The sequence below is a fragment of the Ylistrum balloti genome, unplaced genomic scaffold, assembly GCF_031769215.1.
Source record: "Ylistrum balloti isolate Yb309-2 unplaced genomic scaffold, AGI_CSIRO_Ybal_v1 Utg371540, whole genome shotgun sequence".
NCBI classification, from domain to species: Eukaryota; Metazoa; Mollusca; class Bivalvia; order Pectinida; family Pectinidae; genus Ylistrum; species Ylistrum balloti.
Genome location: NW_026782794.1, coordinates 478,733 through 594,081, shown reverse-complemented (window position 1 = coordinate 594,081; position 115,349 = coordinate 478,733). Strand labels below are relative to the sequence as shown.

General features: G+C 35.9%; 4 protein-coding genes across 7 annotated transcripts; 2 read left to right on the top strand and 2 right to left on the bottom strand.

Moving 5' to 3' along the window:
- Positions 1–14,638: 14,638 nt before the first annotated feature.
- LOC132562879 (uncharacterized) lies at positions 14,639–26,174 on the bottom strand. Its single transcript, XM_060227653.1, has 5 exons — positions 23,458–26,174; positions 22,134–23,366; positions 16,221–16,522; positions 15,699–15,926; positions 14,639–15,033 (listed from the first exon to the last, which is right to left on the bottom strand). Exons 1-5 carry the CDS (start codon positions 26,172–26,174, stop codon positions 14,639–14,641), a joined length of 4,875 nt encoding a protein of 1,624 aa, XP_060083636.1.
- Positions 26,175–32,284: 6,110 nt separating this feature from the next.
- On the top strand, positions 32,285–43,435 carry LOC132562878 (transcription factor 23-like). Its single transcript, XM_060227652.1, has 3 exons — positions 32,285–32,362; positions 38,284–38,694; positions 43,262–43,435. Exons 1-3 carry the CDS (start codon positions 32,285–32,287, stop codon positions 43,433–43,435), a joined length of 663 nt encoding a protein of 220 aa, XP_060083635.1.
- A 4,607-nt stretch (positions 43,436–48,042) lies between these two features.
- Positions 48,043–70,557, bottom strand: LOC132562883 (oxysterol-binding protein-related protein 9-like). 4 transcript variants are annotated; one of them, XM_060227658.1, is made up of 21 exons: positions 70,450–70,557; positions 69,435–69,485; positions 68,718–68,796; positions 68,307–68,383; positions 67,862–67,957; positions 67,571–67,648; positions 66,820–66,870; positions 65,116–65,203; positions 62,665–62,784; positions 59,016–59,133; positions 58,736–58,842; positions 57,952–57,981; positions 57,467–57,629; positions 56,937–57,105; positions 56,373–56,457; positions 55,941–56,115; positions 54,415–54,511; positions 53,446–53,571; positions 51,618–51,709; positions 50,208–50,343; positions 48,043–49,957 (listed from the first exon to the last, which is right to left on the bottom strand). In XM_060227658.1, exons 1-21 carry the CDS (start codon positions 70,555–70,557, stop codon positions 49,859–49,861), a joined length of 2,145 nt encoding a protein of 714 aa, XP_060083641.1. In that variant the 3' UTR covers positions 48,043–49,858. The 4 variants fall into 4 exon arrangements, with proteins under 4 accessions (XP_060083641.1, XP_060083642.1, XP_060083643.1 ...); XM_060227659.1 differs by having other exon boundaries at positions 66,793–66,870; positions 70,450–70,521; XM_060227660.1 differs by lacking the exon at positions 62,665–62,784.
- A 227-nt stretch (positions 70,558–70,784) lies between these two features.
- On the top strand, positions 70,785–114,214 carry LOC132562884 (uncharacterized). The gene is made up of 31 exons (XM_060227662.1): positions 70,785–70,847; positions 71,875–72,032; positions 74,071–74,181; positions 74,928–75,245; positions 75,753–75,883; positions 76,225–76,272; positions 78,100–78,240; positions 78,672–79,709; positions 80,224–80,393; positions 81,010–81,186; positions 84,577–84,678; positions 92,795–92,839; positions 93,433–93,522; positions 94,121–94,264; positions 94,589–94,660; positions 96,717–96,800; positions 97,154–97,255; positions 99,462–99,698; positions 100,163–100,320; positions 100,725–100,902; positions 101,451–101,545; positions 101,731–101,902; positions 102,199–102,261; positions 103,075–103,122; positions 103,476–103,625; positions 103,975–104,118; positions 104,396–104,555; positions 104,734–104,837; positions 105,931–106,068; positions 106,434–106,718; positions 108,507–114,214. Exons 1-31 carry the CDS (start codon positions 70,785–70,787, stop codon positions 108,534–108,536), a joined length of 4,956 nt encoding a protein of 1,651 aa, XP_060083645.1. The 3' UTR covers positions 108,537–114,214.
- Positions 114,215–115,349: the final 1,135 nt, after the last annotated feature.

Below are 115,349 nucleotides of genomic sequence, written 5' to 3'. Positions count from 1 at the left end.
GGAATTACTTTCTACACTTTTGATTGTACTTCACTTACCTACAATGTTGATGTTTACTACACTTACCTACACTGTTGATGTTTACTACACTTACCTACACTGTTGATGTGTACTTCACTTACCTACACTGTTGATGTGTACTACACTTACCTACACTGTTGATTATGTTTACTACACTTACCTACACTGTTTATGTTTACTACACTTACCTTCTCTGTTGATGTGTACTACACATACCTACATTTTATTGGGTATTACTCCTACCTTAATTGTTTTTTCACTTACTGTGATTTTTCCTGTTGACGATATTGACGGAAGTGACGTTGTAGATGCCTTGTAAATCTACTTGCCACCAGTGATTGCCAGGTTGCATAGCCGTGTGACTACAGGATCCTTTTGTGTATTCAGAGCTCTTATTTCCGTCATTAGCCCTCCACGCAAAACCTGGTGGATTAACATACTTATCACCAACGTAGAGGGAGGATTGATTCGCTGGCTTGTTGAGAGAAAGATTCCGGTACAACACACTACCATCTTCTGTGCACGTTGCACTTTGGCCATAACCTGGTAAAACATGGGATAATATTCTACACACCAACGAGAATTGCAATATATCAATGAATATATTTAACTTTAAATTTTGATATTGCTTCTGTTCAGATGGAAATGAAATTAATTTCTTATGTATTGCCAGTCTGGAAAATTACTGTCAGTGTCGTAAAAATTATTACAGTTGGAAAAATGAGTCTCCCTTCTTCTTTTTCACAAGGAAATACACCAGATAAATCTTGTGATTTCTTGAGATTGTTTAAAAAAAACAATATTTAATTTTGAGTCCTTTTATTTTACTGAAATGCCTTTTTGACGTAGTTCAGACAGACAGACAGACAGACAGACAGACTTTCTTTATTTCCTCTTTTCAGAGATTTACATAATCTTGTCCTTTTTTACATCAAATAAATGAAATCACAACATTAAAGTAGAGTGTTCATTTCTGTTAAAAGTAAAGGTATCAGCTTAGCCATTGTAGCCATCATTGCAGCCCACTTGTCTCGCTCCAATTGTATATCATGTCTGCCACCGAGTAAAAAATGACATTGTCTTTTATCCGATAGGTGATCAAATTTAACGTAATCAAAAACATCTAGGAAATTGACAAGAAACTCTAGGATTTTTTCACGACTGTTGAACAATGACGGACATTGAATAAGGAAATGAATAGTGATATCGTTTGTTTCTTTTTTACATAGTCTACACACCACTATATTCCTTTCATACCGATACGACAGCTTTATTAGTTCTCCTAGCGCCCATGTGCAATCTGGAAGTTCAAGACTTAATATCCAGAGCGCATTAGGACCTGGATTGGAGTGAATCGCACCATACGTTCCTGATAGAACTGAATAGTTCATTGCATTCCGCCACTTTTTGAAATATAATTCCTCCACTATCCCACAAGAATAAGTTTTCCACGATACTCGTGTTGGACAGAAACCCTCGACCAAGAAATCAAACAGAATTTTTGATATATCGATTTTAGCCGCTTTCGGCTTTAAGAGTCATGCCGCCAAAAGCAAATGTACACAGTCGAATTAAAAACAGAATTTTCCAGACGTATTTTTTGCTCGCAAGGCACAGCTTGCTGCAAAATAATAATTTTCTAATGTCGACCTCGCCTCGTCTAACAGACCGATGGCGCGTGTTGTCACTAGCTTTGGATTGTGTTCTCAAATCCTTGACATCTCCTTGCTATATATCTTTGTACAATTTCGAGCTCTCGCACGAATTTTGTGTAGGATTGGCCCACAATTCGCAACCGTAGAGAATGCGTGACTGTACTATAGCCTTTATTAGTGTTACGCTTGTAAGCGGGTTCATTCCTCCGCTGTGGATACCAACACTTATCAGTGAATTCAACGACTTTCTCCCTTTTTTACACGACGTTTTTATGTTTTCGTCGCAGCGAAGGTTTGAAGTAAGAGTGATTCCTGCAGACTCTTTCACAGTGACCCAGGCTATAGCATGCTCTCCAAGTTTGCACTCTGTTCTCGGAATGTGTTTTGACGTAACATTGTGAAACTGCATCAATGAGCTCTTTACTGGATTGTAGTTCAGACGCCATTTTCTTGAAAATTCATAAACCGTATCAAGGAGGCATTTGAGGTTACCAACTGAACAGTCCATAAGCAGGGTATCGTCGGCTAGAAATATTGCTGGTATGTGCAGACTATGGATATTCAGGCCATAGCTAGATGAGTCAAGTTCGGAAATAAGGTCATTAATCATAACTAGGAAAATCCATGCCGACAAAGTTCGACCTTGACCGACGCCCTGTTCGACTGGATAGGGGGTTCCCTTTTTCCTTCGTATAGCACACATTACGTCACTTCCTTAAAAGAATTCGCCAGAATACGCCACATATTACCGTTAAACCCAAGGTTGTAAAGCTTAAACAGGAGACCATTAATCCAAACACTATTGAACGCTTTCGCATTATCTAAGAATGCCGCGTAGACCTTCGTATTGAGTTCAAGGTGGTGGCAAATGGCTTCCCTAACAGCAAAAGCAGCAGTAATACTTCCACAGTTTGGTCTGAAACCTTGCTGAAGACGATGTGGGAAGTTAATTTTTGTGCACACTTTTGATATCCTCTGGTATAACACTTTTTCAAATATTTTTTGAAGCACTGGTGTTAACGTTAAGTGGATAATCTTCAATTTCCAATATGACATTAAACAATTGAGATATCAATTTAAGGAGTTGCGCAACGCCGAATCGAATATGTTCTAACACAATGTAGTCGTGGCCCCCCGCTTTACCGTTCTTCATGTCTTTGAAAGCATTCAAAACTGCCTGTTCGGTAATACGGCCTTGATATACACTATTCGCATTTAGATAACTAATAGCACGAAGCTCGTGAACAGCGGGATCTATTTGATGCCTATGCACAGGGTCAAAGTGATGTTTTTCTGTGACACTAGCAAGTTTACTGTAGTGATCGGTCCATGCTTTACGGTTGACATCTGCCTCACGCGATATCTTACCACTAACCCGTAGTTCTGATGTTTCATAACCTTTGACATGTCGCGAACGGACAACTTTATAAAAAGTTCCAACATCAACTTCAGCTGTTTCCGCCAGTTCCAATAACTGCTTGCGTTCATATTCACTTCGAGCAATTTCAAGTTCTTTTACAAACATGCGTTTACATAGTTTGTATTCTCTAAACGCGTCAGAGTCCATTCCACGTGGTCTGCCTTCAGTTAACCATAATGAACGTTTTTCACGCATTGAAGCATGCAATGCCTTAACTTGGTTATATTTCCAATACGGCTTAAGAAACGAACGATATTTTTTCATAGGAAGAGTTTCTTCGCAGCCTCGTGCATACAACTGATGATGTTTTTAAATTTGTTATCTAGAGAATGCACATCAAACGAAACTGCCCGAAGACTATCATTTTCACAAAGCTTCCTACTAACATTTTGCTTGGCCGTGCATTTTCCCAGTTTACACTACACACGTGCTTGCTTAAACAAACAGGAAGTTCGTAACGTAGACGTATAGGAAGATGATCCGAAACATTTAAGTAATGGTCGTCGAGAATAGTGCAATCACATACACAATCAATTTTGCTATTTTCGATGAAGACATGATCGATGAGTGAACCTTGCCCGGCCTTGGAAACATAACTTACTGACATGCCCTTTGTCCATACTTGAGAGTTAACGGAGATCAGATGACGCTCATTGATGAATGTTTGTAATATTTTACCTCTCTCGTTTGATTTTTGGTGATTTTTTATTCCAAAAGATTTGTTTATCTGCGCATTAAAATCACCCATTAGAATCACATATTCTTGCTGGGAGAACCGATCATAGAGGTCCAATACACATCTAAAAGTGTCTACATATACCTTTTTAGAAACATTCGTCGAAGGCATAAGAGCCCCTATTATAAACATGTGTGAATTGCCGCCAAGCTGAACTGAACAGCATATAACCCTATCAGTCCCTTCATTTAGAATAGGTAAAACAGCCATATCTTTTCGCCATATAAATGCAATTCCAGCGAATCCATGATTACACATTCTGTTTTCAGGCTCTAGCGCTATTCGTGCATCACAAACTCCAAATGCTTTGAAATTGTTATCAATGGTATTCAAGAAATTCATCCGCTCTGGAAGAAGCCAGTGTTCCGTTATCAACGCAATGTCCGTGTCATTTAACAGCTTAGATAGCATGGGGGTTCCATACATAATACCCCGCATGTTCCAGTTAAGCAATAAAATCATGATACATAGTATAAAAGCTAGGTATCTATTTAGCATTGTGAATGTCATGAGGATTGGTTATTAGAACGCAGTTTACCAGCGAAGCGATCACGATGTTCCCATTCGCGCACGAGCACATTTTCTGGCCAAAAATGAGGACTAATCGCCTGTTCGAAATCTTGCTCTCGAACGTTAAGCCGGGCTGTATACGTCGGACTAATCGCCTGTTCGAAATCTTGCTCTCGAACGTTAAGCCGGGCTGTATACGTCGGTTCTTTACCTGACCAGTATTTGATTATTTTCATATATGTTACCTTTACACTGCCATCTGCTGCATACGTAACAATCGAGTCGATTACATCATCCTCCGAGGCATCAGCAATAATTCTAGACATAAGAAGTTGTCGTGTTCGCGGCCTGCGCTTTACTCCGCGAAAGGGCCTGTTTCCAGTAATGTTAATTCTCCATAGGAGCCTGCCCCCGTATAATTTCTTATCTAGCTCAACTATTGTTTTTCTTTTCCAAAAAATAATTTTACACCTTTCCGACACCCAGATTTCATAATTTCAGTGAAAATGTATTTTTATAAAGTCAATTTCAGCATCAAAGACATAAGTTCGTAAATAAAAGAAGGTTATCTCGAAATTGTAATTCGCAACATAGTATAAATTTCATTTGATAAATCTTTCCAAAACATCGTGTTTATTCATCAAACATAAAAAAAAAATATTCTCGGATGAAAATGCACTTGCAGAGACACAATTATGAAGAAAAATGCCATAAATTTGCAATTTTCTCCCGTTATATAGTTTTGGATGCAAATTTCCATCAGAAAATCGGATAGAACTTTACTTGTTTCATATGTGTACCAAAAATCAGCTAATTCCATGTGGTGGAACGTTCTCATATCGCCGCCTGATTGTGATTGTAAATTGAAAGAAAAGGGGAAATGAGTAACAACCTTGTCTGAAACCCTATTATATAGCTTATTATATACAAACTTTTATATTGAATATCAGAGCGGATATTTTCATGACAGTTTTATGATGTGTAACGACTAAATAGATAGTATCGATATAAAGATTTACACTGAGGACACCATGATACATGAATACTGTTCTATCTCAAGCTGTCCTCTTCTGAATTTTCTGATCGTGTGGCGTTGTACATTTATCCGTATCTTCTTGTCTTTGTCTATACGTTTACGAAATCATTCACTCGACGCTAGCTATTCTTGTCTCAATTTCCTTGTTTTATTGTCCCATCTCCAAAGCGTTGTGGCTCTGTAAGGGTTGGGACCCTGACTTGTCTCACTTTCTTTGTGCCTGCCGACCACGCCACATCGAATGGATAGATTATCCATATGAAATACTTTATTTTGTTCTAAGTAATCAATCAATTCTGCGCTTCTTGGAGGTATTGAATATGATTTATTATATTGTCTTGTTATTTTGTGTAATTAGTTTTCGCATAATTGTACCAAACTACTAAGTATTAGCTGTTTACAGCAATCATCGGTGGCTTGCTATTTTGTTACTTTATCGACGGTCCATAAACCAATCGTTATTGTTTCAAGATGGAGGGTAAATGTGTTGGAGAAGAGTGTCAAGTATACTTCAAGAAACGTAGTGGCAATAAGAACAGAAGTGCACGCAATGTAAATAGTCCACAATATAAATGGCTCCTAGATACGCTGGTGCAACAAGGATTGATGTCAGCAATGGAACAAGCATTTATTTGCCAGAAGTGCTACATGAAGTATCTTCGGAACAAAAATCAGCCTGAACCTGAACCCGAGCAGAACCAGGAAATAGAGGAAGAAGACGACTCCCCGTCCCATATCCTGCCGTTGCTGACCCTTCATGATCTTTTGAATGGATCATCTTCACACAAAAAATGCTGTCTCTGTCTTGTTATCTTTCCAAAAAATGGAACAAAATCATCAGTCTTACCAAAACGTGCAAGACATCACCTGATCTATTTACACAAACTGTGGTGTCCCACCTCATCCCGCGTCTGCTCCATTCACCTTATTGGTAACGACTTAGATCCGTCTACAGAGGTTGTCCTTTATAGTAGAGGTTCCTTGGAATCTCAGTTACCATCAAAATCGTCCGAAATCATTAATGACCTCCTAGAGGTGTCGCACGTCCTTTCACAGAACCAATCTGCGTTTACAATAAGCTTTTCTTCTCTTGATGACTCGGCATGCATGGCCTGGACAGGTTGGTCCAAAGATCAGATCCTCGAAATCCACTCGCACTGTTCCCCATATCTTTCATCTGGTATATATACCAAGACTACACACGATGCTCTATTACTGTTCTGGGTAAAACTGAAAACCGACACTTCCTGGAGTCAGTGTTCTTCGCTTTTTGGAATTTCCAAGTCAAGTGTGTCCAAAACTTTCCAGTCCATAGTACAGGCATTAGATACATCGATAGTCCCACAATTTCTAGGTCCGGATCACTTGACAAGAGAACAATTGCTCAGGCACAATACTGTCTTTTCAGAAGCATTTTTTGGAGATAAAGCCATTGCCATATTAGATGGCACCTATATTTATATCCAGAAAAGCTCCGACCACAAGCTCCAGAGAATGTCCTACTGTGGCCAGAAGAAGAGTAACTATGTCAAATTCATGAGCATCGCCTTACCAGATGGCTACATTGTGGACACCGTAGGACCATTCACTGGCAGCGAAAATGATGCTACAATTACAAAAAAAGTTATGGACAAGCTAGTTACTTGGCTACAACCAGACGACAACGTTGTCGTTGACCGAGGTTTTAGAGATGTCCTACCAGTTCTCGAAGCCTCTGGCCTCAATGCTAGCATGCCGTCATACCTGAAACCCGGTCAAAGTCAACATTCTGACGTCCAAGCAAATCTTGACAGAACTATCACCAAATCGAGGTGAATTGTGGAATCCTATCATGGTCGTCTGAAACACTGGACGTTCTTCTTTATCAATGTCATTGAGGCTTTGCTTCGAACCGTCACAGCCTGTCTGAATGGTATTAGAGGACCGATCTACCAGAGATCTCCAGAGAGAGAGATGCCAAAGATAGGCTAATGGCTGAACGTATGAAGGACCGTTTGACAACACCGAATGGTTTAGCTCAGAGAGTCAAGATAGATCCGGATCTATCTAGACGGGCAAGGTCCGAGTTTGTCAAGATGGATGCATCTTCCGTACTGTTTCCCCGTCTCGATCTTGATTACTTGAGAACCATTACGTGTGAAACGTATCCGATACCTCTGGCTCCTGGTTACATCGCCGAACATTTAAGTGATGACGGAGACTATGAGGTGTGGCTTTACCAGCACTCCCCAGACCTTCTCCGATGTCAAATACATTCTCAACACAAAAGCCAAACGAAATATAACGTTTGGATACGGTTCACCGTTTCACCCGATGTTGAGGCCCCAATAAAGGACTACTACTGCCAGTGCTCAGTTGGAGAGAGAACGATGGGAATGTGTGCGCACATCTCCAGTATCTTGTACTACCTTGGGTATTACAGGACGCTGGAAAACCCTCGACCATTACAACCACAGGTAAAGAAATTCCGACAAAACTTGAAATAGTTTTCCATGCGGCAACGGAGTGCATATGTCGAAAGTATGTTTGGGGCTCGATATGAAAGATCCCCGTTACCATGTGACAAACCAAACTTATAAATATAGGTATTATACAATCGCCCGTAGCTATGAACACTCCCGTAAATGCGAAAACCAACCAAAGTCATAAGGAACGCGTTTTGTTTGTTGTTCTGTCTATTTGTCATATTCTCAACATACCGAGCAAATACTCTCGTTTTTTTGTTAATTATCTAAAGAAAGTCGACAATCGGCAATTCAACCATAGGCTAATTCAACCCAACATTTGAAAATGTTCCACCACTTACATTTTGATGATTTTTTCCTCTCATCAATAGCATATTACGTACTATTTAATAGGATAAAAATTGGTTTGCATCCAACGCCCATAAAAGGGTGTATTCTCTAAAAAACAGTTTTTGTGTCTAAAATGTTATCATCGAAAATGGCATTTTTGAGATTGTTTCTTCCATAAAACAGCCAAATGGCGCGATGGAAACATGATTTTTTGTCACAATCATGCCATGAATGTATTCTTTACGGTGACTATCATTTGATTAGATTTTCATTCATATTTTACATAACATGCACATTTTATCAACACTTAGACAGCTTCTGAAAGGTACAACTTTGAGGAGCCATAAAAAACAAACCAAGTGACCTAAATCTTTATACTTTATAGATTTGTGACCACAACAGCATGGGCAATGCACCACCAACAGGAAATTTGAATCAGAGAAGGGGCCGTTTTGGAAACCGGCCCTTTGTATGAGGATGAATTTTCCTCAGACAGGCCAAGCTGCTGCTTTGTATTGTACCCGAAGAATGTATTGTATCGATGTGAACGATCCTAGCTACCATCAGCACAACTATTGAGCGAAACAGACAAAACTTTTGGCTCATCTGCCCGTGTCTCCGTATTTGTCCTCTGAAGGACCTCTGCATAAGCGGGTGACGTAGAACTCTAAAACCCTTCGTTGGTAGGAGAATTTTGATAAGAAGAGGCATTAGTAGTTGTTTCTGCTTTGTTATTTGTTTAATCGACAACATCGTCGTCGCACCTGTTATCGGGCAGTACTTCTGATACTTTGATTTTTTCGTCATTGACCGCGACGTTATTATCTTGCCTTATCAACGAAGATTCACACTTCTGAGATTTCAAATTTGGTATTACATTTTCTTTGACATTCAGTTCTGCCCGCAAGTGACTCATGTCTATCATAAGTGCTGATAATTGTTGCTCTTTTCTCTCCTTTTCAACTCTCATTTCACGTAATTCGTTTTTAAGCTCTCTAATGTCTTCTCGCAACACAATGTTAATTTCATTAATTTGTTCAGCCATTTCGTTTCTCATTCGTATAAACAGGTCAGCAAGAGTTTGATTGCTTACATTGTCTTTAATACTTGACAAAGTATTAGAGCTTTCGTTTACAGTAGCTGTCATGTCGTTATGCACGGGTGATCCTAGTGAGATTACCTGTTTTACCGAGGTCTGATCACTGTGTGGAAGCGACGTGTCTGCACAGTCTTTTGACACACGCGAGTCGAAGGTCGAGTTTCCTATATCTTTTGATTTCAACAAATATTTTATCTCACTTCTACTGGTTCCTCCGTCAATGTACTGGAACAGTGTGTAAATATCAGCTATATATTTGCTCAACGCTGGCGAGTTTCCGACATTTCTGCGCCTGACTAATTCCCCTTGAGGCGTATCAGGTATTCTCGCGAGTGCCAAATCATATAGTGCTTGACAAACATGGATGAGACTTTCAATGTTACCCGAGTATATTGAGTCTAAGCGTTTCTTAAATTTTGCTTTGTCAAACGATCCAATTGATTCTCTCAGTTGCTCGAAAATGCTTCTATCTATTTGTGTCGATGTCATACTAGGCTCCTCATTGTCAGCCATGGTGACAAAACTGCCTCTGCATTTACTATTTCGCATTGCATACGTCTCCCACGCAGTGATATCGTGAACATGGTTGTAACATAATACAAATTGTTTTTGTTTTTTTTCTCTCATTTTTAAGCGATACACATAATGTCACGTGTTATAAACTCAAATTGTCTTATCATAAGCGACTTCGGCACATACCAAACAAAAATGGTGACAAAAGATGCTCTGGAAATCGATGTATCAATTCAAAGCATCAGAGACCGAAATATAAACACATTATCCATCAGGGGCAGGTCGCTCTCGTTATGAAATGTAAATGGATTATCTTTGAAGTGCGACACTTGAAAGTACAACTAGGCCTGACATATTTAGCTCCCTTTTGTAAATCTTACATTGTACTTGCAATTTTGTTTATATTTTGACTGCTCACTGCAGTATGTACAGTCCCAGTGAATGTATTGTTATGTATCTACATTGCAATCAGTGTATGTTGCAGAACTGCAGCCATGAACCCTCAGCAACATCCCAGTGTAAACCCTTGCACCCTTTCATCCTGCCCTGCATCTGTTATACAACTAATACATGACGTAATGTCAGTACAGTTCCATTGCTAAATAAGGATTTACATAAGATATGTGTACTTGTTTCTGAATCCTTTTATTGTCTGGTAAAATGTATGAACTACTGCAATATACGATAGTTAACTAAAGTCTAAACTAACGTAAAGAAACAGACATCAACAATATGTCTCTCTACACTGGTATCATTTGATGTATTTTGTTTATTTTGTTAAATGTAGGTGTTTATAGTGGTAATCTAATTTGTTATTTAAGTTTGTCATTACCATTCATCTGTTCAATCAGAATCAACTTTACACAAATAAAACAGAATAAAACAATCATACTTCTTATTCATTGTTTGACTCTGATGTATCTCAACGACAGCCCCTCAATTAAATCTAAATTTGTATGAAAAGGTGCTACACTTGTGCATATTGTGTACAATCATTAAGAAACTATGAAATGAGATATGATACTGAAAATGTGAATAACAAGACGTCAGGGATGAAATTATTGATTTATTGATTTATTCAAGAAGCAAAATACCGTGAAAAGTTAAAGGGTAATTAGCATTGATCTTATCCTTATATAAAAGGTTTATATATATACATGTGAAGTTCCAGAAAACTTTAGCGACAAATCAATACAAGCTACTCTAAGCTTCAAGATATAAAAATAAGTGAAAGAAATAATCCAATAAGGAACTCACCAGTGTGGAAAAACATCAGAATGATCAAATATATGACCGAATTTTTCATTCTGATCCTTATGGTGAAGTCAGGGTTTATCCATGAAAATACGCTGTTTTTTCGCCTAGTCGTAGTTTCCTGGGTGAGTCACACACCTGGGTTTAAGTCTGGATCTAGTTCTCGACTACAACGAACACACTTTGATCTAGCTCTAGCACCCTTTTAAAGTACACAGAGTTGGTTAAATTTCCTCGTACCAAATAAACAACGGTATTATAGGCTGTTTTCAGTTCCACGTATGAAGTAAAAAGTTGGATTACAGTCCTGTTTTAGTTCCTCGTATAAAGTAGACAGAAAGCGATTACAGTTTAGTCCAGTTCCTTGTAAAAGGTAAACAACGGGATATTAGTCTGGTTTGAGTTTCTAGCACAAAATAAGCTATGGAATAAGTGTCTTTAAGAGTTTCTCGTACAGGACTACTGAATTTTTAAACTTACTCTAGTCTCCTATAGGACTATTACGTTTCAGTTTTGTTCGAAATGCTCGTACGAAATACACAAATGAGACATAGTTTGTTTGTAGTTCAAGCAGTAAGTTACTTGTTCTTTAACAAGTATAATACACCCAAGTCATACATGACATGTTGATTATAACGATCCCGAGAAATCTGTCAGACTGATACTACAGTTAGCAGGTGAATTGAACCACATCACCCTCTTCCATCAACGGATGCATTATTCATTAGATGTATTAAAAATACATATTTCGTTTAGACATTGTAAAGTTTACATATCCTTTGTATACTTGACAGATTAACCATAATATTTAACAGATATATCATCATACTGCCGATCTGTCGGACAATTGCCATTATTAACTGATTGTTAATAAATGAGTTACCATTTTTGATTAACGGTTCGCTTTTCAGCGCCCACATGACGTTCTTTGTGTTTGTCTTTCATACACAGCAAGTTATCAATATATTTTTGAGACGACGTTTCGGAAGCATGTAACAGATTGATGATTGGGTCTAATGAAATGTCCTCCTTAATATCAGTATATCATTTGTAAGTAGTGAAGAGAGGAAATCACCTCGATACAGAAAAATTCCTTGTGAAGCATAGTGTCTTAATTTAATTGAACTTAACACCTTCAATGTTTACATTTAATGATATTAAGCTTGCGAAAACATTACAAAACAAAGAACCACTTATGGAGTTATCTCCCTTTACAATACTACCGTTCTTAACCCATGATAGTTTAAGCAAGTAGCTCAGTGTGATATGTCATTTGTCATTCGCAAAGTGACGTTTTATTACTATGTGCAATGCACTATGCTTATTTTGAATTGATATTATCTATAAAACATTTACGCATTCTATAAACACACGTTACTGATATTGATGGGAATTTAACTAAATCCGACTTATTCAGTTATATAATATATCTCCTCCAATCAGGATTAGGAAAAAGTCATTATCAGAAACTGTGTGTAAATACCCGCTAAACATAACATTACTAACAGTTATATATCGATAGAAGTAGACTGTCTCGTAACTAACAAGCATGTTCACACTGCCTAACAATATGAGTTGCAATATCGTTATACATAAGACCACATATTTTACTCAAATTCGTACCCTTGAAATCTCCAATAGTCATAATCAGTTTCATATTGTATAGTAGGCTATCCGTTTTAGAAGGAAATGTATAGGTCATTTTTCTGAGTACATGTGCTACTAAGCGGTTGTGAATAATGGAAATTCTACACTTTCTACCTACATCCAATCTAGTCATACCGATTACTCGACAGAATGCACATTATGCTTTGCCCTCACGCGCCACATTCATTGAAGCGACATTAATTTCAAAAATATCCTGGCCGTTTATATCTATTTAATATTCTAATCATGCCAATCACGAATCCCTTTAATTTTTCATCTAGCTGAATGTGAAATAATATTGGACAGCTTTATTTTCAAATTCACATTTACATAAAAAAATGGTGTGCTTTTAACTCAACTTTAATGTGACTTTTAACACTATAAAGATTAAGTTGTTGCTCAACACATCTTGGCTTTTATACATAATGTTTTATAAGTTATAATATCAGGTTATCAATGTCAAATTTATTGTTTTTATTTACAGTTTTATCAAAAATGAATTCTTTTTTGTCGAATCAAAGACCAAGATTTTTAGCTTTTATGTTAATTCTTAAGTTTTTAATTAGATTTTACACAAAATGACTGCCCCAATATATATGAATAATAATTTCTGGATGAAGTTTGCAAAAAGAACATAGGTTATTATCAGTTTTTCCAGTTTTGAATAAGAATGTGTTTGTAAGCAGCCATTGAAGTTTGGAGTTGGATGTTGTTTTAAAAGGGGCTGAATATATTTTATTCCATGTATCTTCCCTCAAATTAAATAAAGCGTTCTATTTTCTTTCAGATTTTTGTATAACAAGTTTTCTATCGGCTCAAAATTAGCATGATGTGTATTGTTTCACGACTGACAGGTTAAACTAACGAAGGGAGACAAACTTATCAATACTTGTTGGATTATCTCCCATGTATCAATATGCTCTTTTGCGCTATTCAAATGAAAACAAATCGTTCCTTATTTTCTAAACAAGAAAAACAAAATTATTTGGTAAGATATATATAATTCAAAGTAATAGATGATTGAATTAATGGTAAATTGATAGCGCAATAGATAACTACGTACAGTAATATAAAGAAATGAACAAATTGATGTTTAAACTTCGCTAAACGTCAAGTGTGACAACGTTTGCCGCCAACAATCAGTTTCGGGCTGTTCCGTCGGTGTCTATAACGTCGATGAATGTCGATTAATTAATGGATTAGATAAATAACTGTCAAAACGTAAATATCAATTGTATTGACGGATAAACTACACAAGCTAATTATGCTATTTCGGGCTGTTCCGCTGGTGTCTATAACGTCGATGAATAACCGTCCAAATGTAAATATAAATTGTATTGACGGATAAAGCACTGCTTTTTAATAGATAAAAATAAGATGTAGGACGTTAAGCCGTGTCATAAGTTTCTTATTTCCCGAGACTGAGAGGAAAAAGGAAAGACGAAGTTTCTTGACAGTTAAACGTAATTTCCAAATATATTTAATGTGAATCTTTCAAAACACAATGTAAAATACAAAAGCTAATTGTGGTAACTGAAAAAAATCAGCAAATATATTAAACAAAATACAATATTTCATAATCGCCTTTTTTTCTATCTCATTATGAATTTGAAAACTCATTCATGATTTCATCCGTGAAACTTTCGTCGCAAATCATATGAAATACTTAAGGGGTTTTGTTTCAACTTAACGATATATTTCCGACGGTGCTTCCACTGAACATCTACGTAACTTGACGTCGTGTATATCTGGTGAAGATCACATGACGTGACTGTGAACTGCCCACGTGTATATTCCGTTGCGGTTTTACACATGTTTCATTAAATCAAATATGTAGGTTATTCTCAAATAGATTTTTCAGCTAAAACGCATCTTTCGGGTTGTCACAGGATATGTTAGGTTATACCTACATTTGGTTTTCATTCGTGCCCTGCCCAAATATTCGAGTAGGATTAGTGATTTATACAAAGTAAAAATCTCTTTAGACGAAGAAGGTCCATTACTAAAATACTGCCAAATATAAACACCAAACCTCCCACCCCTAGAACAGCACCGATACCCTTGGCGGATGTCCGGTTATCCTGAGCACTAATTAGTTTTCGGCGGTAGGAAATTGTCTGTTTTTTGTCCGTTGTCAATTCTTTCTTTAACTGGTTGACTCGTTCGATCAGTTCTGGAACCGTGAGGACTGTCGTATTCACGCATCGACAATTACATATGGCAGGATCATTTGTTGTATCTGGAAATGTGATTGTTGGTGATGACGTAGACGTTACCTCAGTTGTGGTTGATGATGACGTAGACGTTACGTCTTTCTTGGTGCTGACGTCACATGTCATTTTGTAGCCTATGTGATAGATACAATTTTACATGTTTTATTTCAGAAAATAAAATTCTGTTCAATATAGAAATGTAATTCTAGTTTCACACTTTCCAAAGATAAAAATCAGTAAAGAAAAGTTGCTATTTCAGTGAAGGGGATGATGTGACAGAAAAAATGACTGTGTGTGAAGATATGTATGAAAAATCATTCATTTGTATATGGTGAGAATAATCAAGTCATTATATAAAACAGTTCTGGAACCGTGAGGACTGTCGTATTCACGCATCGACAACGACATATGGCAGGATCATTTGTTGTATCTGGAAATGTGTTTGTTGGTGATGACGTAGACGTTACCTCAGTTGTGGTTGATGATGACGTAGACGTTACGTCTTTCTTGGTGCTGACGTCACATGTCATTTTGTAGCCTATGTGATAGATACAATTTTACATGTTTTATTTCAGAAAATAAAATTCTGTTCAATATAGAAATGTAATTCTAGTTTCACACTTTCCAAAGATAAAAATCAGTAAAGAAAAGTTGCTATTTCAGTGAAGGGGATGATGTGACAGAAAAAATGACTGTGTGTGAAGATATGTATGAAAAATCATTCATTTGTATATGGTGAGAATAATCAAGTCATTATATAAAACTTATTCATATATCTCTGGGAAACTGCTTTACTGACCTGACACCTCCACTTCACAAAGAGTTAGGGTCTTAACGGAATTATCCAGCATGTAAATGCGCACATGTCTCCCTACTGTCCCCGCTGTACACGGAAATGCTCGCTCCTCACTCCTCCCAATACCGGCCCCAGGGTGGTAGTGGCAGGTTATAGCTCCTACAAGGTGTCCATTCCCATCATCTTGGTCAGACATGGACATTTCGATACCAAAATCTCTCAAACGTTCGTCTTTAAATGAAAACAAAATCAAATCTATTAGCTACTCATTGCATATCTTATTTTATTATGCAACTGGCGCTGCCATTGTCGGGAAATATTTTGCTGTATTCGGCAGTGACGGAAAACAACTGTATTTTATCACGTAAGCTAATTCAACGGAATTACTTTCTACACTATCGATGTGTACTTCACTTACCTACACTGTTGATGTTAACTACACTTACCTACACTGTTGATGTTTACTACACTTACTTACACTGTCAATGTGTACTACACTTATCTTAATTGTTCTTTGATACTCACTGTTCATTGCTCTGTTAACGATATTGACGGAAGTGACGTTGTAGATGCCTTGTAAATCTACTTGCCACCAGTGATTCCCCGGTTGTATAGCCGTGTGACTACAGGATCCTTTTGTGTATTCAGAGCTCTTATTTCCGTCATTAGCCCTCCAAGCAAAACCTATTGGAACATCAGCACGCACAGGCTCGAAGAAGGTGGATTGATTCGCTGGCTTGTTGAGAGAAAGATTCCGGTACAACACACTACCATCTTCCGTGCACGTGTCACTTTGAACAAATCCTTGTAAAACATGGGATAATATTCTACACACCAACGAGAATTGCAATATATCAATGAATACATTGGGTTTTAAATTGTAATATTGCATTCTGTTCAGTGGAAAAAGAACCCAATTTCTTATGTATTGCCAGTCGGGGAAATTACTATCGGTGTCGTCAAAATTATTACAGTTGGAAAAATGAGTCTCCCTTCTTCTTTTTCGCAAGGAAATACATCAGATAAATCTGATGTTTTCATGAGATTTTTAAAAAAAATAATATTTGATTGCGAGTCCTTTTATTTTTCTGAGATGTCTTTTTAACGTAGTTCCATTCTCAGGATAACATTTGCTAATATATGTAACAGGATACGTATATAGAACAAAATGTATTGAGCGTCCGATCTTATTCTATTTTTAGTCTCCAAATATATAATACAATGTATAAAACCAATTAATGAATGTTTAATGTTCAAAATTGTTGAAAATCATCGATGTCTGCAAAGTCTTATATACAATGTAAGAAGTTTTGAAATGTAAATGGATTATCTTTGAAGTGCGACACTTGAAAGTACAACTAGGCCTGATATATTTAGCTCCCTTTTGTAATTCTTACATTGTACTTGCAATTTTGTTTATATTTTGACTGCTTACTGCAGTATGTACAGCCCCAGTGAATGTATTGTTATGTATGTACATTGCAATCAGTGTATGTTGCAGAACTGCAGCCATGAACCCTCAGCAACATCCCAGTGTAAACCCTTGCACCCTTTCATCCTGCCCTGCATCTGTTACACAACTAATACATGACGTAATGTCAGTACAGTTCCATTGCTAAATAAGGATTTACATAAGATATGTGTACTTGTTTCTGAATCCTTTTATTGTCTGGTAAAATGTATGAACTACTGCAATATACGATAGTTAACTAAAGTCTAAACTAACGTAAAGAAACAGACATCAACAATATGTCTCTCTACACTGGTATCATTTGATGTATTTTGTTTATTTTGTTAAATGTAGGTGTTTATTGTGGCAATCTAATTTGTTATTTAAGTTTGTCATTACCATTCATCTGTTCAATCAGAATCAACTTTACACAAATAAAACAGAATAAAACAATCTTACTTCTTATTCATTGGTTGACTCTGATGTATCTCAACGACAGCCCCTCAATTAAATCTAAATTTGTATGAAAAGGTGCTACACTTGTGCATATTGTGTACAATCATTAAGAAACTATGAAATGAGATATGATACTGAAAATGTGAATAACAAGACGTCAGGGATGAAATTATTGATTTCTTAATTTATTCAAGAAGCAAAATACCGTGAAAAGTTAAAAGGTAATTAGCATTGATCTTATCCTTATATAAAAGGTTTATATATATACACATGTGAAGTTCCAGAAAACTTTAGCGACAAATCAATACAATCTACTCTAAGCTTCAAGATATAAAAATAAGTGAAAGAAATAATCCAATAAGGAACTCACCAGTGTGGAAAAACATCAGAATGATCAAATATATGACCGAATTTTTCATTCTGATCCTTATGGTGAAGTCATTTTTTTCCATGAAAATACGCTGTTTTTTCGCCTAGTTGTAGTTTCCTGAGTGAGTCACACACCGGGGTTTAAGTCTGATTGTTAATGAATGAGTTACCATCTTTGATTAACGGTTCACTTTGTTTAAATGGTTCATGAAATCTATTGCTGTATCTACTTCGAAGTGCAAAATACTTCGTGGTATTTGATGTTTCATTATGTGAGCAACAATAAACGTATATGTAATTAAATATAGCATAAACGTTGATGGAAGTACACATGTATTAAAAACAGTGGTAATATTCATAATGCGGCTGCTTCCTTGTCATTATCATCAGAAAATGGTGTTTGTTTTATCTTCATCATATACTCTCATGATTCTTTTCTTTTCCTTCAAATTGAATGTCTTGTTAACAGAACAATGTATTTTACTTTTTTGATAATTTACATTGAGTTGCACACATGATAGGATCATTAATGATTTACAATATATCAACAATCTCCTTAACGTTTCTACAACCCTTACTTATCAAAAGGAAAGTTACATTACGTGAGGTCAAAAACAACCAACACATTAAGAAAGTTTCATTTATTGCATTTATACCGTTGAAATATAGAGGTATATCTCATTGATAAAATATATTATTTTCCAATAGTGTATACACTTTTACAGACTTATGCCAATGAAAAGGGAGAACACAAACCATCTGACGACAAAATTGACAAATCATTTAGCCCGGTACAAAAAAAAAACAACAAAAACCGGACATCTGAAAGGGGTTGTTTAATCGTGAAACGACTTTTAATTCCATGTTAATTTCCATGAAAGTAAGCAAACAATGCAACGCTAGTTATGATAAAATCCAATCCCAAACAGAACGCCTTGCATATGGAGCTAACAAATCAAACTTTTCAATGGACTTCGTGTCACCAACAGCCACAACTGTAGTAGCAACTTGTTACAGATTAAACTCTCTTGGAACATTTTACAGCAAATTTTGTCTCTTAGTGACATGAATAAGTAACATTTTCTTTGTGAATTTAAAAGGAAATTTACATCGAATTTTATTTCCGGGTTTACGGACTATATTTTGTCGCGTACTGCGAAGTTATAATGAGTAATGCCTGCGAAAGGTTTAGGCAGCTTCCTCGTTTTAAATTTGTTCTTAACATGCCAGTAATTTGGTTATTTTACTTTATTTTCAAATGTAATCAATATAATATTAAACATACCAGTGTGTCAAGTGTTAACTGTCTTTCTCTCAATAGTATCATACCAAGATGTGCCCCGTGTTAACTGTCCTTCTCTCAATAGTATCATACCAAGATGTGCCCCGTGTTAACTATCCTTCTCTCAATAGTATCATACCAATGTTTGCCCCGTGTAAACTGTCTTCCCTCAGTAGGATTATACCAGTGTGTCCTGTGTTAACTGTCCTTCTCTCAATAGTATTATACCAATGTGTGTCCCGTGTAAACTGTCTTCCCTCAGTAGGATTATACCAGTGTGTCCTGTGTTAACTGTCCTTCTCTCAATAGTATCATACCAATGTGTGTCCCGTGTAAACTGTCTTCCCTCAGTAGTATTATACCAGTGTGTCCTGTGTTAACTGTCCTTCTCTCTATAGTACCATACCAATGTCTGCCCCGTGTAAAATGTCTTCCCTCAGTAGGATTATACCAGTGTGTCCTGTGTTAACTGTCCTTCTCTCAATAGTATCATACCAATGTGTGCCCCGTGTAAACTGTCTTCCCTCAGTAGTATTATACCAGTGTGTCCTGTGTTAACTGTCCTTCTCTCAATAGTATCATACCAATGTGTGCCCCGTGTAAACTGTCTTCCCTCAGTAGTATTATACCAGTGTGTCCTGTGTTAACTGTCCTTCTCTCAATAGTATCATACCAATGTGTGTCCCGTGTTAACTGTCCTTCTCTCAATAGTATCATACCAATGTGTGTCCCGTGTAAACTGTCTTCCCTCAGTAGTATTATACCAGTGTGTCAAGTATTAACTGTCTTTCCCTCAGTAGTATCATACCAGTGTGTCAAGTGTTAACTGTCTTTCCCTCAGTAGTATTATACAAATGTGCCCCGTGTTAACTGTCTTTCCCTCAGTAGTATTATACCATTGTGTCCTGTGTTAACTGTCCTTCTCTCAATAGTATCATACCAATGTGTGCCCCGTGTAAACTGTCTTCCCTCAGTAGTATTATACAAGTGTGCCCCGTGTTAACTGTCTTTCCCTCAGTAGTATTATACCATGTGTCCTGTGTTAACTGTCCGTCCCTCAGTAGAATTATACCATTGTGGCCCGTGTTAGCTGTCCTTCCATCAGTATTATTACACCATTGTGCCCTGTGTTAGCTGTCCTTCCATCAGTATTATTACACCATTGTGCCCTGTGTTAACTGTCCGTCCCTCAGTAGTATTATACCATTATGTCCTATGTTAACTGTCCGTCCCTCAGTAGTATTATACCGGTGTGTCCCGTGTTAACTGTCCGACCCTCAGCAGTATCATACCAGTGTGTCAAGTGTTAACTGTCTTTCCCTCAGTAGTATTATACAAGTGTGCCCCGTGTTAACTGTCCGTCCCTCAGTAGTATTATACCATGTGTCCTGTGTTAACTGTCCGTCCCTCAGTAGAATTATACCATTGTGGCCCGTGTTAGCTGTCCTTCCATCAGTATTATTACACCATTGTGCCCTGTGTTAGCTGTCCTTCCATCAGTATTTGTTCCGTCTAACCCTAAACACAACAAGCACCCGGTGCTAGGTTTGTAGAGGTTTATTGACAGATAGTATATACATGTAGTAAAACCTGAAATTACAAACAAAGGCAAGATTCAGTCTAATGCACAGATATTGACTCAATTTGTTCCGAACAAACATCTACATTGTATTTATAGTTGCAATTTTTGGCCCTGACTAGTAATCTTGAGTGAATAAATGACCAATCTACCAAGAAAATAGGACACCGGAACTTAATTACCTTGAAAATATTGTCTCACATACACTCGTACAGAAATACCCAAATTACAGGTGTATTCATACTAAAAACATCACAAATTATCTGATTATTCTTAAATTTAAACAATACTATCAGAGTAGGGAACATATCACTGAATTATGCAATAAACATTCACATATGAGCTTCAGTAAGTCAAAAAATAGCCATCTATACATTTAAGCCAGTCTACAGGCGAAAACCTGTCTATAACGACCACCTCTGTAAAGCGGCCACCTGTCTATGAGGACCACCTGTCTTATAAGGAACTCCTGTCCACAAAGACCACCTGCCCTAGGAGACTGATCTTTATGGGGGCCAGAGAGGTTTTAATAGACAGGTTGACAATACATAAATCTGAGTACAGCTAACCAAATCGAAACCATGTGCAAATATGAACACATCAAATAGATCTAGGTATCTATTATGTAAATAAACTGTGAATAGTTGTGATAATGACTAGAAATTCACTTGATTGTATCCATACAATTACCTGTGTATGAGGAAACTAAACTTCTACCAATAAAAAGACTTAGTTACAGTAAGGGGAAATTGACGGCCATATTTACCGCCAAATCTAAACAACACCTATTTTGTTTACATCTCTAAAAATACATATTGCAGCATACAAACGGTTTCATCAAGGTTCTAGCACTCTGCTTACATAAAATAAACACTTACGACGTGTGGGGCTTTATGATAGCTCACTCGACTTGACATCTTTGATTAAACGATGCTGAAAAGGCTGCTCTCATGACCATGCCGTTTCTCTCAGACGGAAAATAAGAGAAGACACACAAGGGCAGTAACTCTAAATTACTCTTGCTGATTACTAGCGATCAGCGGCTAAGAGGAGAGAACTCCTGGTTCCATCACACTCCCCGCCTGATATGAATAATATCACTAATTATAGATACACATTTAACACAAAGGTTCGAATAACATAACGAATTAGAATGATTGTCCAATAAATGCAAATTGAGAAAACAATAGTTATTGACTAGTATGTTCAATTGGATGTTCGTAGAACAGGTAACGTTCATCCCGCATGTACAAACACCAGGTGTATATATACATATAAACACAGTTTGTCTATTACACTGACTCTTTATCCTTTGAAAGGAGAATCACGATCTGAGTGACCGGACGGACTAAAGTTGACTTCTTTCCCCCTCGACATATTTGAATTTCGACCTTTCGAACAAGTCCATCCTCACTAGGAAAGGTACGAGTGATGATGCCAAGAGGCCAATCATTGCGTGCGACTTGTTCATCCTTCATAAGGACAACGTCTCCTTCCTCCACGTTTGGAGATTCGTGTTTCCATTTCCTCCTAGTCTGTAACAATGGTAGAAATTCCTTACGCCATCGATTCCAGAAATTCTCCGCTAGCACCTGTACGTGTTTCCACTGTGATCTAAACATGTCCTTATGACCCAAGTATCCAAACGACTCTACTTGACTCCCAGTTTTCTGTGTCAAAATAGTTGCTGGAGAAAGGATACATGGGTTATCGGTGTCTGTCGGTGGGTTAAATTTCCAGATTGTACCGGACTCACGAAGGAATTCCTTGACTTGCCGGTCTTCAATGAAGATCGCTGTAGCTCCCAGGTCTGAAGTAGCACCAATAAAGTTAGTACCTCTGTCGGAGCGAAACTCGGCGACTTTCCCTCTGATAGCGTAAAATCTCCTGACAGCATTTATGAATGATGCAGAGCTCATTTCTTCAAGCAACTCGATATGGACAGCCCGAGAAAACAAACACGTGAAAAGCGCTGCCCAGCGTTTGCTAGCTGCCGAACCACCCCTGGTCCTGCGGGTTACAACATTCCAAGGCCCGAATACGTCAACGCCGACGTATGTGAATGGCGGGCTAGGTGTCACTCGCTCAGTTGGAAGATCCGCCATTTTCTGTTCAGCACACTTCCCGCGGAGTCTACGGCACTTCATGCAATGATGAATCACGAAGGACACTAGTCTTTTCCCTCCAGTGATCCAAAATCCTGCAGATCTTATAGCGCCTTCTGTCAGATGTCTCCCTTGGTGTTGGACAGAGTAATGGAAGTGACGAGTTAACAGTGTAGCGACGTGATGTCGTCCAGGTATCAAGATAGGGTTCCTTTCACCTCTAGGTAACTCCGACTTTTTAAGTCTTCCTCCAACACGTATTATGCCATTCTCATCCAGGTAGGGAGATAGTTCCTTTGGACATTTCCTGATGTCCCCATAGAATCCCCTTTGAAGCTCTCTGACGATAAACACTTCTGCTGCTGCACGACTTTCGACCGAACGGTTAAGTGTCACATTTGTGCCATCCTGCACAATTGTGGTGTTTTGACTTAAATGACGTAGCTATGTGTTTAATGAGAGATATGGCCAACAGCAGGTTGGTCCAGCTAGAAAATTTCTCAAACCGTTCTAGCCAAGACCTGGGAGGTTTGTCGACGTCCTCTATGTCCGTTTTGATGACCTTGACAACTTCTTGTCGAACTTCTACATCTTCGTCTGGTGCGACCAAAGGGAAGAGTGAGGATGATGTAGATGATGGCTCAATCTCTGGAGAGTCTGGTTTAGGAGGTCCTTGAATCCACATGCTCCTTTCCAAAAGGGCTGGAGCTATATACCGAGTACCGATATCAGCGGGATTGCTCTCCGTAGAAACATAGAACCACTGATCTGGTTTTGAAAATTCCAGTATCCTGCACACCCTGTTCGCTACATAGATGTAAAATCGGCGAGTCCTGTTTGTGACGTAGCCGAGTACGACCTTGCTGTCTGTATGGAAAAATATGCGTTCCCTGGGAAAAGATAATTCTTGTGTAATAACTTCAGCTATTTCCACCGCTAGTACCGCGGCACACAGTTCTAAACGGGGAATGGTGTGTCCGTGACGCGGTGCAATTTTCGACTTCCCTAAAACGAAGCTAAAGCGTGGTTGCCCATCCTCATCTAGAGATTTGAGGTATGCGACCGCAGAAATTGCCCTCTCTGACGCGTCGGAATAAACATGCAGCTCACTTACGGAGTTGATATGTGACGGATATCTGCGAGGTATTTGGAAAGTCTCTAAGTCCTGGACTGAAGTGTCCCACTGTTTCCATGAATCCTTGAATTCCTCTGGCAATGGTTGATCCCAATCAATAGTACCAGATACCATGTCTCGAAGGAGGATTTTTCCTTGTACAGTTTCGGGAGAGAGGAATCCAAGGGGGTCGTACAGACGGTTTATTGTGGATAAGACACCGCGGCGTGTATATGGTTTGGACTCCTTGGATATAGCGAATGTGAAGACGTCGGTTTCCAACTCCCAACACAGACCAAGGCTCCGTTGTGAAGGAAGGGCATCAGTGCCAATCTCTATCTTCCTCAGATCATTGGCCAGATCCTCTGGCGGCAGGGCGTTAAGAACATCCTCGCAGTTAGAAGTGAATTTGTGGAGTCTGATATGGCTGGTGTTCAAGGCCTTCTTTGTCTGGTCAAGTAAGCTGATCGCCTCTTGAGCAGTAAGGAGTGATGTAAGCCCATCGTCGACGTAAAAGTTTCCTTGTATGAACTCGAGAACGTTACTGCCAAACTCCCTTTCCCCTTCTTTGGCTGTCCTAAGAAGACCATAAGAGGCCACGGCTGGTGAAGGACTATTACCAAACACGTGCTTAAGCATTCTATACTCCACCAGCTGCTTCCCAGGGTCATTGTCCTCATACCATATGAATCTCAAGAAATTGCGGTGGTCTTCCCTCACGCCAAAACAGTAAAACATCTGCTCTACGTCACAGCTCACAGCTACTGCTTCCTTTCTAAATCTTAAGAGGACGCCAAGGAGATTGTTCGTCAAATCCGGACCCTTCATCAGAACTTGGTTCAATGAGATACCTTCGTACATGGCTGACGAGTCGAAAACTCCCCGAATCTTATCCGGCTTCTTGGGATGATAGATGCCAAAAAGTGGCAAATACCAACACTCCTCATCATCAGAAAGTGGGGGAGCCAATTCTGCATGCCCATTGTCAATGATTCCTTTCATGAAGGAAGTGAAGTGGTCTCGTTTGACAGGATTCCTCTGAAGAGAAGCATCGAGGATCTGAGCTCTTTTTAAGGCTTGGTACCTGTTATTAGGTAGTCTAGGACGAGGTTCCCGAAAAGGCAGTGGAGCAATCCATTTACCTTGAGAATCCTTTGTAAACTCTTTGTCCATGAGTTCAAGAAATGCTCGGTCTTCTAAAGACAAGCCGACTTTGTTGTCATTCTGGGTTTGTTGAAACACGTCCCGTCCGATGTTTGATTCCTCATAAACGCCTTTCACTTTGAATTGATTTTCACATGGTGGAAACAGTGTGGGACGTCCGTCCTCAAGTATCCTTGTTTTAAGAACAGAGACATCTGATGAGTCTGGAGGATGTGTAGTTCCAAGACAGACGTTACCTACAATGACCCAGCCTAAACGTAATCTCTGGGCAAATGGAGAGTTAGATGGACCAATAATCTGTTCGCACACGTGGTGGGCCTCTGGCACGTCGCGACCAATCAACAAGAGAATTTGAGTTCCAGGGTCTAGTGGTGGAAGGTCGACATCCTTCAGGTGACTATGGTAAGTTGTAATCTCTGGGGTGGGTATCTCTAAACGATTGTTGGGAATCTGATCACACTCGAGTATCCCAGGTAATGACAAGCTAAATTCGCCGTCCAGAGAAGAGACTGAGAATCCGTGTGCACATCTACCTTGAGTAGGGAGGTCACCTGCGCACGAAACGAGTGTGTACCGCTCCGTTGTCTCTCCTGAGACATTCATAACATCGAAGAACGCAGGTCGACATAACGTGCGGTTGCTCTGGTCGTCAAGAATGGCGTACATATTGATCGCCAGCTCTGGCTTTCCAGTCGGGTGGACCTTTACCAGTATAGTTTTTGAGCACGACCTTCCAGAAAACTTCTTTCCTCCACACACGCGGGTACATTTATTCACGACTCCCACCTCCACAGATTTCTCCCCGCCGTTCTGGCTTGGGGTTTTGTCGTTGTGCCTACTCGGCTTGTTCTGCTCCTTACGATTTATAGGTTCACCACGATCTCTAGGGTGAAGCGCGGTTGCATGTTGATCGCTCCCACACTCTGAGCACTTGATGGAAACTGTACAGTTTTTGAACATATGTGTATCAGTATCGCAACATCGATAGCACATGCGGTGTTCACCTAGGATCCGCCTCCGTTCAGATAGCGACTTAAGTCTAAATGACCTGCATTGGTTGACATTATGGTTTGACGTGTTATGTATAGGACACTGTTTCTCGCCTAATTTGGAATCGTTGCCTGACACCTGTGTCTTGGCCACTAAGTAGTGCCGCGTACATGGGATCTCCCATAAGGGATTCAATCTCGGACAGAGTGTCAGACAATTCATATAGCTTGGCATTGTCCCTGTTGCCTAACTTGGGGAATTTTTCTAGTTTCCCTTTAAGTGATGATTCTACCATTTCGGGGCATCCATATCTCTCACTGAGACGTTCCCACAGTCTTTCCAGACCCCTGGATGGGTTAAATGTATTTGATGCTCTCAGACTTTGTGCGTGCTTCTTGGACTCTGGGCCCAGCCATTTAATTAACAGGTCAAACTCCTCATTTGGCGTAACACTCAGTTCTTTAGTTACAGACTGAAAACTAGCCTTCCACATAATGAAGGTCTCGGGTTTGTCGTCAAATGTTGTAAGTCTTTGGAGGAGAAGGTCCTTCCTCAACAAATACTTGGTGAAGTCTGAGTAACACGACTTCTCTGGATAGAAACTCGGTGAGTTAGGATTCAATTGTCCTTTGGCTGGTTCAGCGTCAGGGATGACCTCCAAATATGGGTTGGGAGGTACAGCCGCCTCAATGTCGTCCTTACTAGCAACCCGGTTACTAGGCGTTCCAATCCGACTATGTTCTATTACATATTGTTCGGTTCGCTCCCCTGCATCCATTTCTGGTAGTATAGGTAGAGGGAGTTGTGACCCTCTCTCTGACTTGCATACGTCCAACTCCTCATACATAGCGTCCAATACTGCTTGAGCGACCGCAGCTTCCTGTTGCGACTTCAAAAACTGCAGGTCTGACTCGTAGCCAGCCCTCTGTCTAAGAACTTCAGCCTCCATCCGTGCTTGCTGTTTTTGTATCTCCATCTCGCGGTGCATGAAGGTTAGGCGTGTCTTGGCTGCTTCCAGCTTGGCATGCTGGCGTGCCAGTAGGGAGCTGTTGTGGCTGCTGACTGAGTTGCTCCTGGATCCACTCGGAGTGTGACTGTGTATTGAAGGCGACTTTGATTTCACCTGTGACTTAGTTTCCTCCCCTGTCTGGGAGGTTGCTTTCTCCTGAACTCTTGCCATCTCCTCATAGACTCTTGTCACCCTTTCGTAAACCTGGGCGTGTATCGATTCTTGGGATGCTTTCTCCCGTTTACTGGTCTCTGTGTTAAGACGCGTCAAATATCGCACGAAGGTCTTTATCTCCTCAAGGTAGGCATCATATGTCTCTCGTAGACGCCTCCCTGTTTGCTGCGACCAAATCCTTTTGGTCCATTTTAGACGCGAAGTCGGCGATGATGTTGTCAATCCTTCTCCGGAAGTCGATGAGCTTGAAGGCACTCTTCCGTACCGTGGCCTCATACAGTGCCTCTCCTCCATCTGTTAGAGTTTTTTCTCGATGAGGTCTGTCTGAGGAGGAAAATTCTAGGTCTGAGAAAGGCTGTAGCAAGGCTTTATCTTCATTAGGAGGCATCTCATGCCCTTGTCGCTCTTGCAACTTGGTAGGATCCTGATCCTTTGAGGTAGCCATCATGTATCGCTGGCACACGTCGTTTTACTGTTCCGTCTAACCCTAAACACAACAAGCACCTGGTGCTAGGTTTGTAGAGGTTTATTGACAGATAGTATATACATGTAGTAAAACCTGAAATTACAAACAAAGGCAAGATTCAGTCTAATGTACAGATATTGACTCAATTTGTTCCGAACAAACATCTACATTGTATTTATAGTTGCAATTTTTGGCCCTGACTAGTAATCTTGAGTGAATAAATGACCAATCTACCAAGAAAATAGAACACCGGAACTTAATTACCTTGAAAATATTGTCTCACATACACTCATACAGAAATACCCAAATTACAGGTGTATTCATACTAAAAACATCACAAATTATCTGATTATTCTTAAATTTAAACAATACTATCAGAGTAGGGAACATATCACTGAATTATGCAATAAACATTCACATATGAGCTTCAGTAAGTCAAAAAAATAGCCATCTATACATTTAAGCCAGTCTACAGGCGAAAACCTGTCTATAACGACCACCTCTGTAAAGCGGCCACCTGTCTATGAGGACCACCTGTCTTATAAGGAACTCCTGTCCACAAAGACCACCTGCCCTAGGAGACTGATCTTTATGGGGGCCAGAGAGGTTTTAATAGACAGGTTGACAATACATAAATCTGAGTACAGCTAACCAAATCGAAACCATGTGCAAATATGAACACATCAAATAGATCTAGGTATCTATTATGTAAATAAACTGTGAATAGTTGTGATAATGACTAGAAATTCACTTGATTGTATCCATACAATTACCTGTGTATGAGGAAACTAAACTTCTACCAATAAAAAGACTTAGTTACAGTAAGGGGAAATTGACGGCCATATTTACCGCCAAATCTAAACAACACCTATTTTGTTTACATCTCTAAAAATACATATTGCAGCATACAAACGGTTTCATCAAGGTTCTAGCACTCTGCTTACATAAAATAAACACTTACGACGTGTGGGGCTTTATGATAGCTCACTCGACTTGACATCTTTGATTAAACGATGCTGAAAAGGCTGCTCTCATGACCATGTCGTTTCTCTCAGACGGAAAATAAGAGAAGACACACAAGGGCAGTTACTCTAAATTACTCTTGCTGATTACTAGCGATCAGCGGCTAAGGGGAGAGAGCTCCTGGTTCCATCACAGTATTATTACACCATTGTGCCCTGTGTTAACTGTCCTTCCCTCAGTAGTATTATACCAGTGTGTCCCGTGTAAACTGTCTTCCCTCAATTGTATAATACCAGTGTGTCAAGTGTTAACTGTCCTTCTCTCAGTAGTATTATACCAGTGTGTCCTATGTTAACTGTCCGTCCCTCAGTAGTATCATACCATTGTGTCAAGTGTTAACTGTCCTTCGCTCAGTAGTATTATACCAGTGTGTCCTATGTTAACTGTCCGTCCCTCAGTAGTATTATACCATTGTGTCCTGTGTTAACTCTCCTTCCCTCAGTAGTATTATACCGGTGTGTCCCGTGTTAACTGTCCTTCCCTCAGTAGTATTATACCATTGTGTCCTGTGTTAACTGTCCGTCCCTCAGTAGTATTATACCATTGTGTCCTGTGTTAACTGTCCGACCCTCAGTAGTATCATACCATTGTGTCAAGTGTTAACTGTCCGTCCCTCAGTAGTATTATACCAGTGTGTCCCGTGTTAACTGTCATTCACTCAGTAGTATTATACCGGTGTGTCCCGTGTTAACTGTCCTTCTCTCAATAGTATCATACCAATGTTTGCCCCGTGTAAACTGTCTTCCCTCAGTAGGATTATACCAGTGTGTCCTGTGTTAACTGTCCTTCACTCAGTTGTATTATACCAGTGTGTCAAGTGTTAACTGTCCGTCCCTCAGTAGTATTATACCATTGTGTCCTGTGTAAACTGTCCGTCCCTCAGTAGTATTATACCAGTGTGTCCTGTGTTCAGTAGTATTATACCATCCTGTCTGTCTTCCCTCAGTAGTATTATACCAGTGTGTCCTGTGTTAACTGTCCGTCCCTCAGTAGTATTATAGAAGTGTGCCCCGTGTTAACTGTCCGACCCTCAGTAGTATTATACCATTGTGTCCTGTGTTAACTGTCCGTCCCTCAGTAGTATTATACCATTATGTCCTGTGTTAACTGTCCGTCCCTCAGTAGTATTATACCGGTGTGTCCCGTGTTAACTGTCCGTCCCTCAGTAGTATAATACCATTGTGTCAAGTGTTAACTGTCCTTCTTCCAGTAGTATTATACCAGTGTGTCCTATGTTAACTGTCCTTCCCTCAGTAGTATTATACCAGTGTGTCCTGTGTTAACTGTCCGACCCTCAGTAGTATGATACCATGTGTCCTGTGTTAACTGTCCGTCCCTCAGTAGTATTATACCAGTGTGTCCTGTGTTAACTGTCCTTCCCTCAGTAGAATTATACCATTGTGTCCCGTGTTAGCTGTGTGTCCTTCTCTCAGTATCATACCAATGTGTCCTGTGTTAACTTCAACTGTGTCCTGTGTTAACTGTCCTGTTAACTGTCTCAGTAGTATTATACCATTGTGTCCTGTGTTAACTCTCCTTCCCTCAGTAGTATCATACCGGTGTGTCCCGTGTTAACTGTCCTTCCCTCAGTAGTATTGTACCAGTGTGTCCTGTGTTAACTGTCCGTCCCTCAGTAGTATTATACCATTGTGTCCTGTGTTAACTGTCCGTCCCTCAGTAGTATTATACCAGTGTGTCCTGTGTTAACTGTCCTTAATCCGTCCCTCAGTAGTGTGTGTCCTGTGTTAACTGTCCTGTCCTCAGTAGTATTATACCAGTGTGTCCCGTGTTAACTGTCCTTCCCTCAGTAGTATTATACCAGTGTGTCCTGTGTTAACTGTCCTTCCCTCAGTAGTATTATACCGGTGTGTCCCGTGTTAACTGTCCTTCCCTCAGTAGTATTGTACCAGTATGTCAAGTGTTAACTGTCCTTCTCTCAGTAATATTATAAAAGTGTGTCCCGTGTTAACTGTCTTTCCGTCAGTAGTATTGTACCAGTGTGTCCTGTGTTAACTGTCCGTCCCTCAGTAGTATTATACCGGTGTGTCCCGTGTTAACTGTCTTATACTGTGTTAACTGTCCTTCCCTCAGTAGTATTATACCAGTGTGTCCCTTGTAAACTGTCTTCCCTCAGTTGTATTATACCAGTGTGTCAAGTGTTAACTGTCCTTCCCTCAGTAGTATTATACCAGTGTGTCAAGTGTTAACTGTCCGTCCCTCAGTAGTATTATACCATTGTGTCCTGTGTTAACTCTCCTTCCCTCAGTAGTATTATACCGGTGTGTCCCGTGTTAACTGTCCTTCCCTCAAGTGTTAACTGTCTTTCGGTCAGTAGTATTATACCAGTGTGTCCTATGTTAACTGTCCTGTCCTCAGTAGTATTATACAAGTGTGTCCCGTGTTAACTGTCCTTCCCTCAGCAGTATTATACCATGTGTCCTGTGTTAACTGTCTGTGTCACGTGTTAACTGTCCTTCCCTCAGTAGTATTGTACCAGTATGTCAAGTGTTGATTGTCCTTCTCTCAGTTATATTATAGAAATGTGTCCTGTGTTAACTGTCTTTCCGTCAGTAGTATTATTGTTAACTGTCTTTCCGTCAGTAGTATTGTACCAGTGTGCCCTGTGTTAACTGTCTTTCCCTCAGTAGTATTATACCATTGTGTCCTGTGTTAACTGTCATGTCCTCAGTAGTATTATACCAGTGTGTCCCTGTTCCCTCGGTAGTAGTATACCAGTCACATAGTCGCCAGCTCAATATGTAAAACCAACCGCAGACGATTGGTGTAGGGGGCGCGCAATAAAACGTTTAACAACTTAACAATGTGTCGTAAATTCCCTTCGTCTAAATGAAAGCCAGATAGTCATATCGTGAATCTTTGCTCTATTACCCTAGAAATCATGACTTAAAAATCCGTTTGAAATGTAAAAGAAAATCTCGTGAAAGCATAAATAATAACACGAAAAATCAAACAGATATGAAACACGTAATGGTATGAAATATATGTATATTCACAAAAACAATGTGATTATGTAAATGATTACACTATTGCTATTTTGTTTTTTGTTTTTATTGCTGTCAGATGTCAGTGTCATTAACAGGCTTTCATATAATAGGAAGTTTGGTCTTGTTTCAAGTTTTCTCCGCGGTGTCAGTCTCAAGAAAAAATCTGCCTTTATTTTGCACCATGTCATTCTTAAAGATGAGGTCTCTTGAATATTTTTTCCGATAAAGTTTTCCAGCACTTCCATTGAGATTTGGCACATCTATGAAGTTAGGAACCGTCGTAGATACTTCGTCTCCAAGTCTATCGTAAAATCAATAACAACGTACGCCCAACACAATCAGCACTATTTCAAACCTGATAAATTCGTGACAACATTATATTAATATATAACACAGTATAAACATGGCAGTGCGTTACTTTCCACGTAATTACCCGAAAGGCCTACGGAATACAGACAATAGATTTAAGTTCTCTCTGCAGGTATAGAAATATCGTCGACTCATCATTCGGTGTGACGTCACAGATCCACAGGTACAGGGCTGTGTGCTTGTGATTCATAATTACAACATGCCTTATAAAAAGTTACACCTAAATCAATACAAACGATAGTCACGGTCTTGTAGCTCGGTATGGCGACATCGAGACATCTTGTTAAACAAACAATCACTTTTGTTTCCGACCTCTTGTATAACATGCCGTAAAGTGGGTTGGCGCCACGCAATCAACGGTATTTCCTCATTTCCTAATGTTGTCGTGTGTACACGGTGTTGCTGTATAATATACACACATACAGGACAGTATCCTTATATCAATATATTTATGAAATAGTTTTCAATGTTTGATATCTCCTGACTAGCTAGATTAACACGATGTTAGTTGCACACTATTTACACTAAAATCAGACGATAAATTCTTGGGTATTATGAAACTTGCCCGAGTTCCACAACCTAAGCACATTGCAGTGTATGTTTGCAATGGACCATGTTTCCAAACTTTTCTTTCTTCGTGGCTCTATCTCACTCAAATACTATATTATACAACAACGACACTGGCCGTGATACCAATGCGTTAGATCAAAACAAACAAGGCATTACGACGAAAACTCCGGTTGTAGTGAGTACGGCCCCTAGTGTGGTCAGTTGTGGTGACCAGTGGGCGGACTGATGTTTTTACTGGACACATAGGGCATTTTTATCTTTGATTTACATGGTGTGTCCAATTTGGACATCATAAAGCAGTCATTCCCACGAGATGGAATATGTGCCTGCAACGTTAATTAGCCCAGTATCACGTGACAAAGGTATCGGAAATTTTCAGGCCAATGAGAATTTGTATTCAGTTAATATGCTGTTGAGTGTTGTGCATTCTCAAATGAATTTTGATAAAACGAGCCTTAAAAAATTGTTTGTTTTGGGGTTTTTTTCCCTGGATCAAAAATTAATATTTCGAGAGGAGTTTCATAAAACTTCATATGAAATTATATTAAATTAATTATTGATTTTATCACATAACTCAGAAAATTGCCATTTTCATTTCATGACGTAACATCCTTGTCCATAGCATGACAACACAGTCGGTTCCTGACTGGCACGGTCAAGGAAACACCTTCCAAGGTATATTAAACTAGGTAATACAAATTCCAGGCCAATTTTGTGATGAATAAAAACGTAATTAAATTTCCTATCATCACACAGTGCGTATTAAATAGATGTTTAGTACTTAGTACACAATGAACAACTACTTGAAATATTTTGATGATTCTGGATACAACTGTCAGAATGCAATACAACTATTTGAAAACTTTTTTATGACCAATTAATACTGTAGTAGGTAATTAAAAGATTGAAATTCCTCCGCTGCAATCTTGTGCTTTTCAGATTTTTTATCAACGGAGAACATTTTATCATTGAAAAATGAAAGCTTTAGAGGGATCATTCATAGACATGTAATTTTCTATTACCACTTGGAGGGGAGGGGGAGGAGGGGGGGGGTTAATTTCTTCTGCATTTTAGAAAATAGGGTCATCCCTTGACAATGTCTCCATGTCTCAATGACAAAATGAATTTATTTTCAAGAAAATACAAGAAATTACTTTCTCATTAGCCTATTTTATACATATCAGTATAACGTGTGAAGGTTTTTTGGGCAAATATCTGACAAATCTAACATATACATTCTTGAAATTCCTCTTTCGTTTTAGAAAGTGGTGATACTTTTGTGCAGTGAGTGCAATAGACTTTTGGTCATAACAAACATTCAATCTATAAAGAAACCGAAATATTATATTAAAACCTAGAAACCGCTTCGTCCGTTCACAGTATATCAACGTGTACATAAATAATTGAGGTAAATATCTTTTTTCTTCGCGTCTCTCATCATTGAACATACATGTTTAACTAATTATCGCTTACATTATTGGTTATAGTTGAATAGTTCTCCAATATGATACAGAGCGGACTTAGATGACTTAAGCAATTACTGGGAAATGTTAATTGAGTTGAATTTTTAACTAACTTTAAAGGAAATTAACACGAATAGATAAGTAATATTTTCGTTTTAACTTTCCTTTTAAGACAGAAAAAATAATTTTGGGAGAAGGAAGATAATTGATATATTAAAATGCAAAGATCTCTAATGTGCTGACTGTATAGACAATTTGTGGCCGTTAATGCGTACAGATACTTTGAAATATGTATGTGTGAAAGTGCATGTGATGACGAAGTTGTATTCCAAAGAAAGTACGTAGATTTGTAACACAAGAAGTAAGCAAGCTAGAAAGTGCCTGTGTATTTCAGGTTTCCTGCGTAATTCGTAATTACAGTCAGGAATTGCCGAAAGTTAGAGACAAGGAAGAGAAAAAATATAGAATGCTGAATTTTTATTATTCAAACCTGAAATGTTTAAAGTAATTTCATTTTGTATATCTCAATGTATACTTATACAATGTCTTACGCTTGGTGTCTGTACATCTCAGTGTATACTTAAATACAATGTCTTACGCCTGGTGTCTGTATATCTCAGTGTATACTTAAATACAATGTCTTACGCCTGGTGTCTGTATATCTCAGTGTATACTTAAATACAATGTCTTACGCCTGGTGTCTGTATATCTCAGTGTATATTTAAATACAATGTCTTACACTTCATACCTGTATATTTCAGTGTAAACTTATACAATGTCTTACACTTGATATCTGTATATTTCAGTGTATACCTATCCTGATTTCGGTACATCACTGCCATGCAATTTTCTATTTTCCCCGTGTTTTAAAGAGGCCAAACGCGGTGACGTCTTTTAAATGTCGTTATATATCTAAAGTTCCTTTAATCTGTAATTGTAATCCGCACGAACCACGAGTGAGGTGAGAGTTGATCTCTTCCTAAGTTTCTGGATTGTTTGTCCTCTGTCTATCATATCCCGTTCAACAACCCGATCTCACACCGTAATCAGACGGAATGTTGTTATGGAGATCATGTGACTCTCCGAAAACACCCGAATGACTCACATGTCATTCATCTTTCTAAATCAACGGTACATTGAACATGTTGTGAAAATATGAAATTGATAACCACATGTGATTGAACAGGTTCGAAGACAAAACTGTATGTTTTTTAAGGCCCATGTTTTTGTTGTAGTGATGGATGTACGTATGGTTTTATACGGTGAACTATTTAGGTAAAAACGTTTAGACTCAACAATATCGTTGATCGTTATAACATAACAAATGTCATGTTGGTCAGCACATTAGCTTTTGAGATATTTAATGTAATCCATCTCTTATCAAATGATGACCTGGTGTTAAGTTGTGGAAGAACGTTTGAAGTTATGAAAATGTGTCAGTTCGTTATACAAATTTATCATTTTAAATTTTCTCATGTAATACAAGACTTTCTCTACCAATAGATCATAGATATTATCATTCTAAAGTTAGAGTTTTCTGTAACCGGATTTAATATATAACGAAAACTTGTTTCTCATATCTGAAATTTATTTGTTACCGGACTTAATATATAAAATAACTCGTTTCTCTTATATCTGATATTTATTTGTTACCGGACTTAATATATAAAAAAAAACTCGTTTCTCTTATATCTGATATATATTTGTTACCGGACTTAATATATAAAAAACTCGTTTCTCTTTTATCTGATATCTATTTGTTACCGGACTTAATATAATATATAAAAAACTCGTTTCTCTTTTATCTGATATCTATTTGTTACCGGACTTAATATATAAAAAACTCGTTTCTCTTTTATCTGATATCTATTTGTTACCGGACTTAATATATAAAAATCTCGTTTCTCTTTTATCTGATATCTATTTGTTACCGGACTTAATATATAAAAAAACTCGTTTCTCTTATATCTGATATCTATTTTTTACCGGACTTAATATATAAAAAAACTCGTTTCTCTTATATCTGATATCTATTTGTTACCGGACTTAATATACCGGACTTAATATATAAAAAACTCGTTTCTCTTTTATCTGATATCTATTTGTTACCGGACTTAATATATAAAAAAACTCGTTTCTCTTATATCTGATATCTATTTGTTACCGGACTTAATATATAAAAAACACGTTTCTCTTTTATCTGATATCTATTTGTTACCGGACTTAATATATAAAAAAACTCGTTTCTCTTTTATCTGATATCTATTTGTTACCGGACTTAATATATAAAAAACTCGTTTCTCTTTTATCTGATATCTATTTGTTACCGGACTCAATATATAAAATAACTCGTTTCTCTTTTATCTGATATCTATTTGTTACCGGACTCAATATATAAAAAAACTCGTTTCTCTTTTATCTGATATCTATTTGTTACCGGACTCAATATATAAAAAAACTCGTTTCTCTTTTATCTGATATCTATTTGTTACCCGACTTAATATATAAAAAACTCGTTTCTCTTTTATCTGATATATTTGTTACCGGACTCAATATATAAAAAAACTCGTTTCTCTTTTATCTGATATCTATTTGTTACCGGACTTAATATATAAAAAACTCGTTTCTCTTTTATCTGATATCTATTTGTTACCGGACTCAATATATAAAAAAACTCGTTTCTCTTTTATCTGATATCTATTTGTTACCGGACTTAATATATAAAAAAACTCGTTTCTCTTTTATCTGATATCTATTTGTTACCGGACTTAATTTACCGGACTTAATATATAAAAAACTCGTTTCTCTTTTATCTGATATCTATTTGTTACCGGACTCAATATATAAAATAACTCGTTTCTCTTTTATCTGATATCTATTTGTTACCGGACTTAATATATAAAAAACTCGTTTCTCTTATATCTGATATCTATTTGTTACCGGACTCAATATATAAAAAAACTCGTTTCTCTTTTATCTGATATCTATTTGTTACCGGATAATATATAAAAAAACTCGTTTCTCTTATATCTGATATCTATTTGTTACCGGACTCAATATATAAAAAAACTCGTTTCTCTTTTATCTGATATCTATTTGTTACCGGACTTAATTTACCGGACTTAATATATAAAAAACTCGTTTCTCTTTTATCTGATATCTATTTGTTACCGGACTTAATATATAAAAAACTCGTTTCTCTTTTATCTGATATCTATTTGTTACCGGACTTAATATATAAAAAAACTCGTTTCTCTTTTATCTGATCTCTATTTGTTACCGGACTTATTATATAAAAAAACTCGTTTCTCTTTTATCTGATATTTATTTGTTACCAGATCTAAAATATAACGAAAACTTGTTTCCTTATTTCTGATATTTATTTATGAAATATATATCTTGTTCAATTTTCATTTTTAACATCATTATGACTTTTCACTTTTTTGTATTTTACTGAAGTATGAATTTGATAGATTTACGCTTATGACACGAGACAAATAGCGGTATAACTTCATTCGGATAAAGATATCCGGACAGTTAATGAAAACAAGATATATATTACCAGTAGTCCGTCATCGCTATCCCTCCCGCTAAGTCCACTATTTACTCTTTGTTTACATGACCTGTCCCCTCCCACTTAGCTATCACTCGCTGGTTAATGTATGATGGATCGTTGTCGTACAAACATCGCTCCAGACGGCCAACGTACGGAAAAAACCAGGATGAGTTCGCCAATAGGACTCGGTTTCGCGTGCGTTCCTTCTGTCAGTAGATCATTTTCTCACGGCGTATTGTTTTAACACTACAGCCATTTACTTCCTTGAAAATTCAATACAAAACCACGCACCAACCCACACGTGGCAAATGTTTGACAAGTTTTAACTGCAAAAAAGAAAACATTAGAACTAGTGGTTTTTCTCCGATCTTTTTTGCATCGTCCACAATTCGTTTTCGATATCTGAAATGTACTCTTACAACTGATTTATTGGATATTTTACAGTTGATTATATACAGTTACATGACTGTCACAATCAACATGGGCGACGTAATCCAACAACCGTCTTCTTTAATATTCCAAAACTCAGAGGACCAAACCTCGAATGAATACGACAAAATGGAGGATGGATGTTTAGGCCGAAGTTTTCTCGATTCCAACAGATTTCAGAACAACCAGAACCGACCCGTCACTTTTGAGAACGCAGCGCGTGAACGTTCCCGTGTGAAAACTCTACGAGGAGCATTTCTAGAGCTGCAGAGAACACTTCCAGCTGTACCCCCGGATACGAAACTGTCCAAACTGGACGTACTCGTACTAGCAACTACATATATTGCCCACCTGATGCGGACGCTGAGCGAGGATGAGGATGAAAACCAGGTGTTTGCAGCTAACGGAATTATGCATCCGGTCAAGGTATGGCAGAAATGTCCAGTGACATCAAGTTCACATGAAAGATGTTCGAGTTTTAAAGTAGTTGCATGATCTTATACAAGTATGCAACATGCTTAATTGTAATCTGCACGTGAAGAAGCTTTAGTTAAACGTTTAGTTGTTTTAACATTTTTTAATGTTCTATCTACAGTCTTGGGAATTCAAGAGCATTCTCCATGTGCATGTGAGACGAAAATAAGAAAATTGTTATGATACATGTGCATAGCAACATAAATATCATTTTGATGACAACAAAGGTTTGATAAGAATAACGTGATATAGTAAATACGAAATTAATCTTCCGACCTTACGGTAGGAGAGGAGAGAATCTTATATAGAGAGACGATAACAGTACGAGTTAAATCTGATATAGAGAGACGATATCAGTACGAGTTAAATTTGATACAGTACGAGTTGAATCTGATATAGAGAGACGATAACAGTACGAGTTGAATCTGATACAGAGAGACGATAACAGTACGAGTTAAATCTGATATAGAGAGACGATATCAGTACGAGTTGAATCTGATATAGAGAGACGATAACATTAAGTGTTGAAACTGATATAGAGAGACGATAACAGTACGAGTTAAATCTGATATAGAGAGACGATATCAGTACGAGTTGAATCTGATATAGAGAGACGATAACATTAAGTGTTGAAACTGATATAGAGACGATAACAGTACGAGTTAAATCTGATATAGAGAGACGATAACAGTACGAGTTAAAGACGATCTGATAAGAGAGACGATAACAGTACGAGTTAAATCTGATATAGAGAGACGATAACAGTACGAGTTAAATCTGATATAGAGAGACGATAACAGTACGAGTTAAATCTGATATAGAGAGACGATAACAGTACGAGTTAAATCTGATATAGAGAGACGATAACAGTACGAGTTAAATCTGATATAGAGAGACGATATCAGTACGAGTTAAATCTGATATAGAGAGACGATAACAGTACGAGTTAAATCTGATATAGAGAGACGATAACATTACGAGTTAAATCTGATATAGAGAGACGAAAACAGTACGAGTTAAATCTGATATAGAGAGACGATAACATTACGAGTATTGGTGTTTGTTGTAAAAGAATGTCCGGTATTATCATTTTATTAATTAATTTCTTTTTAATTTTTTTTACATTGTTTTTCTTTTTTGATATATATTTTTTTCGATGAAATTTTATTTAAAGAAGTTATGGCGTTTCCAAGAATGTTATATTATGAAAAGGAAAAAAGTCTTTTTGCTTAAAGAAAAAAATAAACTTCTTCTTTTTATCTCATATGAAAGAAACTAGTTTTGCTCCACTCCGTAAATGCCTCTGTCCAACAGCGGGTCCCTTAATTCAAACTATCTCTAGTTCTACAGTATAACAAGAGTCCATGTGTGTACTTATACCATTGTGATACACGTAATACAGAACCGTCTAAGTACAACGGTTGTACTGTAATACATTACACATTGTATTATTATATATTGTATACTGAGATATGATTATCATACAATATCAGTTATATTGTAATTCTATGCGATTTTTGTAATTTTTGTTAAATTAAATAAGAAATAATATTAATTATATTACCGGTACCGAAAATCAATAATTCCGCCACCTGTTATTTATAAGAATTAAAAATGATAGATAATAAAAATAATTAATATTAATAAACTGAGGGATAAATCTATATGACAAACCACTTATGGCTGCTCATTTCAAAATAGTGTTGGCTTCCAACAGGCCGGACGCGATATAAACAGGGAGGAATTATCTCTAAATTGTATGGTGTGCAAAAAAAGTGTCACGTTTGTGTCTTGAGAAGAGATAGGTAATCCAATTGATTTTCCTGAACGGGGTGTATTTGTATTACCAACAATATTTGGATTATAACAAAATGAAATGATATATTGTACGAAAACTATGTTAATATTAGACAAATTCATCCATTTTCAGTAATTCGTTATTCTGAATTTGGAAAATTTTAATTCAGATTTAGTCAAAGCGAAAAGAAGGAGAAAATATACAAGAACCAATGTACTAATATTACATAACCCCAACCCCAACTCCCTCCTTGTTATAGAAAAAACATATTTCATAAATCCCTCAGTCCGGTTTTTATTTTGAAAGGTTGTGACATAGTTCAAATACACAATCTACCCAATATTCTTTTGAAATTATCCATTATTAAAAATTAAGAAATTGATTGAATTTAAGGCAAATGCATTTCGACTGATTTTTCAGCGTCACTACTGATTTTCTCAGTCGTCAGTCGCCTCCTGGGTGGAAATGTATCACTGACTAGTCCTAGAAGGACGAAACAGCTGTGTGATGTAGTATCAATGACTAGTTCTAGAAGGACGAAACAGCTGTGTGATGCAGCTTCATTAATTACTTAAATCTTTTTATCGAAATGTGTTAATCTGTTGTAGGTCTATTGTGCAGTCATAAAGCTTTTAAGTTGGTTTTCATATTGACTGTCCGTAATTTTTTTTTACCTCTGCTCTGTGTTAGATAGTTAATATTTTTCGAGGTTTGTTAATCTCGGCATGCCTTACCTAAATTTAAGCAAGTCTACCACTGGCCAAGATAACAAAATCGATTCAGTTCATTTCCGTTGAATCAAAAGGACTTACATGCTATTTATTTTTTCTTTATCTATTTGAGGGTACCGTCTGTCAGATCCTTCTATGGACGATATCTGTTCTATACAGTTGTACAGAATATACCGCTATGTTACGGTCATTAAACACATTTAGATTTATCTACGTTTTTATTGTATAAAAGCATACGATTGATTTATATATTCATCTATGTATTTATTATTCTAAAAGTTTGTCCATGTCCCTTATTTGATAAAGAGACATATTTGATTATCCAATAAGACTGTATTATATAAAATTGCGACTGTAAACCAGCCCCATTCCAACGCAGATTCTAAACTGTCGACCGACCATCGTATTGGCGTAACGTAACTGACAGGGTGTTGGGACAATCGAACAAAAAGGCATTGGGAAAGAAAAGATTACTAGACAGAACGAAAAATGAATTAACCATTTCCATACAATGGGTATAGCCGATTTGTTTCGGCCGCTTCCCTACCCTAATCATTCTGCGGTGTTGTCACCTCTTACGGTCCAGGAGGGTGCAATCTTTCTGTTAAGTCAAATAAATAAACCGTGATTTAAAAAAGACCGGGTTAATGAAAGCACACAGATACACAAACTACACACATCCAGTCTAAGGTAAATATATTTACATGAATAAACAGAAATGTACTCTTATCTGGCTTGATAAAGTAACAGATAAGCTTCGCGTTTCCGACGAAGAAATGGTCGAATTGACAATATCTTTGCCGAGCTTGGCTGTAAGATTCTTCCAACAGACTTCTGTCTCCATTAGAGGCTGAATTTATCGACAAGTTCATTAAATCTTATCACAAAGCCATTGCGAAGTCCTTCAATTTTATTTTCAGATATAATAATGATGTCTTTAAATGAAAATACAAATAAAAAATTATGGCTACACTGATTACTTACCACCTTCAATAGGAAATCAAGGACACGCCACACCCTCTTTACCTACAACCTTCTGTGTTTTACCAAGCTGCATGATTTCAAATTCCCTTGTGTGACTTTTCCATTCCTGTACAGCAACATTCCTGTACAGCAACATCCCTGCATCTCTAATCTATAGCAATTACTTGTTGCAGTTGATTCAATATTAATGAAATCGATATCAGGATTTTCGTGCAAGATGTTAGCAGCTAACAGACAAACTCAAAACACGGAGTTTCGAGAGATACGGGTTGATGGAAATATGAGGAAGTTATGTTGGTTCCGCTGTTCTCGTTGGTAACATAACATTACTTACTTGGATTGACAAGATTTACCTTCTATGAACCGTTGTGGCAGGAGACGCTTACTTTTCCGAAACACTTGGTCTTATTCTCCTAATACATTTTAAGTGTAACTCTTTTCTTTTCATCATATTTTGCCCTCGTTTTATTTCATTTCGGGTTTGGATTATGGTTATGTTGACGTGTTGGTATTTTCTTTGTTCTTTATTACTATAAAAATTAATAAATTGTTTATGTCATTTTGAACTAGTGAATTAGAACATCAACAGGTTTACTGAAGAATTATTGCAATAAGACGATGTTGACATATTGATTATATAGCAATGTCTTCAGTAGTATCAGAGGTATTTCACAAGTACAGCTACTGTTTTTGTATCTTTCCATTTTTTTACGATTTTATATCGGACTTTTTGATTTGTCAATGTTACAAGATGAAATGTATCATCTGTTTTCATTGGTGGAGTTCTTCATAATTGTTATTTTTCAATAGCAAAATTTCTCTATTTTTATCTTGTAAGAATGTTCTAAACCTGCATTACTAATTGAATACTTCCAAGTTCCACACATGGCGTTACCAACGATAAACATGAAAATTTGCATATTTTAATCAGACCTGATGTTTGTGTTGAAATATATTTTTGGGCGTCATTGTTAACATGCTTTGTCATTATTTTGTCTTACTTCAGAAATGGCCGATGAGATCACGTCTATATGCCGGGATATTGTCAAGTACCTTTCCTGTCCGGAGGAGGACAGCGGACAACAATTCACAAAGGAGAACGTCACAAAACGAAAATGCACATTGGAAATGTCACACCAGGTCTAACGAGGCTGGTTATGTGAACCACGAGACGATGTAACATTGGAAATTTTGGTCATTTAAGTGATCTCAGGGACAGAAAACCAAAATCTGGTGATATCAAAGACACTACTGTATACATAATAAATTGTTTGACCTGTGAAAATATCTATATTCTATTTATACTTGTCAAACAGGATCACGTGACATGTGTTGATGAGGCAGTGTATTGTATATCGATGTTGTTTATTTATTCTTATCCTATTCTCCGCTCCTTATTGTTCCCATCTTAAATCTACAAAAAATCGAGCTTTTCCTTTCCACGGCCGGACTGGTTTTCATTACCGTCGCGCATGCCCGACACATTTTCCACGGCCGGACTGGTTTTCATTACCGTCGCGCATGCCCGACACATTTTCCACGGCCGGACTGGTTTTCATTACCGTCGCGCATGCCCAACACACTTTCCGGTTCATCCATTTCTTTCTCCAATTTTAACTTTATAGTTAATTGTACATTTGCCCTCCTTTCTTTATCTTCCTTTACAATTGTCATCGTTATATTCTTGCCTGCTAATGTTTTTTACCCTCTTACTACTCTGTGTTACTGTGATAACATCAATTCCATACTGTACCAAGGAGGCCTATACTTGTAAATTGCAGCCTCCTTCAGCTCGTATACACCGAGCGGTCATCCTGAAATTACCATAGATGTTAACCGGGAGTTAAACAACATAAAACCAAACGTTACTTCTGATTTGAGTTCATAATCTTACCCATAAGTTCTGCCTTTATTATCCCTTACCTGATAGATTACCTCCCTTTACGAATACTGGTTTTTTTTTTCTCGTGTTTCAGCTCGTTCACTACACTTACAGTTGTTTTTTTCTTGTTTTTTCGCTGTCACTTTCCTCGTACACTATATCACTTATTTGTGTACTTTTCTCATCTTTCTATTTCATGTATTAAAAGTATGTTTTAAGACAAATATGTTATAAAACATTATTTTACGTATTTGGCTTTGATAAATTACATTTGGCTGAACACCATCAAATATTTAAAACATTAACGGCAGCAACAAAAAAGTTCAATCCTCATGCGCGTGATTCCATGCTACAAGATATACATTCTATATGATGTAGTCATGCTCGCATCCATTTACTTACACTGATAGGAACGGTGAAAATACAATAGCTGTGTTACTATCGCTATTCATTAACGTAGACGTGACACGCTGTTGTACATCATATGTCATTGTTATCGAGTTATCGAAAAGACAATGTACATGTCATGTAATCCACTTTACGGACAGTATCACTCTGTACTGGTCCAGTAAACCACTATACGGACAGAATCACTCTGTACTGGTCCAGTAAACCACTATACGGACAGTATCCCTCTGTGCTGGTCAAGTAAACCACTATACGGACAGTATCCCTCTGTACTGGTCAAGTGAACCACTTTACTGACAGTATCACTCTGTACTGGTCAAATAGTCCACTATACAGACAGTATCACTCTGTACTGGTCAAGTAAACCACTATACGGACAGTATCCCTCTGTACTGGTCAAGTTAACCACTATACGGACAGTATCACTCTGTACTGGTCAAGTTAACCACTATACGGACAGTATCACTCTGTACTGGTCACTATACGGACAGTATCACTCTTTACTGGTCATGTAAACCACTATACGGACAGTATCACTCTGTACTGGTCAAGTTAACCACTATACGGACAGTATCACTCTGTACTGGTCAAGTTAACCACTATACGGACAGTATCCCTCTACACTGGTCAAGTAAACCACTATACGGACAGTATCACTCTGTACTGGTCCAGTAAACCACTATACGGACAGTATCACTCTGTACTGGTCAAATAGTCCACTATACAGACAGTATCACTCTGTACTGGTCACTATACGGACAGTATCACTCTGTACTGGTCCAGTAAACCACTATACGGACAGTATCACTCTGTACTGGTCAAATAGTCCACTATACAGACAGTATCACTCTATACTGGTCACAATACGGACAGTATCACTCTGTACTGGTCCAGTAAACCACTATACGGACAGTATCACTCTGTACTGGTCAAGTAAATCACTATACGGACAGTATCACTCTGCACTGGTCTAGTAAACCACTATACGGCCTGTATCACTCTGTACTGGTCAAGTAAACCACTATACGGACAGTATCACTCTACACTGGTCAAATAGTCCACTATACAGACAGTATCACTCTGTACTGGTCACTATACGGACAGTATCACTCTGTACTGGTCCAGTAAACCACTATACGGACAGTATCACTCTGTACTGGTCAAATAGTCCACTATACAGACAGTATCACTCTGTACTGGTCACTATACGGACAGTATCACTCTGTACTGGTCCAGTAAACCACTATACGGACAGTATCACTCTGTACTGGTCAAGTAAATCACTATACGGACAGTATCACTCTGTACTGGTCAAGTAAACCACTATACGGACAGTATCACTCTGTACTGGTCACTATACGGACAGTATCACTCTGTACTGGTCCAGTAAACCACTATACGGACAGTATCACTCTGTACTGGTCACTCTGTACTGGTCAAGTAAACCACTATACGGACAGTATCACTCTACACTGGTCAAGTAAACCACTATACGGACAGTATCACTCTGTACTGGTCAAGTAAACCACTATACGGACAGTATCACTCTGTACTGGTCAAGTAAACCACTATACGGACAGTAGCCCTCTGTACTGGTCAAGTAAACCACTATACGGACAGTATCACTCTGTACTGGTCAAGTAAACCACTATACGGACAGTATCCCTCTGTACTGGTCAAGTAAACCACTATACGGACAGTATCACTCTACACTGGTCAAGTAAACCACTATACGGACAGTATCACTCTGTACTGGTCCAGTAAACCACTATACGGACAGTATCACTCTGTACTGGTCCAGTAAACCACTATACGGACAGTATCACTCTGTACTGGTCAAGTAAATCACTATACGGACAGTATCACTCTGTACTGGTCTAGTAAACCACTATACGGCCTGTATCACTCTGTACTGGTCAAGTAAACCACTATACGGACAGTATCACTCTACACTGGTCAAGTAAACCACTATACGGACAGTATCACTCTGTACTGGTCCAGTAAACCACTATACGGACAGTATCCCTCTCTACTGGTCAAGTAAATCACTATACGGACAGTATCACTCTGTACTGGTCTAGTAAACCACTGTACGGCCTGTATCACTCTGTACTGGTCAAGTAAACCACTATACGGACAGTAACACTCTACACTGGTCAAGTAAACCACTATACGGACAGTATCACTCTGTACTGGTCAAGTTAACCACTATACGGACAGTAGCCCTCTGTACTGGTCAAGTAAACCACTATACGGACAGTATCACTCTGTACTGGTCAAGTAAACCACTATACGGACAGTATCCCTCTTTACTGGTCAAGTAAACCACTATACGGACAGTATCACTCTGTACTGGTCAAGTTAACCACTATACGGACAGTATCACTCTGTACTGGTCAAGTTAACCACTATACGGACAGTATCCCTCTGTACTGGTCACTATATGGACAGTATCCCTCTGTACTGGTCAAGTAAACCACTATACGGACAGTATCCCTCTGTACTGGTCACTATACAGACTGTATCCCTCTGTAATGGTCAAGTTAACCACTATACGGACAGTATCCCTCTGTACTGGTCACTATACGGACAGTATCCCTCTGTACTGGTCAAGTAAACCACTATACGGACAGTATCACTCTGTACTGGTCAAATAAACCACTATACGGACAGTATCCCTCTGTACTGGTCAAGTAAACCACTATACGGACAGTATCACTCTACACTGGTCAAGTTAACCACTATACGGACAGTATCCCTCTGTACTGGTCACTATATGGACAGTATCCCTCTGTACTGGTCAAGTAAACCACTATACGGACAGTATCCCTCTGTACTGGTCACTATACAGACTGTATCCCTCTGTAATGGTCAAGTAAACCACTATATGGACAGTATCCCTCTGTACTGGTCACTATACGGACAGTATCCCTCAGTACTGGTCAAGTAAACCACTATACGGACAGTATCACTCTGTACTGGTCAAGTAAACCACTATACGGACAGTATCCCTCTGTACTGGTCACTATACGGACAGTATCCCTCTGTACTGGTCAAGTAAACCACTATACGGACAGTATCACTCTGTACTGGTCACTATATGGACAGTATCCCTCTGTAATGGTCAAGTAAACCACTATACGGACAGTATCCCTCTGTACTGGTCACTATATGGACAGTATCCCTCTGTAATGGTCAAGTAAACCACTATACGGACAGTATCCCTCTGTACTGGTCACTATACGGACAGTATCCCTCTGTACTGGTCAAGTAAACCACTATACGGACAGTATCCCTCTGTACTGGTCACTATACGGACAGTATCCCTCTGTACTGGTCACTATACGGACAGTATCCCTCTGTAATGGTCACTATACGGACTGTATCCCTCTGTAATGGTCACTATACGGACAGTATCCCTCTGTAATGGTCACTATACAAACTGTATCCCTCTGTAATGGTCAAGTGTGAAGAACCAAAGAAAAACATACCACATCTTACCTTGAAAAAATAATTGTTTAATTTGTGAATCACAGTTAGTATTGAAATGTACTGTAAGCATACAGTGAATTATGTAAGTCTACATAAGCAAAGTGTTCCCAGCACTTAAAACATACAGCACTTGTGTTTCTGAACTTTCTTTCAATCTAGTACTATATTACACATAAATGTTGCCCATTCCACAAACCAGTTAAACATTGATTCAAACAAAGATCATTTACACACAACATTATAAGAATTTCAACTCTCAATGTGAAGAAATTACAAATTTTCATCACAGGTATTTGGCATATTTTCAACATTATGTTGATAATTCAAATTTCAAGAAAAAGATTTAAAATCTATCTACTGCAGTGGGCAGAATCAGTAAGACGAGTATTTAATAGACATGAATAGTTACAAAGGACGACATAATCCATAAACATTTCACTAACTTCCAGAATTCAGTGAAAGTCAATAGAAATTTGAGTTATAGCCTATATCTTATCAATCTGAAAATTATTCTGTGATATTTGTTTAAATCAGAGAGACAGGTAACTTTATGATATTTTCAATTTTTTCCCAAAACATTTAACTTTTTTTTCTAAAACTGTAAACATACTAATATGTTGACAAAATAGCCAATGATAGATTTAGGCATCCTAAACAATTGATATACAAGTATATAAACAGAGATAAGCACAATCTAGCTTTAGTGCATATAGTGCAAAATTTATTGATACATTTTTTTATCCTCTTTATCCAAAATTTACATTCTCTTCAATGAAATATTTAATACATGAATGTGTGAGTGAATATTTTATGAATATGTAACTGTATTATCTGATATGCTTTAACAAAATAGTAAAGAATGCTTGCAATAATAACTTCAGTTTAAAGAATCTGAGTTATAAAAACATAATTCTATTTTTAACATACAACATCCACACACAATTTCATTCCATATATACAACATACATAACCACCCATAATCTCATCTCGTATTTAACATCCATACAAAATCTTTTCCATATAGTGTTTTGAAACTCAGGATATATTCTTATAACACTATATTCATCTCCCCATGAACTTGACAGGATTACAGTCGTATAAGCATTATCAACACAAAGATGGTGTTCATATCCCTATGAATCACATTTTCCATTGTAAAACATACATGAACTATTCAGGTGTGTATTGCTTAGTAACATAGAATCTGGATGTTACTGTGTTAAATATTATTGCAACAATTATCATCACACAGCCCTACCAACCAGCCATTATCTGATGTATAATAGACACAATTGTATTAATGGAAGCCTCAAATTGTAGCAATTTAATTATTTTTGATTGTCAATAAATTAAAAAAAACACAACACATTATCCATTGCTTCAGGTTAACACTGCTGTGTATTGTTGTTTTCTTAAGAATTGAATAGTCTTGTTGCTGTCTTTTGCCAATTATAACTTGATTAAACAAAGATAAATGATTCCTTATTTACAGTGTAATCCATCAAAAGAAACGGCCATGTTGATGGTCAGTTGATGCTGTATCTGTGCCCACAATGATAGCTTTATACTGGTCATTCGGCTGATGCAATATATGGTACTTAAGTTTGTTTATGTGATATCATCGCCGTGCAAATGTGAATATGATTTTTTGAAGCATAAGTGATCATAGGTAGAGACCATTCTCTGGTGAAGTGTCCTTAACACTTGTTTCCATTGTTTTAGAACAATTAGAAAGTACCAACGTGTAGAACCATCAATGTTTCTGCAATTTTCCTATGAACAAGGAGTTACAGTGCTGTGTCTAGGTTACAGGTGTCAGGTTTACAGCGTGTCTGTCGGTGTACGTGTGGGTGTCCCCTTCCCGAGACGTTTCAGTAATGGCCGGTCGTACACCCAGTGTTCCCCTACTTCATGGAATTGCTGAAACAAATTACAACCAATCTTTACACCTGTGTTATTACATTTTCTACATTGTTAGGACACAGGAACACTTCTCTATGAATTCACTTGTTGTAGTTTTATTAGTCATATATCAAATTATTAAGGATATTGTTTGATAACTTTAAGTGGTATCAAATAGTCAGAAGCATTCTAAACTAAACTTTCATATACAACAGAATAAATGATGAAAATAGGATATTTTCACGAAGCTCAACAGAAGTATAATTACCTTTGTTTCCCATTTCAGTCCCTTTTCCTTCCTTTCTTTTGCCTCTGTTCTCTGCCGATGTTCCAATTTATGTTTAAACTCTGTTGCTACTTCTACATTCTTCTGTTTCAGATTTCTTGTTACTTGTTCCCATAGTCTGAAAAGTAAATTAGCTTAGTGTTTTTTCCATATTTGATTGTATTTTTAAATCTAGAACTTTAGATGAAACAACTTGAATATAAGAAATATTTATATACAGATTATTTCCAACATAAATTGAGCCAGTATGATATATTTAATTCTACTTCCAAAGATTATAAGTCTCTTTCATATGCATGTACGTAGGATAGGAATATTCCACCTGAGGGCCAAAAACATGGTTAAAGCCAAGGCTACCCAGGTATTATAAAAAAACAAACTTGATATTCCTAAAGATCATACCTATATTTTGCAGACTGAGAGTTTGTCATGAAATTCTCATCCTTTCCTCGGTATGTCATTTACTGATGGCAAAAATGACCAGTGTGTGATTACATTGTATACAGTATGGGTAGGTATACATCCTCTAAAAAAAGATCTCGACAAGGATCAGATTTTTCTGTAGTTTTATCCTTCCTCAATATCACATATCTGATCATTCTGAGAATAATCCCAATGTATCTTGTTCAATACATTGTGATGCTAACGTGACATCACCACATCGACTGGAATTTAATTCATAAGTTCAAGATGTTACATCAAACAAGATCTCTGTTCTGAGTCACTCACGATCACCATGATGCAACAACATTTCGGTGCTGGAACATTATATATATTATATATGATAATATTTATGGTGATTTGGCAACAGTTCATGTGAGAACCAGCAAACATTCAGTGTCCTGTTGTTCAGCAACTGTGTTTTTTATGGCCCATAAACCTGTAGGATGTCTAGAACATGAAGGTCGGTCATTTTTTCAAACCTTTGTATTGACGAATCGTTCAAAACAAGGTAGGTTTACTTTATTTTCAATTACTCTTATCATAATGTTAAGCTTATATTTTTCCACAAGGGCAAATAAATAACATTTATCTTTAACAACGGGATTTTATAGCCATTTTGTAATTTGCAGCTGTCACTAAATAGAATGTGTTGTTTAAATTACATAAGTCACATGGATGTTTTGCTTCATAGAAACAGTACAAGGCTACAGGATGTGGGGGCAGCTCATCTTATTTTTAATTTTGGCTGAATATTGTGACTTGTTGAGACGATGATGGCTGATGACAACTGACAGATCAATGTATACAATCAGACGATGCTGTAAGAATTGTCTCCCCTAAACACAGATGTAAAACAGAATTTTCTTACATAGCTATCTTACAGGGGTGAACTCTACCCAACATGGAGGGATATGAGAGATATATATAGAAATTGAGCATGATGTTTACTTTCTAGATTCAAACTCTGCTTGTGTATCCAATGGTTTTACTCTCTTCTTTACAATGGCCATCTTCTTAGTGTCCACAAATGCCTCGTTTCTCTACAACACCAAAGAAAACACATATACTCATTATAATACTTGCTGTTGACATCTATTTTTGAAGACTTTGGAACCTGTCTCGGTTTATATAAAACTGTACAATAATTGCTTTATTTACTATGTATAACATTAGCATGGTTATCCTGAGTTTGTATACAATCTGTTTGTTAATTGGGTTTACTGCTCTGTGAACAGCCGCAGACATTTTCAGGCAGGGTCTCTGTACAGAAGGCCAAAGACATGTTATCCAGTAAAATTAGTGTCAAAGCCCTTGGACACAACCACGAATGTACAGAGCAGTCCACCTCTCAGCTTCAAGAGAAATATAAACCACACTGGTAGGGAGTGTCCAGCCATGCTCCTCAGATCTACAGCTCAGATTAAGTAGGCCAACATGTGGAATTGCATCCTACCTTAACTTAATAATTCAATAGAGAATGATACATTTATCCAAATCTCCCTTTTAAAGAAATGTACTGACAACTTCAGGAGAGATTCCTCAATGCCTCTCTATAATGTCGGTTGTTTTATCAAGCTACTTTAGTGAATAAAATGCCTTTACCATTCTGAGAAAGATATGATGATTTTTGGGTTTGAACCCTAGGAATCAATATAAACAATAACTTAGACATATCATGCACCCAGAGAAACTTTCAAGCCTTTTCAATACCACCACCTACATACTGACCTGAAACTACCAACAATCTACTGGAAAGTGGGTGGAGCTTCTACACCATCAATGGTTGTAAGGAGTGGTCTGAGTGGCTAAGAACATGTGAGGGGCTGTTTCCCAAAAACAATTTGCATTTCTTTCCTTTTTTTTAATTTCAGTGATAATGTGATAATTTCATCACTTTCAGGCACAAATTGTCTCAGAATGGGGAGAGTACACTTATTTTTATGCAAATACTAGAGATTAGATCATGAATTGTAATTTTAACACTTGACTTTGTCTCGTGTTTAAACCAAAATTAACGGTCTAATATCCGGTATATGCATAAAAACAAGCATACTATCCCCTAGATTCCTGAAATGTGTAAATGTTGATAGAATAACAAGGGCCATCAGAGACAGGTTATGCTCACTGAATGGGACAAACTGAAGCATGATAAATTACAAATAGACAATAAGAGAGTTACGATTATCATGCACTGCTCTACTTCTCGTTGAGATTTATCTGCCTATAAAGTTTCATGTTGATACCTCTTATCATTTTAGTGTATTGCTCTGGACAAAAATTTAAGTATGAAAATAACAAAGGGCAATAACTCCTGAATTATGCAAAAGAGAGTGATGGTTCTTGTACACTGCACTTCTCCTTGTTGAGATTTATCTACGTATGAAGTTTCATGTTGATACCTCTTATAGTTTTTGTGTTATGCTCCAGACAAAATTATGACGGAAGGACAAATGGTCGGACAAATGGACAGATGGACATACGGACAAAGCGGGGACTATATGCTCTCCCTTCAAGGAGCATACAAATAATACTAAGAAAACAAATCAAACCCAACTGAATGAAAAGACTGTGTATTTCCATTTCCCCTCACTTCGACTTAATCTGACATAAAAAAATAACCTAAAAAACACTTCTATTTTAGACTTCTACACAATCACAAAGAGAATTTTAATTAACAATGCATAGTTAAGTTCCATATATACTTGTAATTAGAATGGTAAATACTGTATCAAACACTGAACACAAAAGAATTTACTGAGTTTTGCAGCTATCTTACCCCTGAGCTGTGTTTGGCATACATCACTCCATTCCATTCACCAGTAAATGTCAATATTGCATTCTTTTTGTCTGTCGGTGAGTAAACATTGCCTGTGACTTGGTGCTTTTTTCCTCCATAAAATGGCTGTACCAACATAACAATGAAATGTACTGGTGAATGTACAAAATAAATGTACATTATGTTTCAATGGCTTCCTGTTTTCTCTCATACACATTTCACAACTATGAAAAAAATATCAATATATTCTGTCACTCATGGAATATATGATATTCAATTAGATACCATGAATTTTTTTCATAATTGGATTTCAAAAAGAATACAACAGGAATGTACATTCTATGATTCTGAGAGGTATGATGAAGCATTTGACAACATGACTATGATATTTTGTATTGACCATTGTACCGTTTTCCACTAGGAGTTAGTGTTAAACTGTATTAGATATGAATTAAGAGAAGACCTGCTGAGTATGCAGAAAAGATTGATTGAAAACTCACTTTTTCAGTATTTGCTACATTTGCCAAAGAGCAGAGAAACTGGTTTATCTCAAAGCAGTGAATATGAAGCACTATTGTGATTGGGAGAAACTCAAAAAGGTATCTTGTCATTGGAATGACATTAGATATCTCACATTATCCCTGTAGTTTTTTCATCAAAATGATATTTTCTATTCCTATTAAAAGTATCTCATGAGTCATGGTTTAGTTTTCAGATAAAGCTGATTGATGCCTGCTTTAACTTTTTTCAAAAAACATATCTGTTTTAAAGGATATAGCCAAATGTCTTGTTTGGGATGACTGAAATGTGTTTTTCTCTTCTTTTGTTAAAAGTCATTAACATTGACTATTGGTTTTATTGAATAAATGCCACCTATCACTTCCTGAATAAAAATACTGAAGCACTACATCATGATAAATGAGGGATGATTGTGTCTTTTGAAAGATAATGTTGAAGCTGAAAACAGACCTTTGTATGAAAATCTATGTTGGCTGAAAATCCTGTTTTGGCACAAGTAATGGTCACCTTTCCTCCTAACTCTACCCACGGCACTGTCAGGATGGACCTAAAACATAATCATGTTGTATATCTCAAAATTTTTATCCAGAACACTTTTCTTCCTTGTCAGAAAAATCATGTTATACAGTCTCATATGTCATATTTACAAGGTAGGTTTATAATCCTTGCATCCCACTTAATCCCCAATTCCACACACGCCCCCACCCCCATCCCCACCCCCATCCCCACCCCCACTCCAACCCACATCCCCACCTACCTATTTGGAAACTATATAGCTAATACCTTACATTTCAAATGATTTTCATCAGTAAATTTATATCAATGAAATGTAATTCTAGCTGATTTTCAAATGACTTCAAAATGTCACAATACAACCAATTAAAAAGTAGGATCTAACCATAGGTGACTTACCCATAATACTGATATGCAATCATAAATAGGGAGGTGTTCGGTTAACATTTATCTACTTGTTTAATGATAGTAACAGTACTTTCCATCTACCGGTCAATATAATGCCCATTAGAAATACTTACCTGTACCGATTTGTGAAAGTGATAACTTTTTAACATGACACTAATACATGCCTGTCATACCTGTTTGGACAGGTGAATATATTGTACATGGTACCAACATTTACCCCATACCTGTTTGGACAGGTGAATATATTGTACTTGGTAACAACAATTACCCCATACCTGTTTGGAAAGGTGAATATATTGTACTTGGTAACAACAATTACCCCATACCTGTTTAGATAGGTGAATATATTGTACTTGGTAACAACAATTACCCCATACCTGTTTGGACAGGTGAATATATTGTACATGGTACCAACAATTACCCCATACCTGTTTGGAAAGGTGAATATATTGTACATGGCATTAGTACTAACCTGCCATACCTGTTTGGAAAGGTGAAAAAATTGTATATGGCATTAGTACTTACCTGCCATACCTGTTTGGACAGGTGAATATATTGTATATGGCATTATTACTTACCTGCCATACCTGTTTGGAAAGGTGAAAATATTGTATATGGCATTAGTACTTACCTGCCATACCTGTTTGGAAAGGTGAATATATTGTACATGGCATTAGTACTTACCTGCCATACCTGTTTGGAAAGGTGAATATATTGTATATGGCATTAGTACTTACCTGCCATACCCATTAGGGAAAGTGATAACATTGTATATGGCATTAGTACTTACCTGCCATACCTGTTTGGGAAGGTGAATATATTGTACATGGCATTAGTACTTACCTGCCATACCCATTAGGGAAAGTGATAACATTGTATATGGCATTAGTACTTACCTGCCATACCCATTAGGGAAAGTGATAACATTGTATATGGCATTAGTACTTACCTGCCATACCCATTAGGGAAAGTGATAACATTGTATATGGCATTAGTACTTACCTGCCATACCCATTAGGGAAAGTGATAACATTGTATGTGGCATTAGTACTTACCTGCCATACCCATTAGGGAAAGTGATAACATACTCCTCATCATGGTCTATAAGAGATACAACTGCTTGTCCAATCATATGGACCCCAATGGAGAGTCCAAGAAACTTGGATTTTGTCCATATATACCCATCCAAAGATATGCGTTTATTGTAATGTTCTGCATAGAATGCAGAAACTGCAAAAAGAGATGATACCAGGTATTTTAAATCATCTTTTATAAATCAACACAAATAATTACAGAGAAAAACAAAAACCAAAGAAATCTGCAAGTGAAGTGAAAATTTACTTTTGAGAAGTTGGCATTTGTTAATTGAATTTTTACTTGAACAAATTATTCAATCACACAATATGAATATCTTATGAAAGTCAACAAGTGTGTTGTCTATCAACATTGAGGCTGCATACAACTGTTGTATTAACAGCTATACTTACTGGGTGGGTGATGGGACACTTGTTCAGCAATGAATGCCAGGTTTTCTTTAGATGACCATGGAACTGGGCCATCATCAGCTAGGTCCTACACACAAAACAAAGCAATACCATTATTAATCACAAATCTCTGGAAAAGACTTACCATTGTTTATATGCTGGGTTTACCCCCGCGCGAAAAATCAAGGTTATTTTTAAGCTGGTGGCTAACTCACTGGACAACATAAGGAAGGTCTGTCACATGCTGTCCAGAGAAAACATTGTAAAGTGTCTTGCCCAAGGATACAACTACAACAGCATAGATAAGTCTGTTTCTCAGCTTCCTGAGAAACACAAACTGCCACCGGTACAGAGCATTGAACCAGGCACTTTGGATCTTCAACTGAGGTTAGATAGGTCAATGCTCTAATGAATGACTACGGTACCTGGATGTATGGAGTATTTGATGTAGAATCTAGTGATCAGACAACATTCCTTGTTAAATAGCTTAATCTATACATTATTTCATCATCCTTTTTTAAACATGGTCACTACTACCATATTATCGACCATATTTCACATTCTTACTGTGGTTTTGGGCCAGTCAGGCATGCTCCAATGACAACAGAATGTCTCTCCTAGTATAGGGTTGTACGGTTTCTTAGCCACATCACTATTACGACCAGCATGGAAGGCTGACATGTACCAGCGAACCAGCTGTATCATCCTCTCTGCAGGAGTGTCCATGTCAGGAATTCTAGAAACAACATCAGTCAGTAAAAGCCCTATCAACTATCCCATTCATTTCTAAGACTATCTTCAAATTTTGTTTAATTCAAAAGAATTGTACTTTATGACATGAAATATTGATCAAACTTTCATTTACTTTTCGATCTCGTGGCTATAGACAAAGCACAAAAAATAAAATGTAACGCTTAGACTCCTGATAAAGGAATTGTGTAAATTAACTTGTAATTCAGAAAAAGTTTTATCTTTAAAAGGATGTTATTGGTTTAAACCACAGAGGAAAGCATCCAGTACACAGATGTTACATAAGATACAGCATACTAATTGAATAGTGATATGCTTATGATAAAATTATTGTATTAAGTACATACTTGATAAACAGATCTGGGTGAGCAAAGAAATCGGCATACATCTCAAGTAGTGACCTCCGCTCCAGAATAAAGGTCGGGAGCACAACCTTGGTTAGGTCCATTCCAATTCTCACCTGAGACAACAGGTGTGCTATAATACTGCCATGACTCTCCAGAGAGCCCACTAAAAGATTCAACACACCATACTGATACCCTTACTAAAACCATTTTCACCTGAGACAATAGGTGTGCAGGTTTAGCCAGGGAAGTCTACACTAGACTTGATACTTCGTCTGGCTCAAGACTTTGTATTCACTAAAACACATTGTATTCAATATAAGAGAGTATTATGTGCAATTTTTATTTTTTTTTACCAAAGTAACTTTCTTGGTCAAAAACATTTAACTGAATCTATATACCTTGATTCTGAAGTTTTCAATGCACTTGACAGTAAATATTATAATGTATTATAAACCTATGCATTGATTTTAGCTAAGCAAACTTACATCCTTCATCATCTCGCTCATCGTAAAGTTCTGGAAACAAGAAAAAAGATCTGTATATAATTGGATTATAATCGATTTGGAAAAATCAAGAAAATCACATTGATATCATTACAAAAAGAGAATGATTAACTGTATATATCTAGAACACTGACACGCCAGACTGACAGACTACAAGCAAGACCTTGAGTACACTCTGCCACAAAAGTCAATAAAGACTGTTACGACAAAAAAAAAAACAAACAAAAAAACTTCCAACAAACTGTTTTTTTTTTTAATTTATAATAACAGTAACCTTGACCTTAGAACTTGGGGTATAAAAAGCAATATCCCAAGCAAGCACTTTTGGTAAGGAGGCATTGTGTGAAGTTTGATTTAGGAAATACAAATGATCACACAGAAACTGCTTCGAACTTATAGTTAACAGTGACTATGACCTTTGGACCTGAATGGCAATCTATGTCAAACAAGCACTTTTGGTTTAGAAGCATTACATCAAGTTAGATTGGCTACAGTTAATCTTGAATTATTCAACAAAATGAATTTTCCATTATTGCAACAATGACCTCAACCTTTGACTTCTGGGTCTGAAAAGTTACCCTAGCAACAAGCAATTTTAGTAAGAAAGCATTGTATTAACCTTTAACCTTTGGTAATGACCTTGATCTTGACAGCGCTATATTTACTTAAGTAAACCAACAAAGAAGTGTTAATGCCAAAGATCACAAATAATCAAACTTAAATTAAAATTCAAACATACTAACTTCAGATATATGATAATACTCACCATCAAAATAGTCATCCTCTGAGGCAATGATCTGTGGAGGGTCTCTCTTCTCCTCTTCCTCGCCGTCCGGGCTAGGTGTTGTCACCAAAGACGATGATGTTGACTTACTGTAATGTACATTCATGAGCCTTCATTGAAGGAAGTAAAAGTGAACTAGAAATAAATATCATGTATTTTCTGGAAGCTTTTTGGGTTTTTTTTTTGTTTTTAAGATAAATATGGTAAAACAGAAAATTGTGAAAACTGAATAACAGTGTTATGAAACTCAGAAGTAACTCACTCTGGGCTAGTTTTTGGTGTAGACTTGAAATCTTCGGCATCAAAGAAGTCTTCATCCTCACTGCTGGAATAGGAAGTCTCTGGGACAGTCGTACTGGTACTGTTACTGTTATCATCACCTATAGATAAAGTATATAGCATTGCCTTACACACCTATATGTTTATAACTATTTTATACAACCTAGTGATTGACCTCTACGCTCTTAAACATAAAATATAAATAATAAATAATACCCATCATACAACTGATACCTGTAAACATAACCTGAGAATGACCACCGTGGCAATTTAATAACACATTTCATTGGTTAATAAACTGTTGTTTTTGGAAAACCATACCAAACAAAGTTTATGCCAACGTGTCTTTCATGCGTATTAAAAAACGATGGAGTTGTAGACACAGACATGTTAGCATTATCTGCAAAAAGGTCCATGTTTGAGTAAACACAATCACAAAGTATTAAAAAAACAAAAACATATTAGTTTTCATGTATAGAGTAAATAACTCAAAAACATTTTTAAAATAACCTGTGATAAACCCAAAGAAATTGACAACAAATGTTTTCAATGCTTATCCATGTGTTGATGGTTTTCTGATAACTATAAACATCTAGCATGTTTAATCTACTGTCACTCTTTAATCTGTAGCTTATAGACAGGGAATCTTTAGGCAGACTGGGAAGGTAGTGAAAGTAGCAAACATTATCAGGGTACTGACAAAAGAAAGTAACTCCAAACGAATTGAGAAATGGTTGAAGTTTTACAGAAACAGGCAGTAGCAAGATATTAATGATGATCTGGCTAAAAGGGAAGTAACTCTGAACAGACTGGGAAGCTGATGTTGGTCTAAGTTGAGGATATCAGCATGGTACTGGCAATGATCTAGCTCAAAACAAGTAACTCCAAACAGACTGAAAGCTGGTGAGGGTTTATAGTAGCGAACATTAGCACGATACTGACAATGATCTGGCTGAAAGGGATGCAATTCAAAACAGACTGGGAATTGGATGATGGTTTACAAAAGTGGAAATCAACAGGGTATGAAAATGACATGGTTCAAATGGAGGTTACTCAAAAATGACATGTAAGCTGGATATTGTATGACTACAGTATAAGTTTTGGGAAGAACAATTTTTTAAAACTGAATATTATTCTCTTTTAAATGCAGTCTCAGCAAATCAGATTCTACTAAGCAAGAAAACCATCTATGTATGATTAGATTTGACTGTTGATAAACTTGATTTTATTCTATTTTTGACTGATATCTTTCTTGTTCATATTTATTAGAATTTCTACAGAAAATCAAGAAGTAATAGCAAAATAGGGTAACACATTAATGTATATCAACCTCAGACATAATTAATTTAGGTGTATCAACATCAGACAAAATTTATCGAGGTGTACCAACCTCAGATATAATTTATCAAGGTGTACCAACCTCAGACATAAATTGTCTAGGTGTATAGACCTGAGACATAATATATCCAGGTATATCACAGCATTTATCTCAGACATTATTTTAAAAGTTATATCATCAATATCACACATTATTTTGACCCTAATGACCTCTTATGTGTGAAGGATCACACATTATTTTGACCCTAATGACCTCTTATGTGTTGACAGGCCGTAAGACTGTAACAATAACAATTATATTTTACAAGCTCTATAGACACCATTTCTGTATTAAGTATTCCAGTTTATATCCAAAACACCTGTATAACCATCAAGACCATCACACATTCCTCTCAATAAAAGTTGTCTTCTTACCGAATATTCATCAGAATTGTCATTCCATTAACTACCGGGGTATACTATAAGACAGGCACTTGCAATCATGCTTTATTCTAAAAAACATTACAAAGGAATATTCTAACACTGGAAAAAAAGTTACTGCATGCTTCAAATTTCAAAAGAATCTAACTTTCAAAAATTAAAATCTAATATGAGTAAGCAAGAAGATTTATTTGTAAATTTGGATTTTCTACCTATTAGGTAATACTACAAATAAGTACAATAATAAAACATTGGAATATCTATATGCTACACTAATTTATAACCCTGAAACATATGATATTAGTTGGATATGATAAAAAATGAATCTAAGACACAAAGATAATAATGAGTTTGTAGAAATATGATTATAGAAGATAAAAGACTGTATTGTATAAGTGGAAAAGAAAGTCATATGCCCTCATGAACAGCAGTTGAAACAATACACATTAACTATTACTTTAGGGTGTGTTTGTCAGCAGTGAGAGATGTGTTTATAAGTGTGAGTGGAGAGAGACGTGTTGTCAGTTTGAGAAGAGAGAGGTGTGTTTGTAAGTTTGACTGGAGAGAGGTGGCTGTACCATTGATAATTGGAGAAAGGTGTAATTACAAGTGTGAGAAGGAAAGCTGTGTTGTATGACTTGAGAAAGGTGTGTTTATAATGAGAAGAGTTGTATGACTGGAGAGAGGTGTGTTAATATGTAGGGGTGTTGTATGACTAGAGAGAGGTGTGTTAATAAGTAGGGGTGTTGTATGACTGGAGAGAGGTGTGTTTATATGAAGGGGTGTTGTATGACTGGAGAGAGGTGTGTTAATATGTGGGGTGTTGTATGACAGGAGAGAGGTGTGTTTATATGAAGGGGTGTTGTATGACTGGAGAGAGGTGTGTTTATATGTAGGGGTGTTGTATGACTGGAGAGAGGTGTGTTAATAAGTACGGGTGTTGTATGATTGGAGAGAGGTGTGTTTATAAGAAGGGGTGTTGTATGACTTGAGAGAGGTGTGTTAATAAGTAGGTGTGTTGTATGACTGGAGAGAGGTGTGTTTATAAGTAGGGGTGTTGTATGACTGGAGAGAGAGGTTTTAGAAGTAGGGGTGTTGTATGACTGGAGAGAGGTGTGTTTATAAGTAGGGGTGTTGTATGACTGGAGAGAGAGGTGTTTATAAGTAGGGGTGTTGTATGACTGGAGAGAGGTGTGTTTATAAGTAGGGGTGTTGTATGACTGGAGAGAGGTGTGTTTATAAGTAGGGTGTTGTATGACAGGAGAGAGGTGTGTTTATAACTAGGGGTGTTGTATGACTGGAGAGAGGTATGTTTATAAGTAGGGGTGTTGTATGACAGGAGAGAGGTGTGTTTATAACTAGGGGTGTTGTATGACTGGAGAGAGGTGTGTTTATAAGTAGGGTGTTGTATGACTGGAGAGAGGTGTGTTTATATGTAGGGGTGTTGTATGACAGGAGAGAGGTGTGTTTATATGTAGGGGTGTTGTATGACAGGAGAGAGGTGTGTTTATAACTAGGGGTGTTGTATGACTGGAGAGAGGTGTGTTTATATGTAGGGGTGTTGTATGACTGGAGAGAGGTGTGTTTATATGTAGGAGTGTTGTATGGCTGGAGAGAGGTGTGTTTATATGTAGAGGTGTTGTATGACTGGAGAGAGGTGTGTTTATATGTAGAGGTGTTGTATGACTGGAGAGAGGTGTGTTTATAAGAATAGCTATTTTGTGACTGGTGGGAGGTATGCATTTCAGAACGAATGTTGTTTGACTTGAGAAAGATGTTTTTATAAGGTGTAGTGTTGTGTGGTTGTAGAGAAATACCTGATATGTTAATAAGGAGGATAGTATGTGACTGGAAAGAGGGCGTGTTAGACATACCCCCTGAGAGAGGTGTGCTGGTAGAGATATCAGGCGGAGGTAGAGAGGTGTTGAGGTCTATGCTCTCAGCTGACAGGGAGGCAGGAATCCCACTATATTGTGAATTAGCCCTCTGGCCTGCTGTAAACAAATACACAATGTAACAAGTAACAAACCTATGTTGGATTTCCTTCATCACAGACTTTTTGTCATTGCTCCTCAAATTATGAAACATAACTAGAATACCACTTAAATATACATTTCTTTTTCTGACTGATGGCATTGTACTGATGAAAAAAGTGTAGGTTCCAATTCAGCCATTCATAAAATCAGTACAAAAATGAAAACACAAACTAACAAAACAAATGATTCTGTGTATACATTGGGTAAAGTAGTATACAAAGTGTGCCTGTTATGATTAAACACCATGAAACAAGAGTATCAGTGAATTAATGAATAAATCACTAAAACTCTGTAGGGAGAGGTCATTGGACTTTTCTATGATGCTCCTTATTTTTGTATGACTGATGTATACATCACATTTTAATATCCTAGTTTTAATGCAGGCAAAGTAATGGTCCAAGCATAGAATTTTAACAAACGGCGAAGACTCTATTATTACGGGATTGTGAGCCCTAACACTGGTACGCTGCACTTTGTCTTTGTATGATTAATGTATACACAAAGTTCATGATCCTTACTTAACTGTGAGCAAAGTTATACTCCAGACAAAAAAAACAAATAACAGGCAATAACTCTGTAATTGAAGGGTCAAGGGCCCTGAATTTGGTACACTGCACATAGTCCTAATATATATCGATGTTTCCACCAAGTTTCCTTATCCTTGTTTAAATGCAAACAATTTAGATATGTGCTCTAAACACAAAATCTTAATAAAAGAAAATAACTCTGTAATTCAGAGACTGCAGACACTGAATTTGGTACACTACACATCATCCTAGTCTGACCAATGTATACACTGAGTTTCATGATTCTTCCTTAACTGTGGGCAAACATATGCTCTGGACGTGAAAGGATGGACAGAAAGACAGATGGATGAACAAGGCGGCAACTATATGCTCCCCTGAAAATTTTCAGAGAGCATAAAAATCAATTTACTGACAGTTAACAATATGAAGAGAATTTAAAATATGGAGCCAATGTTAATGTACCAATAAGGTCATTTAAAATTAGTTATTTGCCATCATATGAAAAATATCCAACATTTTTTAGAAACTGCAACAAGCAACCTTGTTATACATGACTAGTGATCTACTGTTAAAAGATGCCTCCACCCCAAATTTTAGTCAATATCTTTCCACTGCAATAGGGTAAAATATGTATGTTTCCAGTGATCTACAGTCTTCTAAAGCATGAATTATGATATAAAGCAGTACAGCATAAAAACCAAGAGAAAGGCTCAAGAATTCTACATTGCTACAAAATACATATAAAAACATTACCTTAGGGATTTCACTGTCTGTGTCTAGTTAGTGTGACATAACCTGAGGGATTTCACTGTCTGTGTCTAGTTCATGGGACATAACCTGAAGGATATCACTGTCTGTGTCAGTTCATGGGACATAACCTGAAGGATATCACTGTCTGTGTCAGTTCATGGGACATAACCTGAGGGATTTCACTGTCTGTGTCTAGTTAGTGTGACATAACCTGAGGGATTTCACTGTCTGTGTCTAGTTCGTGGGACATAACCTAAGGGATATCACGGTCTGTGTCTAGTTAGTGTGACCTAACCTGAAGGATATCACTGTCTGTGTCAGTTTGTGGGACATAACCTGAAGGATATCACTGTCTGTGTCTAGTTAGTGTGACATAACCTGAGGGATTTCACTGTCTGTGTCTAGTTAGTGGGACATAACCTGAGGGATTTCACTGTCTGTGTCTAGTTAGTGTGACATAATCTGAGGGATATCACTGTCTGTGTCTAGTTAGTGTGACATAACCTGAGGGATTTCACTGTCTGTGTCTAGTTAGTGTGACATAACCTGAGGGATTTCACTGTCTGTGTCTAGTTCGTGGGACATAACCTGAGGGATATCACTGTCTGTGTCTAGTTAGTGTGACATAACCTGAAGGATATCACTGTCTGTGTCAGTTTGTGGGACATAACCTGAAGGATATCACTGTCTGTGTCTAGTTAGTGTGACATAATCTGAGGGATATCACTGTCTGTGTCTAGTTAGTGTAACATAACCTGAAGTATATCACTGTCTGTGTCTAGTTAGCGTGACATAACCTGAAGGATATCACTGTCTGTGTCTAGTTAGTGTGACATAACCTTAGGGATTTCACTGTCTGTGTCTAGTTAGTGTGACATAACCTGAAGGATATTACTGTCTGTGTCTAGTTAGTGTGACATAACCTGATGAATACCACAATGTTTCTTGTCAGTTGACATTACCTGTGTGAGCTACTCTCCTTTCTAGTTAGTAAGAAGAATCAGTAAAATACCTCTCCGACCAAAATGGTCAAAATCAGCACCTGTGGTGAGAACTGCCTCATGCATAGTGCCATTCATCACTGGACCCTTCAAACTTTCCTGTCAAATACAACAACCAATCAGCATATTCTGGAGATACTTCCTTATAAATTGTATAATTATAACATTTAATTTGCAATCAACTTTAATGCATATTTTTTTCCTTTTATACACTGTCTAAAGGTTTGCAAAACTTCTCTTTTAGTTTTAATTTTGGCTGATGAAGATTCTCTTTGAATTATAAAGTTTGCTATTTCCTTGTGGAATGGTAAAGACATTTCAATATTTTCTTCCACTGAAAGCTTAATAAAAAATAACATCATTTTCAAAGACTTCTTTTCGACAAAATCTTATTGTAAATTTATTAATCCTCAAGCTTGTGATTCATATTCAAATTTCCCAAAACTCACTGATTTTAATTTCATATACAGAAGAAAAGATCATGTGAATTTTAGTAACAGAAGCATTTGTGTCTATGAGTGTTTCAGGTATAACATAAATCCACCAGTATATGAAAACCAATATCATTATCAATTGATAACGACGACAGTGATTGGTTTAGCATTGAGATACTGTAAACATACATATTTTAGTGATAGCCTTGCTGAGCATATTGAGCTAAGATATGATTGCACTAACTGCAATTTCTGTGTGTCAATTACATAGCAACTTGAATGTATATGCTAATTCATCAATGGCTTAATTTGCCACAGAAGTGATAATGTAGTAAAATTTGATTGCACCAAATTAAGTATGTTTACATTATGTATCAGAACCACAGGAAAATAAGATGATAAGGACAGCATACTAATCTAAATAGAAATGTACGATGTATATAAAGTATGTTTATCAGAAAAAAATTGATTGCATTAAGAAACATCCTGATTTTCAGGTAAACAGATCCTGAACACAGGCTTGATGCAAATTCCATATGCTTTCAGGGTCGTTCCAAATGTTTTTCCCTATGTTTGTCAAATAACCTGATGATTTAGATATCACTAGCATAATATTGCTAATATGTTATTATAAAATCTATGATCTCATACTAGTGTCAAGAGTTGAGTCCTTGTGGGGGATAAACCCCGATTTTGAGATGACCCCTTCTCCAACTCAGTAATAGTTTTACTCTGTGTACACGATCAGTCTCTGTGAAAGTCAGAATTGTCTAATGAGAAAGAAATTGAATTTTAACTACAAAAAAGTAAACTCTAAATATATATATATATAAAATATCAGTATTTTGGTTGCCACAAGAAGTGAACAAAAGTTTGAATAGAAATAAATTTTTCTCTAATCTATTATTAGTAATCCTATCATACACAATAGGACATCTTTGACTTGGTGAGATGTGTTAACTTGAAGCTTGCCCAGTCATAGGTTCTTACCTTGTTTTAGTACATTTGTGGTGACAAGTTATAGTGTGTTAAATCAAGTTAGAATCCCATTACCAGTGTTAATCTGGTATCACCAAACCTAATTCTACTGCAAATCACTCTTTTCTGTAGATTTCTCAAAAATCCAAATGTGTAATATCAGACTGTCTTGATCCATACTTAAGTGTTTTGTACATTACTGTAGAAGTGATTTACAGATACTCTTGATTATAGGTAGTGTTAGTCCTCGCCACAAATATTTGAAAAACAAAATACCTTGTCTTTATTTTCTGTGGAGCCTACCTTCGCTATTTGTAACATCACAATGGCATGCTTTATAGCTTCAATCATAGCCTGCAATCAGAAGACACTGTAAATTACTCTCATCAGAATTGAACAAACAAATTAAAAATTGTAAATCAACATCTTTTGAAATCTATTACAGAATTCACATGGAGTAGATATATAAGCATTTGTTTCCTGGCAAAAAAAAGCATTATAATCCAAATGATACGAATAACTGAATTGATTGTCAATTATGTATTATAAACTAGAAATGTCTGTAAATCATGAATACTCCTGCTTTCATGCATATAAATATAAATATTTGATGAATTTGTAGAAGTTTGTCCAGTGTTACCTTTGACCTTTCACCTATGACCACCTTAATATGGTAAGGTGTAGAACTTCATGTTGCGATACTATGGGGTAAATTTGGGCAAAACTTGTTGAAAGATTCTCAAGATATGACATTGTCTGAATTGTGAGTGACATAAAAATGTAGTCATTAGTGAGTACTACAGACAAAACAAAAGTCTGTCTTAATCACCTTAGCAATTAAGACCTTGGATGTTAAAATGGATATAAAATGGACTGATAAATATCAAATTGAAAAACAATGAAATGTTTGAAAAGTACCATAAATGTTATCAACATCATTCTGTTTGTTTGTAAAACACTCAATTTACAATATTATTGAAGTAAAAGACCCAGCTTTGTTTGTCGTTGAGTTAGGTACTATATATACTAAATAAAAGTTATGAGCTGTCCTCACCTCTGCAGTCACTTTTAAAACACTATATTTTTCTTTGGCAGATACATCTTCACAAGCATCAATTCTTGTCTCCAACGTCTGAAAATAATGAGGCAAACATTAATTGTTTAAAGCAATATTTACAACATTTTACTTTCACAAGTGATTGTTATGAAATCAAGCATTCAAATGCAGAAATTAAGAACTGATGAAATAATAACATTCTATACATGTCTTCCATTTGCATATTCTTTGATTTATCATTCATGATTAAATCTGGCTACATATTTTCATGTGAAGCTGAAATGTTACCTGTACTTGGCCTATCAAAAGTTGTAAGTAGGCGTCAGTTTCTGAGAGTTTTCTGTCAAAATCTGCAGCTGTAGGGACAGACTTAACTTCCTGTTTCTGAAAAACATCAAAACCTTCATGAAATTTGTCGACAGCATAGTTTTTTCTATCAAAAAAAATCTTTTTAAATAAAAAGTTGTTTTCTACCATAATATCAACAAGAATTGTTTTAGGATCAACTTTCATTAATAACCTCCACTTACCAAGGATAGTATACAAGTCCTGTAGTGAAATTCCCAGTTTCAATGTAGGATAATGAAATCATGGTTAATTGCACTGCATATAGAATGGAGGATATTCATTTTCTGTAGCAATCACAACAAACAATACAACATCGATACAGGTATAATCTACATACCACTTATTTAAAACAGATCTACATCATTCTGTTAGAATAAGAACTTACCTTTTGAGAATGAGAATGTCGAAGTATTGCATTTTCCAGTCCTTGTATCCACTTCTCACGTTCATCAGCATCTCGAGCTACAAAAAGATTTTCAATTTTATTTAATCATGATGCAAAGAGTTAACATTTATAATCCATTTTCACAGAAAAGTGGTCTGTGATTCCAATCAATATTAAATTTTATCTCATATTAGTGATTTTCATTATAAAACAAAATAAGATTTGGTTTTATAAACTAGTAATAGAAATCTTGTTCAGAGTTTTCAACAAGCATCATGTTCAGTGAGATTAGTGGATATCCTATGTAATGGGTAATGGAGGAAAAATGAAATTACAATTATCCAAAATTTGAAAAATACCAGAATATGTAAAAGATAATATCACTACTTCTATCTGTATGTGATATCAAACCTTGAAAATGAAATGTTTTCTGATCCACAGTTATGGTAAATGTACTATCGTCTTCATCGTCAATACCAATGACTGCTCCCTGAAAAATTCAAGGACATTTTACAACAATGTCAAGAGGTAATGATTAACAAGGAGTATCAGTAATTAATAAGTGTATGTAAAGGCGAAAGATTGTCAATGTGATTCATTTTTGTATGAAATTAATCAAAATACTGATATGCATGATAATTATCAATCATGTTACTAATGTACAGTAGAATGACTACAATTCATTACAATTAATCCTACATATTTTCATAGAAAACAGAGGAAGGTTACTGCCATTAATGTTTCAATATATTAAAAAATATTGTAACATTTGAAATTACACTCTGGAAAACAAAACTGCTTGTTAAATGAAAAAGTCCATAAAGTTTCACTGAGGTCAAGGAAAGCCTTAAAAAATCCAAAATGTCTTTAAAAATTGCATATCAAGATCATACAGCCAATCAAGTTTCAAATGGGTCTGAAACAGTAAACATTTAGACAAATATCATAATACCACCTGTCTGGTATTAAAGGAATCAAGTACAAAGTAACCATCAATGAGCAGCTTAAGCTGACTGTCCTCACACAAATGTGAAAGAAAGCCTTAGTTATTCAAAAAAGTACATAGCAGATTAAAATATTCTTTGATTATAAATTAACACAGATCAGACTAACAGCGCATTACAATACCTTCAGCCTCACACAGCCTCTCCTGGCTCCTCGCATCATCTTCTCTTTAGACTGAAATATAAATTACATTTTCAAGTTCATACGCTTAAAGCCTTATCATAGCATACTAAATTACTTAATCCCCACCCACAATTATAATCAGAATGGCACTCTCAGTTCTCTGCTTTAAAATTTTGCTGACTTTTCTGTTTGTTTCACTGCACCTTTGCTGCGTACATAACATTATCATATCCATATTTAGTCATTTGTAACTCATCAAAACAGCAAAAAATGGTGGAATATTGCATGTAACAGTCCTTGCAAAATTTCAATGTACTGTTTTCATGCAGAGAGTCATTATTTCTTGGCAAAAATGATTCTCACCCTTTTTTCTTTACGAAAAATGATTTCTCCCAATATGTTTTCTGATTTTATAATGTTCCAAGTAATGAATAAAAAACGAGATGCATTCCTCTTGAAAACCACATTTCTTTTTTTCATCTGACTTTTTTTTTGGCTGTATGAGTACGTGTGTGTCAATGTGTAACATGATTTCGCAGAGACCCTTGCAAGTTTATTTTAATTTGGTAACTTTTAAAATTTTTAAATAAAAAAGATGTTATTCTAGCTTTTAACCCTGCAAGTGGTATGCTTTTATAATACGCTTGAGGTAGGTTCAAATATGTATGGATAAGTTAAATTAAAATATCTGAATATAGCATTATGGATTTAGTGGGACAGCTAGAACGATAAGAATATCGTAGACAATTCGTCCAAAAGTTAACTCGACTTTTCATTTATACCGTCTTCTTTAAAATACTTATCATTACAGGGATATATAACATGGATTGAATTTTCTTAATATGCGCTAATGCATCAATTTACAATAAAAAGTTATATTTCGTCAGTAACATGCGAGAAAAATTAATTTTTGGTCCATATAGTTGATTTAATACCAGGACGAATTGTCTTTCAATACAATTACATCCACCACTGACCGCATGTAACATTACGGGCCGTATTATTTATGACTTACAGTGAAATATGACAAAATGCCAGAGCTTTCGTCAAGAACGAACCATCTATACTGCCATCCTTTCATGACATTTGTCCACTTGCTAAGTGGACCTTCGATTACGGCCATCTTGTCGGAAGTGGGAAGTGTCAATTACATCGGAAGGCATCGATTCCATTTGCCCGAGGTAATCCGAAAGAAGTTTTTGTGAGCAACCAATCGTAACGCGTCAATTAAATTGTAGCCAATCAAAATATCACGCGAGATTTGAATCGAAGCATGGGTTTGTTGATACTGGCAGGTGCTTCGACCAAGATGTGAAAAAAAAACAAGATTGTGCCAAAGACAACGAAAAGATGGAAGGCTACTCTACGGACAGAGGAGTACCGGCTTCTGGTCCATACAGGGCCACAAAACTGGTGAGTTTTAGAGTTAAAGATAGGCTTAAAATAATCATTCTGATTAATCAACATCGCCGATGTTACATGGCTACTGCTTGCAAGCTTTAAAAAACACGCTACTGATCAATCAGCTGTATCGTGGTGATAAATTATTCAGTTCAATCTAGTTTTGTATTCCTTTGTAAATGCATGACAGATTCTCACTACGTAACAACAAACTCAAACTGTTGTTTTATAGTTTTTTCGTCGATAATCAATATATGGCGGTGTTGAATTTACCGTAATATCGCCACAAAACGGCATCCTGTGCAAATGTATTCCTTTTGCTAGACCAGCGATATGTTTAAACAATAACTGGAAGATTAACTAAAAGTTAGTTTCCAAGAACAATGGTCAAGCCAATCTTATGGAATTGTCTTTATTGTTTTGCTGATCTTATGATCTGATGATTATAAATGAAGGGGTGAATTTTACACTCGACTTGGTGTTGATGTTTTTTATGCATGACATTATATCTGCCCACATGATATTACTTTTATTTGAACTTAATATAACACTGCATGACTTTATAATGTATTTGTCAAACAATATTATTTACACACTCCGTAAATCAATATGATATACAATTATCGAGATATATTCTCTTGATCTTTATCGATCTTGATACTACCATTTCATTTATTATTCTGTTTGATGTTTTAATTTATGTTGTACAGTCATGCATTGAGGGATCTATTGACTAAAACTATTTTTGCCAATTTTGTTAGTTTAACAACACACAGAGGTTGAAGCTTTTGATAATCAGAATGGTATGCATTCAAATCATTGATTCTGTGATATCAAAGCGATACATGTACCTCGAAGCTATAAAACCATTTCAAGAAATCCCAAGGCATTAATACAAGTCTCTGCCTTTATTGTTCAGTCACTATACTGATTGATGTTATACCTGAGATCTTATCTCAATTATAGTCCGTGACTAGACATTCCATCTGATGGCTAGTTTTTATTCTTGTAGATATATTTTTCTAAATGTTCATTTTAGTGGAATGATGTTATACTTGCCTTCCGCCGAGGTATGCCATCAGCACGTCACAGAAGGTACATGAAGACATACGAATCCTGCTTCTCTGCCAATGAATCTATTGACTGGCTCCATCAATATCTTCGTGCAAATCCTAACTTTGGCTCAGATGTCACAAGGTAAATACCTTGTTTATATATATTGTTTTTATTATATACAGCATATTGATAAATGTTGTGATTGAGTATGTTTAGTTTAAACAGTATTGATTCAGAAATATTACTCTTACATACAATATATTTGAGTTAGGAAATCTAGCTTCAATTTGAAATCAGTATTCCCTTGTCAATGAAACATTTATCATACTGTTTGTGGGTGACCAGATAAATGTATACAACATACACATTCCAATATGAAAATTACATTTTAAGTGTTTTAGATATACTGCTCCTAGTGTTGGGCCAATGTCAGAACAAATGAATATAAATTAAGTTTAAGCACTATGAATTTTAATATTCTGTCTAATGAGAAAATTCCAAAGCTGTAAAAAAATGTTCATTTTTTGTGTATTTTTTTATATTAAAAGGTTAATCAACATATTTGTTTTGTAATATGATTAAATGAAAATTCATGTGTGTGAATATTATTTTTTTTTGTTTAACAAATAGAAATCAAAGCTGTCACTGATGGCAGTATTAACAGTGTTTAATTTCACCCTAATTTTTGACAATTAGATAGCAATTACCTTCACACTAACTGTCTAGTGTCCACTGTCAAATTAGTACTGACCACCAGCTGTTTACACACATGTCACAACACCAGCTGATGTCAGGTAAACAGATATCTGTGATCTCTGAGGTAAGATAGACCCAGGTGGTGTTAACCATTTAAGGATTGAGGCAGATTATAATCATCACATGTCTCAGATCAGACTAAGTCGTTCATTTTCTACATTTCAAATGATATGTCTACAGGGTACAGGAAATTGGATTAAAGTTTGTTTCAATAGCCTGAGGTTATAGACAGACCAACTTTGCTGCCAAGCTTTTATTGTGTATGAGTTGATTACATTTAAACAAATATAAATAAGTATAAAATTATGGTTCTGCATGTTATAAGTATGTTTTTAAAATTCAAAAATTGACTTAAATATTTCAGTAAGAGTTAATTCTAACCAAAAATAAATCAATAAAATGACAAAGAATACATATTAGCCCCAATATATTTTTAACTTTCATTGAAACAATTTAAATGGTTAAATATGTTGTGATTCTTATTGCTTAATTTTATGTTTGTAGAAAAATTGTGCAGTTACATCATATTTTGTATAATAAACTGATTTTTTGTAAAACGTAGAAATATAATATACAACTCAACAGGAATGTGTTTTTTTCAAATAAAACAATAATTGATGACTTTATCAATAAATTGATAAATAGCTGGTAGAGAAAATATAAGTTGTTTATTTGTGAACAATTGTGTGGCTTATATTGATTTTATATTGCACCTTAAAGATATATAATTATAATGATGTATAAAAAAATGAAAGTTTATATGCAAGATCAATAAGTGTACTAATCTCTGATTGGTGAAGAGGTTTATCAAGAAATAACTTGTATTGATTTTGATTGTAAATAGCTTAATTTGCATGCAGGTGTTACCTATTGAGCAAACAAGTCATTAATTTTCTTTTCAATGTTTATACTAAATATGGTTGAATTGTACCCAAATTTAGTAAACACAAATATGTTGACAAGTGATATATAATGAATAAGTAATACAATGCCTAGACCAACAACAATTGTCTGTTATATCAATGTCCTGAAAATATGAGATAATCATAATATTTGTGGATTTAGCTTGATCGTCTCTTGGTTTATAGATCAATAACTTGACAAATAGATAAACATGAAAATTATACCAGTATAAATGCATATGAACTACATTGTATAAACTACCTTTAACTTGTAAAGTCAAATTATGTAATATCATGTTGTCGTCAGTGTTCCAAACAGAACATTGATTGACAGAAACTTGCTGAGACCACAATTCCATGACTTATAATGAAACATTGTTTAATTTAATTCGTAACAGAATGGTAGAGATAGTTATCCAACCCATTGTACATAATACCCAATTACCAAATCTGGATACCTACTTCAGATATAATTTGATATTCACAAGCTAAATTCATATTTTATTTCATATTTCCACCAGATTTCAGACCCTGCAATTATTTCGAAAACTACACAGAGCTCGTGTGATTGAAGATGTCCGAGGTGGAAAACACAACAAGCATGACCCAACTGACAATGGCCGACTCTTCAGGTACCATAGACATAAGAAAAATTTTAAAGCTGAGTAGTAGAGCATCAATTGACTTTTAAAGTTCACATAGTTATATATACAGATTCTGGAGAGACTAGTACTCTTTCAGGGTAAAAATAACTAATTTTACCTCTTTTCTTGCAAGTGAGATTTGTAAAACTAAATCTTAATTTTTTTTGGTTCTAAATACAGGCTAGGTCTACATTAATCTGTTTACACTTGAAGTGTTTTAAAGGTATTAACAACTGTAAATTTTACATTGTGTTAAAGGTGACACTGCATGATTAAAACATATTCAAACAGGTTAAATCTATATTAATCTGTTTAAACTTGAAGTGTTTTAAAGGTATTAACGGCTGTAAATTTGACATTGTGTTCAAGGTGACACTGCACCATTAAAACTTATTCAAAACATTATCTCATTATTTGTTTTTATGAGATGTAGATCTTTGTTAAATATTACTCAGACATTCAGGAATGTATAATTGCATGTTTTGAATCCAACATAATTTTAAAATAACAAAACATCGCTATAAAAATCTAACTGTTAAGTAGATGTTCATTGGTTTATCCAGATTTGGATTAAACAGTTGCATTATTTATAATTTACATGCCCCCTGACCTCTGCTAATGAAATTATACATAACTGAATATTGCCAAGATATTGATGTATATATATATTGAATAAGATAAATTCGTTCGTTACCATAAATAACTAACACAGATCTCTGCTTTTGTGTATGTAGATTCACATTGATGTCTCCAGTAAAGAATCGTGTGCCATTCTCAGAGAGGAAGGACTTGGTGAATACCGATTGCCATCGGGAAACAAATCCTGTTAAGCCAGTAGAATGCCGCGGGACATTTCCACCATCTTATGTTCCTGCTCTGCCCAAAGAGCAAGGAATTTCATGTCCTTCAAAGCCTCCACTACCCAATCTGAAACATGCTGAAGAAAAGCCAGTATCACATCCTAATCAGCCTGTACCTTATTGCCAGCTAGTGGCCAAACAGCTCTCAGCATCTGACATACACGATACCTGGAAACACATGACTTTAGATAGGTACGTATACATCAGTGTCATAATTACAGCTTTACCAAACATGTTATAATAATACTGTTCATTAAGGACCCAATCATTCATACACACAATTCCACCTGGTAAAGGAGCCATGTTGCTTTGTCGCTGTATAGTTCAATAGTAACAAATTTGTGTACAAAATATATGTTACTAATGCTTCACAGACTATTGTATATTGAAATTTACACATTTGTTGCATTTCACTTTCGAGGGGAGGTATGTTTGTCTTTTATTTTCGAGTCTCTATTTACATTTGTTCTGTTTCTTATTGGTGGCTCTGTAAGGGATATGTCCTTTCCTTGTAAACTTAAAGCTATATTCTTCCTCATAAATGCACTGTGCAATTAGAATAGAGTGGTGTACTTTTGTGAAAAGGGACCATTTTTTTGTGAAACAAGAAATGAAACTTTGTACTGTTTATGATGACAAAGATAATTGATGATTATTTTGGATAATTGGTAAGTTTATTTGATCTGTTTTCTTTTATAGGCTACAGTCAGTTCTAAACCTGGACAATTTATCAGAAATTTTAGACAGTAGTTTTGTTTTGGGGAAGAATATTATGCATAACTGTACCTACCTCAACAAAAGCGGAATAGTGACCAACATCGACCCTAAAGGTAAGATATGAGAAAACAATGATCTTCACATCAATGTTTACCTGTTGATACTTTTACCAATTTAGTGTGGTTAAATCTCTACCTGCCAAGGCTGCTGTCTTTATCAAAAACTCAGATATTTTGATTGGTCACTTTGACAGCAGTATATCAGAAAGTAAGACACTTTCTTATGCTGGACACATCAAAATATATTTGTGTATAACGACTTAACTGACAGTATAGGATATGGAACATATGGGATATATTTTCTAAAGAAAAATGTTGTTTCATTTCCATTTTAAATATACTAGAACTGCTACATTTCAACACTTATTTGTGAGACATTTTTCTGATTTCAACAGATCAATTACCACACTGGGCAATGTCTGCGATGAGGTGTCTGGCACGCTGTAAGTATTTCCTTTGGTTTCTGAGGTTTGATTCACTGAACAGATGTGAAAACGGGTAGGTGTCACCTGCCCAACAATGTAGGTTTTTCCAAAGGCTCCAGTTTCCTCCTACTGTGCTTGTATCCAGGTCAACAACATTGATAAATCAGTTGGAGTAACTTATTTAGTAGCATGCTCAATACTCTACAATCACCACATCCTCTACACTCCAGGGGTTACGATTACCACATCCTTGATACTCCAGTGTCTAGAATCACCACATCCTCTACACTCCAGGGGTTATGATCACCACATCCTCTACACTCCAGGGGTTATGATCACCACATCCTCTACACTCCAGGGGTTATGATCACCACATCCTCTACACTCCAGAGGTTACGATCACCACATCCTCTACACTCCAGATGTTACGATCACCACATCCTCTACACTCCAGGGGTTATGATCACCACATCCTCTACACTCCAGGGGTTACGATCACCACATCCTCTACACTCCAGAGGTTACGATCACCACATCTTTGATACTCCAGTGTCTAGAATCACCACATCCTCTACACTCCAGGGGTTACGATCACCGCATCCTCTACACTCCAGAGGTTACGATCACCACATCCTTGATACTCCAGTGTCTAGAATCACCACATCCTCTACACTCCAGAGGTTACAATCACCACATCCTCTACACTCCAGGGGTTACAATCACCACATACTCTACACTCCAGAGGTTACGATCACCACATCCTTGATACTCCAGTGTCTAGAATCACCACATCCTCTACACTCCAGGGGTTATGATCACCACATCCTCTACACTCCAGGGGTTACGATCACCACATCCTCTACACTCCAGAGGTTACGATCACCACATCCTCTACACTCCAGAGGTTACGATCACCACATCCTCTACACTCCAGAGGTTACGATCACCACATCCTCTACACTCCAGAGGTTGCGATCACCACATCCTCTACACTCCAGAGGTTACGATCACCACATCCTCTACACTCCAGGGGTTACGATCACCACATCCTTGATACTCCAGGGGTTACAGTCACCACATCCTCTACACTCCAGTGGTTGCAATCACCACATCCTCTACACTCCAGGGGTTACAATCACCACATCCTTGATACTCCAGGGGTTACAATCACCACATCCTTGATACTCCAGGGGTTACAATCACCACATCCTCTACACTCCAGGGGTTGCGATCACCACATCCTCTACACTCCAGGGGTTGCGATCACCACATCCTCTACACTCCAGGGGTTACAATCACCACATCCTTGATACTCCAGGGGTTACAATCACCACATCCTTGATACTCCAGGGGTTACAATCACCACATCCTTGATACTCCAGGGGTTACAAACCCCTGCACCCCTGGAAAACATGTCATGGCAAAATTCAGGGCATGAGCAAAGTTATTTTATTGGTTCAAGGAGAAAAAACTGACCAATCACAGACTGATACATACCTCTTAACGATTACAAAGGCGCGACACACGACTTAAAAGCTATTACAATATACCAGGTACCTCAAGAATTGTTTCATGTACATCAAAGGATCGAACTAGTTTTTTCGTCTTGTCCACAAGGTGTCGCACATGGAACCTTCAATTTTGCCATGGCATGTTCAATGGGGCAGAGAGTGAAATTGATGGTAAACCCTGGTGTATCGAGGATCATTAAGCAGTTGTTTTAAAGTTTGTCATTATTATGAAATAAGTGCTAGGCTTTTCTGTTAATTTTGATGTCATTCACATTCATTTGTAATTGATTTTTCATTATTCCACCTTACATACAATTGATAAATTTTTTTTCAGGGCCAGAAAGAACAGACGAAAACTTACCAACATACCAAGGATTCGAACGTGATGTGTATCGTGTGGTGAAAGACTACTTCTGTGGGATGTCAGAGCCCTTGATGACATACGAGATGTATGAAGTAGTTACCAATGTGTTTGGTGAGTATATCTTATGTTGTATAGCTACAAGTGACACTGATTACATGCTCATTGTTATAGCTTGTTATATTGTTGGTATGTGTGATTATTCACAGTGAGGACAACCTATTTCAAAGTTTACTCAATAATCAATCTCAAGGTAAATTTGATATGTAAAGGCTGTTTGACTAAACCTTGTGTTGATGAAATCACATGGAATCTTTTGATTCACATCCATTATATATTCATGTGACCTATACCCAGAGAGAATTTTGTTAAAGTGACTCCAGGAAGTCAGAATTTTATCCTCTCATCCAAAACAGGATAAACATGAGCAATGAGGAGATCTATTATTAATGTATATATCTGTAATTTTGAAAGATATGACAACACTTTAAAAACTATATTAGATTTGAATCATTTGTATTACTGACCTTTGATTGTCTTTACAGTTACAGCAGAAGGAACATGCTATGAACAATGCTCTGAGGATGAAGATGACACCAATCCGGAGTGTCTCACCTCCTTTGAATCAGTAGAAAATTTAATGCTTGATCTAACAAATGTTGGAGAACCTGGGAAATGCTACAACAGATCCACACCAGAGGCTCATGTTCACATGTCCCGTCTGGTCAGCCGCTCAACGTTAGACCTGTCTCCTATACAGGCTGTACAGGACAGTTTTCAGAGTGGTCGGCTTCGACGCTGCGAATCAACAGCAAACATTCCAGTAGCAAAGTATGAGACTGCCTTTGGTCCAGAGAACAGAACCATTACCCGTGTTTACTACAAAGATGGCGTGTCCACTGACTTTGGTTACAGTAATGGTCCAGATGAGCTATCTAAGACTCCTCTAGAAACTCACTTTGAAATGTCAGACAGTTTCAACAATTTACTACCAATGGCAGAAAAGTGTCAAAGTACTTACAACATAAACTTTGCTCAAGTAAAATCTACAAGAGCTCGACGGAAATCAAGCTGTGAACTTATATCTAAAAGTAGAGAGAATACCAGTGACCGACGTAAAAGTTTTGCCTGTTCCATAGAGAGTCCTGTCAGTAATGATTCTGGTAGGTGCCAGTCATTAAGTTCTGGAAATATGTCAGCAAATGAGCTGAGTAACTATAGTGACAGATATGAGCCTAAAGTAAGGAAAGGTAATGTGCCAACACGGTCTCCACCTCACTACAGCTCACTCTTCCCTAACGGACATCAACCAGTGCTAGATGGTGCTACAAAATTACTACGCAAGTGTCATCGGTCAAAGTCAAACATCTCTTTGCATAGGATCAAGTCCTCCTCATCCATGAACTCCTCTTGTAATGACCCAGACAATTTGCCGTCAGAGGCTGCTTACCCGGAGCAATTCCATCCACATAGAGCTCAGAGTAAAGAGTCACTGATTGGTCGCAGTCTCAGTCTGTCTGACCTCATGCATGCAGAGATTCACAAAGGACAGAAAAGCCTTAAGAGGACTCGTTCTTCTACAGGTAAATAATGTTCTTGCTATTATCGTTTATTTATCAAAATTGAAACATACATGTACGTTGTATACAAAGTTGTCAGACGTAGACAACCAAGGTAAACAATTAATTTGGAATGAAGAAATGAGAAACATTTTTGTATAGTCCTTGATGAAAGTGGCAGAAGCAGAGAGTGGTGGTCAGCGTTTTTGTTTGCTCAAAAAGTTTGAAGTCTAAATTAAACCAAACTCTTATATAGTTAGATCACATCCATCATCTATGAAATGTTGTCATGGAATTATGATAGAAGTGTAACTGTAGGGATTATATGCTACTGACTACGATTAACTTGAAAATTTGGTAGGGTAGGGGAGGCAAGGGGGGAGGTGTGGCCATAAATTTTAGTCTACTTGGTTAAAAAAATTAACAATGGGGAACAGAACATACAAAGTTATAACATGTTGTTTTTTTGTTTTGTATCAAATGTGTTATGTGTGAGACACTTACATAAAATTTGATATTTAATAATGATATGTTGAAGGTTCCTTGAGTGCTGATATCAAAGAGAGGAAGAAGCTTGCCCTACAAACTGTTTGTCTGTTACTACCGCCAGCCAACAGACGGAAACTACAGCTTCTTATAAAACTCATGTCCAAGATGGTAGAAAACCCAAAACTCCAACTAGATGACAATAAATCTACACGGGCACTGGTAAATTTCTGATGACTATAAACATGCACCCTACACAGTAAATACAGTGTCATTGCTTTGTCAAAGTATTTGTGTCTTCTAACAAATACTGTAGACTTACAGACTTTAGAGCTTTTCACACCAAGTATTGCACAATAATGTGGTTATCCTAATAGCAATTTCTGTTTATCGTTTAAGTAGCAATATTTGAGGATGTGCTAATTCATCATTTTTTTAATTTGCCAAAATGTATGGAAATACAGAATATATATATATCACTATGGTAACATCAAATATTATCTGCTAGTAATTTTATTTTAGTGGGCATCATTTAAGAGTATTAAGTCAAAGTTAACCACAGTATGGTATTTTGGGCTTCTCTTTGTGAATCTCTGCATACAATATTTTGATTTATGTGTCAGATAAATAAGGTGTTAGAATCAATAAAACCTCGTGTTAATTTGTGATGATTGGTAAATGGATCCTACTCATCATACAGTGCTGTGTGTGTATCATACATTTTTCTATACATTCATGTTTATAATGTTTACAATTATGAGACGATCACTCCATTTTCTGTATAAATACAACTTTACACTGTCGTCCAACACTATTTATATTTTTTCATACTTTCCAGCTGATGGAGACATTTTATCGCTCAGTGTTGTGTAGTCAGGATGAAGCTGACATGGAAGATCTTCTGGTAATGAAGATCATTTCCTTCTTAGTTGATAACTGTGCAGAAATCATGGCTGTCCCTGCTGGTTTGAAAGACGCAGTGGAGCAAAGGCTGGCAATAGACTCAAAAAACAAGGCTCAGGTATAGCATGTGTGATGGTCATAGGATGGTAGCATGTACATACTGTAACATAACTATATAAAATATACTCACATATAACCAATATATAACCTGGACTTCTGGAGGTCCACTCAGTGTATCTATATATATAACCATGTAAAGAATATATTCATTCTGCTATGTATGTCTGTTTACTTTTTTAAAAGTTCATTTTCACAAGTCCAATTTTAAGTCTATTTTGCTACAATATCCTCTGAAATTAATGTATTTCTGTTCATATTAACATCAAACAGTTTCAATATTAGAGCTAAACTAATCTTACACAACTCTTGTCATAGAGTGAAGTGTTTATTCGAAATTTGATTGAGTATTTCTTCAGTGTATATAATACTGGATGTAGATTTTTGTTTTTTTGATCATATCTCTATGTTCGGAGTTTCCTCTTCATTAATATCTGACAAAAGTCATATTCATTGTAACATTATATCTATATAAAGCATGTCGTCACCAATAAAAAAACAGTAATATTGAATAAACAGAAAACGTTACAAGTATATATAGCTTGTCGTAATCAATACATATCATTATAGTTGTACTCAATGGTTGCCATGGTAACTTGATGCTTTGCTAGTATACAATATTTATATTATACATATTACTATGTAACCATTAAAATCATAATCTTCTATCTTTATACCTATGTACTGTCACTGCTTTGCACACTGCCACTACTGCTACTCTGCTACTAATTACTGGTAAATGATTGGGCATGCTCAAATGGATTTTGCCTGGAATTTCTCCTCTCCTAAAATTGCTAGACTTTGTCAGTAGCTATGCCAAGCTTCCTTTTAGTTGTATTGGCATTTGCGTTTGAGTTTCTTTGTTTTTGTTTTGAACACTGCAGCTGATCCCTTATTCTACACTTTTATTTTATTTTTGATAACAAATGTTACTAAAAACATTTCTGTTTGTTTCTGTACAAGAAAAGAGTCGGGCAGGCATCATTTGAGCACCCAGCTACAGTGATGAGTTGGACAAATATGTGAGAAGTAGGACATTTATTGGAAGTGTAAGGCTAGTTTCAGCTGAATAAAGCTGCACATTTCTGTAACGAGTTAATTTCCTGCAAACACTTTTTTATTACTCTTCAGTTCAAAACCAATCCTGTGCTGGTCATATTAATGACTTAAAATCTAAAGTAATTTATATAAAAATACAGGTACTTTTGTGAGGAAACAAAGACAAAGGCCCAATTTTAGATGCTGAAGAAATAACTTAATGGACAACTTTGGTGTACAGTGTACTTTCTTGTCACCACAAATACCTAGTACATATTGAGGTCAACTTATCAAAATGGAAAAAACCTTTGTTGAACAGCATATTTGCCCAACCATACATTGGCATAAGATAAACAAACCAGTCTTCATCACCAAGCGTTTTCACTCTGGTATGTGACATCATTGAGACTACTAGTTAAGGTCAACATTACATGTAATGTTGTAATTCTGTATATAGGGCACCAATATCAGTACTAGTTCAGGTCTACATCACTAAATATCTTAACTCCTGTATTTATGTCATCAATGTCAGTACAAGGTCTGTTCCACATCACTGAACATCTTCACTCCTGTATTTATGTCATTAATGTCAGTACAAGGTCTGTTCCACATCACTGAACATCTTCACTCCTGTATTTATGTCATCAATGTCAGTACAAGGTCTGTTCCACATCACTGAAAATCTTCACTCCTGTATTTATGTCATCAATGTCAGTACAAGGTCTGTTCCACATCACTGAACATCTTCACTCCTGCATATATGTCTTCAATGTCAGTACAAGGTCTGTTCCACATCACTGAACATCTTCACTCCTGCATATATGTCACAGACAACTGACACATACGGACAACTGAAACATACAGAAAACTTAGATACACAGACAACTGAAACATACAGAAAACTGAAACATACAGAAAACTTAAATACACAGAAAACTGAAACATACAGAAAACTGAAACATACAGAAAACTTAAATACACAGACAACTGAAACATACAGAAAACTGAAACATACAGAAAACTTAAATACACAGACAACTGACACATACAGAAAACTGAAACATACAGAAAACTTAAATACACAGACAACTGAAACATACAGAAAACTGAAACATACAGAAAACTTAAATACACAGACAACTGAAACATACAGAAAACTGAAACATACAGAAAACTTAAATACACAGACAACTGAAACATACAGACAACTGAAACATACAGAAAACTTAAATACACAGACAACTGAAACATACAGAAAACTGAAACATACAGAAAACTTAAATACACAGACAACTGACACATACAGACAACTGAAACATACAGAAAACTTAAATACACAGACAACTGAAACATACAGAAAACTGAAACATACAGAAAACTTAAATACACAGACAACTGAAACATACAGAAAACTGAAACATACAGAAAACTGAAACATACAGAAAACTTAAGCATACAGACAACATCAACACACAGAGAGCTCAATACATTGCACCTAGCCACATTGATGATGGTATTTGGAGACTGGTTTGTTACTGTGCCATCAGGGGTGCGTGATCTGTCCGACTAGGCTTCGGCTTTCCTCACGGGTGGCTGCTTCACCTCTTGGCATTTTCAGATTGTGTATTCATTCGACGATCCTTCGTCATTCCATTATTGCAATCAGGTGTCCATCGACCAGTATGAGACTCAGCGTCTCAGTAATTCCCAGAGAGCGCTTGTTGACCTTCTGGAGGAGATTGTCAAGGACAAGACAATGGCTGCCAAGGACAAACGAAAACGTCTCAAACAGGTGAGACTTGTGAATTGTTTTACTTACCTTGTAGATGAATATATTCTGCCCATCATCATACCTTTACTAGGCTTTGCATATAATTTTAAGTGAATAATAATTTCGAATACTGATAATTGGTATTCAAGTTGTCAATATAAACTTATATTTCATTCAGTTTAAAACTGTTTTAATTATTGCTGGGATAAATCCTAAACACTCAAGTCTGAAATCAATTTTGCATTTGGCTCCATCAAGAGGGGATTTATATGTCTAGAGCATCATCAGGAAAGAAGTGTAGAAAATCTTTCTATTAAAAAAAGCAAAGTTTAATAGTGAAATCATCATTATTCAGTCATTGACAGATGTACATGAATTGATTTCCACAAATTTGCACCATTGAATCTGTCTGATATGGAACACACTGAAAGCTTGGTCAGTAGAATGTTGGCATATATAACCTCAGGTGAAAATCCTTTTTATTTGATGGGCCTCTCTGATGTTGTTCAATGAAGTAACCACCAGTTTATGTTATATAAATATATTAACCTTTTACAAGCATAGATATTGTTACAGTTTCAGAAAACCTACCCAGACATCTATGCTCACAGATTTCCTAATGGAGAAAGTGAAATGGACATCTTCCCTCAGAAGCCGAAGATAAAGCAGCCATTGTTGGTGAAACCTCTGATGAAGCTGCGTGGACTTCGACTGTAGAAATTAATCTTTTGCGACGAATTTTGTATATTATATACTCAACAAAACCCTTTACATAGTGTAATATAGCTACTGTAAGATATTGTACATTTTGTAAATGTGCTCTACTCAGTGATAAACTCAGTAACCCGATAATATCAAGAATCTCCACGCAATGCAGATTTTCCAGACTACATCATGATTTTAACTTTATGATAATCCACCTACCTGGTGATGTATTTTATCATTTGTTTGATGTATTGGAGCATGTAATCAAAACAAAAATATATAAACAGTTTAATTGATATGTATTTTATCATTGTATGTTTTGGTGTTATATAAATTCAAATAGAGCTTGCATTTAACTCATCAACCCTTTTTTACTTTGTCTACTTAGTGTGAATTGCACAGGTCAGTAAATGTAATTGAAGTTACAAAACACAACCCATGTACTCTACATCCTCAATGTATACCGGTGTTTTCATATACAAGCCTGTTGTATTGTACATATTACTGTAAACCATCATCTGACTTCCTGATTTAGAATCAGTACATTATTATCTGACTTGTAACTTCCTTTCAAACTTGCCATACATGTGTATCTTGGAGAGCCATAGTGTTCCATATTGGAGAAATTGAGTCTTCGCCCATGTTTTATATACAGTGAGGGCTGTAAGATGTTTTTTTAATGTATCAAAGTTTGTAGTTTTTCAAGCTTGCTATTTCATTTACATTCCCCAAACTTGGTAAACAGATACTATATTCTTTATGAAAAGACCGAGTATCCACACCCATGTTGAATTTTACAACCATCTCTATAGATCCTATGTGTGACTTTGTTCCATAAGGAGTTTTAACTAATACTACTAGTATATTGCATTGTTACTTTTGTTACCGTCTTTTGCACACATTTGTACGCAAACCTGTAACTATATTGTACAGTATGTTATTATCAAATAAATGATATAAGGACATTTATCATGTGCCTTTGAAATGCAGACCAATGATATTTGATGAGATTTCTTGTACAATGTTGTTCAATTTGTTTGTATATTTTACTCATGGTCCTTTTAATTAATCACATCCTTTAAATACGATAAAATAATTCTCTAATTGTTCTTTTGACGGTCATAGTTGGTGTTGATAAGTTCGTTTATTAAAGTCTTGATTTTAATTGGTATAACCAGTTTTAATGTCTGATTTTAAAGCAGCTTTCTGTTATAGACATTATAGAAATCATGATCATTAGTATTCACATTTTTTTGTGACAAATCCATGCAAGACTTGCCTTGAGGACTGTCCTGTTGTATAAACCAAACCGCACCTACAAGTTTCACTTACTTGGTTATCTTAATGCTTTGCCCTCGTCTATTAAATGTTGTGCAAAATATCAAAATGCTTTTTGTGTAAATATATACATATGTATTATTTCAAAATGTAAATTATTTCATGTGCAATTTCTGTTTTGTTTTATAATCAACTACACTGGCACTGAAGTTGGTTACTTTACAGTCAGAAACATTCATTACAGGTCAACTGTTATTGTTTCAATTTGTTAAACACCCTGATCAACATTCCTATACTAGGTTTTCCCGATTTTTTTTACATTGAAAATTCATTTAATCTTCATGTTCATGTTTTGTTCATAAAAGATAAAAATAGGAAATTATTCTATCCCTTTCATACTGTATCTAGTAGAAATTAGTTTTTTCCGTGAAAGTTATTGATAAAAATTTCTCCAAAATAAAAATCCAATGTTTCAAATTCTTGATTCTTTTAACAATTACTGCTAAGTGTCCTTTTCTCAATGCTTAAGTGATAAATATGTGAATTTGCATGAAACAAGCATTTCAGTCTGTCTTCTCTAGTCTTCTGTTTGTATACACAAATCATGCTAATTGAATGTAGCTGTGTGTAATGGCTGTATATAACAGCAATATTATATGTGAAACAATAAGGTTTTACGCCTTCTGTTGCACTTTTATCATCTTATATTTTGTTTCTAAATAAAATTTATATGTATGTTATTGGAAGTTGAGAATTTAATTATTGTCAAGTAAGGTTATGAGTCTGTCATACGTTAGTGGAAAATGTGCCATTTATCCTTTGGTCAAAACTGACGTTTTGCAGAGACCCTGAACCTGAATCCTAGGCTACAAGTCAAAGCCCCAACAATATCATTGTTTGACTACTTATGGTGATTTATAGCTGGTTACTGAAACCCTGTAATGAAAGAAAGATATTATTACACAAAGTGCGCCAAATTCAGAATCAACTACCCTGTAATTGCAGAGTTATTGCCCTTTGTTAAAATTTTGTGTCAGCATAACTTTTTGTTCATTTACACTCTGATAATAAAACTTGCTGTACACATTGGTCATACTAAGAGGATTTACAGTGTAGCAAATTCAGTGCGTCAAACCCTTTAATTATAGAATTATTGCTCTGCGTTAAAACTTTGTGTCCAGCAAAGTTGTTCTTGGGGAGTGTTTATCAGTTTTACTACAGTTAATCAGGAATTTAGTGGATGAACAAATGTTTCCATTACAAGTATTTCTTACCCAGAAATTTATAGTGTGAGACGTTAATAAGTAACTCCATACGTCTTCCAACTTGCAAAACATATATCCTATTACTGAATTTTATTGATATTAAACATCTGTCCTGAATGGCATGCTCATTAGTGTAATAAGAAAACCACATCATTCACAAGCATAAAGATGTTATAGCTCTTTGTTCATGCATTCAAGACTTGGTTCCAAAGTTCTAGTATCATCCCTAGATTAGAAATGATGAATTCTATGTAAAAGAAAAGAATTTATTTAAAATTCTATTTCATATTTAGTTTCTGTTGGCAAATATTTATTTAGTACATCAATAGTGACCTACCTTCTACCAGAAGCCAAAATCTAACTACCATAATAAGACAAAAGGCCAAGTAGTAAGTATTTTGTTTCAAAAGGCAATGCAATAATACAGGGAGTCCGTCTTTATGTTCCTGTTATATGTTAGTGTACTGTGCACTTGACTATGATGATCGCTAAAGTTCAGGAAGGTCTTTCTCTGTATTTCTGCGACCCATATATGGTAATAAGCAGAAGTTACATCTAATGGATATTATTCCTTAAGGTACTTCCCCTTGTTCAGATTATTCCGAACTTGGCTCAACTTATATAGTAATTGAAACACATGCTTAAATGTTGGTATGGTAACAGAAAAAGAATAAAAAATGACAACTTTTCTGAAAGCAAAATTATCCAGCAGATCACTATCTTATATGCAGAAATTTGAGCATAATTATCTTAAACGATTTTGAAATAATTTCTCAGAAAATCTCGATGTATTACTAAGTTTACATGGTAACATAGCAGGAAAACAAAATAAGCATTTCTCCATAATAAAAAAAAACAGTAGGCAAAATGTCAACAAAATCACAATTCAAACTCTGAAGTCGATAAGAACAGGGGAAAAATTACTTACACGGATATCCATGGAATGATCAAGGATGATGATGATAATTAGGTTAGGTGTCACAGAAGAATAGGAATCTTTAACATCATCACGGTTAATAGGAGAAATGTCAAGTTCACAATATGAGAACTAGATTACAAACAACGAAACAGCTGATTAGGAATATAAGGGCACAGAACACGTCTTATTTCAAGCCGGACAGGCAACAGTACAATTAGAGCTTTCAATGTATAGTGTTTCGTGTAATGATCTTGACATTGTCCACTAAACGCTTACTGGTCTAAAATATGACATCATCATACAATGGATGCACATAATTTGATGGTCAATGTCATTTTAATACGAAACATACAGGGAACCAAACATGTACAGTAATTCTTCAGACCTGTGATGTATAGATTCCTAATTTAGTTATGAAATGAATAATTCATATTTTTAAAATTTTATACGAAAAAATCCTTGTAAACCCGAGTGTCCGTTTTAAAAGGTTAATACTATTTTACAATTGGTTTATTTGCGTGGTGGCTTTGACATTACAATTCAAAATCGCTCAATAAGCACTTTTTATTAAAAGGAGACAGATATGGACCTGGAAAAACATCACGTAAGTGTTTGGAAAAATCACCTTATTATTTTTTTGAGATCTACGACTGTGTAATTTTTAGATGAATGAACTTAAATAGTAGTATACAAACGGATATAAATATATATCTATCCAAACCCGCGGTATAACGATAGACATCATACGGAATCAACAAAGGAATTAGGAACTGGACGTCCGCCTTTATTACCGAAAAGTAGAAACGAGTGTCTTTAAAATCTGGATTTCTTTTTTACCAAAATTATTTCAGCAGGATAGCAGGGATCAGACATTGGAAGCATACCCATTTGCTGATTGCCCAGGATACAAAAGTGTTTTAACTTCAGCTCAGTGGATTGAGAAATGGCTATATATAGGGTCAACATGTGAATACAGCAAATGTTTCTGAGGTAACGTACCCATAACTCTAGAAGTGGAGAAAGAAAACAGACGTTTGATGATCATACGGGCTGAAAAGCTATTACTACGTTCACAATTATGAGACGATCATTCCATTCTTTATATAAATACAACTTTACACTGTTGTGCTAATGCGGCACCCTTTAGGAAGAAGGGTAGTGATAAGATAAATTATTTGAATCTATCTTATCCAGAGAGGCTAAGAAAACTATCTTATCCAGAGAGGCTAAGAAAACTGTAGGTTTAACAACTCGGGACTACAGGTATTTATGGACATGAATGTGATTTTATTGTTATTTATTAAACATGGTAACAGGAGAATAAATCGTGTCCTGACTCATAAAGTTGATATTTCTAATTTGTTAGTATCACGATTTAGACTAGGTGGAGCAATAGGTTTTTTTACTCGCCACTTGAAACCGTGTGCAGCCTTCAACCTGTGGTTAGTATAAACATTTATCTTATTTCTCTTTACATCTCTAGCATCAGCAGTAACATCAAACACGTAAATAAAATTATATATTGAAACAAGTTTTACAATTATATAAATCCATTTCCTGTTAGAGAAAACGCAATTTAAATTAAGGACATAAACTACTATAATATATATATGAGGAGAGAAAAAAAACCAGTAATATTCATAGTATATTGTCTACAAGATAAGAAGAGAAAGAAATAGGGGCTGTGTGCCTCAGATTTACCATAAAACCCTGTGTTTACTAAAGTGTGGGCACCGGGCGCTACAACTTGAATTGCTTGGAAACGCGAAGTCAGGTATAAAACATTCTGGCATTTTCCTGTATGATTTTTATTTCACTTTTCGTACAGCGCACGTGCCCTCCGATGATTTGAGGTTATTTCACGCCAGTATACATGTGGCTGAATACTGTACGGTTATTTCAAACACTTTGACAGTTTTGCTAGCCGGAGAAAATTACGACACTTCAGATTTGAAAATGTAATTCTTGCAGCAATGCTTTGTACAAACTTAGTCTGGTGGTAGCATACTGAGTGTTTAACGAAGAATTAATTTCAAATAGCTGTTTGAATCAATTGCCTGTAGAATTTGGGAAACTTGTTTTCTTATGTTCAACATTTCATGTGGGCATCGGGTGCCCTAAGGAAAAGATTGATGATGGATGGAGAGGAATGGACGTATTTCTACTTGTTTGACTATCAATTACCAGATACTCTGATTATGTAGCTTGAATTTCTTATATTGACGTAGAACTCCCAGATGCATTAAACACCAATAGAGGAATCGAGGACGAGAGTGAAGAGAAAAAGTAAAGCACAGAACGAAATGAAGGAAGAATTCACTTTATTGTCTTCTTAGAAGACAAGAAAGAAAAATCCCAATTCTACCAGAATCAACATTATTGTGCACTGTACTCGAGTTACCTCCCCCTGAAATCGGACTGAACTGGTATAGTCAGTGGTGACACCAAGAATGTTTTGCGAATATCTTATTTAGATATTGACTAATATGTAATATTATTCCTATTACAACGAGTATGTATTTTTTAGTTGAACTATGCACATATTAAACTATGTTTTGTAATTGAGGCAGAGGTGGTTCAGTACGAGATATAGCATGGATTTAGATACGATATCTAAATATTTCCTTGCTCATGCAACGGGGATAACGTTTACTGTTATAACTATTAGACCTACATCCGCATTTGAAATATATCGGGAAAAAAAGAAGCGGATGTGAAAAGATATAACAATTCCGGGCGAAGTCGTTTTGATGGCCGATACCGCTAAGTGGAGTAAAACGACACATGTATAGCAGTATTATCTGTAATATCACATTACTACCAATCCACGACTTAAAACAGAAAGTGTGTTATTTATCAAGGACTTCTTGGTTTGGGCTGACGAGAACAACGGACCTGAGAATAATACACGGTATACTTTATTAGAAATAACTTGCAATGTTTCGACTGATCATGTTATTCTGTCATTGCAGATGTCTATGGATCATATATTCAATAGGCCTTATGAGGGTTTGACTATTTATTTGACTTGATATATATAGAAATCACAGAATATGCAGCCCGGATCACAGCACGGACTTAGATATAGCCTATGACAGTTGCGACAGTTGCCTATCCATCTATATTGAATGCCGTGGTCAACGTCCTCAACAGTGAATGTTACGTTAGTAATGCGTACAATCATCTGGTTTCGTGGTCTGTTCAATAATCTCCGGAAAATGAATTTATATTTATGAAATTATAATAACCCACCCAGAAGCTGACTGATTTAGATCGCTGCCGGCCACAGTATTCAACTGACAAGGTACTTTTTGTTGAAGATTGTAACTGTTATATAATTACTTCGGAGACATAGCTTCAAAGTGATCTCATTGAGAAATATGCTATTTCTTTTTAGGTGTCTCCATGTAAATCTTTCTTTGTTCATATTTTGCCCCAGTTTTATGGAATTTTAGTTTAAGCCTAGTTATAATTATGGTTTTTTTTTGTTTTGTTTTTGTTTTAGGGTTGTGTTTGTTTTTTTCCTCAAAACTCGGAAAACATTCATGCAGGACATGCCTTTATAGTAAAAGAGACAAGTAGAAAGTCTGTAAAAAAGAAAAGGGAAAAGATGTACTGAAAGGAACGAGTGTGCTACTGATCGATTTATTTTCAGATAAGTTAATATTGACACAATAATTCAGCGTAAAAAACTGAAAGTAAAGAACCGTATTCAGTATAGACAAATAAGTTTTGTCTCTGTTGAGCGTCGAACCCCATTACTTCATTGGAAGTTAACGTTGTGGTTACAAAGTAAATCAAAGAATGTCGTATGTGTTATTCTGAGAAATTTAGAAATATCAAGAGGGAATGGTAGGGCTACAGTCAACTTTAGAATATGTTAGTCACATTTTAAATATCCCCGCTACATATATTTCTTTAATTTGCAGGTTTGACCAATTACATTCAATGTTGTATTTCTCTGCGGATCAGTTCCGGTTTACAATGGCGGCCTTTCCACCGCTGGCACAGGTTTGGGATATGTTTTTCCTGCGATTTCTCAACAGCTGTGCAAATGAATGATTTCTAGACGATACAAATATATTCAAATACATTTTTTCTATACATATGTGCAGTTAGGGTTTAGAGCTAGTTTGTATTATTTTTAAAATACGCGATTATTTGATACAGACTTGTGACCCCGCTGTCAAAATATAGGAAATGTTAGCAGACGGTTCATCATATTGACAATTTTCCTCATTATGGTTTTGTAGTTTGTGTATGAGACACTCTTGCATATTTGACTTTGAATCAATTTTGTATTTCTTTCCATATTTTTGATGACAGCTACAAACTTTTTAAACGTAAACTGTCGACGTTGCAAATCTAGGAGGATAACAAGATAACTGACAGATTGCCCCTCCCCTTTGTTTTCGTTTTGAGAATTCCACATTTGACCCATTTTGATTACTCACACTATACACAACGCATCATAAAGTATTCTTTTTAACAATATCAAATGAAAAATCTGTCATATTAATAATGTAAGAAAATGTTGTTTTATTATTCATAATCAACTGGACAAGGATGTGAAAATTGATTTTATATAGATGAGCTGTATATTTGACTATCAATATTCACTTTTCAGATTGCTGGTACTCATATTGGTATATATGAAGGGTACTACAAACAGGTATAAAAATTTTTATATTACTTCATGCATCTTGTACTTTTCTGTAAAGTTAACAATTTAGTCTTCTGATGTAAATTGCTTCTTCAAGTAACAATAGAGAAGTCTGATATATATCATTATATGACCATAGAAACATAACGACAGCCTGCCATGTAGTGTGTATGGGATCAGGCATCAATCCCCTATAGGTATCTGGATGTAGCTCAGCTGGTTAGTGTTGATATCCATTGAATTTTTCCCTCAACAGTTGAAATTTGGCTTGTCAAACAACAGAAATCATCTACTTTCATGGTATCTGTTTACTTTAAGAGATGTTTATATAGATCAAAAGTCCACAGATAAAACGTCATTTGTAAGTGTTACCTGTCAGAAGTGTTTCTATTTGTTATGATTTTAAAGAATAGACACTTTAAAACCTAATACATGAAGCAGTAAGTTGGGAACAACAATTTCGAAACACAAGTTATAATTCAGTCTAACATGTTGTGTGTAAATTGTTAATTTATGCAAGCAATCTTTCACAGCAGTATATCATAGATAAAATGTATATTGCATAGACACACCAGTAATAGTTCAGTATCGTGAAATTGCAGGCAGATCCAAATGGAACAGGAAGTATTGGAGCATTGGATGCAGCATCTTTCCTGAAAAAATCGGGTCTTAAAGATACAGTCCTATCACAGGTGATATTGAAATACATGTTTTTGACAATTTTACAAAGCTTATTATTATCATAGACTAGTTAATGTTTAAAAATTACAGTAGATATATATTAATGTCACAATAAGCAAGATTTTTTCCCCAAAATGATTAACATAATAATATGATTTAATCAAGGCATTGCAGTCATTTATTGAAGATAGATTTAGGAGGGGATATGTATATGATAGACATCATATTTCCTTCAAATTGCAATGAATATCTTTTCTTTAAAATTTTTGTCATTGCTTATAATTAAAATCTAAATTCATGGTAAAAAAGGTTTAAGCAATATTGAAATATGATAATAAATTCAAGATTTTTAGAGCCCGAGAACCAAGGTAACCACCCACTATCAGAAGAAAGTATTTGCTATAGAAAACATAACAAATTAATTTTTTTTATTTGGTTTTTGATGAAAATATTAGATTTTAGATTAAAGTCATTGTTACTGTTTATCAATTTCTCAACTATGATAGTTATGACCGGTCATCCATATGTTTATATCAATAAAAATATTTTTATCTACTTGAAAGTGTAGACTGATGAATTTCAATTGTGTGTATGTTTTTTCTGAAATAGATATGGGACTTGTCAGACCCAACTGGAAAAGGTTATTTGGAGAAAGTTGGTTTCTTTTCGGCTATCAAGTTTGTATCCATGGCCCAAAATAACTCCGAATTAAATACTTCCAACCTCACTGCTGACATTCCTGCCCCAAATCTGGTAAGTTTATTCTAAATTAGTTACAAAATTGACCTATCTGCCCCTGTTTGTTTAAAACTGAAATATTTCCTAAACATGATTTATTTTAAATTAATCAAATTTCATTTATAAATAAGTCATGTTTTATACATCTTATAAAAGAAGTATTCTTTAACAGTTGTCAAATAGGACTTACAGAAAACACCCAGAAAAAAGAAACAGCATTGCTTCTGTAGCAAGTGTTTGATGTCAGTATGTCGTGACAAGCATCAAATTGTGCAAAAATTGTGCTTGGTTTCTAGCTTTGAAGTTACTTGTCTGATGAAAACTTACTTCTAAACACAGGGGCCAGTGGAGGAGGTGATGTCTGAGTCTCCATCCCACAGTGCTGCAGGAACAGGGCAGTGGGCACTTAGTGTAAGTTGTATGACATCACAGGTAGGAATGGGACAAAACAACAGTAGCATAGTAGTATATCAGAACATTTTCTTCAGGTTGGTAATATCAATAGAATAGTAATTGTTGTATCATTACTAGTAGAAGATTAGAGTGTTATGTTTCGATGACTACAAGGTCACTTTGATGACTACATGGTCACCTTTGTCAGACCAGTGTGAAGTGCACTAGTATTGAGGTATGTAGTGTATGAGATAGGAAGGAATCAACCAACTTCTTCGGCTGTACCACTACCATATGTACACTAAGGTCAAAAATAGTGTGACAAGATAGTATACAGATTATAGACTTAAAAAAACCACATACACAAGATGGCATCACTGCACTGTAGTCACTCAGCTACACTGTGTTTACAGGCTCTCACACCCCATTTTGGGACTGGGGCCCGGGGCCCTTAGAATTGGGGAAAATAGCATTTTCCTTAGAATTGGGAAAACTTGGGGTCTAAATTGGGGAAAAAAGATACTATTTTGCATTGGGAATGGGGCCGAATATCGGCCCCAAATCTGCCAGATCAAGAACCCTGGTTTAACACTTCATCCTAGTGCAAGAGTCTGTGGCCTGTTTAGTACTGGCCTGCTGCCGGGTAACCAGATGGCTTCCCTGACCAACCACCTGCAAATATTGTTTTCCCTGTTGACTTTTTAAAAAATTTTCCAGTCAATGATATGGTTTTGCTGTGTGGAATGATCTGTAAGTGCAGATTTAATGGTCTTGGACTGGAACTTTTTGCCGTCCTTGGATTCTGCGTCTTTTTTATGTTCATGAAGTCATACCCTGAATCTCATGCCTGTTTCTACAATGTTTCTCCTGCATCCAATATTGTATATGCATTCTGCAATGTTTTCTTTGTGTATCTTATCCTTTGGATGGACTAGAATATTTCAAGAGAGTCTTGTGAGGTTTCATGGCTGTTGCAGTGCCATGACCACGATAGATCCCTTGAATGGTTTCTGACAGGCCTTTGATGTCAGGAATGACAACTTGTCCTTTAATTTTGTTCTTTTCCTTGGTGTTTCATCCCTTAGTCTTATTGGTTTTATCAAAATCGTTGTTAACTTTCTGGATTGCCCAATTTTGGTATCCACATGTTTCCATGAGGCTATGAATGTGATTTTGTTCTTGTTTCTTGTATTGTTCTTCTGTGAAAATTGTTTCACATCTGTTGAGCAAGGTTTGTACAACATCCAACTTCTAGTGTAAGGGGTGGTGAGATTGAAAATTTGGGTATTGGTCCATGTGCATCTTTTTCTTTTTGATCGATACTTTGATAGTATCGTCATTTTCCTTTATAAGGAGGGTGTGAAGGAATGGCATAGTGCCATTGATAAATAATATGAAGCTGTTGGTGGTATTTACAGTACTAATATGCTCAGTCAAATCTTTCTGTGACCCTTTCTTACTCTTTCCAATATGCCATCAACATACCATCTCCATAGACTCAGCTTGCTCGCATCGCCAATGGTTTGGCACAGTCGTGAGCAACCCAGTATCTCCAGTTGTGGCCAACTCGTTCATGGAGCATGGAGAAAGAGGCTATAACCATGGCCCACATAGACTGCAAGCAGAGTCTGAAAGTGGATAGTTCTGTGTAACCTGTTTGTGGTTGTGTTTCGAGAACTGCTATTCTACTGTAGGATACTAGATACACCTTTGCTGTATTTGTTCTCTGTATCAAGTCAGTATTAAACACTTGCTGTATGATGCATTATAAGGGCACCTGTCCTAGTCTTATAGCCTCCTCACCATTATTTTAACAAAAAGGCAAACATAGTTGTGAATGTGTCTGTGGATTTAAGTTTTCTTTCACCAAATAATGTCATATTTGGATATCAAAGGAACTGTTTCCCATGATCTTTTATTATCATTGAATGAAATTAATGTAAAAAAGACATCACTTACAACATCTTTCCATTAAACAAAAAATAGCTATTTATTTAGTTATGTTTCACTTAGAAATATGATTCTTGAATATTTTGTCTAAGTGTTGACTGGAATTGATTTGATGGTGTTTCAGGCAAGTGAGAAGACCAAATATGATCAGGTGTTTGACAGCCTACAGCCAGTCAACAGTTTACTTTCAGGAGAGAAAGTTAGACCTGTAAGTCTATTAACCATATTTTAATTGTTGTGTGAATATTTGTGATTAAAGCAGTAAACTCATTGATAAAAATTAATAGTAAGGGACTTGTGGTTTATCTATTCCATAAAAAACATCTACCACAAGTGAAGATTCCAGGGACCACATGAAGAAGTGATTACTTCAAACAGCATCATGTCATAGGCTTCCTTCCATCTTCAAACATTCTCTGAATAACTTTATTTTTGAAACCTCCTAATGATAGATATTTTATTGGAATAGCCTCTTGGTATCATTTGATTGACATTTTAGAACTTGGTCACTAATCATGATTCTGACATCAATGGTAATTTTACGTTTGTTGTTGATGGCAGGTGTTGATGAATTCCAAGCTGCCGGTGGACATTCTAGGACGTATCTGGGATATGAGTGATATAGATAAGGATGGCTATCTAGATCGCGAGGAGTTCGCTGTGGTAAGAAGAAATCTATGTTCACAGAAACATGCTTTAATCTCAACTCTTACTAATAATTTACTTGTGTAATTCAGTGCAGTATATACAGTATTGGTACATTGTAATTCTGGGCATTCTGAAGCATGCAAATCTTCTCATGTTTTTTTTTTATCAGCATGCTTTATTTTCATAAATACATCAACGTTTTGGAATCCTAAGAAAAGGTGTTAAAATTAAGGTTTACTGCTATTTAAGTGAATATCACTATAATTGTATTTATATAATTGTATAATGAAAACTGCACCATTTGATTTTGCTGCAGCTTAGTTTCACATTTAATTGCTTACAGACATGATAGATATCTATTCTGTATATCATGACGTCATGACACTAATGTTCCCCTTCATGCTTATCATAGTCAATTTTGATTTCTAATTGGATGTTGGTGCAGCTGTATTTCACTACGAGTGTAAATAAAATGTAGCTTGTTTGGTCTATACTCTGTTCATTATTACACTCACTCGTTTTTGAAAGTCATTATATTAAAGCAGTGCTGTTCTGTCCATTCTTTTGGATAATTATCATATTCTTCAAGGTTCTCTTTCCAGTTTCAGTTTCCTTTTGCCCCAAACAGAAATATTCTATCAAACTCTTGATTCTGGTGATCATCAGTTTGTCTTGGTCATTGAAATGCTTTACGGTTTCAGTTGTTTTACTTTAACATTATATGTATAATACAGTAAAACTCAACTTGTGTTGAGCATGCTTGAATCAAATACATCAAAGGAGTCAAATGTTTTGTTCAGTCCCAATTTTTTCTCTTCTTTATCTTAGTAAATTAAACATGGATGATTCGAACACTGTTGAGTTGATTACTGCATTTGTGTTGAACATATTTTGAGGTCCATCATTCTAAATGCGACCAAAATTTCCTCCCATTTTTTGGCAAACATTCAGACGTTGACCTTGTCTTGGCTAAAAATTTCCTGGCTTCGGTCTAAATGACTAAAAGTGTGTTCAGTCAGCTGTCTCTGTTAATGAGCCCTGTTGTAATTTTCAATCAAACATCAGTCCTTGTGTTTATACAGGTGCACAAGTAAAAGTAAGAATTTATACAGAATAAGGAAACAAAACTTCAAATAAAATACGCTGTAGTCTGCATGGCTGCCCAAAACCAAGAGGAAAAAACAAGCGATAACTACACTGCTGATACAGATTATGATAATACTAGTTGTCATTGACACATTAGTTTATGATTAAGTGCATTTACTGGATATACATGTACATAAAGAAGCTGTAAGTTTATTTTTCTTCTATTTTACGGAATACACTCTTAGTCGCTATTCATGTAAGTTATGGTTCAGTGACTTTGGAGCAGCCTTCACCTTTTCATAACCTCTCAGTGCTATTGATGTTATAACAATGTATAATGTTCATGAGTACATATATATTTAGTTTTATTTTTAAATATTGTTGACAGGACTTGTTTCATTAAAGGATATTAATGTGAGAACAATATTTGTATTACTTTAGGTATCAATGTCACTAAGTTATGTGTATTATAATGGTTGTGTATCCTTGGCTGTGCTGCAATGACGACTGTTTCAAATTACTTTTACTGTCACACCATGCTATGAGACACTTATCCTGTAAACAAATGATGAAAATAGGGTCTCTCTTCGAAGCACTGTATGTCTCCAGTCACAGAAACACAGTCAAGTTGAACCATCAGATATGTCAAATATTTCCTTTGGTCCCAGTTCAATAACCTCCTGGTGATTATCTTTTTTCTGTAAATTTACTAACATATTGCATTTATCCTCATAAATGCCCCCTTCAAAACGAAAAACACACCCAACCCTACATTTCAGAAGTAATTTCTATGTATGATTCAATATGTAAATAAGTCTCCATACACTTGCATTTTGAAGTCCAGAACAGCAATGCTCAAGGCAATCACAACATATGAAATGATAATTAATAAAATGTGTATTTACAAAAGTGTTAATGTAAGCTTAAAAGTCATAAGTCATTATCCTGGACTGCCATATGAGCTGTACGAGCTCACAAGCTGGAGCATTTACAGTAATTTGACCAGTCACTTTTGTATGCATTTCTTTTTTTTGATCTCATCTGACAGTAAGTAAAGGGATGCATGCAGAGTAGATGACGTATAGAAAATACCATGTATAGATTACCTACATATCATGGCATTCTTTAATTGCAGGCCATGCACCTTGTTTATCGATGTTTAGAAAAAGAACCTTTACCTGCAACATTACCCCCTCTTGTTATACCACCCTCTAAGAGGAAGGGAGGTGTGGTCACTGCAGGTATTCCAGCCAGTGTTCCAGGTGCTGTCCCAGGGGGTATACAAGCAGGTATGGTGATGGGCGGGGTACCTGTCCTTACACCAAATGTCACTGGTCGGTCTACACCAACCCAGCGATCAGACTCGCCAAGTGTAAGTATAAGACAAACATTACACTGAAATTGACCATAATCTGCTTATAACAGGTGCTCTCTCAGATTGATCAGTTGAAATTTGCTGGTTGGTATATTGCAATCACTTTTTGTTACTCCTTTTCTCCATTTATTCCTTGTTTTTGATACTTTATTCTTCAGCCTCATTTTACCTTAACTGTTATGAGGATATTGAACTCAAAACAAATTGATAGGATTTCATGAGTGGATAAACCATTTAATTTCACACTGAAGTAAATGTTGTTTTCTCTAGTTTCAAAGTATAGGTTCTTTCTGTTCCTTACTTGAAGACCATTTCCGTTGATTGGAAGAAATGGAAGGCTTTCGGAAATTTCTTTCAATTTTGTGTTTAAAGCATGAATTTTTCATCTTCCAATTCTAACTTCTAGTTTATACCAAAATTGATGTATGAATACCATCATATACTTTTTCTTTCCTTTGTAGTTGACTGTTCCATGGGTTGTTACTGCTGCAGAGAAGACAAATTACGACGTCATGTTTAAAAAGGCTGATGTAGACATGGATGGTCTGGTATCTGGCCAAGAAATTCGTGAAGTCTTTCTCCAAAGTGGAGTTCAAAACAACATTTTAGCTCATATCTGGTAGGTTTTCCTTTAATGATTGTAATGCATTAACCTAATGTACTTATTGTAAACTTAAGTTCAGACAAAGAGGAGAAGAATCTCAAAACTTTGGTGTCTGATAGGTTCATGTTTGTGTTGTTGTTCATGTATTAGGAAGAATGGTTCTGAGATTGGCACTACAGTGACTTGACTATTATGTTCAAGTTTTAAGCTTTGTCTAACTATAAAAGCACCAATATGTCATTGGCCGAGGTTAAAAGAGTAAAGGTCACATTTGACATCTTCTGCAAATTCATCAAACAATAAAACATACATGGAAGCAGGATGTTGATGATTTACATACATGTTTTAGTTCATTTTAAGTTGAAGCTAGTTTATAAATTATAACATTATAACAAGCACACTCTAACTGATTGTTATAGGGGGCTGTGTGATACAAAAGGAGCTGGTAAGTTGAACCAAGAACAGTTTGCACTGGCCATGTATCTTATACAGAAGAAGTTGAAGGGAATAGACCCTCCTGCTCAACTTAGTCCTGAAATGGTCCCACCTTCCATGAGGCCCAAGCAAGGAGCTGATCCAACTGCCTTTGGAGTCACGGTAAGGTCTGCTGCCAGAAATGTATTTTTTGTATATGTGTAATGTTTAAGGACAGGATCCAAATCATTTACTCCATTACCAGTTTATATCATCTTATAAACAGTATTATGTTGTTCTTTATATATTATGATCTTTTCACCAGTTTGATAATAATGATAAACTTGATTTATTTTACAAAGCTTGCGAAACAAGTTTTGCCAACTTATATTAATTACTCTTGTTGGCCCAGATGGATGTGTGTGAAGTGTCTTACTGTGTTAGGAAACCGAAGTACCTGGAGAAAACCCATGGGGTCGGGCAGGTGACCCCATATCTTTACACATCCATTCAAGGAATCAAACCCCAAATGGCTAGGTGAAAGGCGAGTGCGTTACCACTACGCCACCCAGTATAATGTATAATGGTTATAACATATCATTGAAATGATTGTCACACTTCAACCAATTGAACACACTTATTAGTGATTCTATCATTTGTGGGAAATGTGTCCATTTGATACAAACTAGAAAGTCTCCTACAAAATGGTTCCATTTTTTACAACATGACAGGACGGCACAAATGCTGGACCTTATGGACATGTAGCAGACTTCTCGGCCATCAAGGAACTGGATGTTATCAGCAAAGATATAGATGACATGAAAAGGTAACCATCTGTTTTCTGTCAGATATATAGCTCTACGTTCCTGAAAAATATTATTTTCAGACAACTTAAAAAAGTTACGACATTTTCCTTAATTAAGTTAAAATGTAATCCTAATCATTATTTTATGATAAAAGAATCACAGTGTAAGAAATACTGGACAATATTCTCTACCTTCTGTGATACAGGGAGAAACTACAAATAGAGAGAGACAATGCCCAGAAGGAAGCTGATATTAAGATTTGTAATGGAGAAGTTCAGATGTTACAGAAAGAGTTAGACGCTATCACTGCCACATTACAGCAGCTAGAGAGTCAGAAAAAGGAGGCTCAGAAACGGCTGGATGAGTTGGACGATAAGGTAATGGAGAGATAGCTTTCATTATATATTTAGATGCATCTATTCCTGCCCTCCATTTCAGTGTTATTAATGTCCATCAGGTCGCATCCTGTTATAAATCAACAACCTCCTTTAAGATTTGGTTAACATTTACCCTATAAGATCAATATATCAAGGTCTACACCATATTGTATGAAGATTATCCCAGGTCATGATTAAAGATTCGTCGATTGTATTTGATAATAGTGTAAAAATAGTGGATTTTTTAACAAAAATTAAGAAAGAAATTAAGGGAGTTTGATCTTTGTGTTCAACAGAAATCTAATTTGGAAAGCAATATGAAAGAGATGAGGGAAAAGTTGGAAGAAGAGGAAAAACAGGTATGTTTGTAAATTTGACCTAGAGAGATTTGTGACCCATTCTGAAACTCTAATGTGCGATATCTGTAGACAGTATTTTTACACTCCCTGAAAATTTTCAGTGGGGAGCATACACTTGCTGCTTTGTCCATTTGTCTATCAGTCCTTTCGTGTGCAAAATATAATTTTACCCTCAGTAACGCAAGGATCTTGATACTTGGTATATATATTGGTCAAACCAAGATGATGGTCAGTAACATATTGAGGGCCTGACATCTTTGATTACTAAGTTATTGCACTTTGTTAAAATATTGTGTCGGGATCATAACCTTGCTTTCATTTAAAGTGGGATAATGAACCTAGGTGTATACAGTGGTCATAGCAAGACTGCATTGTATTAAATCCAGGACTTGCAATTCCATGATTACAAAAGCATTGCCCTATGTTTAAATCTTGTGTCCGAAGAAGTTGTTTTCGGGGAGCATTCATCAGTCTCACTGATATTCTGCACTTAGTTTTATGGGTCATCAAGGCCTCTGTATTCATCAAATTGTTGTATGACCAGATTCTGTAATCACTTCAATTCCTATCTCTGGTAAGAATTATTTTCATCTGTAGTACTGCATAAGTATATATTGACCATCCTTAGAACATTGAAAACTCAACAAATTTTGAAATCTGTCATACTTTTGATGCAACTTTCAACTTCTAGTTTTCCACAATTTCCTTTCTTATTCAATAAACTGACAGTGGTGTCTACACAAGTTCCGAGTAGATTTCATTACATGATTCTTAACAGATTATTAAGGCTTGTTTTATTTTACTTTGTCAAAGGTGAACAGCCTGAAATCTCAAATAACAACACAAGAAAAGTCGGCAATGGTAAGTAAATCTGCTCAGTACTATAGTTCACTGAATTGTCTGATATTAGCTTGTCACCATTAGTAACATGCCGATGAGGTTATTGATGTAGATTAATTAAATGTAATGTTTGTTTTCTCTCTAATATACAGCCACTTTATTATAAGGTATGCATATTGACTTAGTACAGTATAAATATCTACATTTTTATTTAGAAACTCACTGTAATCAGACCTTTATTTATCAACCTGTTAGGTTGCATCCTTATGAGGTGTATTGTTCGTATCACTGTATTGCTATTGTCTGATTACAGAGTAGGATTTGCTTTGATCAGATTAAGGTAGGGTTGACGGTTGATGTTATGTATTTAACAGAATCAAGAAGAAGATCTTTCTAAGCTGCGTGTAGATCTTAACAACCTCAGAGAGGAAGAAACAAGACTGGAGCAACAAGTTGATGCTGGAAAACTCCAGTTGGATTTACTGGTCAAGTCTAAAAAAGATCTAACTCTACAAGTCAATCAGGTATGTTCTCCTATATAGACCTGTATTTTTTCTACCTGTCAGTCAATAAGGTATGTACTCTGATATAGACCTGCTTGTATCCATGAAGCTCCCTGTTTTTGTGGTTGAGAGGGGAATAGGTGTTTGACACATTGGACCACCCACAATTGTCTCTTCCTCGGGGTCCAACTATTACTATTCATAAATTCTTGATCACAGTAAGTTAGAAGTATCTCCATGTTCCTCATACATCTAGATTAGCCCATCCTAACTGAAAGATTTATTGCAAAACATTTGATTAAGAAATGAATGAAAAAAAGGTGATAAACTTCAACTGTTTTTGAAGGTAAAAGATCAATTTGATTTTCAGACACGAACAAGAGTTCAACATCAGGAGGACCAAAAGAGGTTGATGAAGCAGAGTCTAGGAAACTATGGTTCACAAATAAATGGTGATCTGACGACAGCCTTGTCAGGGATACAGATGGATGACCAGATGAGTTCAAGGGCAACAGTAAGTTACTACTGTATAAAGGGTTGAAATACTTTGTCATTATTGTGGATGGTTTTACTGTAGAATGAATTATTAATGAGGATTGGAATTCAAGAAATTACTAAAGCCTTGATAGCCTGATTTATGACACCACAATTTTTTATCTCAATAACTTGACAGAAATAATTAGACCAAAGTAGAACCAAAGTGTCCGAGTGAGAAATTAAGAAAAAAACCCAGCAATATATTGAAAACGTTTTAGAAGATTTACCACATATTTCTCATCTCTTTTTTTCAGGTTGGTAGTCCTGCTAGTTCTATTGGAAGTTTTAGTACTGGTTCAGCTATGGAGGACTTTAAGGATGACCCATTTAAATCCAAGGATCCTTTTGGTGGAGGCAGTGGAAGTGAAAGTACCCAGCCTGATCCATTCCAGTCCGAAGATCCATTTAAAGGCAGTGAGTAGGACGGGGAAATATCAAAATATAACCAAATTCTGGGAAGACTTTTCTTTGCATATGAGAAGAAAATTATAACTGAATAACATTCATGGGATTTTTACAAAACTTAAATTTATATTCTATTTACAAAACTTAAATTTATATTCTATTTACAAAACTTAAATTTATATTCCAGACGATCCATTTAAGTCAGATGGTTTTAGCTCTGATCCCTTTGCATCAGATGATCCTTTCAAGAATGCATTTAGTGGATCCTCAGCCCCAACATCTAGTGCCAAAGTAAGTGACTGTTCTTTGTTTTACAAGAATTTTCTTATCTTAATATTCATATCATTTCGTTTTTGCCTGATGATGCAATTTTAGGATTTCTCTCCAACAAATTCTTCTATTTTTACCACATTCTGACAAAGGAAAGTGATTAAACCATTTTCAGTGTTAATCCATTTACAAAGGTGCAAGAATTATTCTTCAAATATCGGCCAAACATGGTATCTTGTAGTACATGTAATATCTTGGAGAAACGTTTGATGGTACTTTTACTGTAAGCAACAATGTGTCTATGATTTTGATTTGAACCAAGTCAGGAAAAAAGAAATTAACAGATTTTGATTTAATATGGTATTTAATTTCAATCAACCAAGAGAACTTTCTTTTATATGATATAAGCATGTGGTCTGATACAGGACTGGACAGAGCCAAAAACCTTCTACAGTATGGATGACTTTGATGTGATTTAGCAGAAAAAAAAATCATAGCAAAAGAGAATAAATTGTGTGAAACTAGGCAACTTTATCTAGATTTGATAAAGATTATCATTTAATTCAATAGTATATGTGGATTTAACTGCAGTAAAGCGGATTGGATGTTGTAAAATGAATCAGTGTAAATGTCATTAGTTTACGGTCTTGAAATCAATTTAAAAGGTTGGGCAGCTGGAGGCTGTTTGCCAATTGAACAAGAATAGGAATTCATTTAAAGACAGAACGTTGGCAAATAGAAATGATTATAATTTGACATTACATTAACCTCTGACCTTTGGCAGTATGAAGTATATACCTTACGGAACAGAAGCAATCAGAAGCAATATCAAACTTGAATTACCGGTATGCAGTACCCAAAGCATTTTGGAGCAACTTCCTGAAGATGCCGTCATGTCAAAATTTATCCTCCAAAAATAATGATATAAGTGTCAGTTACTTTTTATGTATTGAATTGATTTGTATACCATATTACTATACTTCTATCTGCTGAAATAGCCTAAAGCATGTTTTACATCATAAATCATATTAACATGTGTAGCCTTGTTTCTTACGACTGTACTGATCAGTAGCATGTGCATGGCAGAGGTATCAGTATTATGCCTCTATTTCAGGATGACCCCTTTTCTAGCATGGATCCATTTGGTTCAGCCTTTTCTTCAACCTCTAGTCCTTCCAGTAAATTTACTACAGACAATTTAGATCCTTTTGGGGGTGGTGGAGGAAGTTCTTCAGCCAAACCATCATCTTCTGTAAGTTTGTTGGTACTAACACTGTCATTTCTCTTAATTGGATTTATTTTTCAGCTATCTTCTTTATTTTTAATGGATAAAGAAATGTTTGAACTAAGCTTTATTTATCTCTATAGATATTTTATCAATTGTTTGATCTGCATGGTATACTAAGGATCCTGGTTTACAGTATCAAAAATATGGCATGGAAAGTATATCTTAATTTCCACTTACAATACAGATACATGTCAACTATATGAATTTTTATCTAATGAATCATACCAACCCATTGCTTGTTTATGTTTACGAATGAAATATAAGAATAACCAGTACCACAGTTTCTACTGGAAGTACTAATCACTTTTTACTTCCATTTCTGTTTTCAGAAAATAGGAAATGTATTTGGTAGTGATCCATTTGCTCCAAATCCAACAGGAGGGCGAACACAATCGCCATCACCGGCACTTCCTCCCAAACAGAAAAAACAACCACCCCCTAGACCAGCCCCACCTAAGGGGCGTTCACCTTGTCCCAGCCCAAGTAAACCCCCAGCAAACAGTTTAGGAGGCTTTAGTAGTGACCCTTTTGCAGGATCTGATCCTTTTGCCAGTTCCACGACAACTTCTGGGGATGATCCCTTTGCCAACTTTGCTGATTTTAGTCCCAGTAAGGTAGGTTTGATGTAAAACAGTTGTGTTTGCTGTGGTGTGTGTGTGAAATAATATTCTCTTAATATCATCAGCTGTATTGTCACTTGTCACTATTGTAGAACATATATCCAATGCACAAATGTTGACTTTTAGAATTCTTTTGAACTTTCTGGAAATCAAATTCTTTCAATATTAGTTTTTCTTTTTTTTTCTCACTTTTTTTCACCATTATCTTTCTTTGACCTAAGTTCTAATAAGTTAGTTTTCCATTCTGTTTAATTTTTCTATCGTATTGATCTTATTATTTGAAAGGATGAAAAAGTGTAACACTTTGGTGAGCAGTATTTTTGGTTGCAAAAAAATATGTATCATTGCCCTTCCTTACACCTTTACACCTGCAACTTTGCTTTCTTTTAAAACACAAACTTGACTACCGAACCATGTCTCACATATATTTTTAAAGATGTATTCATACCCTCAACCTGAAACAAACTTTGTAATTGTACATTAAATATTGAATTGTTAACTAGAATGATATGTAAGGTTATAAGCAATAGAATGGATATTTGACCCTCAGATATAGAGGTGCTATGTGTAGCAATCTGCTAGGCAACATGAGCTTTTTCTATAATGCCTTGGCGTACAGCTTAGTACTATTCACTGTCTTTTTACACACCTGTAAATTATCAGTATAGTGTTACAGTGTATGACTTGAGGTTATGCTGCTCTATATCCCTGCACCTGTATTAAGAATTCCTATTGTACATGTTCCCACACATGTATCTCCTTTTTATAACAGCACTATATATATATAAAAATGATGTCATGGTCCTTCACAATGTTGAACAAAAGATAAATATTTTTTTAAAAATTGCCTTTTTGCACATTATGATGCATTAAAAGACTTTGCCGACAACAGAATTTAGCATTTTTCCTTTAGAATATTTGCAAAGGACAATAAATATGTTCAATAAAACAAATGTCAAAATTTAAAAAGTGAAATATTTCAAGAACTTTTTTTGTGATCTAATTCCCCGATAGAGATGATATATGGATAGTCAACATAACATATGGGCACCCAATGATCTTAAATAGGCTCTTGTCTACAATTTGCTGAGGACAGCACATTCATTGGATATTACTTAAATCTTTGTAGTGAATTAGCAGCATTCAGCAATGACATGTTACATTAATCTTGTGCATATATAGATAACAAAAAAGGTTTGATGTTAAAAACATCAGATGATCAGTGAATTTCATTATATTTTGAGTAGGAATAAAAAAAACCTACATCTCTGCAGAATCTTCATAGTCCGTAGTTCATAGGAAATTCATAATACCTGATGAATGTCTTTAGTGTCCTTTCTACATAAATACTGTCATGATGTCTACACAGTTCCATGTGTATTTCCCAATCATTATACCTGTAGAAAGGTGACATTGCTATCACTGCAGTCCAGCTCTTGACGTGGTTGGAATAGTCTGACTGGAACAATTTGAATGTTTAGCTCATGTGGAATTAGTAAGCAAAATTGTTAACCAGTCACTGATTTTTAGTTTAATTAATTTGCCATAGGTATGACTAGTGATAAAAAGAATATTGCAGAAAATTAAAGTCGCCAATTTAAGGATATATTTGGACTTTATATATATCATTCACAAATCATAGTCCTTTTCATCAGAATTGGTTACCAACAGTGATAAAAAGATTGGCCGCAAATTCTTAGTTTAACAGTTCCAACCACGTTGACAGCTTGTGTATTAACCTGGTGTAGTACTAACACTGTCTATATAACTCTCTGTCTACAGTTTGAGGATGACAAGGCAGCGTGGGGTTAATTCTGACTTGTGTGCGCTTACTTCACTAGCACACTGCCTTCCAACAGGACTCTCTCTCAAGTGTTCGTTATCTAACCAGTGTAGGCAACACAGCTGTCCCTTTTTACATACTCTCTGGATTTCATTAGACGAGGAAGCACAACTATGGAGAGCGAGAGAGGAGGTTGCAGTTTGAATTTTGCAAAGTGCTATTTTAAATATTTAATTTTACAGACAACAAATGTTGGGAGAGGAAGAAAACTTAATTAGATCATCAAAGTGTCATCAAAATTTAAATAACATTATATTGATTTATAACATACTTCTCACAAAAGAAAATTTGCTAACATGCTATATGGCTTATAACTTCCAACTACATGGCACAGAAGTGTTAAGAATATTCATTACATAACGATACACCATGTTACACTGATTGTATTATGATTACAATTTGTTATTTCAATATTAGGTCTGGAACAGAGAATATGTCAACATGTATGGAAATAATTACAAATGCATATAACTTGACTGTGAAAGTTTGTAATCAAAGAAGTCGTTCAATACAGACTATATAAGAAGTATCCATGGATAAGTTATGTCATACATACAGTGGATGTCATATCATAGAAAACAGAAAGTGTAAATCAACAATTTTAGTAGCCAAACTTCTTTTTTTTTGTGAATTCTACATGTTTGCAATGGGGTTCAAATAGTATGGTATTTTTGTTTCATTTCTCATTTAATTTAATCAAATATTTTTTGTCCAAATTTTTTACATAGATCTATTCATGATGCAAGCATTGATTGATGAGCTAATTGGTTGTAAACCTTGGTTTGTAGGACCAACACATGAAAGCTAGATATGTAACAGTTATAAGGAGATCTGATTGATAAGAAAAGTACATTTATGATACAAACACTGTACAAAAACCTTTGTCTATTGGAAGACTGTTTTAAATCGTAATTTGTAAAGGAGAATATCATATCTGTATATGTAAAATAGTTTTCATACTACATTTATATTGTAATTCTACTTTGAAAGTACAACCTATCATACAAAGTTTACTCAGTTTCAGCCTTGACATATACATACAGAGTCCATAGTGTCTCTGATTTTCCTCAGTGGAATTACACATCAGCGTCAAGTGCAAAAGGGTCAAAGGCGATTATATAAAATGTCAAAAGTTTTCTAATGTAAAATTTTTAGTCTTCCTGATTTATCTCCCCCCTATACAAAACATTTGTGATAGAATGTGTTACTTGTTGTACAGTGTATAGAATATATGTAATTGTTGATGCCACTTTACTAATGTTAAGGCGGTCTATGTACAGAGCTGTCTACGAACAGTGTCTAAGACCCACATCTTGAGATGTCCTTGTTGAATTTGATTTAAGAAGTGTAGTTATGTAACGTACAAATAATGGGAACCTGAAATACCATTTATAACAAAAACTGATACAGATATAAAGCTAAATTTCATAAAAATCTTTTACAAAATTATTTTTTAAATGTTGATATTGTGATTTTAATTCAACATTATCCATCATTTTCAAATTCAAAATAAAAAGCAATTTACAGATACAAATACACAATGCTATAAGTGCAAAAAAGTGTAAAATTGAAGTGAATAGTTTCTGAGTTTACCCTAGAGTCTGGCGGGCTCACTGATTATATTGTGTTTTGACTCGTAGCAGGACCTATTTGTGGACACCAGCTGGGCCACAGACTCGCAAAGCTGGCTGTCAGATAAAACTGTACCGTCATTGAACCAACCGTCAAACAATAACTCTACAACAGGGGATTCTCAAAATTGGGTTTTGGAGCTTCCTAGCTGGTCTACAGACAGTGACTCTTCCCAACAGACTTCCCCACGACTTAAAGCTGTGTTACAGACCTCCAAGACAGTTCTCCCTCTCAACAAGGGGCGTCGGTCCTCCTCCTCTTCAAGTACAAAGGTTTCTCCCAGGACACGTCTTACAGAGTCTGTAGATGAATCTGATGCTTAACAAGAACCAGTTGGTAAGAAATTGTTGACGTGAAAGGATGAACTGTGCAATAATCTATTTGTAGTACTGGAACATTATACTGGTTAGGATAAATAGACAGATATTGTGTCAAACTGGTTAGGATGAATGGAAAAATAAGTGTGGATCAACCTGGTTAGGTTAAGTGGACAATTAGCGAGTGTTTCAAATTGGGTTGGATAAGTTGATAAATGTAGTTTACTACAGTGTCAACTTTGTTAAGTTTATTGGATAGTGAATAAGTGAGTCATACTATATGTATAAATGGTTAGTTAAATTTTTAACTTGTTAGGATGAAAGCATAATTAATTGATGTCAACCTGATTAGGATAAGTTGATAGTTTACTCTCGTGTTAACATGGTCATAATGACTAGACAGTTAAATGTATGTCAACTTAATTTGGGTTTTCTTATAGTTAATTGAATTAATTTCACTGGTCTCTTAGTTTCTGTAGAATACCTGACATACCCAGTGTCTGTTTGTCCCTCATTCTTTACAAAATTTCATAAGATATTCCGGTTTGACATACTTTTGCAAACAAAATTGATTTGGCAGGATTTGTTCAGTTTAACTCAATCATCAGTAAAATATGGAATTTAAACTCTAAAGTTTGCAAAAGCTCTTTTTGAATTGTATTAATACCTTTCTGGTACAACAGTTTAAGTTTTTTCTTATATGTCTTTTAATTAATCAGTTTTAGTAACTGAATGATAAAGCCATTTGTTCAATCTTTAGTGTGTCTGTGTAAATTCACTATATAATTGCGTTCCAGAGCTACTGTATGAAATGCTCATGTTATCTATTTTCAGGAAAGAAACATTCTGTAATTTTATTATTATTTATATATGTAGTGAAGGAATTCCCTGAATTTCTAGTCATGGTGTAAGTAGCTATTTCTACACAGAATCTGTAAGTGAATGGTGAATCAGATTTATAAGATTGTAGATGGGTGTTTGGTTACATACATTTCATTGCTACTATGGAGTCTTGGTGATGTCTCTTATTAGCGTTATACTCACTATTCAGTGCTTAGTATTCAACATGCCATTCTATTACAAGCCTGCATTGTCTTTTATAATTCGGTCCCGCCCACCAATTTTCATATGCTGCCTCCTGAACTGCCTATGAGGGTAGTCATTCTATCCTTAAAGGAAAGTAATTTGAGTTGAGTTCAAAGACAATTCAGTTCCTGTTTTTCTTTTTCTGAGATTTAGTCAATTTTGACTAAAAAAATTCCTACTCAAAGAAAAAAAGGAGTATTTATGAAGAATAAAATCCCATAATTTAACCTCTATATTAGATACTTACAGTAGTTACATATCCACTTGTAGACTAATTGGAATCACAATGGCTATAGAGCCAGTCATATGCTATAACATATGAAATATTCAGGATATCACAAATCAGAGAATTCCGTTTATGACTAAAATATTGTCACTCAGGTTATGTAATCTCTTCGATTTCTAAAACAGGTTATTTAACCTCTTCACTCTCAAACACAATCACATTGTTTTCAATTTTTTTACAATGCATGTGTTTATTATATTGCATAAATGTTTCACTTGTGTGTTCCAAGTTTTCTAGAAATATAAACTTATTTGTCACCTGGTAGTTTGGTTAAGGTGACCGTGTTATAGGTAGCTTCATCGCTCAGTTCAGACTTACAATTCCTACATAATTCCTAGAGACCAATAACCTCCTCAATAACATACATTTTTGTGTACACATGTGTACAAACTTCATATTCAGTCTTAGTTATATGAAGGTTAATGCAGAGAAAATATCCCTATTTATCCTGCAACTGGCGCTGACATTATCCTAATACACCCGCTACATACATTATTGCTATTTATGGCAGTGACGGAAAACAGCTGTGCGTTAATTCAATAGGATTACTTTCTGAAATTACTCAAAAATTACGTCAAACAATGAAAATAAATGTTGAAATAAGCAATTTTTTATGTTGTAATAAACAAGGTTATTTACCACAATTCGTAACATCAGTCATATTCCTTGAAGTTTGGAACTATATTACTATGCAGAGCAATCATTTTGGCAAAAGTCAGGCAAAATTTAGTGTAATGTCAACATCAGGTAAACAAAGATTGAAGTTTTGACTGTCTGATTTTAAGTCTATGTTGCAGGATTAATAGAATACATCGTCAGTGTCTTAAAATATAAGCTACATTTAGACTCGGGACAGAATGACAAAATACAGTGTATATTTTAAGACACTGACCATGTATTCTCTATATTGCCATTCTTAAAGAATGTTATGTAATAGCAATGCTGGTCAATTCTGTTTGTTTATTTGAATACCAAACTGATCATTATTGCCAAATATTTTCACTTTGTGCATGCAGAAATAATGAGATTTCTTTTTATAATTATGTGTATATATTGTGTACGTTTGTATAGCAGTGTGTCTGATGTTAGAAGTGGATGTGTTATCATACACTGTGCCGTATATTTGTTTTGTTTTTTACTGTACAGAAAAATATGTTGTAGATATAACCTGTGATAAGATATACACTGTTATTCCTATTGTTGTAGCATTACTTGGCTGTATATATACTTAGCACTCTATGTATGGTGTGCAGTGAGTCAGTAAATGTTGTATATATGATATCTGAAGTAATTTTAGCTTCTGTGTTACATCTGTGATTGTGTGCTCTGGAGCACATCCTGTCATAGAAATTACTGAACTGAAACAATAATCATTGGCTGCAGGGTGATGCAAAAAATTCATGTCAAAAATACCCCTTTTAGAAGGAATATGAAATCTTTCTTAGCTCATTGACTTATAAACATTTTATTTGATTCCTTTATATATTGTATTACTTAATGCACAAAATGGCGTGAAATCTGAAACCTTTTGTACAAAGTTTTGATGACTTTATTTAAGTTATCTCTGGTGTCCTACTTCTATGGACTAGATTGTGATTTACCTGTGCTGATTCATGAAGAATTCAAGTTATACAAAGTAATAGATTTTGAATGTTTCACTTGGAAATAATTTTTTATCAAAATTCAAAATATTCTAATATTTCTTCTTCAACAATATGAATAATTTTGTTTTCTATTTTTCATGACTGATTAGTAACAATTATTCTTCAATGTCTTCTATGGTAAAACAGCCCAAATCACAGCATTGTATTGTTATTTTTTTCTTATCAACTATTTATGAAATCATATGTAGCCATTGATGTAGTGTATTTGCATTCTGAATCCCTTACAAATGACTTTCATTACCAGTACCACCATATCTTGCGTCCCTAAACCACATAAAGCCAATGAAATGTTAATCGTTTGAATAAGACAAGCTACTATACATGTTCTGTAACTCAAAAAATTCCTGATGAAATAAAGGATGTGTTTTGAATATAGAACAGGTGGAATGAGTCGTTATAAGATGCATGACGATGACAATTTCACATTTATGATGTCAAAATGACGATTATGGAATGTTTTGAGAAGATTAATGAACGTATATGGCTAACCACATGTATGTACAGTGAATGGAATGCTGTGGTAGATTACCATAAAAAGATAAAAATGCCCATGCAGACCAAATGTGTCCTGACAGTTATGATAGTAATATGTGTGTACAAGTCATTATCAAATCATTACATAGTTATCATCACCTACCATCCATTAAATGGTTACAAAGTGATTTTTTTTCTGGTTGTCACTTACGAAGTCTATGTCACAATATTATCTGACATTCCTAGAGTGTTGCATTATAACGTTTTAATTTCAGAAGAGTACACGTATAAGTAAAATGTTTGGCATGGACATAATTTAGGGAAGTGATAATGGTGTTCAGAATTTTAGATGACCATGGCTTCAAAGTTGAGTGGGAGATAGGGATATGGATTAACATACTTAAAACAATCTAATATAGTGTCCTATAAAAACACCAAAGTTTGGGGAACTCTTCAGAAAGAGCAAATTTCAGTCTGACCAATGTGAGGTAGATGTGTTCAGTGTTAGTATGGGAAAGCTTCTTTATGACAGTTGGAAGTAATGTTTTGCTTCTACTTCAGAGAAAGGAGTAGGGGAAAGTTACTTTTCAACAGCGAGAGTTTTTATGTGACAGCTGATAGTAAGGCTAGATGTAGCTGTAGGGAAAGGTTTTTATGTGACAGCTGATAGTAAGGCTAGATGTAGCTGTAGGGAAAGGTTTTTTATGTGACAGCTGATAGTAAGGCTAGATGTAGCTGTAGGGAAAGGTTTTTATGTGACAGCTGAGAATAAGTCTAGATGTAGCTGTAGGGAAAGGTTTTTATGTGACAGCTGAGAATAAGTCTAGATGTAGCTGTAGGGAAAGGTTTTTATGTGACAGCTGAGAGTAAGGCTAGATGTAGCTGTAGGGAAAGGTTTTTATGTGACAGCTGAGAATAAGTCTAGATGTAGCTGTAGGGAAAGGTTTTTATGTGACAGCTGAGAGTAAGTCTAGATATAGCTGTAGGGAAAGGTTTTTATGTGACAGCTGATAGTAAGGCTAGATGTAGCTGTAGGGAAAGGTTTTTATGTGACAGCTGATAGTAAGGCTAGATGTAGCTGTAGGGAAAGTTTTTTATGTGACAGCTGATAGTAAGGCTAGATGTAGCTGTAGGGAAAGGTTTTTATGTGACAGCTGAGAGTAAAGCTAGATGTAGCTGTAGGGAAAGGTTTTTTATGTGACAGCTGAGAATAAGGCTAGATGTAGCTGTAGGGAAAGTTTTTTATGTGACAGCTGATAGTAAGGCTAGATGTAGCTGTAGGGAAAGGTTTTTATGTGACAGCTGAGGGTAAAGCTAGATGTA

Excerpts from the sequence above, each read along its gene's own strand:
- LOC132562879 (XM_060227653.1), bottom strand. The coding sequence starts at position 26,174 with ATGTTCAAAAACTGTACAGTTTCCATCAAGTGCTCAGAGTGTGGGAGC. Across the intron at positions 15,927-16,220 it reads CGTTAACAGAGCAATGAACA|ACGAACGTTTGAGAGATTTT; the intron begins GTGAGTATCAAA and ends TTTCATTTAAAG. Across the intron at positions 15,034-15,698 it reads TTGTGAAGTGGAGGTGTCAG|GCTACAAAATGACATGTGAC; the intron begins GTCAGTAAAGCA and ends TCTATCACATAG.
- LOC132562878 (XM_060227652.1), top strand. The coding sequence starts at position 32,285 with ATGGCAGTGCGTTACTTTCCACGTAATTACCCGAAAGGCCTACGGAAT. Across the intron at positions 32,363-38,283 it reads GATTTAAGTTCTCTCTGCAG|TTGATTATATACAGTTACAT; the intron begins GTATAGAAATAT and ends GATATTTTACAG. Across the intron at positions 38,695-43,261 it reads GAATTATGCATCCGGTCAAG|AAATGGCCGATGAGATCACG; the intron begins GTATGGCAGAAA and ends GTCTTACTTCAG.
- LOC132562883 (XM_060227658.1), bottom strand. The coding sequence starts at position 70,557 with ATGGCCGTAATCGAAGGTCCACTTAGCAAGTGGACAAATGTCATGAAA. Across the intron at positions 57,630-57,951 it reads TGAGCGAGATGATGAAGGAT|TGGGCTCTCTGGAGAGTCAT; the intron begins GTAAGTTTGCTT and ends TGAATCTTTTAG. Across the intron at positions 57,106-57,466 it reads CACCCAGATCTGTTTATCAA|AATTCCTGACATGGACACTC; the intron begins GTATGTACTTAA and ends TGTTGTTTCTAG.
- LOC132562884 (XM_060227662.1), top strand. The coding sequence starts at position 70,785 with ATGGAAGGCTACTCTACGGACAGAGGAGTACCGGCTTCTGGTCCATAC. Across the intron at positions 74,182-74,927 it reads GACAATGGCCGACTCTTCAG|ATTCACATTGATGTCTCCAG; the intron begins GTACCATAGACA and ends TTGTGTATGTAG. Across the intron at positions 94,265-94,588 it reads ACATTCCTGCCCCAAATCTG|GGGCCAGTGGAGGAGGTGAT; the intron begins GTAAGTTTATTC and ends TTCTAAACACAG.